The sequence below is a fragment of the Scomber japonicus genome, chromosome 16 (genome assembly GCF_027409825.1).
Source record: "Scomber japonicus isolate fScoJap1 chromosome 16, fScoJap1.pri, whole genome shotgun sequence".
NCBI lineage: Eukaryota > Metazoa > Chordata > Actinopteri > Scombriformes > Scombridae > Scomber > Scomber japonicus.
In genome coordinates, this window is record NC_070593.1 from 6,777,414 (window position 1) to 6,920,491 (window position 143,078).

At 38.8% G+C, this 143,078-nt stretch overlaps 8 protein-coding genes across 12 annotated transcripts in view; 1 reads left to right on the forward strand and 7 right to left on the reverse strand.

The window, feature by feature from the left end:
• Positions 1–4,973: 4,973 nt before the first annotated feature.
• Positions 4,974–21,547, reverse strand: LOC128375041 (stress-induced-phosphoprotein 1-like). 3 transcript variants are annotated; one of them, XM_053335271.1, is made up of 18 exons: positions 21,243–21,547; positions 20,856–20,953; positions 19,017–19,092; positions 17,168–17,274; positions 16,199–16,267; positions 15,994–16,050; positions 15,602–15,880; positions 13,573–13,767; positions 12,640–12,694; positions 12,437–12,527; positions 12,198–12,339; positions 11,275–11,379; positions 9,720–9,828; positions 9,414–9,603; positions 8,705–8,779; positions 8,126–8,228; positions 6,919–7,031; positions 4,974–6,083 (listed from the first exon to the last, which is right to left on the reverse strand). In XM_053335271.1, exons 1-18 carry the CDS (start codon positions 21,268–21,270, stop codon positions 5,948–5,950), a joined length of 2,028 nt encoding a protein of 675 aa, XP_053191246.1. In that variant the 5' UTR covers positions 21,271–21,547; the 3' UTR covers positions 4,974–5,947. The 3 variants fall into 3 exon arrangements, with proteins under 3 accessions (XP_053191246.1, XP_053191245.1, XP_053191244.1); XM_053335270.1 differs by having other exon boundaries at positions 13,582–13,767; positions 17,126–17,274; XM_053335269.1 differs by having other exon boundaries at positions 17,126–17,274.
• A 1,105-nt stretch (positions 21,548–22,652) lies between these two features.
• On the forward strand, positions 22,653–38,459 carry alms1 (ALMS1 centrosome and basal body associated protein). Its single transcript, XM_053336255.1, has 18 exons — positions 22,653–22,712; positions 23,836–24,004; positions 24,301–24,421; positions 24,522–26,415; positions 26,602–26,761; positions 27,209–28,387; positions 28,706–28,821; positions 29,974–31,066; positions 32,060–32,173; positions 32,717–32,872; positions 33,702–34,660; positions 35,116–35,230; positions 35,521–35,736; positions 35,821–36,083; positions 36,958–37,123; positions 37,319–37,376; positions 38,002–38,101; positions 38,376–38,459. Exons 1-18 carry the CDS (start codon positions 22,698–22,700, stop codon positions 38,418–38,420), a joined length of 6,939 nt encoding a protein of 2,312 aa, XP_053192230.1. The 5' UTR covers positions 22,653–22,697; the 3' UTR covers positions 38,421–38,459.
• Positions 38,460–41,492: 3,033 nt separating this feature from the next.
• dctn1b (dynactin 1b) lies at positions 41,493–79,461 on the reverse strand. The gene is made up of 26 exons (XM_053335272.1): positions 79,231–79,461; positions 76,896–76,974; positions 74,589–74,620; positions 59,280–59,456; positions 56,268–56,465; positions 54,952–55,156; positions 53,044–53,122; positions 52,643–52,802; positions 51,521–51,625; positions 50,246–50,437; positions 49,383–49,499; positions 49,072–49,224; positions 48,355–48,515; positions 47,947–48,115; positions 47,138–47,206; positions 46,607–46,819; positions 46,359–46,520; positions 45,741–45,872; positions 45,499–45,627; positions 44,869–45,011; positions 44,583–44,749; positions 43,404–43,531; positions 43,074–43,260; positions 42,795–42,868; positions 41,831–41,920; positions 41,493–41,634 (listed from the first exon to the last, which is right to left on the reverse strand). Exons 1-26 carry the CDS (start codon positions 79,456–79,458, stop codon positions 41,497–41,499), a joined length of 3,687 nt encoding a protein of 1,228 aa, XP_053191247.1. The 5' UTR covers positions 79,459–79,461; the 3' UTR covers positions 41,493–41,496.
• A 12,656-nt stretch (positions 79,462–92,117) lies between these two features.
• LOC128375256 (probable N-acetyltransferase CML1) lies at positions 92,118–96,632 on the reverse strand. 3 transcript variants are annotated; one of them, XM_053335559.1, is made up of 2 exons: positions 96,530–96,632; positions 92,118–93,659 (listed from the first exon to the last, which is right to left on the reverse strand). In XM_053335559.1, exon 2 carries the CDS (start codon positions 93,648–93,650, stop codon positions 92,976–92,978), a length of 675 nt encoding a protein of 224 aa, XP_053191534.1. In that variant the 5' UTR covers positions 93,651–93,659; positions 96,530–96,632; the 3' UTR covers positions 92,118–92,975. The 3 variants fall into 3 exon arrangements, 2 of the variants coding, with proteins under 2 accessions (XP_053191534.1, XP_053191533.1); XM_053335558.1 differs by lacking the exon at positions 96,530–96,632 and adding an exon at positions 96,178–96,298; XR_008323075.1 differs by lacking the exons at positions 92,118–93,659; positions 96,530–96,632 and adding exons at positions 94,885–94,964; positions 96,178–96,313.
• Positions 96,633–97,625: 993 nt separating this feature from the next.
• On the reverse strand, positions 97,626–113,192 carry slc39a8 (solute carrier family 39 member 8). Its single transcript, XM_053335752.1, has 8 exons — positions 112,710–113,192; positions 111,253–111,415; positions 107,591–107,760; positions 107,304–107,426; positions 105,429–105,599; positions 103,868–104,075; positions 100,709–100,893; positions 97,626–99,178 (listed from the first exon to the last, which is right to left on the reverse strand). Exons 1-8 carry the CDS (start codon positions 112,932–112,934, stop codon positions 99,032–99,034), a joined length of 1,392 nt encoding a protein of 463 aa, XP_053191727.1. The 5' UTR covers positions 112,935–113,192; the 3' UTR covers positions 97,626–99,031.
• A 1,683-nt stretch (positions 113,193–114,875) lies between these two features.
• On the reverse strand, positions 114,876–128,232 carry manba (mannosidase, beta A, lysosomal). Its single transcript, XM_053336256.1, has 17 exons — positions 128,026–128,232; positions 126,294–126,388; positions 126,103–126,208; positions 125,298–125,471; positions 124,127–124,250; positions 123,284–123,453; positions 122,746–122,862; positions 121,945–122,096; positions 120,763–120,880; positions 119,797–119,883; positions 119,484–119,651; positions 119,166–119,384; positions 118,390–118,554; positions 117,874–118,018; positions 117,604–117,746; positions 116,497–116,754; positions 114,876–115,545 (listed from the first exon to the last, which is right to left on the reverse strand). Exons 1-17 carry the CDS (start codon positions 128,230–128,232, stop codon positions 115,321–115,323), a joined length of 2,673 nt encoding a protein of 890 aa, XP_053192231.1. The 3' UTR covers positions 114,876–115,320.
• Positions 128,233–130,652: 2,420 nt separating this feature from the next.
• Positions 130,653–140,547, reverse strand: LOC128375152 (ubiquitin-conjugating enzyme E2 D2-like). The gene is made up of 7 exons (XM_053335426.1): positions 140,142–140,547; positions 138,000–138,063; positions 136,982–137,013; positions 136,696–136,773; positions 136,248–136,353; positions 133,989–134,082; positions 130,653–131,993 (listed from the first exon to the last, which is right to left on the reverse strand). Exons 1-7 carry the CDS (start codon positions 140,163–140,165, stop codon positions 131,948–131,950), a joined length of 444 nt encoding a protein of 147 aa, XP_053191401.1. The 5' UTR covers positions 140,166–140,547; the 3' UTR covers positions 130,653–131,947.
• A 1,480-nt stretch (positions 140,548–142,027) lies between these two features.
• Positions 142,028–143,078, reverse strand: part of zmp:0000000662 (RING finger protein 145) — a 15,928-nt gene continuing 14,877 nt past the window's right edge. The window contains exon 11 of the mRNA XM_053336105.1: positions 142,028–143,078. This exon is cut by the window's right edge and continues 526 nt beyond it. Coding sequence (XP_053192080.1) covers positions 142,642–143,078 — 437 coding nt within the window. The 3' untranslated portion in view covers positions 142,028–142,641.

Genomic DNA, 143,078 nt, shown 5'->3' on the forward strand with positions numbered 1-143,078 from the left:
TATCAGCTAGCAAACTACAAAAATGAGCTGACTTGAAGGGAAAAAGAACATTTTCATTCATTTTATGTCAATTTAACTGTGGTAGGTCGCCACATTCTCTATAATTAATGGGAAACTATATTCCTATATTCCTTTTTTTAATGCATAACTGAATATGTTAGAGATACTGAATGATAAACTTCAGCGCTTTATTGTTTTTTAGAGTGGAACTAATCTTTGAATCTCCCATGAAATTATGTAATAATGCAGTTTGGGTTTTTTTTTTTACACTTTAAGCTAAATTTTCCAGCAGCTGAGCTTTAATGCTTTACTGAAGTTAGAAATAGGATCTATAAAAATCATAAATCATGAGTGTTAGGGCAATAGTTGATGAGATATATATCAGTGTGTTTTCTCATTGACCAGTGAGATATTAAGCTTCTTGTCTAAATATAAGCATTTCAACTACGACAGCTCTCCAGGTTTTTTTTCTTTTTTTTTTCGGTGCCAGTGGGAACCTTGGTGATGAAGTTATCCATCTCGGCGTGTCCCTCTGCCACGGGAAGCCTCGATACAGATGGTCTCTTTCTGCTTGTTACTCCTGAAAATCATCCTTCTTATAATCCGTCCATTAATCACAATCATAAACGGCAGGTGAACAGTAGGCTCCAGTAAAAAATGTGCCACGGTGACAGTTGGATGGTGTAAATATTTGGAGGGAGCTTGAGGAGGGAGGGAGGGGTGGGGGGGGGGGGGGGGGTTGTGATGTTTACTTCTTTGTGCAGAGGGAGTGGATTGATGGTGGTGGTGGGGGGGGGCTGCTGCTTCTGCTGCACAACTTGAGCCAAATCATAACGGACACAATTACCTGAACTCTTGTGGTTCGGTTTCCAGGACAAAAAAAAAAAGAAGGAAAAATAAGGCCGCTTTATGGTGCAACTGGGGCACAGAGTTGCAGTTGAAGAGGAGGGGGGGGGGGGGGTAAACATGTGAAAACAGTGTAAAAGGGTGTAGATGTGTCCCTGCATGCAAGCCACAGAGGAGCCCGTGGTCCATGTGCACGTCTGAATGATGATTAACTGTAATTACCTAAGCAGTACCTGGCCTGCATGCCAGGAGGCAGCCTAAGATTAATGGGGCTCTGCTGAAAACGGAACAAAAGCTCACATTTCCGAGGTAATGAATCGCTCTGGTACTAAGGCGTCTTCACATGGTGCGCCCGGGCCCCTAGGGAGGTTCATTACAACGGGAGGAATAGATGGATCCTCTGCAGCATTTTCAAACAGGAGAGGGGGGGAAGTAGAAGCAAAGCAAGCAGGCAGGCGAACGGGGAGGGAGGAAGTCTTAAATCGTCCCAGACATCCTGGTTTCTACACAAGCCTCTATAACCAGAAGAGAGATAAACAGCCTCCTCAGTGCTGCTTTAATGGGTGGTAAACATTACACAGCAAACCACCCTTGTTTGCCTTGTCTCTCGTGCACAAGGTGTTTGAACAATAAAGCTCGGAGTGGCGCAAACTGGTTAAGTAGTGGAGATAAATTTTAACTGAGTGACAAGGAATCAAGCAGTGAGTTATATTTCCTTACCCATTCATTTAAACAACAGTCCTTTATAATAGACTTGAGGGGTTGACATGCAGGTTTACATTATCTGTATTAAAAGGAAGCAGGTTTCATTTGTACAGGAAGCACACAATTTGGTAAAGCCTGCAGGGCAAAGTTTTTATTACAGATGTCTCCTGTTATAAATCACAGTCCGAGGAATAACCGGTAGATTAATGGTGACATTATTTTGGCCAGTGTTGTAGAGAGGTTAACCTATGGTTTCTGGAAAATGAATGACAGAAAGCGGAAGACGGTCATTGGGCAACGCGTGAAAGAGAGGCCCCCAGGAGTCCATGTGGGATTGGGCATTAGGAGCTCTGCAGGAATGAAGATTGGTGATGTGTGGAAATAGGCATCAATTATTGGAAGTCAAACTCCTTGAGGCAACAATAAGAGGATTTACAGGCTGTGAATTTTTCATGCCCTTGAACATGTTACCTACAGATATTTATGTCGATAGTTGGATGAAATACAACCTGACAGGACGTTTTAATGATCGCAGGGCACACAGGACAGCCCCATATTTCTCCCCCCCCCCCGCCCCCCATTAGGGTCATGTAAAGACTTGAAGGAAACAAGTTGAGGTATGCCCAGCTTTACATCACGGTTTTGTGTGCAACAGTGCCTTGAAAACCCAAAGGCCCTTTTTTGTTTACAAGCCTGTAATCATGTTAATGACGCTGCGCTCCCATATTGGCTATTTCTCAATCGATCAAGGTGACAGACACCAAAATAAAGTGACAACTCTCCAGATTTGTGCCTGTGCACGTCTGAAGGAGATGAAAGAGATGCGAGATTCAACCTTTAAACTGCCATTTATCAGGGAAGACAACAAAAGGGAGTCGATGCCGTTATCCTCCCTGACAACCTGCAGCCTCTGTGTGAACATCACCACCAGCATATACACACCATAACATCCACATCTGAATCATTTATTCAAATGAAAAACAAACAGAAATGTACATTATGGATTCAAACAGTTTAACTGGACACACTTTATGTGCAGAAGGCAGGAAATACAGATCATAACAGTGGTTAACAGGTTTTAATTTATAATGATTTTAATCTTAATATCACTCTTAAAGATTGTCTGTGATGTTTTAGATGTGTTTCCTTCTTTCCAGGCAACCACTTAAGTCTGTACAAGTTCAGTTTCTTACCACAGTGAAATGAATTCACCTTTAATATACATTTGATTATGGCTGGAAATAGAGTACATCTCCACTAAATGGTTGTCAAAGCACTGATATTGTCCTCTGAATCATCCACAAGACTATCTCAACATAAAAACGTGTGCATCTGTACAGCAGTATTATGTGAAAAGGGACATTTTAATCTTCTGTAGGTCTCTGTTTAAGGCCTGCATCGGATTATTAGAGATGTGTCCATTAAGAATACACAAAAGACCTTTTCCTCTTGCCCATTTCTTAGCCATAGATACTCCACATCCAGGCATGACAGTGTGAACAAAAGACTAGACATTAATTTATCTTCTCTATATGATCCTGATGCAAATGAGGAAAATGAAAGCACACAATCAATTCCCTAATTGGGTTTGCGCTATTTTAACTTGTTAAGGGGGCCTCTGTCTAGATTAACGCGAAGGTCAATTCCTCATTGTGACAATTACTGTATTCATTTCACAGTGCAACAAAGGGATCCAGCAAGCGTTGGGAAGAGGCTGCAGTTAACCAAACGCTTCCCCCCACTCTATTGTGCGAGTCTGCCATCAAAACATCTTGTTAATGTCGGTTATCACACTTAGTTTGATGCAAAAATGATCCACATTTTTTAAAACTTCTAGATTGAATTTGTGGTAGAAACATTTCTCAAGAACAAAAATCTTGACATTTAGAAGTGAAGATACTCGATATGTTGTTTCCCCAATCTAAGAAAACTCAGGAAGAAAACTGAAGTGTGTTGCTCCAAAATATACACACGGACATGTTTGAAGTGTCATTCTTTACAAGAGGCCAAGCAAACAGCAGCAGCCCTACCGGGAGGGTTATGAACTCAGAGCGGAGCCTGTAAGCTGAGCAGCTGCAAAGCTGCAGTGGAGCATTTATTCTAGCTTCCTGAGAAGCAAATCAGTCTGTTGATATACAGCGTGAGTCAGCTACTCCCTCATGTCACATCAATAGTTTATTTACCAGTGGAGAGAAACCACAGAATTAGAATAAAAATTACATTATGTATCCCTCGCTAAAAGCACCGCATTCAATTACTTCAACTGAAAACTTCTCTTCAGTGGCTTCAGAGGAGGATTTTTGCTGCATAGATGCACATTTAAAAGTGTGAGAGAGAGAACAATGTGAGATTTCTGCTGGTTGAGTTTCTGTTACTATGTTTTTTTTTCTTGTTTTCTTCTTGTTGGGAGGGAAGGGGGGTGAGAAAAAAAAATAGAAATCTGTTAAAAGCTTTGCAGCCTTTTAACAAGATGCACTTAATCTTCCTGCTGTTTGCTTTAGTTAAGTAAGGGATTGGCTTTGCTTTGTCCTCAGCCTGGAGTGGCGAGATGTTGATTCCTGCCGGTGTGTGAACCCTAACCTCTTATCAGCCTTTATCTGCATTTGAACAAGATTCTAGTAACGCAAAGCCGAGCGGACCAATAAGATTAAATATGGGCCCATTCTACGAGTTAGTCATGTATCAACTGCATGTCCCAGTGCTGCCTATATGGGTTCAAACAGAGTTCATGGTATTAGTATTACAGGCCTTTCATGCGCTGAAATCTCACACAGATCAGAAGGGCTTTGTGAGGTATGCCACCATCAGCCAATTAATGCCCACTAGTACAGCTGCTCTGCCTGTAAATTCAAAACTAAGCACTTTTCACAGCTTAAATGCCTTTTTTTTTTTTACCACTCCAACTTCGTTTTTCGGTAATTATTCAGCTCTTAGGGAAGGTTTAGTAATTCACACCCCAAATATTGCATAACAGGAGTCGCAAATGTGACCTTGATTCGAATAACAAACCAGCTGGAAATCAGCAAAAGAGGGATCTAACACAAATCCCACCCACATTAACAGAGAGGAGACAGTCTGGTAGATTGAAGGGAGGCATTTTAGGCTTAGAAGAACCTCGCTTTAGATAAAATCTCAGGGACAATAGTTACTTTCAGGCATTTAACTTATACTCGGAAAAAAAAAAAAAAGAAAGAAAGGAGGATCTTCTTTAACAGGCGTCAGTGTCTCGTTCAAGGACAATGCAACAGGATACACAGCTGCAACAAGATTAATCTGGTGTTTATGTGGCGGGACAGCCCAAAAACCGCTGGGTCTCTCATCTTCAAGTCACGGCTTCCTCTGACCTTCGAGTGATATCTCAAATTACACCGAGATGCACGCTCAAGGCCTCGGTAATCCTACTCACAGATCAAGCTTTAGCCTTTTTCTGCTCATCATCAGGGCTGACTTTATTATTCTTTGTAGTGAGTCATATCAACGCTCATTTATAATGTTCCTCCTACACAAACTCTTTGGTCATGCACTGTATATATATTAACGTTTATGATGTTACAGTTATGAAACAAAGTTGAAGCTTAAAGCCTCATCCGGGTGTGTGAAATAAAAGATACCACAGTGCTACTAAAAGGCACTTACTGCATGACCGTTTGTGTCCAAACAAGAATAAACTTTAACACATTCTCCAACAGACCGGGACTTGACAAAATTTTAAATATTTACATAAGTATTAAACTGAACCATTAGTCCCTCCACACCTTTAACACACCCCCTCCCCCCCTCCACACCTTTAACACTTCCTAGCAACCTGATTTCAGAGCACAAACTCAAAAATTAAACACAGCACGTTAAAAGTGCCTTTGGCTTAACTACTAATGAATCACAGCCTTTAAAATAAAAGCAGAAACTGCCCTGAAGAAAAGGGGGAAAACATACACTGCTGCCACCTAGTGGTGACTGAGAAAAAAAAAAAAAAAAAAAAAACAGAAAAAAAATCTGTTGAATCAATTTAAAATGATGCAATGCAACAATTTAAAAGATTAAGTGTTTTAACACAATCTTTAAAACAGATTAGATCACAAAAGCACATTTAAGGTGTCCACTGTATAAAAAGGCACATTAAATCAATAATATAGTAGACTATGATGTAATCTTGTGTGACCTTTGGATTTATATAAGTGGTGAGCCATTATGGTGCACAAAATGTCCAAACATGACACGAAATGTGAAATCCAAACAGCGTTACTCTACTGCAAACAGAACCGTAACGAGAAGCATCACAGAAACCAAAAGTTGAATGAGAAGCCGTCTGGTTTTGGCGCCACCACTGCATCAAATTTCAGAGGAATTGCTGCATGCTTATTATTCATCACGTTATTATTTTTTCTTTCCTGTTTCTCTACATGTGATTTGTCGTCAGTTTATTGGTGAATTTATCCTTGTCGATATTCTTGTGCTCTGGGATGTGTCTGTAGGTGCAGTCGTGCCTCGTGCAGCCCGTGGTCCTCCAGAAGAAGCACTCCTTCTTGTAAACGCTAAAACAAAAAAAGGGGATTCAGTGTTTTAAAAAGATACATTTCCATCCGTATATCCATCAGCAGTAAAAGACAGGGTTACTTTGTGGCTCAAAATGATGGCAACAAACCAGCAAACTGCCTAGCATGAACAGGAAATGTAACACTAATTCTTTCTATGTTTTGTTGAAGTTAGACTTGTGTTTTTTTTAGCAGGTTTTTAAGAGGAACCAAGGAGAGTGTTGTTGTCTTCTGCAGGTCATTTGAGTTCAAAATTAACTACCACTTAAATCCTAGACACACATTACACATCCGCTGTGATTCAGTGAAACTACAATAAAACACGATGAGTCAGAGAGGCTGGCTGAGGTGACTCTGGATAGTTTTCCTCTCTCTCTTTTCCTCTTTTCTAGGGTTTTTAACCATTTTACACTTGAAGATATGAGTAAAATGTCTCTAAATTAAAATGTGTAACCAGCTATTAGAGGAAAGGGATGGTGGCAGTTGTTAAGCAGTTCTTTTCCAGCTGCCAGTTTCACTTTAAACCTTTCATTATGAGCTGGTGGAGGTGGCAAAAGTTAATAAACAGCAGGTGTGCCAGCTGATTGCTTAGTTACATCAAATCAGGCTGTTGTCTCAGGCCTAACCTGTTTGTGACATTGTGCAACAACACAGACCGAACACTTAGAGCTCTAATTACCTACGAAGGCTCTCAAATCAGTGTTTGCGGTTTATATCTGCTGAGCTACTTCCTGTCAACATCTATCTGCTCTTTTATGATGGAAAGCTGATCCAATATGTGCTAAATATTAAATGAATGATGATTTCAGAGGAGAAAAATGAAGCATGTTCTTACGTAGGGCGTGAGGAGGTGGAGGGTTCGGTGGCAGCCCATTTGGACATTCCCAGTCCAACGGGGATTTTATTGGGGTATCGCACTGACAGAGGAGCGCCCTCTACCACCATTCCCTGAAAAGGAAACAGGAAACATATTAGCCACTTTTGTAAATTTATGTCACTTTTTTGTACTCCGTGGATAAAAGAAGAACTAATCTGAAACTGTTATTTGTCGTCCTCCTGGGTCAAACTGACCCCGTCTGTTAAAACTGTTCCTTCTTTCCTCCCTTCCTTCCTTCTTTCCTCCCTTCCTTCCTTCCTTCCCTTCCTTCCTTCCTCACTCCTTCTTTCCTGCCTTCCTTCTTTCCTTCCTTTCCTCCCTTCTTTCCTTTCCTCCCTTCCTTCCCTCCCTCCCTCCCTCCCTCCTTTCCTCCCTCCTCCTTTCCTTCTTTCCTTCCTTCTTCCTTCCTTGACTCGAGGACAACAGGAGGGTTAAACTTCTGACTGAAACTGGTCCCATGTTGGTTCCCGGTTAACTACTGCTATTGTAAGACTGGAAAACAGCTGCAGTATTTAGTCATTTCTTTAGTAATGAACAATTAAAATAGGTTTCTGATTATTTTCCAACTTCCTGCTCTACTTAGAAATCAACCATGCTGTAAAAAACATACAAAGGGCAACTATTTTAATGATTTTTGTATCCAGCATCTCTCCTACTAAGGTTTTGTGGATGTGACAATGACTACTCTGACTTATTAGTGGAAAAAAAAAACCTCTGAACTACTTTCTCACTTATTTCTTTCTAACTTTCATTTCTTTAAAAAAGGAATATTTTAAACCGCTCTACTTGTGCTGCCTGTAACTGTGGCTCCAGCTGAAGATATGTGCAGTATAATTAACACTTTACTGTTGACAGTGACTGGGCTACATGCCTTTCAACCAGCTCATGCCACTCCCTGAATGTTGATTACTGTTTACAACAAGGACATGGCACAAAAAGTAAAAACTACGCACATCCAAAAAAAAACTCCCCTGCTGTTTCACGTCCTGTTACTGTGAAACGTTTCCACCACATAAATCGAAATCATAGAAATATGAAACAGTGTGGGAGCAGAAAGCAGTGTGTGTACAATCTAGATATGACATGACACTAAATAGTTATATTCCAGTAATTCCAGAAATGCAACCTCAGCTAAATACCTATAAAAAATATAACGGACACATACATTAATACACTTGATTGCTGTGTCGCAGTCTTCTTTCTTGGTGTAGTTGACGAAGGCACACTGGTGCTCCAGCAGCATCTTAATGCTGTAGACCGTCCCGGCTCTAAGAGAGATAAAGTGAGAGAGTGTGTAAGTAGTAAGTATATGTGCATAGAGATGAAGAAACTAAATGTTTAATATCCCTGCAGGGTGATATGTGTTACAGCCTGGAGTCAGTAAGAGCAAATACACATAAAAACACACACCTATTCAACAGTAATAATTTATGCAGTAGTACACTCAAGTTGACACACTTAACAACCTTCTGATGGTTGAATCCCGAGAACACGGCATCAATCTTCTGTGTGTGTGTTTATCTTAAATATTTGATGAACTCAAAAGAAATCAAAGCTGTTAGATACCTTAAAATGTGGTTTTTCTTTTTCTGCTTTGATGTTTAATTCTATACTCTTAAGATTGCCCCCTTTTTAAAAATTCTTTCTATCCTTTATTTGCTGGAGAACATCTGATTTTGATGAAGTGCTGAATGAGAGCAGGCTGAGAGGAGGTGAAGGAGGTCAGACTACTGCGGTACTTCACCTGCTGAAGAGCTCGTGCAGCGTCGCGTAGGTGACGGCAGGTGCCAAGGATCCAACCCAAATGGGGAACAGCTCCCTTTATAGAGAAAAAAAGAGAGTTAAAAAAAAATATCAATTAGTCTAAAATTCTGTTCTGATTAAAACACCAAAATTAGAGCTGCAACAATTAATTAATTCATAAATAAACCAGAAAACTATTTTGATAATCAAATAATTGTTTTAGTAATGTTTTAAGCAAATATCTCAACTTCTTATTTCAGCTTCTTATGTGAGATTTTAAAATGGGGTTTTTTGTGTTGCATAGTTATACATTAATATTCTTGTTTATTGGATTATTTAGACAAACAAGACATTTTACTCTGGAAAATTATAACCAATTTTTGACAATTTATAGAAAAAAAAAATATTAAAAGAGTTGGCAGATTAATCAATAATGAAAATATTCCTTAGTTTGCAGCCCCAATCAAAACCATGCACAAACATCCAGTCTGGTATTTAACAGTAAATTCAATAAGTGCTGCAATTTTAGAACTGAAAATCTGAGATCACATGTAAAATCATTACTTGCATACAAAAAAAAAATCCCCCCCAAAAAAGCCTCCTAGTTAGTTTCATTCATCTAAATAAAGTATAACTGAACATTACGTACAACAGAAACCATTTGTATTGATTAAATGGAAATGAATCATCCTAGTAAAAATACAACTTACGGTTTGGGAGCGTTCTTTGATAGAGGGGTCGGCGACTCAGATTTCGACCTGCTTTGGTCCAAACTGTTCATCTGCTGCGCTCTGGGACGGTTTGGTTGTGGTGCGTAGACGATCCACTCTCCCTCCTCCTCGGTGCCTTCTTCCTGTTGCGCCATCAACTGCTCCATCTTCTCTCTGCTGGCGGCGGCCACTGGAAACAGACAACAAATGGTATGAGGCTCCAAAACACACACACACACACACACACACACACACACGTCACTGAAAAATAGTTCATAACTTTGAGAAACGTTGAGTCGTCTTTACTTCGAATAGCCCGACCAGTCTCAGTGCCAGACAGCGTTTCCACAGCGTCCTCTAGCGTGGCGTGAGTCTTCAAGGCCTCAGAGCTCTGCGCCCAGGAGAAGCCCATTTCCTAAAAAAGACAAGATAACCTTCGTGAGCTGACAGGATATAAACCGGGAATTTACTAAACTGAAGGTATGTTCTTATTAGGGAACTTAAATATAGTTGTGTAAAATAATATTTTAGCATAATCCTGACTAAAACAACCAGACATCATGCAGTACAGTTGAATATCTATTGTATCTGTTTTAATTGTATTATTTTGCTTACAACTAAACAATTAATTTTGCTTAAATATGATACCTTTCCACTGAATTACCCTCAATTCCCATAAATTCCCATTTAATTCCCATAAATTCCCATGGAAAGTTTCCAATTTAGAATATTTCCAAAATTCCCCATCTTAACTTCTCATGGAAATTTACCGGAAATGTTCCACCCCTTTGCAACCCTACTCAGGAAGCAATGTGATTAGACCAACCAGACCACATTTGGAGAAAACAATACGTAAGTAAGTAAGTTGAAAGGTGACCTCGCTCTGCCTCTTCTTGCCGGCTAAAGCAAGTCCTGCAAAAACTACAACTAGCCGGAGCAGCTCGACATATTCAATCACAAGAGAGTGATGTGGAAATGAATGACGTCCCTTTCGTGTCAGCAGTTTCCTTGACGTGTGACGAGCTCATTTGCACATTGAGAGCTGATTGCAACATATTTTAGGCTATAAACCCAGATACAGATCACATGTTAAACCCAGGCGGAGGTGTAAATAGGACCAGGATGAAACCGGGAGTCTGAAACTGAAGCTAAATGTAAATCAGCTAGAGCTTTTCCTGCTGTGACTGTGACATGACAAAATATCTCAGAGGCCTCCGAGCACCTAAAACTGTATTACTGTGTTCAGATCTTTTTGGGATGAATGGATGGAAGGGATGCAAAAGATTCCCGTGTTTATAAATTAAGTGTTACATAGGAACGTCATCTGTCAACTCAGAGTCGGTGGAGTGAGGGTTAAAAATAAAACACCATATCTGTGTGTCAGTGTGGGTTTAATCTGCTTGAACAGATAAACAGACAACTCCTTAGTATGAAATGTAAAGTCAGATATCGGAGCTTTTATAATAATCTGAGTTTCCTAGTCAAGATTATGACTTGAAAACTATTTACAAAATCAGAATCTCATTTTTACGATCATTTTGAAATGAAATGAACTCAGCATGAAGCACAATCTGAAACTAATGTGTATGAAGTTCAAGTTAAAAAGGGAATCAGTTTTTTTTGACATCGCACTATAAAAACACCTGAAATCAAATGTTACCTCTATGCTTTCATTTAGATCTGATAACAAGTCAGCACCAGCAGGTTTCATACCAGCTGTGAGCGTTGAACGTTTTCTACTCAGCCTCTGTGGTTAGCAACTGTCATGTTTTCACTATCGCTAATCCCCCCCCCCCCCCCTCTCCCTCTCTCCCCTCCCCCCTTTTGTTCCAACCCCCAGTTATTTAAGAGCTCTTCTTACCATGAGGTGTAACGTCTGTGCTCGTTTCAGCTCCTGCGAGGCTTCCTGGCTCGTACTGTCCAGGTTCAGCACTTCCTTATAGACCAGCGAGGCCTCGTAGTATTTCTGCAGAAGAAGAAGAAGTGAAAGAGGAATTAAAAAGGCAATAAGTAATGAAATTTTAAATCTTACACTTATTTATAAAAATACTTTAACCTTTAATATTGTTCTTTAAAGTTACATTTCATTTCAATATTTCCTAACAATCTCACACATTTTAAAGTTTTAAGTGCCTTTTTTTTCTTTTGGGTTTTGCAGATGAGTACAGTTGTATTAAAACATATACAAAGAGTAAAGTAGTCATTTTTTCTTATAGAAAAAACAAACAAATAAACAACCGAAAACAAAAGTGGTCATTAAAGTATTGCTGCATACCAAAACAACTCACAGAACTAAAACAGCCATAAAAAATAAATAAATAAATGAATAATTAAATACTATTACCTGACTGATGTGCCTGTGTTTTTCCTTTTTTTTCTGGTCTATTTTCTTTTTCAAATGTCTATTTTTGTCTTAGTCCTACCCTTTTTTTAATTTTTATTTATTTTTTTAATTATTTATTTTATTTATTTTTATTTTTATTTTTATTTTATTTTATTTTATTATGGCTGTGTTAGTTCTGTGACTTATTCGGGTATGCATATGTGTTTTTTCCATAAGAAAAAATGACTACTTTACTCTTCGTATATGTTTTAATACAATTGTACTCATCTGCAAAACCCAATAAAAAAAGTGGGGAAAAAATAAACAAATAATTAAAAAAAAAAAGGTAGGACTAGGACAGAAATAAAGTGTCTTTTTTTAAATGTCACACCGGATGCAACATAAGAAGAGAGAAGCAGAGTATAAGAAGAGTTAACAGAGATACAGAAGTAGTGATTTACCTTGAGCCCGCAGAGAGCTTTCCCTTTCCTAAATAAGCCTTTCACCCAGTTTGGCGACATGGAGAGTGCCAGGTCAGCATCCCTCAGAGCGTTCTCGTACTGCTGCATCCTTTCATAGCAGAGGGACCGATTTCCAAATAATCTAAAAAAAACCACAGCAGAGAAAACATTAATAGTCATCAGTGCTGCCGGGTGCTTTAATGTAACGCTCGAGTCTCAAGTTTAGTTCAGGCTCTTACTTAAATTCTGTTGGGTTGTATTTAATGGCGTCGGTAAAGCATTTCACAGCCGGCCGGTACTGTCCCGAGGCGGCCAAACGATTTCCAATACCTGGAAGGAAGATGGAGGACAGAAGCTTCAGTACTTTCACCTTTTTTTTTTGTACATCATGAAAAGATGGTGAGGGTAAAAGAAAAGAAAAAGAAAAGGAAAAAACACTTACCTGCCAGCTCTCTACTTTTCTTTGCATATTCTTCTGCGGTGACATCCACTGTTTTCTGTTCAAATGAGTTATTTTATTAGTCTGTGAAACCTGCTGAGCTCTGAATATAACATGTGGGACTTTATATCAAACAAAAAGTTATAATTTAAATCAACCAGTAATTATTTGATCACATAAATGACAGGAACATTCACACAGAGAAATATACAGAGACAAATATAATGTGATAAATGAATCCTGAAATTTCAACCCTAGTTTTTATAACTTAAAATAACAGATTGTATTTTAACCTTTACAAACTGTTAAAGGTGTAATTTGACTCATTTTAACATTTGAGAGAAGAAGAAAAAAAAACATGTTTTTCTGCAGCTGATACACATTTCTGTTTGAGTGTTTGACTCATTTATTACAAAATAAAGCACAATTCAATTAATTCCTCCCTCCCTCCTTTCCTTCTTCCCTCCTTCCTGCCTCCTTTCCTTCCTTCTTCCTCTCTCCCTCCATTCCTCCCTCCTTTCCTTCCTTCTTCCTCTCTCCCTCCATTCCTCCCTTCCTTCCTCCTTTCCTCCCTTCTTCCTTCCTTCCCTCCTTTCCTTCCTTCCACCCCGCTCCCTTCCTTCCTCCATTCCTCCCTTCCTTCCTTTCCTCCAGTCCTTCCTCCATTCCTCCCTTCCTTCAATGTCATTCACTGAGAGCGTATGTTCTTCAGTGTAAACTTGGATCTTTATATCATGTGATTGAAAATGTTTCTCTATTAATAAAAAGTGCAAAAACTAAAGAATAAACTCTCTCTGCTCCATAAAAGCTTCTTTAATCATCAATTTATGAATGGCTGATGAGGTATTCATGGATATCATGTATAGAGACTAATTATAAGGGGATACTGTGAATGATCAGAATATGAACAGTATGTAAGGGTCAAAGTAATCTCACCTCTTTAACCTCTTTAACCTCTTTAATGGTTTCCTGTTTCTCTTCCTTTTTCTTTTGGACTTTTGGTTTTTCCTCTTTGGGCTTCTGAACCTCTGGTAATTCTGTTTTTTCTTCTTTTGTCTTCGTCACTGGCGTCTGCTTATGTGTTTCCTTAGGCGCCGATTCAGCATTAGAAGCATTATTTAAATTCAAATCCTGTTGAGAATAACGAGACAGGGAGTGGTTGGTTTTATAAGATAATCATCCACAAACTACTCTGATGAGAATTGTCAAGTCATTCTCAAAATGATGATGAACAGGCAGCAATATGTGATTCAGCAAATACTGTGACATGAACTGATGCTAATAAAATAGGACTTATGGACTATGACATGCAGCGTCACTGGTTCAAATCAAGTCTGGTAGCTTTACAGTGTCTCTCTCTACTAACCCGATTTAATAAAAGTGTCCCTATAATGTTTTTTTTGTGTTCTTTTTTTAAATTTCATTTTCCAAATCGAGGCTACACGTGCAAAACAAGGCAACCCGACATTACACTTACAACAAGCATAAATAATAAAGTCAATAAAATAAAAATGCACATATGATTGTGTGCATGTGTTGATAGTCTGTAGCCACAAACCATAGCTCACCAATAAAATAAAATAAATAATAAAATAAAATAATACAAAATAAATAAATACAAATAAATAAAATTTAAAAAAATAAATAAATTAAAAAAATAATAATAATAAAATACATAAAAATTAAAATAAAAATAATAATAATAATAATAATAATAAATCATAAATGTGCTAAATCTATTTAGAGCAAAAAGGAAATTACTTAAAGTTGGTTGAAATGAGAATTACCAGAAAATGTAACTCAGGCCCTGCAAACATTCAGGCTTTCTGAGCTGCACTCTGATTTGAATTTGTATGTTTTTTCCATCTTTGCTCTTTGTGCTCGAGCACCAGAGGCTTCTAAAGTTAGTACCTCGTAAAATGATATCCTCCACTGATATATACTGAGCCTGTGAAGCGGTTTTCATCTCCTTACTAACAATTTCTCTGCAGCAGTTAAGCCCACCAACAGACCTCTCTTCATATGTAGCGTTAAACTAAAGCGATGATGTCATCATTGAACAATATAAAATGTGTGGGTATGTTCGTCTCAATTATTCCAGAAAGAAACAGCAGTTAGCAAACAGCAAATATGTGCCCAGTGCCGAAAATGTTTTTATATAACTCAGCAGTTGTCCACAGCTGCTTCCAGCATCATGTTGTGAAACCAGGACTGAACCATTTTTCTGGCTTCACTTCAAAATATTTTCCAAAGCTATTTAACAAACTCTCTTTTCAAGCAGAAAGTCACATTGTTCAAAGTTTGAAAAGCAAATACAGCAGAGTGTTGCAAAGATTAGGTCACATATATTAAATTCAAGTTCCTCATTTCATTAACCCTCCTGTTGTCCTCCAGTCAAGGGAGGAAAGGAGGAAGGAGGAAGGAAAGGAAGGAAGGAAGGAATGAAAGGAGGAAGGGAGGGAGGAAGGAAAGGAGGAAGGAGGAAGAAGGAAGGAAGGAAGGAAGGAAGGGAGGGAGGGGGAAAGAAGGGAGTGAGGGAGAAAGGAAAAGAGGAAGGGAGGAAGGAAGGACAGAGTAAAGAAGGTAGGGGGGGAGGAAAGAAAGAGAGAAGGAAAAGGGAGGAAGGAAGGAAAGAAGGACAGAGTAAAGAAGGTAGGGGGGAGGAAAGAAAGAGAGAAGGAAGGAAAGGAAAGAAGGAAGGAAGGAAGGAAGGAAAGGAAAGGAAAGGAAAGGAAAGGAAAGAAGGGAGGGAGGAAGGAAGGAAGGAAGGAGGGAAGGAAGAAAGGGAGGAAGGAAGGAAGAAAGGTGGAAGGGAGGGAGAAAGGAAAAGAGTAAAGAAGGACAGAAAGAAAGAAAGAAAGAAAGAAAGAAAGGAAGGAGGGGTAAAAACAGACGGGGTGAATTTGACCCGGGAGGACGACATGAACAACGTGACTCAAACAGAAATATAAAATCCTCCACCAACCTTTTGCTCCCCATCTTCTTCTTCTTCTTCTTCTTTATTCATCTTCTCAACTCTTCCTTCTTTATTCGTCTTCTCAACTCTTCCTTCTTTATTCGTCTTCTCAACTCTTCCTTCTTTATTTGTCCCCGTGTATGGAGGCATGCTCTCGCCCCATCCAAAGATCTCGCATACATCATCAGAGTCATAATTGTCCGGAGATTCATTTGCTTCTGCGTTACTTTCAATTATACGGTTTTCTTCTTGATTTCCTGAGGAGTCCGACTTGTTTTGTTCTTCCTCCTGAAATTATAAAAATCATATTACAAATAATGATGTTTAAAAAGTCTTGCTGCCTGCTGGATGTTAGTTCAAGATGATTCATTATTAGAAATATTAGTAAAAACAAGACTTACAGGTATAATGTCTTTAACTGCATTCTCCTTTTTCTCGCGTTTCTTCTCTTTTTTACGCTGTTGATAGAAAGAAAAAAAAAAAAAAAAAAAAAGTGTTATGAGCTCCATACAATTAAAAAACACACCAACCAGTGCCCCCCCCCCCCTTTTTATGAATGGAGTGGTTCAATATTACATATAAATTATAATAAATGTCAACACTAACCATTTTCTTACGCTTGTTCCTCTCAGTTTTGTCCCTTCGTCGTTCCTCTTCTGTTTGTTTGTCAGCTTCCTAAAAAAAGAAAGAAAAAAAAAAAGGAATCAGTGTGTAAACCAATACTTAAGAAACTCACACATTTGATTAGGTATTGAGGATAAATATGAATTATTAAAGAGGCCCTATTATGCTAATTTTAATCTCTAAATGTTTATTTTTGGGCTCCATTAGAGTAGCTGTTTATCAGTTCAGCCTCTGTCTCTTTACGGTACATTTTAGCTCCTCTCTCTTTAAGGCCCTCGGCTCGTCCCAATGAGCCCACTCTGTTCCGATTAGTTAACTTTACATATCATAAAATTACCACTGATGCAAACCCAACATGCTCTGCTTTACTGCTTCAAATTTAAAAGTTTTTAACTCTTACATACTGTTCATATATTTTAGCTGGACTTTTCAAAATGTGACGCCAAATATACAAAAATGGAAATAAAATCCATCTTTTCTTAAAATTTCTATGCAGCCGTTACACATTTTTAAATAATACACAACTATTCAAATTTGGCCTGTATTCAATCATGTTGTTGTATTCTTCATATTCTATAAAATGTCCACCTAGACCATAAAATAGTGATTGTTAATGTCTGTTTTCTATAAATAAGAGAATTTATTAACGTAAATTAGTGTAGAGACTAATTACGAGTCAGAATATGAACAGTATGTAAAGGGTTAAATCACCAAATAACAGGAGACTTTTATTTTGAAAAATTTAGCAGCACACCTCCAAACAGGTAAACTACTTATTTTTCTGTGCAGTCCTATGAAACGGAGTCATGATCCCCAAAACAACGGAAACATGACATAATGTGGGCGAAACAGTGAACTTGTGAGTGTTTAACATTTAACATCTAACATCGTGACACAAAAGCGTAATACCGCATCAGTCAGCTGTTTAATTCGAGGATGAGGCTCTAAAACCTTGTCACCAGCAATCGGCGGATAAAACTGATCGCTGTCATCTTCGTCATCGGTATAAACGAGATCATGCTCCAGCTCTTCGTCGAGGCCTCTAAAAAGATCTAAACCTGCAAGACACAAAATAACTTCCATTAATTTATTGTTATTCTCATTTAATTCATCTTTTCGAGGATCTGAAATGTACGAATCTGTTAGTTGCATGTAAAGAGGCAGAGCTTTTGTTTTAATCTGGAAGTGAATCACATCCCATCCCACTTCCTCTTTGCTTTGCACTGTTTTGATTGTGTTCATGAGAAAATGTACTACTGCTAAAGACTTCCATTAAAAAAGGCTTCTCTCATAATGTCTTGGAAACGAGTCTTAAAAAAACAGAAAGAAAGGGAGGCAACATTAAACAGGACGCCATCGATGGTTACACAAGCAAACACAAAGAAGGGGATTCTCTAAACACTCATGTAGAAATCAGAAATGTGGTTTTTATGTCCATGTGGTTTAAAAGTTCTGCTTTTAATCCATTTTGGGAGAATATATTAGAGGATTATGGCAAAACTGTCTAAGTGGTGTAACCATAAAAACTTTCTCAATAAAACACCATATCAACTAGTTTGGCTGATCTTACATTATAACTTTTATATTAAATAAAGGTAATGGAATACTATTCTTCTAAATCAGGGGTGTCAAACATGCGGCCCGGGGCCAGAACCAGCCCGCCGAGGGGTTCAGTCCAGCCCGCTTTCCTTCCTGTGTTCTTTTCTTCCATCTGTCTTTCCTACCTTTCTTCCCTCCTTCCTTTTTCCTGTCTTTCCTTCCTTCCCTTCATATTTCCATATTTCCTTCCTTCCTTCCATCTGTCTTTCCTACCTTTCTTCCCTCCTTCCTCTTTCCTTCCTTCCTTCCTTATTTCCTTCCTTCCTCCCTCCCTCCCTCCCTCCCTTCCTTCCTTCCTTCCTTCCTTCCCTGTTCTAAATATTACATTTAATCTGGGGAATCATGAAATTTCAGTCTTTAAAATTAAGTAATTATGTATTGAAGCCCACTTAAATACACTGTATGGGGATAAAATGTTGTGGTTACACCATTTGACATTTTCAGGAGCATTCTTTTGGCTAAAAAAATGGTGCAAACATAATTTCAAAATGACATGAAACCAATAAAAAATACTAAATGTACATTTTAACAAACCTGAAGCTGCTTTTAAGGCATTTTTTTAAAGATATATTTAAATAGCTGATCTTGCCAAACCTTATTTCTCACTGATCCAGATATTTTAACTCCCATCGTAGCTCCTAAAAGCAAGGACAACCCAAACCAGTGAAAAGCTAGAGTTGACGAAATGTAATAGTCACATAACAGAATATAAATCTTACGACTTCAGTATGTTACTTTAGCTGTTCCCTTTTTTTTTTTATAAACCTGTAAGTGAAACCTTGCACTAGACCAGCAGATTCCTCAACAGCCCACAACCAAAGACTTGCCAGCTAGAGGGGTAAATCAGCGCTGCTTGGAGGTGCATACAGTAATTTGAGGATATGGGTTTATCACCTCCATGATCTCTCCTGCTCCAGATTTCCTGACCTGAGCTGCAGGCGTAACAGGTATTTACAGAAGACAAAGGCTCCACAGAGGGATTCAGTGACTACATTTGTTTTAACATGTCATTAATCTGTCTGACATTCATCACCCGAGGAATCAAACATGTCGACTTTATGTATTTATACAGTCAAGAGTGAGAAGTGGTTAATTAAGCTACTGTGTTTCAATGTTTTTAAATCAAATAATACTGAGTTGTGCTTCATCTTCAGGTTTCATCCTTTCAAAATAAAAGATTTTTTTAGTAAAAATGCCTTACCTAATAAGCCAGAGGTAAAGACATCCAGGAAAGAGCTCGTAGAATGACGTCCATTTATTATATCCACCATCGATTCCTGAAAAGAAGAAAAGATCAGAAAGTTAAAATAAAACCATTAAAAGTATGAACTAGTTACTGATATCATGTGTTTTCTTCTTGCATTATGTTTTGGTATTCATCTGCAGTTAATATAGTTAATATATTTAGTTTTTAGTTTATTTGGATCCCCATTAGCTGTTACCCAGGCAACAGCTACTCTTCCTGGGGTCCATAATATATAATATATATTGATATCGTAGATGTCACCCTCGATTCTGTTTTTAAGAATATAGTTAATAACAATTAGTTGATTTAAAAGACAAAAAACTAATAAAATATTATATATAAAACACACACACACACACACACACACACACACACACAGTATAAGATTAGAGCCTGACATATGGTCCTATGAAAGATATTATCAGTATTGGCATTATTTTAAAAGTTATACATGTATATTTGATCCTTTTTCTTAATTCAAGTTTAATATATACATGTTTTTTGGTGTTTTGTGTGTGTGTGTTTTTTTTTTTTAATTCATAGCTTATTATAATTATTGTATAAAATGATTTGAAATGCCCTGAAACAGTAATCACCACTGTGAATTTAAAAAATGCCTCTCATGATAGTAAAGGTTGCAGACCACTGGTTTAGTTATTATTTACATATTTTATAAAGTTCCTGAGTAATTAAACTAGTTGAACTTTGATTATCACTTCTGCTTTCTTTGTTTCTGACTATTAGTCTTTTTTTATGGTTTGTTAACATTTCTTTCCCATGCTTTGTGGGTGTGACCTTTTTGCTGAGTCACACCCACAAAGCAAAATTTTATATGAATATAACCTCTTCATTTTGCTCTTAGAGTGCATTTGACTTAAAAATGTACAACATTTCCTTCGGGGGAGGGGAGCGTGTCCCTGGATAACCTTACAGGGTCAGACTGAGGTGAAAGACCATAGTCTCTAAAAAAAATCTGTGAGAAAAAAGAAAAATGTAAATTTAAGCTAAAATCTCACACACAGACACAAAAGTCAAACATACACACACAGTATCACTGAATATGTTGTCCAATATGTTCTGATAGTTTTTAAATGATGTGAGCAGAATTTAATATATGTTTGATCCTTTTTCTTAATTCAAGTTAAATATATATGTACATGTTTTTTTGTTATTTAGTTATTTATAGTTTATTTATAGTGATTATATTCACAGTTAAGTTTTCCGTTTCAGTGCATTGATTTCCTTTTATACAATAAGGTTTATTGTCAAACTGTGAAATGTCACCCTTCATTACATACATGTCACAATAACTACATTTAACAACTTTCTTTTACTCCTTAATAATGGTACCTACAACCTAAAATCCAGTATTGATCAGGCTCTAATACACAGTACTTATACAGCCAGATGCTGCTTGTACTGCATTTATTTAAAAAGGCAAGTTAAGTTGTACATTGTAAGAATAAATAAGAATATTGACAATCCTGTGATATGAAGTGCAATATTCTTATTTATTCTTACAATGCGCAATACATTTATGTAGGTAGTGTGTATGTATGATTGACTTGTGTGTGAGTGAGATTTTAACTTATATGTCTCTTTATTTGAATAATAGATGATGATGATGATGCCTCCAGCTGATATGTATTGGGCAGCTCATGAATACAGTTACTTAATGTGTTATGAAACTGCTGTCCTGTTATCAGCAGCATAAGTATAAACCGGAAAAACCCGTTTTGACACAACAATAACACAAAAAGTGTGCGTCTCCTTTTTAACCTGAATCATACTCACGTGTGCGCGCATTATCCTCGAGTTTTCTTTAAATCTGCGAGGAGCTCCATGCACTTTGGCTTGTGTAGAGACTGTGGCTACAGTAGAGACTGTATTCACTGGGAAAGAAACAAAGATGCTATTGAAAAAAAATATGAGTGCAATAATACCATAAAGTAATGTTCAAAGTCTGCAGAGGGGAGGAGGGGGTATTACGGTAAACAAGTCTGCAGAGGAAGGGAAGGGAGGGGGTATTACGGTAAACGTCACCACGTTAGCTCCTTTTAGCCACGAAGCTAAAACATTTGATTAATAATGTGGGTCAAACTCTCAGTATGTGAAACTTAGCAAGTAAGAAGCTAAGGAAGCAGATAATACAACAATGAATCCACTTGTTTTAAAGCTTACCTGGCACTATTTCTTTCTTTCTCGGCATGGTGATAATGTATTTCCTTTTTCTGCTCCTGCTCCTGCTGTCCCGTGTCTGTGTGTTTAACAATGTCTGCTCTGGATCTGGGTAGAAGATTGATTTTTTTTTTTAGAGTCCAATGCGACGTTTTACTTCCTTCTTTCCTTTCCAACCATGAGCTTTGTACTGCCGCTGTGTTTCCTTCTTCTTCTTCTTCTGCTGTTGCTGCTGCTCATTCTTCTTCCTCTTTTATTGAGTTTTTTTTATTATTATTATTCTTATTATAGGTTACACAGATGCATTTACCTCCACCTACTGGGCTGGAGTGTGAGTTAGTCCTTAAATGCTCTTCAGGTTCAAATTTGACTCTTTCTTTTACATTTACAGCTATAACAAAACAACCCTATACATATACTTACTTTTCTTGTAGGTGGACTTTTCCTCATGTAACCCTGGATACACAAAAAATGGAAATAATGTAGCAGCTGATACACTTTTTTTAATATGCAAATTTACAAATTTGTAAGACAGTGCAAAATATTGACATAAGATAATTAGATTAGATGAACTTTATTATCCCAAAGGAAATTTGTCATGGGCTAAAAGTCCCAGTCCCATATACAACAATACATCATAAGCACAGAAAAACAAAACATACACGACAACACAAAATCACAAAAAGTGCTTCAAAGTGCTTCAAAGTGTAGCATATTGCACAGAATAATAGTGCACAAGATCATGTGATGTATGGCACAAAGATAAGATATTCCTTTATTAGTCCCACAAAAATGGGGAAATTTGCATTATTACGGCAGCAAGTGCACAGTAAAATAGAAGAGCAGAAATAAGAAAAAGAATAAGAACAATAAATAATAAGTACGAAGAATAATAAATGAATAATAAAATAATCCTAACATTATTTACATGAGTAATATTGGTATTGTGTGGTAATTTACCACAGATGATATTGTTATTTTACAGATTAAAGTGAAAGAAAATGTGTATGTTATATGTATATTGCACAGCTGAATTGAAATTAGTGATTTCTGTTATGTACTAAACTTTATTTCTATAGCACCTTTCAAAACCGAAGTTACAAGGGCCTTTGCACAATACAATATTAACAGAATAACATACACAAAAACACAATAAAAGCAATAATCAAGCATAAAATGATGAAACATTAAACAATAAATTTAAATAGTCGTCAATATCAATTAATCTTCACAGCTCTAGTTCTTACATCTTTGCTCCTGTTCTGTTTTCTTCTTTTTTAATTACTAGTGAGAATCAGTTTATAGACGATCTTTTTCTTCTGTTCAATAGACGATCTTTGTTTATGTTCAAATCCATTCTCCCGCCCTCTATCCCTCCCGAACTTCCGGTTTCTCCTCTCCTACATCTCCTAGCAACGGTCCTTGGATACGAGCTGCTGGCGGACAGACAACAACAACATGGACCACTCAGAGGTATTTTATGGAGCTAATAGTGACTTTATCCTGCTGTTAAAATAAGTCTTTTTGCAACATGTTTGTTTCACGTCATTTTAAAACCAAATAAACGTGGTTCAAAGTTCACACAGCCACAGTCAGCTGCTAGCTACATGCTAACTGCTAAGCCATGTTATTAACTGGCTAATTTATCGACTGACTAACAAATGGTTAAAGCTACTCCCTTTAAACTCCAGGTATTGGTCAGAGGCGATATATAGGTCATGAGACCGGTACCGATTTGCTATTTTATGTTAGTATTGTGCAGATTATACACAATACTAAAGTCACCATCTCGCTAAACTCACACTAACTTGTTGCACATTGCCAACTTTTTTTATGTATCAATATGTTTCTCCTATTTAAAGGGTGATATCGTTATAGCATTAGTGTCTTAATGTGTAGGTAATGCAGCTTAACTCCTTCGTGGAAAAGTAACTTAAACACTGCTATAAAGGTGGGTCAAATGTAAGTGAATTACCCCTTTAGCTGCATTTGACAGCTGTCCAAGAGGTCTGCTAGCCTTCACTCACTCACAGAGCACCTTATAGGCTAGATGAGTGGTGTCAAACTCATTTAAGGGCCACATAAAGCCATATTTGATCTCATGTGGGCTAGTCCATTAAAATCCACTGCATGATAACCTATAAATAACACATAAAATATATGATGACTTTTTTTTAATAATAAACCATATATTCACAAATCAGATCAATGGTCTGAGATGCCTTAAGAAAGATTAGATAAATCGTCCTAAATGTACACAAATTTTGCAGACAGTGCTGTCAGTTTGGGGTTACCCTGGTAAGAAATACTGATAAAAATGTGTCATTAAAATCTGAATCATGTTGCAAGTTAGTTATCTCAAGTTTGACATCAACAGGAAGATCAGAAGACTTGATTATGAATGGCGAGCAAAAATAAGTGAGAACAGCGTGTGTTTGATTGAAAGATTGGAGGTGCAAGATATTTTCAATTATTTAACGTTTACCATAATAAAAAGGGCTCCAGAGTTGCAAATGCAAACTGTGAACCACCATAGAGTTGTTGTTTGTTTCCCTCAGTAACAGTGTGTTACCTTATTTGGTGTTTTTTTTCAAAGGAGCGGGTGGCGTCTCATCATTTGCCAGCAGATGAAGATATGAGTGAGTCTGCTGCCCGACCCGTAAACCAGCTGGGAGCTCAAAGTCAGGACCAGAACCATAGCCAGTCTAGGATGACAGCAATCGGCTGGGAGCTTCAGAAGCCAGCAGGAAACTCTTTGCAGCTAGGTATGAACGTTTAATAAAACGCTGACTTTCACCCTTTCATTTGTTCTTTAAAATGTTGAATATGATTAGATGTTGCACAAGAAGGTGTGTCATTAGAAATCATGGTTCAGCAATATCAAATACATATTTTTTAGGTATGGAAAGTCACAGTTTTGATAATTCATCACATTGGATTTCATAGGATATAGGATGTTGAAGGCAGTAATGGTTTAAATTTAAAGGATCTGTACTTGAGTTCTTAGTTAAAAGTCTGCTTATAATATCTGGATATAATTCAACCTTTTTTGTATGATTAGACTTTCAGGACAGCAACTTATCTCCAGCTCTCTGCCTCCTGCCTACAAACTACGGAGCGGACCACAGTTCAACTGAATATTCTTTATTCCAACAAAGTGACATGGACTTTTCTCCTTTAAGGTAGGAAAAAATCAGATAAAAGTCAATTATCAGCTCTGTGAATATATATTTCTACAATTTCAAATGTTTAGAGTTTCAATTTTTAATGTGCTTTTTTAAGGGCATACCCTGACATTTCCATGGCATCAGAGAGGTTTCACTTTCTGCCCCAGGATTGCACCACTCAGGCCTCTGATCATGGCTCATTGTCCCAGCACCCTTTGGCCCAAACAACCATCCTATCTGATGAAGGAGCTGGTAGTGTCAGCTCTCTGTCCCAAAACAGTTTGTCACCACACGACAATGGCAGACGAGGAGAAATGGTTCGCTCCCCACAGAGTAACACTGTTAATGAAGGGCAGGGGACACTGTTCAGAGATAATGCAGGTAGCAAAGAGACAACTTCGGAGACACCATCTGACCGTCCAAACAAGCTAGCGGAAGAGGCGCCTGAAGATGACACATTCTTTCTGAGTAAGAACGTCCCTGCCCAGCATCTTCTGGACATCCTTCAGAGAGACATCGGCATGCCGAGCGGCAGCAGCAGCGCTTTATCCTCCACCTCTGAGACCTCTGTAAAAAGAGGTGCCTCTTTTGGCAGAGAGTCTAAAAGCACCAAAGTTACCAAAACAAGCACTGAACACTACAACGTTACTAGAGAAGGTCCTCCAGGCGAAGCTTCTCTTCCTCAGCAGCAAACACAAAAACTTGATCAATCACGAACACTATCATGTGAGGTCAGTAATATCACCATGGGCTCCCGCAGCACTCAACCTGACAACAGTAGTGAAGAGTTACGTAGAGAGCTGCTCTCGGAGACAGAGAGAGGAAATAGCCATGAAGCTCAATTTAAAAGGCAACCACCGAAAAGTGCTGCACCAACACCTGGTGAACCTCTCACACCGTATCCCACGGAGGATACCTCAGAGGGCAAGCAAAGTGTGACTAGAACAAATCTGGGTGGTGTACCATGGACAGGAGCGTTTTCCACAGGTGTAGAACGGGGTCATAGAGTTCACAACCTGTGGTCGTCAGGCAACCAAACAGGGATCGATGGGTCCTATCTGGGGTTCCTTCCACAGTCCCAGTCCACTCCAGGGGTTTTTAAAGCACCTTCCAAATCCAGTGTCAAAGCTACATTAGGGCAACTTTCTGCTATAGATTCTAACAAAGAGAGCTCATATCAATCAGGAACAGGGATCTCTTCAGAGCCAGCTCCTCCTGTGCCTGCTGCCTCTCGCCCTGACACAGCAGATCAGTGTCAAAGTGAACCAACCTCTGCAAAAGTCCACTCTCTCCCGAGTCTCAATTATATGCAGAAAGTAGACGCTTGGAGGGAAAATCAGAGTTCAGGCAAGACGTCGCTGTTTGATAGCTTGGCTCTGCAAGGATTTTCTGGCGCCTCTCCTAAAAAGAAAGCTTACGATGCAGTATCCGACACCCTCAATCACATCCTGACTCAGCAGGTAAGAAGTTCACATCAGCCTCCTGGCGCGAGTGCTGCCAACCCAAGTGTAACACAGAATTCCTCCACGGTTCAGTCTGGCTGCTCTTCACCAAGACGAGGGGAGGCAGTTGGCAGTGCCCCCAGTGACAGGGATAACAACGGGTCTGCAACACAACCCTCTGCTTCCCCCTTTGGCAGATCACAGTCACACTCCTCTATCAGTACGGTTGTCATGTCAGCTCAGAAACATCAACACACTGAGAGGGCCGCAGGAAAAGAAAAGGAGAGTCAGACTCAAGACGACGGCCGTCAGCAGCCGAGTGCCACAGTTCAACCTGCGCCTCTCGTCAACCTCGGCCAGTTCAGTGACGTTTCTTTTGATACAGATTTGTTGCCCTCGAGTTCCCTAGATAGCTACAACAGTGGAGTTAAACTGGGGACGTCCATCGGAGCTTCTTCTGTTGTCAGCTTAGAGGTCGATAATTACGTCCCTTACTGGACCTCAAAAATGTCGACACCACCACCTCTGCCCCGGCCTCGAGAGCTGAACATTGAAGAACGAATACCGGTAATAAAAGAAACTGACAAGTATACAATTTCTTTAAAATAAGTTTTAGGAATTGAAGATTTATTATAGCTGCTTAAGGAGTTAGCAATCTGGAAACAGTTGATTTATTAAACATGCACAATTTTGTTGATGTACTGAGACTTTTATTCTCTATTCTGATCCGGTGTTCATTTCTCATTCTTTCAGTTGTATCTTCATAATCTTGGTATTGACCAGTCACCCTCAACAATCTTGACTCCATTTGTGCCCAGAGGGCCCATCAGAGAGCCTGAATTCTCTCCTACTGATCTCTGTACGATTAAAGGATCAAGTGGAACCCCAACCAAGAGCACTCAACCGTCTGACGGTAAATAATCATAAAACCAACCTTCAAAACAGGAGAAAGAACTGATAATTCAGTATAGAGCTTATTTAGGTGAAAAAAGGGCTAATTTCCACTGTAGATCTGTTTTCATCATCCAGCCCAAGAGCCTGACATTTAAAGAGGTTATCTAAAGTTCACCATATGTTCAAAAGCCATATGTAAGTAGTAAGTAAGTAGTATAATTCCTCATGTTATCTACTATTTATTTTACTATTCAGATTAAAAAATAAACAATGTTTTGATGTAAAATTTGGTGGGTTTTTAACAAAAAGTGTGTGCCAAATATGTTTTTTAATTTATATATTTCATTACAAGCGCAATATTCCAGATTAATATGTAGGAATCAACTCTTGATAATTACTAAACATCCTTTATTACCCACAATAAAGCAGAAACTCAAACTGACGTACTGATTTGTTGTATTTTCAGCTGGTAGTCCCCATAAAGGAGAGTTTTCCAGGTGCAGCGTTCTGTCAGCGGAGTCGAGTATATCTATACCGTTCAGCATGGACAGTCTTGGTCCAGCTGCATCTGTTCCAGAGAAGACCAGGACCTCTCTGTCATCTGATACAGCAGCTGGTCAGAGCAACCGCAGACCGGCACCCTGCTCTCAGTCTGATGAAGACTCTGTTTCCGCCACACTTCAAACCAGTCAGCTACAGCAGAGGGACAGCGGCTTAACCAGCAGCCAGACTACCGTCCAGCTGGGAGACAGGTTTGACTCGGACTTGTCGTTAGCTACCAAGGCTCGGTGCGTGGATAGAGACCTCAGAGCAAGCCGTGGCATGGAGCAAAGCGCAGAGGATTCTTTCGTTGGCACCACGACCTTGCGGGAGATCCGTAAACTTCTCTCTCAGGCAGAGAACGTTATGTCTGCAAGATCTTCGGGAGCCTCCTCAATCCCCGCGGTACCTCGTCTGCTCTCTGATGACGACATATTCCTCTCACTGAGGAAGCAGTCTGGCAGACTCCAGGACTCCTCGTTCACCTCCTCCTCATCTACTGCTGGAGAGCTCAGAACTCAGTCCCCCCTGCTTTGGGCCAGATCCTCATCTGACTCCATGCTAACCTCAGAGAAACCAAGAGAACGCTCTATTGGTCAAGAGAGTATGAAACCATCAGGGCAACCAGGTTATCTATCCACAAAGACTCTAATTACTGCACCTGGATCATACGTAACCCCACAAACCAGCAGCAGTGGAGGTGGAGGTGCAGGATTGTCCCTCCTTCTCGCCAAATCAGCACGGCGTGCAGAGCCTGAGGGCTGCAGTGCTGCTCCTCCTGACAACGCAGCTCCACAGCAGCAGCCGCCAGTGATCAACACCTCAACAGCTGGGAGCACACAGCAGCAGTCCTCCTCTACTCCTACTCCTTCAGACACAGCTAGCACACCAGAGGAGGAACAACAGGCCACACAGGGTGGTGCTGTAGAGAGTAGCTCCTCCTCACCCGTCCACGAGGAAGACACTGATCAGGGAGTGATTAGCGATGGGAGCAGCGAGAGCTCGCTGGCTGTCAGAGTGGCCAAGTTACTGCAGAGTGAATCTCCAGCCACCATGGTTTCCAGCACACCCAGTCTCACTGACCAAGAGGAGAGCAGAGCCAGAGGTAAGAGGGTTCAAATGCTTTAAAAACTTTTGAAAGTTTTGATTGATTAAAAAACAATTAACATTAGTTTTTAAACCACTTTTGTAGCAGAATTCACTTCCTTATAGTTCATTTGTAGTCATGTTTTCCCCAAAATATACAAAGATAAACTGAGTCAGCCTCATTCCTCAAACACAATCCTATCAAGATAAGCATGTGCATACATGGTTCTGCACAGCACTGCCGTCCTTAGCTTCTGTCGCTTAGACCTGCTCTATCTCAGCTCACTCAGTGGCTCTTCTGCACCAGTGTGAAAGTCTGTTTTCTGTTATGTTGCAGAATGGATTAAACTGAAGATATCAGGACAGCAGTGTGAGCCTCTGGAGCTGGACAAAGAAGACAGGAAGCGGATTGAGGAGATCAAACGAGATCTGCTGTTAAAACACCCGATGAAGGTATCACACGTCACACACCATTCAGTTACAATTATAAAAGCTTTATTTGGAGCTATATACTTCATTTATTAAGTTTTGTAAATTGAGGGTATAAACACTTACAAATGTTTACTTTTGACACACTTTTAAATCATGTAAATATTAAAGTTTTTCTTCTTATGATTTTGATGTTCGCCTCCAATCTCTGGACAGTGCAGGTCTGGTGCTGAAGGTAACTGGTGTGTTGCAGGCTTGATGTGTCATTAGATGCATGTTGGACATTTTGTAAAAACCTGATTAAAACAGTTTCCAGTTATGAGTTCAGTTTAAGTTTGGAGTGCAAAAAAGATTTTCTTAGCATCTTTGTGTTGGGTGAATTAATTCACAGGATAATGTAAACTATGGAGGGGTGAATTGATGGCAACTGGACTTCTTTATAGATACTTGAAGACAGTTTGCCTCTCATCCAAGGAGCTACTTCAATTCTAACTGACTGGTCGGGAGTCCCGGGTTTTTAATTTCTGTGAGGTTGTTATCCAGGTCAGCTGTATTATCCCAGAGGGGCAAATTGTGGTACAGCCGGCAGCAAACACATATGAAATACAATAAACAATGAAAACTTCCACAAATAATAGACAAAACCCACCTTACAAGAGACACAAAATAACAATAGTACATCAAACATAATAAAATCAGCAAATATTGAAGTGGAAGTTAGCACAATTTTACAAAAGATAAATAATGGTGTCTCTACTTTGATGTAGATAGTCTCATTCAATCCCCTTTCAAACCATTTTGTCCTCCCTTATCTAAAACATTTATGCTCTTGTCCTCAAAAGCACGTTGCTCATCTTTTCTAGGTGTAGTTAAACTGCTGAGTCTTGACCTGAGGAGTTGGCCTTCCTCTGCTGAGCCGTGTGTTTCTTTAATGATTGTTTAGTTTCACAGATATATGAGTCAGTGCCTTCCTCACTGCACTGGACTGCATACACTATACTGCTTTTTTTGTGTTTGAGCAGCAAAATGCCTTCAAGTATCTACAACCAAGTCCAGCTGCCCTTGATTCAACCATACTTAGATAATCCTGACCTGGGAGACTCAGACATTATAATGATTTCATCTGGTGTCACTGTTTAACACAGATGTTTTTTTTTATTTTGCTTTTCCTTCCAGAGCCAAGGCAGCACAGACACGGAGAGCAGTGCAGCGTCCAGTGTTGGAGGCTTGAGGGCGCAGGAGCTGCTGCCCCGAGCTGCAGACACATTTACCACCCTCAGAAATGCTAAAAACCAGGCATCCCAGCTGCTGCACCATCTTGGCACGATCCCCCCTGACCCCAGCGTTCAGCTTCAAAACTCCCTTCCCACAGATCTGGAGACTCGTATACGAGAGATTGCTGCTAGAGAAGGTGTAACTCTCCCACGGACAAACGCTCAGTCTCTCACATCCATCACCATTGCCAGCTGCAGGCGCTCCACCTCCCCTTCTTCCTCCATGTCCCCTGTATCTACTCTCAGTCCGGCCCCAGAGCCTCTCCATCTGAACGAGCTCTCCACAGAAACAGTGAGACAACCTGCAGACAGGAAGTTAACCTCCACTCTGAATGAAGCAGATAAGACAGCTTCAGTGTTTGAACCAAGCAGTAGTCTCTACACCCGAAAACAAAACCTGACCTCACTGTCAGCACTGGAGAATCAGAGGAGACAAGACGCTGTAGGAGGCCAGCATGAAGAACCTCTGCCACCCTCGCAGGGTTTAGATAGAGAGGATGAGACTTCCAGAGATGATAACTCACAATATTTCAAGCAGGATGATGAGTTATCCATCCAGGACAGCTCTCTTTCTGGTGTCGGAGCTAAACACGCTACAGTCTCGACTAGCACTGAATCCCAAACAAGAACAGGTCACATCTCTCATGTTCATCTCACTCTTTCACCTAAATCTACTGATCACAGCGTGGATACTACTGTGCGCTTCAATCACACTAACGCTGCTCCGAGGCCGCAGCAGAACGTGTTCGTCCCTCTCAGACACTCCTCCCCAGCTAACAGCAGTCCGGACGAAGGCGTTGGATCATGCAGTCCGCTCGAGTGGAACCAGAGCAGAGAGCTGACAGGACGACGGCAGCCTGAAAGAGCCGACACTTCCACGCTGTACAAACCTGCTGCGTCTCATGGAAGGACGATGACCTCCACATCCACACAGTCCTCTACAGCGCCACACACAGAGGAAGGGTCATCAAGATCCTTAACCACTGAAACACCAGGTAGGTTTATAATGATAAATACTTAAATATAATGTGAGAGTATACTATTATTTTAAGAATTCATACTCCTAATTTAGTGTAAACAGATCATCAGAGTATTGTAAAACATCAAATGATAATTATATTTCATGCGTTCCTACTTGTGTTTAATAGCATTTGTTTCCCAGATGAAATGACGAGGGTTGGATCAAGTAGTGGGTGTGGCAGCGGGTTAGTGATTAGAAATAGGTCTGTAATTAAAGAGAAAACTGTGTTTCTTTAGTCTATATAATAGCAGAAATTGGGAAAACATGTCAATCACAAATCCCCAGAGAGAGCGTGTCCTCTTCAAACTACCGGTACTCATCCTGGCCGATCAGTAGTCCAAAAGTCCAAAGATAATAAACTTACACTTATTTAAAACAGAGAGACAGAAAGTGAGAAGCTGTAACTACTGAATCTTCAGCATGTTTTCTTGCTAAATGAAACTGTTAATGGATTATTAAAATTGTTGACCATTAGCTTCCTGTCAATCAAATAATAGTTTCAGTTGTGATTAAAAACAAAAGCTAGAATTAATCCTTTTTATTTATCCTTGGCTCGTCCGAATCAAAACGATCTAACTTCATCTCAGAAATAGTCTTTTCTGTCTCATCATCTTTTCTGTTTGCTTTAAGAAACAAACTCTATTTGATCGTCTTTGATAAATCCTGATTGCCTTGCAGAATGAAATTAGAAAACAATCTGCAGTTTATTTTGTTCTGATTAAATTTGTTAATGAACCAAACAGCTCAATAAAAATCTTTGATGAAAATAAAAACAATTAATAGTGTGAAAGTCTTTGGAAAAATAATTAGATTTTCTTCTGTAAAATATCTTTAAAAGTTGAGCTTCGAATTCTGACACGCTCCTTATCAAAATAACATCTTAAAAAATATAATCAAAGTTATTTTTATTATGTTTCTGTGTCAGTTGAAGATGATTTAATGTGGCCTCTCGCTGCTCCTCATACAGCCGTACCCGTCCTGTTGCCGTATAAACCTCGTGGCAGTGAGGAGCTCTTCTACGTCCCTCAGACAGAAGCTGACGTCTCCTCTACTGGCACCACCATGGAGAGCACACACACAGGTACATTTAAATCTCACACCAGTCTATCACCATGATCTTTTATTTTATTTTAGTGATCTTGAATGACTTGTGGAAAGCTTGTGTGTTTTCTTTTCAAAAAATATGTGTAAAAGTTGCTCAACTGGCTCAACTTCAACACAGCAAATCGTAAAATAAGTAGTTCAGCAAATTAGGAATTAAGTAATTTAATATATTGAGAGAACAGGATAGTAATTTCAGTCTTGGATGAAAGAGGAGGCTCCACTTCCATGTCCCCTGTGCCTGCTTGGGTAGCAGCTGGTCCTTTTGTAACGTACACCAGGCAGGCGGAGCATTAATTATTCATGTTCAGGGGCAGAGTGAGACAAAGGCAGAGCTGGGGCCCGGCAGAGAGGCAGAGAGAGGGGACCTTTACAATCCAAGTCTCTGAACATTTTCTGCTCCTCTCTCTTTAAAAATGAAGGATTTCTGGTCACTTTTCCAGCAGCATTAATCATCTGTTATATCAGATATTTTGGGTGTAACTCATCATGAGGTAACGAGACATTGTTGACTCTTCACCAGGCTCAGACGACGCTGTGCCTCCGAGCTTCAGCAGTGAGGTCCTCGGACACCAAGACCCGGGTCTGGACCGCGGAGTCACCATCAGACACACAGAGGGCATCTACAGCAAGAGGCTGAAAACGACCACGTTCAAAATGCAAGAACGCGCACACAGAGGTGAGCTGAACTTACTGACTGACTGTATGTACTACACTTGTTATTTACTTTATTTGGCTGTGACATCAAATTTATTGCATCAGAATACAGTGTTAAAGGTAAAATAAAATATAGCCTATAGGCAGCGAAATGTAACAAAATAGAAATGACAACAAAATTTATTTTAAATCAACAACAAAATAATTAACCATTTAATGTTTGAAAGGGTGTAAGATGAAGTAAAGAACTTTTATAGTCTTACCCCTTTTTTTCTTTTCTTTCAAATCAAGCCAAAAAAAACTTCAAAACAACATAAGAGAATGAAAAAAACAATAACAAAAATCAACAAACTCCATGAAAATACAAAAACCAAAGATGTGATATCATGTTACAAAATACTTAGAAAGTATTTTCTGCATATCCAAACTCTGATGTACCTTTAGTTTATTTAGAGTCGATCCCATTCACAGTAGTACACGTCCTGCTGCTGGAAATACTAGCTACTGCTAGTAATGCAGCAGATCACAACTGAATGCTCCTTTTACTCCTGTTTAACATAAACTGTCCAGCTGTTGTTTAGCCTTTAAAATATTAAATATTAAAACCATTAAAACACTTTTTCTATGGGTCAATTTTCTTAAGTACATTTCTGAGCCTCTTTTAAAAAAGGAAATATATATTTGTGAGCTGTGAGGTAAGAATGGATGAGCTGAGAGCGCCACAGTAGGAGTGTCAAAGTATTTAGAGATTCATTGTTGGTTTTGGTCTTTTTTTTTGGATTTGTTGACACTAAGATTAAAACACTATCACGAGCTTGATCTTCATCGTTATGTCTCTCTCCTCACCACAGATGGAAGCTCACAAACAACTCCAGCTCCAAAGCCGTCTCCTCAGGCATCCGTCGCCTTCACCAGAGTGCCTTCATCCAGCAACCGAGTAACGTCCAGCACCAAGATAGACCGGGGAACCAGTCCGGTCCAGTTCCTTACTTATAATCAACCAGAGAGGATCAGAGAGACATTTCAGGATGTTCATGTGGAGATGGACCGTAGCAGGGTGAGCCACCACAGGTCAGATCATCAAAGGTCTGTTCTCCAAACCAGAGCAGAGCGAGATCAGGAAAGGAGAGACGCTGACCTCCGACAGCAGAGCCTCAGCAATCTGGACCAGCTGTGGCAAACTTTCTGTGAGCGGTGGAGCGTGGAAGAGTCTCGTCCGACCAGTGACAGAGAATCATCGCTGCTGGAGAGGTTGGAGCGTCTGTCCCGTCTCATTCACAGCACCAGGGGCGCCAACATGTCCGAGCTGCAGACGGAGGAGCAACAGCAGGAATGGAGAGAAGAGGAGGCTGCGCTGACAAGGAAAGAAAGGAGGCACGATGTTGGAGAGGTTAGGAGGGACAGACGTGGTGATGACAGAGAAAGGGAGAGAAAAACCAGTAGAAGTGTTCCTCATCAGGTCTGGACTCAGCGGGGGCAGGTTGACGAAACTTCTGAACCTGCAGAGGAAGACAGCTACGCCTCCCTCACCTCCAACACCTCCGACAAATCCTCCCAGAGTCAGCACCTCAGAGACGAGTCTGAGTCTTTGTCCACCGCGTCCGGCTCCATGTCCACCGTGGACACGGCCCGGCTAATCCGAGCCTTCGGAGCCGACAGAGTCCAACACCTGAAGACGAGCTCCAGCCTCAGTAAACTGTACAGCACCATCAACAAGCAGAAAGAAGAGAGGGAGCAGCGGAGAGGGAGAGACAAGAGTCCGGCTCACGTCATCACACTGACAGAGACCAACGGCACTGATGAATCTACAGTACGTACATCTGCATGTTGATCTCATTTCCTTTCTCAAGTTTATAGAGTTTAATCACACATTGAGAAATTAGAAAACCTGGATAGTGTTTGTAATTCTGTTCTTTTAAAAAAAAACAACACTGAAATTCATCAATACATTCCCTTTTTTCTTTCCATGATCAGCACTTCCTACTTTAAGAAAAACTTGATGAGATTATCCCAAAAAATGAAGCCTCTATGTTTTTACCAGTGTGATATGAAGCTGGAAAATCTACCAAACATAATCTGCTAAATATCACCAAAGAAAAACCTGAAGATCATTAAAAACTCTTTTATTATGAAGAGTAGAAATCTGCCAGAAACACACAGGAGTCTTGTCTTTGTTCAGCACCTAATGAACGATAGGAGAACAAACTTTTCATTATATCGTATTGAAACGTTTCTAACTTGTTATGTCATTGCGTTGGTCGGCAGGTCGCTGCAGATTCGTCGTCAACCAGCACTTACACCCCTTCCTCCCACCACGGCCCCTCTAGAGGTCTAACAGGCAAGAGGACGATTAAACTGGTCAGCAAAGGCATCCAGGCGGGTCAGTAACACAGATGATTTACTCAGATTATGTGTGTAAACTCTTTCTGACATTGATAACAGGATGAATTAATGTTAGTTTAGGATTAGTATTATTTATATTAATATCAAATGTTAATGTTAATCTATGTCAGTATTACTCATGAAAGGATGAGAAAGGGTCCGTTTATGTTGCCGACCTAAAGTTACCAAAACTGTAATCAATCCTTTCTCGCTCACTTTGAGGTTTATTTCACAATGATGGCAAAATAAGGCTCTAATTCTTTAATCTGTTGCTCTCTTTTCTCTCAGGTGATCTGGAGATCGTCAGTAACGGGACTCGACGACACACCAGAGATGTTGGAACCACGTTTCCGTCGCCCGGTGACGCCAGAGCTCTCAGACAGATCTCATCTCCACCATCCAGCACAGAGAGAGGAAGACGAGGGCAGAGGAGCCAATCCAAGACTCCAGGCTCACAAAAGCAATCGAAGAGTAAAAAGACTCCATCAAAAGTTTACCCTGAAGGTACGTCACGCTATAAATGATGTTGTTATTCAAATTAATAGATGGATTCAGCTGCTGTGAGTAACCCTTCTCGGTCTCTTTCAGGAGTTTCGTGGTTCATCTCCGCTGATAATCTGAGAGCAGACGCGAGGAAGGAGAACCGGCCGGAGGAAGAGGAGCTGGCTTGGAGGCGGGGTACGGCCTGGTTCGAGCCGTACAGGAGAACCTATCCGTGGAGAGAGCCGCTCCGACAGAGACAGATCCACGAGGACAGAAACGGACCGCCTGCTTTTACACATCAGGATGAATCTGATCCAGATCCTGCATCCAAAGGAACGTCCTCCGGTCTCAGACACGTCACTCTACAGGTCGGTTTGTAGTACATTTGTAGAACAGGACTTTCAAATGGGCATTTTTATTGTCACTTTTATAAAATATGTGTGTTAAGAAGTGATGACTCTGGTGTTTTGTGGGAGGGAACTACATTTTTAAGAAACAGTCCTTTTTATTTAAAAGATCTATAATTGTTCACATGCTTACAAGATTCAGTAAATATTGAACATCTATTCTGACTTAAGACTTGAACTTTACATTCATATGACAAATAAATGATGACCTTTTTAAAATGTCTAGAGCTGCAGTGATTAGTTGATTTATAGATTAGCTGATTGGCAGAAAACAAATAGCTTTGTTAAAACTATTAAATGTTACCTTTGATGTAGTTAGTCCTCTGTGACATTAAACTGAATCTCTTTGGATTGTAAACTCTTATTCGGGATAAAATAAAACTTTTCAGGCTGGTTTAAAGTGCATCACAGACGGGTAGTATAAAGTGCATTTTTTGTTCGGACTCTGCCTCGATAAATGCACTTCATACTACCCGTCTGTGATGCACTTTTAACTACCAGTCACTTTAACTATGTTTTATTTGTATATGATGTTTTAGCCTGTTTTAGCTTGTTTTTAAATTAGATTTAATTTATTTTAGTATCTGAGACCTGAGTACTATATCTCACTCACATGGCTGACATGATGACTGACAAATAAAGCATCTTGAATCTTGAATCTTGACCTTTGGGAAACGGTTATCAACATTTTCGCAGCTTTCTGACACTTAAACTAAACAACTTCTCAGTTAATCAAGCAAATAATCAACATTGAAAATAATGATTAGTTGCAGCTCTATTATAATTTCCTTTTGTGGTTTAAGAAAAGTAATTTACTGTTTCCTGAATCCTGCAGGATGCTCTGAAGATGTATCGTCCAGAGTTCATCTCCCGGTCTTTGCATAGGATGGAGCTCTTGAGTCTGCAGGTGGAGGAGAGACGGCTGCAGACCGTCTACAGCAGAGAGAGAGACGGGCTCTTTAACTGGCCTCGGGGCCACGAGAGGCTCCAGAAGCCTGCAGGTACTAAACACCAGCAGAGAAACGTTCTGCAGGTTTTAATGTTCACACACATCGACTGTCACATCGTCTTCATCTTCAAGGGTTTGATTTTATAGAGCTCACAGTGTTAGACTTGGTGCTGCTGATACTGTTGCTCATTAATGAAAAACTCTGAAGAGGAGTAAAAGTTGTTTCATGACTATTTTCTTCTTTCAGGCACGGCTCTGCTCAGGAGGGCTGTTCCCAGGAAGGAGATGATCCAGAGATCCAAACTGTAAGATTTTCATTTTTCTCTTTTTCTGATAATATTTGCAGAACTACATCTAGTGATTATTTTAATTATTAATTAATCTGTTGATTATTTTTTTGATAAGTAATGTGCTCCATAAAATGTTAGAAAATAGTGAAAAATTAGGTTTTGTCCAATCAACAACTAAGAACCCAGAGATATTCAGTTTACGGTCAAATATGAGAAAGAAAAACATCAAATCATCTCATCTGACAAGTTGAAATCAGCACATTTGTAATTTTTGCTTAAAGAAATGATAACAAAAGTTTTTCGATTATCAAAATAGTTGCTGAATTAAATTTTTTCTGTCCATCGACTAATTGATTAATTGGCTAATTGTTGCAGCTCTAAATATTAAATTCTAATATTATTATTCTTGACACGTAATATTGACAGTAATATCGATATTCACTCATTTTTATATTGAGGAGGCAGAAATCTGATATTCATAAAACCAAAAGTATCTGTATGTAGTAAAGTTGTAGATTTTTTTTTGATCACTCAGATGTTTTAAAATCCATTATTAATAGTTAAGTGACACAGATGTTGTTGAATGATCTCGGCCATATTTTAAATTTTACCTTCCTCAAACATTTCGTCTCTCTTTCAGGATCTACGAGAGTCTTCCAGAGGTGCAGATGAGGAAAGAGGAGCAAAGAAGAAAAGCAGAGTATCAAACGAACCGGCTGAACGCTCAACTTTACAACAAGGTAATAAAACGACGACTGATTCACACAAAGATGATTTTAAATTTAACGAGACAGTCTCACTAAATAATAAATACAATTAGTTTTAAGCTCAAATTCAGATATATTAAAAAGCATCAATGAGAATACTAAATTCCTTACATTTTTCTTTCTTATGACTCTTACTACAGTTTACACAGTGTGTCAAAGATCATCATCATCATTATTATTATTATCATTATTATTACATTTATTATTATCTATGAATTAAATGAAAGTTTTGTTTTCTGTCTTTCAGAGAATCACAAACCGCGTCCTCGGCAGAAGAACAGTCTGGCAGTGATCAAACTTTTTACTGTAGATAAAAATCAATGATGTGAATGTCTTCTTCTTCTTCTTCTTTTAAAACTACCTTCTTTAACAAAAATGAGCTTTTATTTATATGTGACAAAGTTTTTTTTTAAGTCATTTTAAAGATTATGTAGAAAAGTAGAATTTTATCCATAAAATTAATATTTGGTATTTTTGGACTTTTTCTACTTTTTACAAACCAGTGGGACAAAATGTGTTTTTATATTTCATGTTTAAAAAAAATAAACAGTTTCTCCATATTTTCATATTTCTCTTTAACATTTGTGTGTTTGTGTGATTGAAGGCAGAGAAGGCGGGGGACAAAGATCTGCTGGCTTTAATGTCTTTATTGATCTGTTATCAGTTGTGCAAGAGCAGGAAGCCACACGAGGAAAAGGTAAGACGAGTTATAAGACAAGCTGCAGATTCAGTACATCAGCGGCTCGTTGTGAGAGCGCTCTCCCAAACATCAACAGTGAATAAATAAGAAATGAGGTGATCTGCATGTTTCCCTCTTTAAGTATTATATAATATGTGATGTTATGTAGATGCACTATGCCCATTCATTAAATCATTAGAAAATAAAAACGTCCTACCTCTGTTGTATGGAAACATAAATATACTAACAAATAAATAAAAATAATAATTAGCATGGATTAATTAAAACTAAATAGCCTTTTTGTTTATTTTTAAATCAGCCATGGCAAACGTGGTGAAGAAGAACGAAGATTCTTTGGCAAAGATGTAGTTTTGCTTTTTTCTTTTTTTCTCTTTTTTTTTTTTTTTTTTAAATGAGGTTTTGATCTGAACCAATAAAAATAAGGCAGGTGATCAATCTTTACCACAAGGCTCTCTGCAGGTTTAAGGCTCGGACAAAAAGTTTAAAGTCTACAGCGACAAGAGTCTCAACGTAACCCAGGTAACACAGGTAACACAGGTAATACAGGTGTTTCTGGATTATTCGTTTTGTTGTAATTCAGGAAAAAAAAATTGCCCCAAAACAACCCAGTGTGTGTGTCGTGTGTAAAAGTAGACGTAGTAACAACTGACTGGAATTGACACCGACGACGAGTGTAATAAATACTAAATAATTTAAAACATAGAATTCTTTTATCTGACTAAAAAAAAAAAGAAAGTGAAGTCAGGTTTTTAAATAAACATGAAAAATAAAAATCCCTGGTTAGGTTAATTTAACTATTCTTTACTCCATGCAGCCCAAAACTACAGAGGTAACAAAAAAAACCCAAATCCTTAAAATCCTCAATTTTTAGCTTGTATGTAACTTTACTGCTGCGGTGTCATAGTCACATGACCTTCATCAGTCAAGACGTCATCGCAGCGATAAACTTACATCCAACTTGAGTGATTTTATAGCGGATTTGTTCTCCTCTGTGGTTTCTTCTTACGACCTCGTCACTCAAAACTTATTATATGTGCAAAACGTCTCTTTGATCAAACACACAGTAAAATGCCCTCTACTGGAAATAATGGACATATCTTCTTCTTTAAAACCTTTTATAATCCTTTTCTCTCTCTCTCTCTCCCTCTTCTCTCTCTCTTTTTTTAAAACATATAAAAATGGAGCACACAACAGTGACACCTGATTTTTTTGTTTTTTTTTAAATAACACCACAGTCATGAACCTTCACTGTCGCTGTGTAGCGTTTAACGGTAGTGCGTTTTTACAAAGTTGAAACATACAGTAGAGACGTACAGCAACATCCAGCGATTTTGGCCTAAAATATGCTGCGTTCACTGACAAACCACGCTGTGCAGGTTCCAACACCAGAGCCAAAAGAGAGGAGGCTGAGAAACACTGAAACGACCAGCATTTAGAGATTTAAATTCAGCAGATATTAGTCATGATATATCCTCTCAGTCTGAAATCACCTCTCAAATCAGGTCAATTTAAATTAGATTTGAAACCCGAGAAGAAGAATCAGGTTTCCACTCGACTCGAGTCACTGAGATTAGATTTTACATGAAGGAGAAAGCAGATAAATGTGATATTGGTGGTAATCTAATACGTATGTCTCTTGGCTTTACTGGCCTTGCTTTAAAATGTTCATAATTTAATAACTGTAGTCCTCATCCAGAGTCCTAACAGACAAGTAGTGATGAGGAAATGAACTCTCGATCAGTATGAAGCAACTGTATAGAACATTTAAATTATTTTGGGCCGATTTTCTGGACAGGGATTAACTCTAGTCCAAGACTGGAGTTGTTTCTCAATGGATATTATTTAGGACTAGTCTTAATCTCTGTCTGAGAAACTGGACCTTTAAGTATTTGAAGATTTCGGTTTAGACCTGCTCTATGTGTAAAGTACCTTGAGATGACTTTGTTGTGATTCGGCGCTTTACAAATAAAGATTGATTGATTTGATGAAGTCAAAATGATGATATCTGACCCCCGAAACTGCTTTTTCTTTAATAAGTCTGAACTGGGGCGGTGTTTAGCTCAGTGGGTAGAGCACCCGCCCCATGTGTTGAGGCTACAGTCCTCACTGCAGGCGACCCCGATTCCAATCCCGCACCGAGTGGTCCTATCCTGCGTGTCATTCCCCCCTCTCTGCCACCAGTTTCCTGTCTCTTTCTACTTGTCTGTCCATTAAAGGCAAAAAAAAAGCCCCAAAAAATATACTTTAAAAAAAAAAGTCTTAACTGTTAAAGCAGATCAGTTTTAAACCGAGTCCACAGCTCTGGTTTTAAATATCGTGGCAGATTAAAGATCCAAAACCAGCGCAACACCTCTCTGATACTGATGCGTTTGCTTTAAAAAGTTTGAAAGCTACTGTGTTGAGTAGTTTGCTGCTAGCCGAACATCCCAACATCACTAATGACTCGACCTACTTATCCAAAATTCAAAGTGAACTTGAAGTCTGTGATGTCATTAACTTAAAGTTCAGAGTTTCTCCTGGCTGGACTCGTTTGGCTCTGGAGCGGAAACCGAGCGGTCAAGCTGATTTATGATTTAGGGAGTTTGGGGGAGGGGGGTGTTCGTTGTGTTGGTGCAGCAGGCAGGATCTCAGGGCAGGTGTGAGGTGAGGTTCAGGTTCAGGTTCAGGTTCAGGTCCGCAGCAGACTGTGAACTCTCTGCAGCTGTAACTGGGACAGGACGAGGCGGTGGACCTGCTCCTGACCGCGGGAACACGGCACCATGACCCGACCCACCAGCACCGTGTCGCCCTGCTTCTCCTCCTTCGCCTAGAAAGAAACATTATCATTATTATTATTATATTGTGTGATATTAGATCTGCTAAGAGATGTTTGTAGCACACATCGACTGACTGAAGACTCAAACATGGTGGATCATTTAAAGTGTTGACTGAAAAATCCTGTGAGTGAGGAGCTATGAATGAATGAGTGAGTGAGTGCGTCCTCTGCGGCGCTCTTACTGTACCTTTACAAACGAAGTCGAAGGAAACGTGGCGAAGTCGGACGAGACTCGAGCTCCAGGTTGGTGGTTGACGACGTGCTCCGCTACTTCACCCTGAGAGACGGGAAGATGAACAGAAGAGAGGTGAGATGGGGTATTAAACTGGACTCAGTGGTGACGGTGTTTTGTACAATAAAAAAGTGAGATTCTACAATATTTTACTGTTTGAACTATTTTCATCATTTGTGTAGATTTTAAGTTGATTTGTGAAAACCTTGTAGCATGCAGGAGTTCAAGTGTGTTCAATGTTCAGTAGAGGTTTGTATGAATCATTAAGACATTTATACATAGTGTTATTTTACTTCCCATTTTAGTATTTTTAATATTCAGCACTTCAAAAAAATATTTTGCCATTGCAACCGATGTGCTGTATGGTGTATAATCTGAATGACAAACTATATCAATCTATTTTTATAATTTAATACACTGATGTCTTTTAAAAGGGCATCCTTAATGACAGAATATAACTTGTAATACTGTACTATAGCTAGTAGTATAGTACTGCATTTTTACTACAAAGAAGACAGAAGACATTGATGCTGAATATAGCTGTCTTTTTGGAGGAAATATTAACTGGTAATAAAATACAGATTTAAAAAAAAAAACACAAAACTCATTATTACCCCAAAAACATGCAGAGAAGGTAAAATATGTTCTACTTTATCTCTGACTAGTCTTTGTTTTTCAGACCGAACAGCCTCCAGTAATAAGATAGAACAGCTGCCTGAGAGACGAAGCTCAGGGCAAAACAGTCTGTAGAGCGATCACGATGCTTAAGTTTCTTTGTTTCTTGACATTTTTAATCATCTCAGATCGTCTTATATTTAAGTTTTGACAGCTGGACAGTTAGAGGACGATGCTTAGAGAGAAAAGCAACCTGAAACTATAAAATCCACAGTCGGAAACACAGCCTTGTGTGTGTGTGTACCTTGAGTCTGTCCAGAGTGTCGTTCAGAGACTGTAATCTAGCCGTCTGCTCCAGTAGCTGAGCGCTGGGCGTCACTGCAAAACAAACAAAAACAAATCTGTTCACACAACGAGCTGCACGTGTTAGAAAAGATGGTTCTCTATTATCTGTCTGTCTTCATAAACCAGAACAATGATGGCAGCTTCTCATAAATTAGCAGCTTAAAGAAGTGATTAAAAAGTCTCACTGCATGTATTGAACCCCTTTTAGCAGCTGTTACGGTAACGTACGCTCACATACCTGGAGACTTCCCTGTGATGTCGACCACCTTCACGTTGGCGCTCATCTGCAGCAGAGTCTCCAGCAGCTGGTCCGTCTTACGGTAGAGAGCGCTGGAGGTCACCTCAGGACGGCCTCCATCTTTGGAGGGAAGTTTGGTGACGTGGAGAGGAGGCAGAGACGCCAGCTGGGAGCGCATCTTCTCAGCCTGAGACGTTAGAGAAGACGATATTAAGTAATAACTCGTTTATAAAAACCTCAAAATGCAATAATTAATAATACACAATATGGAAACAGAGCCAGCAGCTTCTCCTCCTCACAGATGTGTAAAATGAGCCAGATGTTTCGTACCTTCAGCCTGTTGTTATCGTTCTTCAGGTGTTTGATGCAGAGTCGCTGTGCTTCGATCTGCTGAGTCAGCAGCGGAGAGTCGATCACCTGGACGCCCGAACCTGAACCCACAGTGGACATCATGTTCGCTGTGAGGGTGAGACGGAGAGGAGAGGAGAGAGGTACGAGTTATCAACAGCTGACTGAGCCCAAACTTATATTATACTGTTTATATTCTCAGTTTGAAGCAAAAATAATGATTTACAGCAGCCATGTTTAACTTTAATTAAAAAAAAAAAAAAGAGCATGCAGACTTTTAGAATAATTGATAAGTGATGAAGTTGTTGTTCAGTTTTTTCTTCTCCTTTCATAAGATAAGACAGCCTTTATTGCCATTGTACAGTCACCTATACAGTGTAATTTGGGAGTGCCGCAACTTACAGTGCGTTACAGATAAAAACACAAAAAAATATAAGTATTAATATATAAATGGACTATAATTATCACTCAATACAGTCAAAATATTGTTATATATTATTAAGATCCATGCAAAGATTATTGCCATTGTACAGTCACCTATGCAATGATATTAATATAAGTATTAATATATAATACAGTCAAAATATTATATATTAGATAAGATCCATGCAAAGAACTTAGTGTTAAACTAAATAAATTGATACTAATGTCTACAAATGTGATTAAGGCTTTAAAAAAAATAAGAAGCTTGTAATTAACGTAGATATTAATGTTTGATGAATGCATTAAAGAAGATAATACACACACACCCGACACATTATATCCATCACATGATGAATAGATATAATATACAAATAAAAGCTTTTCATTCTTAATGGTTAAATCTCAAAGTGATGCATGCACGTTTCATTTTCACTGTTAATTATTCAGAGCATGCAGGATCATGGTCAGTAGAAGCAGGTAGATACCTTTTTGTTCCTCTGCAGGTAAAGAAGAAGTGAGAGAGATTAAAGAGGAAACAGTCAGTGAGGATGAAGAGGTCGATGTTTGTCAGAAGAGGAATTAAACCATCAATCAGACGACAGGAGCAACAGGAGGGTCGACTAGTGTTTAAAAATACTTCTGATGATTATATCTGACGTTTAGCTGCATGCTCGTGTCGCTGTGAGGCTTCTTTAGTGTTTAATCTCTTATTGGTTAACGTAGGTTTCCGTCACTCACCTCCTGCCACTCCCGTAACTATGGAAGCGATTCCTGACGGGCCGTTTCCTCTCAGCCCGTCGATGGTCATCTTTGATTGGCTGTTGATTCTCTGCTTCAGCTCCGCCTTCTCCGACTCCAGCTGGTCGATGTCGGCCTGCAGAGCGTCCATCGTCTCCTCGAACTCCCTGCAGAGGACGACATCATCATCATCATCATCATCATCATCATCACACACACACACACAAAAACCCGACTAAGAACAAGTCTAACAGCTGTTTCTCTTTCCGTCTGAGCTCGTTCGTACTTCTCTTTCTTCTTCAGCAGCGTCTGAGCCTCGTCCAGCTGTGTCTGGATCTTCTCCACACGTTCATCAGCGTCTTTGGATGAACTGTCGAGCTTCTTCTCCAGCAGACTGAGGCGGACGTTCGCTTCGCTCAACTCTTCTCCCTGAAAACATACAAATCAGGTTTCAGTCAAAAAAAGTCATTTTTAAGCAACAATGCCCAACATTTGATATTTCAGGGTTCTTAAATGTGAGGATTTGTTGCTTTTCCTGATTTATAAATGAGTGTAAGATTAATATTTGGGGTGTTATGGCATTGGATGATATCATCTCGTGCTTCAGGATATTTAGATTATTTTTCGTTGCTTTCTGATGATTTATAGATCCAACAGATAATCGACTAATCAACAAAAATAGAGACAGATTAACTGAAAATGAGAATATTCATTTGGTTATTATGGTTTTAAATATTGTTGTGTCAGTCTTGGGTCAAATGCTGGATGTCTTCAATCACACTTTTTAATTTAGACTTTTTAGATTTTAAAAATCCATTATGTATTCTTACATCAGTTTATCTGCTGATATTGAATTAATCCTGATAAATGACTCAGCAGTTCTGTGTTTATTGGTTTTTATTATGTGTTTTTCTACCTTAATCTTGAGAGACTTCTTCAGCTCTTTGATGACCGTCTCTCTGTCCTCCAGCTTCATACCCAAACCTTCTGCGTCTGTGATTTCTGCCCGAAGAGCCGCCGCCCGCACCTCCACAGGTGGCGGGTTCTGATTCAAACAAACAAATATTCAGCATTAATAAAACAACTCAACTAAAACCATGACGTGAGGTGAGAAGTCGAGCAGTGATTCCTACACAGCTGATACTCTCACTGACTCACCTGGCTCTGAGGCCTCTCTGAGTCGTACTCGCCCTCCTGCATGGCGGTGGCCATCTTGTTCATGGTTGTTATGACGATGCAACAGGACTGTCGCAGATACTCGTAGGGGTTTGCACCCTGGAGTCCATAAATCTGAGATACCAAAGATTAAATCTGTTAATAATGTTCTGTGGATGTTTATCTGAACACTTTCTGACTTCATTTCTTACACTCTGACAACTTTTTACCCAAACTGATCACCAAATACTTCACTTCCTCTCTCCTGTCCATTATTTTTTTTCAGTTTACAGCACTTCAATATATCAGAATATTTTTACACATTTAAGTTCTTCTACTAAACGAATTAAGAGAGAACATTTTGCTTATACTATTACATTTCAAAAAATTAGATATGAAGTTTTACACAGCCACACACTTTCCCATCATGTGTCTCGATACTGAAAAAATTAAACAATTATATGTCATTACTACAAAAAATGGTGGGCCTGAAGATAAATCTTAATGCTCCTCATCAATACTTAATAAGACAAACAACTGAGGAGCAGTAACAACAACATTAGAGCAGTAAAATGCATTAATATAACATGTTAGAGAGAGTAGAGAGAAGTTTTAACGTACCTGTTCTCCTGCCTTGAACGCCACATCCTCCAGTTTGACAGCCGCCAGCCCCTCCTGTTCTCCGAGAGGTGACATCATCTGAGCTCCGGCGGCCGCCACTTCCTGCAGCACCGCCACCACCCAGGTCAGGTGTTTCCTGCAGTCTGACAGTGTGTCAGACACCTGCGGGGCAAAGTTTGAATATCAATGTTATCACAGAAAATCATTAAGGTCTTTATATAATGTATGAATCAGTCGCTGTGTGTTACCGGCTGTCCGAAGCTGAGCGCTGACGGGATGCCTGGAGCGTCGGTTCCCGGCATTCTGCGACGGATCTTCTTGCAGAACTGACGGATGTCGCTGCAGGAAGTCTCCAGATCCTTCAGCAGCACGGCCAGGTCCGCCTTCTCCTGACCGGCGTGCAGGAACGCCCGCAGACGGCCCACCTCCACCGCCATGCAGTCCAACGCACTCTGAGTGAACTGAACATGAACGCAGCAGAGGACGGTTAGCGGAGGAAGCAGCTGAATAGTCACAATATTTAAAGTCTGCAATTCAGTTATATTATTCATTGTATTTTTTTTTGGACTTATATATGTAGCTCATTGCAACTACTGTCTGTAATAATTGGCATTATGATTATTTATTTTATTTAATCCGGTTATTGGTTTAATTTTAATACTCATTTCTGTTTCTGTCTTTTTCTGGTTGTGAATTCTGTTTCAATAAAATATTTGATCGCAAAAAAAAAGAAGTCTGGAATTCAGACATGTGGTGTTTGATCGTGTGTTTGTACTCACTCTGATGTGGTCGGCCAGCTGCATGGTGCATTCCTCGTTCTGGTCTGCCAGGTGGATGCTGTACAGATGCTGAAACAGACAAACAGACAAGGTGAAATAACAGTGATGACCTCGATATGAACTCACTTTCAGTTATGTGTAATACTTTCACTCAGTTGCCAGTTTATTTATTATTAACTACAACCTCGAAAATGAACTTCAAACTTTTAACCTTCATGAAGGATTTATTGCAACATTGCGAGTATATATCTCAAAAGATACAACATCATAGAGTAAGTTAGGCCCAACATTTAGCTTGATATGAATTAAAAGTTAATGACTTTTCTTTTAAACAGACTTGTCAATCTGATAAATAACAATTTTTCCTGATTCAGTCACATTTTATTATGATGAATACACCTGAAGAGTGAAAGTCAACTGATTCTTTTAGCATAAAAAGAAGCAACTCTTGCAAAGTGATTATGCATCCAACGTTTAAATGAAAGAATGAATGAAGAAACTATCAAACTCTTGGTTATTGGTATGTTTTCATTTTTTGGTGTCTAGATGTTTGAGTAAAAAACAAAAGTTTATGCCTTTTTTTTTTTTTTAAATAAACTATCAAACTTCGTCATTTTGGTTAAAATTACTACAGAGTGTCTGCTATTTGAAAATATTTCGATTTTTAAAAGAAGATGTGGAGCAAAGACAGAACAGCAGATGCTCATGATGCTGTAACTCCTATTATTTTTGTGAATAAACACACTTTATAAGCTGTAGCTATAAACATATATATGTGTGTGTGTGTGTGTGTGTGTGTGTGTGTGTACCTGATAGTATTTGATGGCCTTGGTGAGCGGCTCCACGTTGACGGTCTCGTCCAGCTGGTCTTTGTGCAGCAGGTCGATGAGGAAATCCAGCGAACGTTCGTGGACGCTCATCTCCGGATACAGAGCGCCGATCTTCTTATAGACGTCCACGCTGCACTGAGCCAGAGCCCTGACACACACACACACATGAGACTTATATGAGTCCGTACACTAACCTTTAACATGATTTATGTGAGGAGAAATGTCTTGGATTATTATAATTAACTTAAATAAACGTCTTGCAACTTTAAAAGTGAACAAAACTGACTTCTTTCTTTCTTTATCTTTACACATCACTCCATTTTTCTACACTCTGACTCTCTCCCCTGCTGTACATCTTTGATTTAAGATTATTACTGTGACACATACTGCTCGTATTTGTGGAGCGTGGCCTGCAGGAGACTCAGCGAGTAGACGAGGCCGCCGGCGAAGCTCAGCTGCTCCCCGATGGCTCCCTTCAGCCCCGTTCTCTCCACGCAGTTCTCATTCAGGTCAAACTTCTCCTGAGCCTGTTTGCTGATCAGCTCGGCCTGAAGAAACACACATGAACAGGTTTAAATACATAAGAAGAGACAGAATGGAATAGAATATGTTATGTGTATGTATTTTATAATGTCAAAATGGAAATGCAGTCCTTAAAAGTGCAAGGAAACAATAATAATACATTATAGTAGCTGCATTTAGTACAGTTATGGCTTTCTTTCTTAAATATATAAGAAAAGACAGTTAAAACTCTTCCTCCTTCCTATTTGAGCTGCAGCCAATAAAAATCTTAAGTTTACTGACATCTTCTCCTTTGTGTTGCATTTCAGTGCTTTTATTTTCCAGATAAATCAAAGTAAGGTCACTCTTACTTGGATTCACTTCAGTAGTATGTTTCACAAAAAGATTGAGGCTCAACCAAACACTCATAAAAGCTAAAAATCACTCAAACCTCTTTGCTTTAACTATGCAAAAATCCACATCATTGATTTTAATCCATCATCGTCATCTCTCCTCTTCATCTCCCACTGGTCTGTCTCGCCGCTCACCATCTGTTCATTGTAATCAGATTTCTTTTTTTAGCGTACTCTGTGTGGCCGTTACCTTGCAGATCAGTCTGGGCATGAGCAGCAGCACCAGGATGCAGTCGTGGTCTCCGCCGTGACGGAGGAAGGACTCCGGCATGAAAGACGTCAGGAGAGAAACGTGTCTGTTAGCCTGACCCACCTCCATCTTCCTCAGCTCCATCTCGATGGCCTGGACACAAACAGAGAAAGAAGGAACAGCTATTAGATCACGTAACTTTAAAACTCTGTTCTCGTAAAAGCACATGAGTGATAAAAAGGGACATTCAGGATGACAGCTCGGTTATCACACAGCTCCGAACTACGTATCCAGACTAACGGGCTCCTGACCTTGGCGTAGGCCTTCGTCTCAGCAAACTTAATCTTGAAATCAAACATCTCAGCTGGCGGTTGCTGCTGCAGCTCTGCGGAGGCTTCCTGCTGGCTCGTCAGCTCTCTGTTCACCTCCTGCAGCAGAACACAAAGGAAGGATCAGGACAGAGAGTCGGACAGAAAGACCACAGATCAGATAATATGCTAAATGCTAAATATGCTGCAGCAGCGGAACAGGAGGAACACAGTTTGTACAGTCAGTGACAAATAAAGGTTGGCAAGATGAGCAATTCAAAAATATCTTTAAAAATTGTCTTAAAAGCAGCATCAGGTTTATTAAAATGTACCTAACCCTAACCCATTTGAAATGACATTTGCACCATTTTTTTAAGCAAAAATAAGACTATATGCTCCTAAAAATGTCAAATGGAGCAATGTTCTTAATTTGCACGTTTTGAACCAGCACCTCAACCAGTAAAATGTTTTTTTATTTTTAAAACTTGCACTTTATTACGTCATGTGTTTCTATAATAGATTTTAGTATCCTTATTTACTTCTATCTATCTATCTATCTATCTATCTATCTATCTATCTATCTATCTATCTATCTATTGTATTCCATTAATAGTTGATATGGTGTTTTATTGAGTATTTAGCATTTTTAAGTTGAATTATTTGGTACAAAGTTTTTATGGTTACACCACTTAGACATTTTTGCCATAATCCTCTAATATATTCTGTCAAAATGGATTAAAAGCAGAAATTTGATGCTGGGTCCACAAAAGAAGAATGTGTGCAAGTTATTCATTTATTTTCACATTTTAACCTTTTTAAATGTGACTAAATCCACACAGACACACAAACACTCGTCATTGACCGACCTGCAGGTGAGCCGTGAGCTCTCGGTACTTCTTGATGGTCTGCTGGTAGTCGGCGACGGTCTCCTGCGCAGCTTCCACTCGTTTCTCCGACTCTCTGACTTTCGCCGCGCCGAGATCCAACATCTCCCTCAGCTCCAGCTCCGTCTCTCTGGCGTTCTCCTGCAGCTCGTCGTTCATCTCGTTGATGGCTTCCTGCAGCGAGGAAACAGTGGCAGAGAGAAAAGAACTGCGTCAGACCCAAAAACAAAAGACGAGTTATGAATAGATTAGATTAAAGCCACAATATGTATAATTTAAACAGGATTGTAACATTTTGATTTTAAAGGTTTTACACACAGTGACTTTCATGTATTGTAAAGTTATTATTTTGACTGTGACAGCGGCCGTGCAGAAAGCCTCATGTGTTCCTGATCAAGGTCAATGAAGAACAGAGGAAATAGTAACTGAGCGATGACTGCAGTGGTAACAAAAAGACCCGAGGGCGGCACACACATATTAATGTCTTTGAGCCAATATCAATAATGAAATGAGTCAGCAAACAGCCACACTTTCATTTTTTACAGCTGAGCAGGAAAATATTTGTCTATAAACAGAGATTATTAAAAAAAAAGGAAGGAAGTAAGGAAGGAAGGAAGGGCGGAATGACAGAAGGAAAGAAGGAAGGAAGGAAGAAAGGACAGAAGGAAGGAAGGAAGGAAGGAAGGAAGAAAGAAAGAAAGAAAGGGGAGGAAGGACAGAAGGAAGGAAAAGATGGAAGGGGAGACAGGAAGTAAAGATGGAAGGAAGGAAGAAAGGAGGGAAGAGAAGACAGGAAGGACTAATGGAAGGAAGGAAGGAAGGAAGGAAGGAAGGAAGAGAGGGAGGAAAAGGAAGGGAAGACAGGAAGGACTAATGGAAGGAAGGAAGGAAGGAAAAGAAGACAGGAAGTAAAGATGGAGGAAGGGGAAGAGGGACAAACGTAAGGAAGGAAGAGAAGACGAAAGAAAGATGGAGGGAAGGAAGGAAAAGAGGAAAAAAGAAAGAGGGCCGGATTGAACTCCTTGGTGGGCCAGTTCTGGGCCACGGGCCGCATGTTTGACACCCCTGGTCTACAACTTGAAGATTTTCTGATTTAATTCTTTGTCTTTTTGTGACTCTGTTCTGATGTTACTCATACATGGTTACATGGTTTGTGTGTGTGTGTGTGTGTGTGTGTGTCTGTGTGTGTGTGTGTGTGTGTGTGTGTGTGTGTGTGTGTGTGTGTGTGTGTGTGTGTCTCTTCACAGTGAGACTCACCAGATCTGTCACCGTCTCTCTCAGCTCTCTAACTTTCTCCTCCAGGTCCAGATTCCTCTCAGTCAGCATCTCCACCATCTCCTCCGCCCCTAAAGCTGCATCCACCTGAAAACAGCGAACACATCATCATCATCATCATCATCATTATTATTATTATCAGCAGCAGCAGCAGCGGTGGAGAGCTCTCCTGACCTCATGAATCACATCAGTGACCTTTTCACTCCAAACTAAATTGAGGCTGATATTTTGGTGGCAGAGCTTCAACAAGATGAAACATCAATCACTGAAACTCTTCCAACTTTTTTTACTCAGTTTTTTCAGACAGTACAGAGTAGTAAATAAACTTTATGTTACATCAGAGCATCTTCATTATACATTATATTATATTATATTAAGGAAAATAAATTATAAATAATGAAATTTGTAGATAAATAGATGATCTCTGTCTCTCTCTCTCTCCCTCTCTCTCCCTTTTCCTTCTCTCTCTCTCTCTGTCTCTCTCTCTTCCTTCTCTCACCCTCTGTCTCTCTCTCTCTTCCTTCTCTCTCTCTCTCCTTGTCTGTCTGTCTCTCTCTCTCTCTCTCTCTTCCTTCTCTCCCTTTTCCTTCTCTCTCTCTCTCTGTCTCTCTCTCTCTTCCTTCTCTCCCTTTTCCTTCTCTCTCTCTCTCTGTCTCTCTCTCTCTTCCTTCTCTCACCCTCTGTCTCTCTCTCTCTTCCTTCTCTCTCTCTCTCCTTGTCTGTCTGTCTGTCTGTCTCTCTCTCTCTCTTCCTTCTCCCCCTTTTCCTTCTCTCTCTCTCTCTCTGTCTCTCTCTCTCTTCTTTCTCTCACCCTCTGTCTCTCTCTCTCTTCCTTCTCTCTCTGTCTCTGTCTCTCTCTCTGTCTCTGTCTCTCTCTCTCTCTCTCTCTCTCTCTCTCTCTCTCTCTCTCTCTCTCTCTCTCTCTCTCTCTCTCTCTCTCTCTCTCTCTCTCTCTCTCTCAGAATCATCAGGAACAATAGCAAGCGTATTATATTATTATAAAGGTTAGCAGAGGGCTCCAGGTATTATAGAACTTTAACTCCTCTAATTGCAGACGTATCATTCATCATATCATCAAATCATTTCAATCACCGAACCTCTCACCTGTTCTTTCAGCTCGTCGATGGTCTTTTCTGCCACCGTCATCTCTTCCTGCAGTTTTTCTTTCTGGGCCCTCAAAGCGTCCAGCTCCACGTTCTTCTTCTCCATCTGCTTCTGCAACTTCACGTGTTCCTGTTTCTCCGACGCAGACAGATCACGCATCCTGATGACACAAAGTAGAGTTCATGCAAGGTTGGTTAGTTAGTTTATTTATTTATTCACTTTGAACATGCAAGCCAAAAAAACAAGCTGCTAAGAGCTTTGTTGGATTTCTGTCACATCTCTCAACATCTTTTCTTTCTTTCTTTACTGTCAACATGTGAACAAAGTAAAATTAGACTAAAATCATTTCTGGCATTCGAGGTTTTTCATTCACAATAATGGAAACAACGTCACAAACCCACCTGACCAGCGCTTCCTTCAGTCTGCCGTTCTGCTCCTCCAGCTGTTTGACATGGTAACTGGAGGCGGCTCCATCCGAACCTGAGAGGAACCCAAAAACATGACTGAGCTCTACAGGATCTGTGACAGGTGGTGAGATACACTCGTTTTTTTTTAAAGGGGAACGTCACAGATTTTACATCAAAGTCTGTTTTTTTACACGTGTTGTAGAGAACGACTGTAACATGCCTGAATCTGTGCAGCAAAGTGAATTGAGTTAATCCTCCTGTTGTCCTCAAGTCAAGGAACGAAGGGAGGAAGGAAGGATGGAAGGGAAGAAGAAGGAAGGTGGAAGAAGGAAGGAAAGGAGGGAGGAAGGAAGGAAGGGAGGAAGAAGGAAGGAAGAAGGAAGGAAAGGAGGGAGGAAGGAAGGAAGGAAGGGAGGGAGGAAGGAAGGAAGAAGGAAGGAAGGGAGGAAGGAAGAATGGAAGGAAGAAGGAAGGAAGGGAGGGAGGAAGGAAGGATGGAAGGGAGGAAGAAGGAAGGAAGGGAGCGAGGAAGGAAGGATGGAAGGGAGGGAGGAAGAAGGAAGGGAGGGAGGGAGGAAGGAAGGATGGAAGGGAGGAAGAAGGAAGGAAGGGAGGAAAGAAGGGAGGAAAGAAGGAACAGTCAAAATAGACAGGGTCAATTTGACCCGGGAGGACAACAGGAAGGTTAAGTTGCATTGTGGGTAATATAGGCACTATGTTTTGTCTCTGGTTCTGCTGCATCAATGTTGATCCTTTTCTTTAGAGTGTGAAACTGAGTCAGAGGAGCTCTTTGAGTTTAAGTCACAGTCTGACGCTCAGAGAGGATTGATAGAGCTGCGTGTAGTTGCCAAAAAAGTTTCAATTTAACAAATGGTTGCTGTTCTTCTTGTGAGTTGGCTCGCTCTGTGTTAGCAGCACTTACGGCAGTTTAAATAAATAAAAAAACAACAGAAAAAGCTTTGCAGGATCAAGAAAAAGCAGAAAGCAGCGACACACTGCACTCAGAGGTCACTGATGATCAACCCGACATCATTTCAACAATCTCATCAAGTTACAGGCCAAAGTTTGATCTCACTAACTGACCACAGGCTTTATATCTGTAAGAAACTTAACCTTCATGTCATCCTCCCGGGTCAAATTGACCCCGTCTGTTTTGACTGTTCCTTCTTTCCTTCCGTCTGTCCTTCCTCCCTCCCTCCTTTTCTCTTTCTTTCCTCCCCCCTACCTTCCTCCCTTCCTTCTTTCCTCTGTCCTTCTTTCCTTCCTTCCTCCCTTCCTCTTTTCCTTTCTCTCTCCCTACCTCCTTCTTTCTTTCCCCCGTCCTTCCTTCCTCCCTCCCTCCCTCCTTCTCTCTTTCTTTCCTCCCCCCTACCTTCCTCCCTCCCTCCCTCCTTCTCTCTTTCTTTCCTCCCCCCTACCTTCCTCCCTTCCTTCTTTCCTCTGTCCTTCTTTCCTTCCTTCGTCTTTTCCCTTCTCTCTCCTTCCCTCCTCTTTCTTTCCTCCGTCCTTCCTTCCTCCCTTCCTCCTTTCCTTCCTTACTTCCTTCCCTCCTCCCTCCTTTCCTTCCTTCTTCCCTCCTACCTTCCATCCTTCCTTGACTCGAGGACAACAGGAGGGCTAATTGTTTATTTCTGACATTTTGTTACAGATTTCATGTTCAATGTTTTGTTCAGTCTCAAACTTATAGAAAGAGCTGAGTTGTGCATCAACACTTAATAAATATATTTGGATAAAAGGGTTGCAGCAAAAAATTATACTGTCAGTGCCGTCTTTATGAATGATCAATAAGATATAAAATCGAATCAGTTCAGACGTCCATCTCCTCCCGTTAAAGACTGTGTGCTGTTTCAGTTCTAATAAATATTAATGAGGTTATATTCTCTTTCCTTGTCTTAACATTACCTTTCTCCTCGATCTCGTGCTTGAGGATCTCCAGGTCCATGGTGAGCTCGTCCACTCTCTCCTTCAGGGAGTCGACCTCCAGCTGCAGAGACTCCGCCCGCTCCTCGGCCATCTCTTTATCCAGCGTGGCCATCTCGATTGCATCTGCAGTGTCCGACATCTCCTCCATGTAGTGCTCCTTGGCCTCCAGCGCTTCTTTAGCCTCCTACACAGAGAGAGAGAGAGAGAGAGAGAGAGAGACAGAGAGAGAGATTCAATTATGTACAAATAGGACACTGTTCTGCTTTATCTATGTGATCTTAATACTGTCTCTACTAATAATGTCAGTCGGTTAGTACAACACTGAAATATCTCAACTACTGGATAGCCATAAAATATTACACACATATTCATGATCCCCAGATGATGAATCCTACAGACTCTGGTGAGCTTACAGGTCTAATAAAATACTAAATAAAAAGGTCTGATGAAGGTTTTATTTTCTCCAGTGTCCTTTTATGTTGCCTTTTTGTTATATTAAACAAATTGGTTTAAATTTTTGCCCATAATCATATATCTGTTTGTTTGCACTTTGTTATATTGCATATTGCACTTTATTGCCCTTATAGATGATCAATGTTTTATGAAATTGTTCTTAAATTGTTTTTAATTGTCTTAAATGTTCTTACAGTATGGCTCAGGGAATGTTTTCTAAATGTTGTTATATTGTTGTTTGACCCTTAATATAATGACAATAAAGCTAAATTAAATTAAACTAAACCTTATAATCTATATTTTCTCTATGACATTAGATATTCCTAGCTAAATAAGCAACAATCACATAAAATAAGAAATTATGTTACTTTTACATTATGTTCAATGCATTTATTTATATTTTTCATAACCATAAGTCCTGTTATTCACTGTTAGTCATCCACCCATCATCATTTTTATCATCTAGACATTCTTCTCAGGATCAAATTTGACCCTTTTTTTTATTTGAGAGCTGTAAAAACATCGAATACACATTTCTCCTAGGTGGAGTTTTCCTAATGGGACCTCAAATATACAAAAATGGAAATAAATTGTATATTATTTTTTTATTTTTGTGCATCTATCATAATAATCAAAAATCATCATTCAGACACATTGTTGTATTCATCATATTATATAAAATTATTTCCTGGGATATAAAATAATGATTAATCAAACATTTATTAATAATGATTAATAATGTAGAGACTAATTATGAGTCAGAATATGAATGGTATATAAGAGTAAAGTAACCTCTACCTCTTCATCCAATCATCTATTATTCAACACTCATTGTCTTTTACCCTTTTAGCCTCTTTGAGTTGTTTCTGCAGCTCGGCCTGCTGCTCCTGCATCTTGGTCTTCCATTCCTGCAGCTGCTCCAGCTGGATCTTGTGCTTCTCCAGCTCCTTCAGCTTGGCTTTGTCCTCCGTCCGCTTCATCTTCAGCGTCTCCAGCTTCTCCTCCAGGTCCTTCACCTGAGAGCGCAGCGCCTCCTCCTCCTGGGGCGGAGGACATGTGGAGGTGACAGAGGGCAAGAGAGAAAATGAGAGGATAGGAAAAGGGAGGATATTTTGGGAAATAAAAAAAACAAAAGGAGGAGTGGTGATGAGGACAGATGGAAGGAAAGAAGAGATTTAATTAGTTTAACACATGTTGCTGTTCAGAGATAATCACACAATAAAAAAATGAAAGAACTCTGAGATGAAACAGTCAATGTGATTCCTGCTATAGTGCATCCATTTAAAAAAAAAAATCATTTAATTTTCACTCTTCAAGTATTTTCTCAGTGAATAATAAAAGCGGTGGGTCAAGCACAAAGCTTTTACTCTGTGGTAGCAGCACTTTCATCTTTTTATGTTACAAAGCTTTCATTTCCACCTGTGGAGAAGAGAAAGTCAGCGTTAAGACACACACACACACACATGCACACACACACACACACACACTTTGGTGAAGAAAAACACACATTATGTGCTCGTGTATATATTAAACCACAAAGCATATAATCACACGGTTTTACTTTCCCCTCAGCAGCTGGAGATTCGACTTTATTCCCAAAATAATCGTGCATTTTTTTCACACACACACTAATTAAAGACCAGCTTTCACACCTTTGATAGCATGTTAAAATGTTAGCGAGAGAAAAACAACACTTCAGTACCGAGTGCAACCACATCACACCACTGCACCTGTGTTTCCATGGTGACTCCTTCTTTCTCCTGAGGGGGAAAACACGAATCAGACCGACTGTGTGCCAGGCTCAAAATTGAACAGCAGATAACAGATGACTTGAACGAGAATGGCGTGATTGTGATAGTGGCTGACATTTTCATACAGATGAACGAACACTTAGCTGATTACGAGCTCAGAGATTCAACCTGAGCACACACGATGATGCAACAGGTGAAATCTGTCTTTATAAAAGGTCTTGTCCTAAGATTTCTTTTAAAAGTGATTTAAGATAAGATCAGATGTTCCTTCATTAGTCCCACAGTGGAGAGATTTACATTATTGCAGCAGCAAGTGGACAGCAACTATAGAAGAGCATCAATAGAAAAAATAAATAACAATTAAATGATAATAAGTAAGTACACAATCAAACAATAGTGGTAAAAAATATAGATATATAGATATGATACTGTTATTGCACCATATCCATCTTAATTAAGCTGTAAGAAGTTCTGAGTCATCAATCTAAGTTATATTTATATTATGAATGAATTAAACACAGGCGTTAAAATGATGTTCTATTAAAATGTTAAAAAGATCAATTTAGACAGCTATAAAGCTTTTTGTCATCTGTATAGCTTTGGAAAAATGTGTTTTCTATTAACATTGTTGTAAAGTGAAATGGGCCTAAAATTGAGCTTTGAGGGACACCGCATGAAATTGAAATAAAGTAATAATGGTGTCAAATGATAATACACCTGAGTCGATACTGTAATTGCACCAATTTCCATCTTAATTGAGCTGTAAGAAGTTCTGAGTCATCAATCTAAGTTATATTTATATTATGAATGTATTAAACACAGGTTTTAAAATGTTGTTCTATTAAAATATTAAAAAGATAAACTGGAAATAGACCCATATACAGCTCTGTGTCATCTGTATAGCTTTGGAAAAATGTGTTTTCTATTAACGTTGTAAAGTGAAATGGGCCTAACATAGAGCCTTGAGGGATGCCGCATGTTATACAGTATTATAATGAAAGTAACTTTGTTTTCAAAGTCATAATCTGTTATATTCCTGTTGTTGATGGCTGCTGGTGATGCAGATTTTTTCAAGGAGAGATCAAAGATTTAAAACATTTGTTCGGTGAATGTAAGAAATGCCACAAACTGATGACGTCATGATATCATATATCAGTTTGGTGACGCTCCATCATGAGAATCGAACAGTTACCAACAGCGTCTCACAATATTTGTCTTTAAATTGTTATTTTTTGTATTCCTTTTAAAAAAATGTATTATTCTTATTATTCTTTTTTTTGTCAGCTTGTCAATCAGCTCATTGTGAAGCACTTTGATTAACTGAGTGATTGAAACTGGAGAACATGGTCAATTAAACACAATCACCTGTATCTGTGGTTTTACTTTCTTTCTTAGCAGCTACATACTTTCTCAATTCTCAATCTCATTTTTTTTTATTCTACATCATATTCAATTAAATGTCTCATTTCTCTAATTAGCCTCTCCTCCAGTGCATGCTGAGATAAGCTGTGACCCTGGTAACAGATGGATGGATTACATAATTAAAACATGTGATGCTACATAATGAATTATAACCATGATGAATTATATCCAGCGTGCCATGTTGTTATTTTTCTTATGTCGTCTGATGTATTCTGAGTTATGACCTCAGGCTCATTTCTGATTTGATCTTGATGCTAACACACACATGACAACAATACACACTGACAGCGGTGTCAAAAAAAAAAAAAAAATCTCATTATGCTCCGACGAACAAAAGCAAACCAACGTCACATCTGATTAAATTCCTGCACATCTGCCAGTGAGCCCCCCCTAAGTGGTCTTTGATGTTTTTGGCACATTGAGTGCTGCGTTACAAAACCACAGTATCACATGTTAGTTATTATTCCTGTAATTATGGGCTACACTGATTTTTATGCAGCTTAATGTCTCCTGCTATCTATCACACATTAGTCGTCTCCTCTGAATACTAACACCAGTCACACACGTCTTCCTGGCAGATGATGAAAGTGTTAATAAAACATCAGATCTGTGTTGTGACTGTCGGCTTTGACTCGGCTGTGTGTGTGTGGTGTTACGCTGCTGCTGTGAGACCGTACAGACCTTGCTGGGGACAGGGGGCGGAGGGTTTCCAGGTGAGTGGAGGGTGGGGATGACGGGTGCAGCCAGAGGAGTCTGGGCCGGCGTGCTGGGCTCGCTGCTGCTAATCTCACCGGCCGAGGCCGAGGCCGAACCGGACGCGGCCCCTTTCCCAACGGTGCCTGCAGTTCGGCTGGGTTGCTGAGTGACACGAGGGAAACATGATGAGCAAAACATAACTAAACAGACCCTCTAGAAATCTTGATTAAAGAGACAATAAACATAAAATTACACAAATATAAGCAGCTGTCTGATTATGAGCACTGATGGCAGCCATTATGGAGGTCCTTCTCTTTTTGGGTGCAATTCACAGCGTTAACAGTTAAAGGTAGAGTCAGTTATTCTGGAGAGAGATCGCTGATATTTGAACTAAACACCGAAACACAGCCGCCGGATAAACTGCTTTCATCAGGCTGACTGACAGCAGGAATATAGCAAATGTTAGTATGTCTTTTCATATCTGCCATATTGGATCCCCAGTTTAATCAATGGATGATGTTCTGGCGCTGGACTTTCTAAGATTATTGGAAAATACCGACATGTTGGATAAAAATCCAAACTTGGCAGGACCTCAGATGCCTGGATCATATTCTGTTTAGGTTACCTCTGAGGAAATACCTGATATGCTGTTTACTCTCAGTCGCTCATTGTCAATTTGCCTCATGCATGCAGCTTGATGATCCAGGCCTGTATTAAACGAGCATTAAGAAAGAACTCCTGATTCGCCTCATCTTTGCATCTTCAAGATCATCACATCACATTGGCTCAACTAGAAGAAATTGACGGTGGGTGTTTGGATTTATTGTTTCACTGATACGATAACTAAGTTCAAAACACATAAACAGTGGGTTATTTATGTGATTTACACAGCTGCCTGCTCATGTTACCCTTCACCAAATGTGACAGAAGCAGACTCGGAGTGTAATAATAACTGTCTCCGGTTTATTTTGTGGATTGATGCTTTTAATAAAATCTAAGCGCCTCTCTCTCTCTCTCTCTCTCTCTCTTTCTCTTTCATTCTCTCTCTCTCTCTTTCTCTTTCTCTCTCTCTCTCTCTCTCTAACAGGTGCAGGAGACGGGAGGGAAACTCAGACTGTCACTTATAAAATGACCAAACTGAACGACACCTTCACCATAACAATATGTTTTAGGTATGTCTCTTATTTTCTTCCATATTGTTACGTAATTAACTTTTTATTTGTGAACTTCCAATTCTTTTGTGGACCTCCATCATGGCTCCAGACCAGATTCAGAACATGGATACAAAATTATGACAGAAAAATGCTCAAAATTAAATTAAAAATGATTAGAAAGCAAATAAAGCAATTAATACATTAAAACAAAAGCAGTAATAAGAACTTAAAACCTGTCTACAAATGAAATAAAAGAGACCAGGAACAAAAAAAAAGAACTAAATGGATAACTGATGTTGACAGGATTCAATATTGGAGTAAAGATAAATAAGAAGAAGTCGAAATGGACTTTAAAAAATGGTGCTAGTAACCAAAACTGTCATTCCTCTAATGAAAAAAAAAGATTGATTTGCTATGTGTCTGATGATTGTCTCTGCAACGCACGCACACACGCACACACACACATACACACACACTGCAGCAGCATGATGAGAAATAACAATCACACAGAAATGCGAAGGCCCTGAAGACTTTGAAGAGTGGGCTCACCTTGGGCCTTCTGGCCGTGGTCTGAGGAGAACATGGAGGAGGAGAAGAAGAAGAGGAGGAGGAAGAGGAAGAGAAGGAGGAAGAGGAAGAGAAGGAGGAGGAAAAGTAGTAGAAAAGAGGAGAGGAGAGGAGGAGAGGAGGAAGGGAAGGGAAGGAAACAAACAACCAGGGTTAGTGATTCAAGGCAAAGTTCATAAAACACAGGAAGTCACAGACATAAAAGACAAAATGGGATGATGAAACTGATATGATTCAAAACTCTCCTGAGACTCAAACCCCCCCCCCAAAAAAAAATCTGTTAAAGTTGTTTCTAAAAGTCCCACAAAACCCCTCTTCCTCCTCTTCCTCCTCTATCACCCACACAGACCCCTTGCTCAATTGTTTCCCCTCCTCCATCTCTCATCTCTCTCTCATCCTCGCCGGTCTTCAGAAGCCTCGTCACTTTCTGCCACGTGACCAACGAAAAAAAAACAAAAAACCTTGGTAACAATACAAACACTGTGACTGGTACGGCCGCTGAGACCTAAATGACCGCATTGTGTCTCGGGGAACACAGCTGATCCGGTTCACCGAGCCCCAGTTTTGTTGCACGGTGCTCATATTGTAGACAGAGACGGGATAATAGCTCGTTATCCTGCAGCATAGCGTGTTTGGGACGGGCCAAAAGGATATAATAAAAATAAGAAATAAATAATAATAAATAGATAATTTGGTTAGTTTGAATTTGTTTAAATGTGCTGATTATGTTAAGTTGTATTTAATTAAACATGTTAATTAAATAAATATAGAGTTTTTAAGTTCATTATTGACCTTGGAATAAACCAACTCAAATCAATGTCCACTTAATAGTTGTTTTTGGAGCTTTTATTTATTTTACATGATCTTGATCAGCAGTAGGAGTTCGCTAAAGACTTGTAAATGTTACAATTATCATTATTACACAGCTATGTTGAATACTCAATTGTGATTGTTCATTTACAGCATGTCTATGGACCATTGCTACAGAGTTGACGCTGCTAATGGATGCAGCTCCAACCATAGAATCAATAAAATCCTTTTTAAATTAATAGTAATGCTTTTTTGAGACACTATTTTGTGTCAAATTATTGATTTCTTTTGTTCTGCTGTGTAATAAGCAGAGTAATGTACAGCTAGTAGGTCATTATGGTGAAATAAACACTCTGAAAGGCTTCATTTTGCACTAATGAGCATCTGGCTGTACATTACCCCTTATTTAAAATGATTCCAGTGACGTCCGCACAGTGAAGTTAACAGATTTATAACTTGAGGGTCAAAGCACTGAGTGTACTATCTGATCTTTACAGGCTGAGTCTGAGCTAATTCATGCCAGGAGAGAAAAAGTAGGATCCTTATTATTAATTAATGTATCTTGATATAACTCCATCTGTTGTTAAAGCTCATGTAATGTGATTGAAAGCTCTGGAGCAGCTACTAAACTGACCTATAGTAACACAACAGAAGACATTTTGACTCGTCACAGTAGGAAAAGCAAAAGGTGTGAAAAATATAATTAAAAAATGGCTGAATTCCTTTTTTTAGCTGCTTCAGTTTCAGCGTCCCAGCTGTCACACTGTCATGATTTACAGATACGCTTCAACAGAGCAGAGCCATCGGTAATGTTTTCAGTAGCAGCTGCTTTTCATATGAAGACAAGTTAAAATGTCTGCTGTGAAAATTAGAAACTATTCTTTTCAATTTGACTTGACAAGTTGACAACTAAAAAAACATTAAACCCAGATCTCTGTACAGACACTTAACTGTGCTTTTTCACTGTAAATGAATCACATCTTTAAACTTCTACCTTTAACTTTCCAGCTCCTGTCATTTCCACTCTGACTTTCTCTGCTTCATTTAGGTTCATTCATGTGTTAACTGTATCTAACACAGCTTTGTAGCAACACTTCAGCTCTTTCTACTACTGTGCATTCATTAAAAATAATCTCACGCCCTCCACTTCTCACTGATTTCTCACTTTAACATCAATCTTTCACTTTCTACCTCCTGTCTTTTGCATGAAGACTCTCTCTCTCTCTCTCTCTCTCTCTCTCTCTGTCTCTGTAGTTACCGTCCTTTATTGGATTAGAGCTGGACCATTCAGCAGAAATTAGCCCGAGCTAAACAGCTGCACCAAATAAGAGCTGACAGCCTCTTAAGCTGTAGTGTCGTGTTGTAAATACTAGAACAGGTTGTACTTAAAAAAAAAAAAAAAATACAATCACATCCGCCTCTTTTGCTACATCTGCAACCGAGAGTGAAATCATTTCATTCACCCTGATGGCTCATAGAAATCACTGACCTCATAAATAAAAAAATGCTGTGGAAGGTTGTTTTTTTTTTTTGCATGATGAAGCTAAATATGAGGCTAAATTTCAAAATAAAAGCTTGTATTGCAGACTATGAACTCCACTGAGACACATGTAGAAATCAATGAAATAAAAGCATTATATATACTAAACAAGATGGAAAGCTGCAAGGTATAGTTCAACTTCCAAAAAAGAGCAATAACCACCAAAACAAAAGAAGGAATAAATGAAACTTTCAAAAGCGTGACCTTCTGCCAACCAAAATAAATGGATGGTGACAACAAGAACAGCAACATCCCAACAGATAAGAAGGATCATATGTTGAGTTTCTGTACCTTCCGGGGTGCAGGAGTCTGTCTCATCATATTTGCAAGAGAAGAAGAGACACACACACACACAACACAACACAGTCCCCCGAGGAATACACACACACACAGAGAGAGAGAGAGGAAGGTGATAAAACAGGGAAAAGATGCTCGAGAGACCAGGAGAGGAAGGGTTCAGGACAGACAGACAGGTAAAGCCGAACAGTCAGACAGACAGCCGCTCAGGCCGGGAAGCTGCAGTGGTGCAAATGGCCGCGGTGATTCTTTATTTTCCCAGGCTCTCCACCCTCTCTCTCTCTCTCCCTCCGTCCTCCCGTTATCGTCCTCCTTTATGTCCTCTTTCTCAGCTTCTCTCATAATCCTCGGCGCCTCCCTTTTTTCCTCTTTCTGCTCCGATTAGGACTCTGACATCCTCCTCTTTCCTCCTGCTGCTGCTGCTGCTGCTGCCGCGAGCCTCCGACCTGCTACTGCTCACACAGGAGACGCCTCGCCTCCCTCTAACCTTCCTCTGCTCCCTCTCTGTCTCCTCCTCCTCCTCCTCCCCCCTTTTTCACTCTCTGCTTATTGTGAGTTGTTAGCCCAGCCAATGCCCTGCTCTCCTGCATTACATCACTGTGCACCCTCATCCCTCCCTCCTTCCTTCCCTCCCTCCCTCCCTCCCTCCCTCCCTCCCTCCCTCCCTTCCTCTCTCCGCCGCTCACCCACTCATCCTCCACAGACAGAGGGGGAGGGACGGATGGGTGAGACGGTGGTGATGAGGCGGCGGCGGCAGTGACTGGGGACAGACGGAGGAGCAAAGATGTGAGACCAGACGAGGGCGGGGGCCCCGGAGACGGAGGTAAGAGGGGAAAAAAAAAAAGAGCAGCAAAACTGATGCAAGCCTCTCCTGTCGCCTAGCAACGCTCACAGATCCCTCCTGTGTGTGGGCTCATTGAAACGAGACAAAAACAATGAGGAATCCTACAAGTGAGCTGATTTTTTTCTGCTTTTTTCTTTTCAGATTTAAACTTATTTAAAAGATAAAGGTGGGGACATTTTATATTTTTGTTTCTCATTAAGTCAACAATGTCTTTGAGTTCATCTCTTGATACTTTTTTGACTTCTTTTTCATTGTTTCCAGCCTGATGAAGATCCTGTGAAGCTGAAACAGCATTTTAACAAATATTCTTGATGAAATAAATACACAGTAACTTCTCTCCTTCACCCGCCTAACGGTGGAGTTATGATTCTGTGAGCTGCACGTATCCAATCCTGCACTACATGCTGTTGAGATTTGGAGGGTATGCACGTCAGCTCTTCTGCCAGACATCGTTAACCTTTGACACCTTTCTCTGTTTGGTTTAAAAGAGATGTTTACAAGTATCTTTGGAGAACCATATTTTAACTTTTGGATTGCCTGAAGAACGTTTTCTTTTAGCACCTTAAGGTTCCCTGGACTTACAGTATGTGACATTAAATGAGCATTTTACCACGTGGATGAATTAAAGGAGCAGTGTGTAGACTTTAGTGGCATCTAGCAGTGAAAATGCAAATTACAATCAACTGAATACCCCTCCCCTCCCCTCCCCCTCCTCTTCGAGTGGCTGAGAAACTCATAAAAAAAACACTTAAGACCCTTTCTAGAGTCAGTGTTTGGTTTGTCCGTTCTGGGCTACTGTAGAAACATGGAAAGACTAAAATTAAGAGGATGCACTCCTATATAGATATAAAGGGCTCTTTCTAGGGTAACGAAAAACATAATGATTCTTATTTTCAGGTGATTACACACTAATTAAAACCTACTTATGAATATTATATTTTATTTCTATCAATATATCTTCCTACAGTAAATCTTACACACTGGTCTTGTCATTTTCCTTACTGCCAGTATAGTAGCACCCAAGTCCAAAGTCCAATAGTTCCTACTAAAGACTTAAATCTTTAAAACAGATCACAAATATATATTTTCATTTTTTTAAAAGATGCTCAATAATCTCCTAAAATAGCTGGGTTCTGTAGTTTTTAGCAAACTTTACCCAAACAACAAACAGTGTATTTTTAGGGATTATTTTCAGCCACTCATTAACGCACGTTTGGTGATTTAGTGAGTATTTCTGGTAGGGGGAGGATGATGTATGTGGGATTGAATTAAAATAAACTGCACTACCTATGTTTATAATATAATGTCATCCAGTGCCACAGTGTAATTTTATATAGCTATATATTAATATAGTCCATATCAAAACAGACAGGAATGTTTCATTTTGTTGTTTTTAGCTAATCGAGTGCTTTTAAATCCTTCTACTTTACCACAATAATACAAAATATGTCCATGAAGTACTCTACTTTTTACTGGCACTGCTTATAGTTTTGCATAATGCTCTAATACAATCAGATTTATTAAAAGGGAGCTTTTTCTTTAAACTAATTGAATCTCTGAATAAAATTAGAGAGAGGTCTGCAGCCAGGATACCACAATACAGTATAAACAGTGTACACAAATATTTGGTTTTGCCCATTTCTATTAGTCACAGTTGCTGTACACCAGCTCCCTGTAACACAAGGAGTGAATTAATCCTTTTTAGATGGGTTAAAATATTATGCTGAATCATAACAGCCTGGATTAAGGCTCAGACGAAGTGGTAATCTTGAGCTTCAGAGGTAAAAAGCGATTGTATTAAGGAGGAATTTTCCAGTCTAAAAGGTGATTTTTCACATGTCGATCTATTCCTAAACATCCGAGAACCATTAGAGTAGCTATCGTACTGTAATATCTTCCTCAGCTCCACTAATCTCCTTCACTGCACCGACAGCTCATCAGGAGGAGAGAGCGATGTAAGAGGATTAATTCGGTGGGGATACTCTCTGATTAGCTGCGAGCGTTAAACCCAAAATACTTTTATAAACACGGGGCGTGAAAATGGGCAGAAGTCATTAAAGACAAACTGAGAGGAAACAACATTAGGCTTATAGTGAAGTACAGATGGTAGAGTGTTTGTGTGTAAAAGGATATTATAAAGAATTGATTAAAGTCGATTTATTTTAAAATGAAAGAAAGAAGGAAGCAGGGATTTCAGAGTCTGGACTGCTGAACCAGAAAGAAAGTGTTTATGTATATCCATTACAGAGTAGCTAAGGGGAAATCTGTCCTGTTAAAATATTAAGCATCTTTCTTTCTCTAAACCCCCGCTCGCTTCCTCTGCGCCACACACAGAGTGTCGCTCTGAGAAGACATCCAGCAGCTGAAGTGATGGGAGTGAGACGGACAGACACAAAGAGGGGATGATGGGATGGGTGGAGATGTATCAAATTCCTGTTTTCCCAGAGCACACAGGGAGGATCGCTGGCTCTGAGGTCACTGCTCTGCAGCCTCCAGCAGCACAAAAGGGGATAAAATTACTGTCCGAGAAGCATTAACGCAGCATAAACCAGCTCAGCTAAGCTCGGCCCGTCGGGGGGGAGGAGGGGGGTCAAAAAAGTGTCAGATGTGTCTCGTGTTTCAGAAAACTTTACACTCAGATGTTTAGTTGCCAGATCAGGAAGTGTTAGGAGTCTGCCACTTTATATGAAGAGCTCCGGACTATTTTAATAATGGAATATGGAAAAATCATTTTTAGCCATTTTTTATGTAATATATTTGCTTGTTGCAGCTTCTTAAATGTGATGATTTGATACTTTTCTGTGTCATATATGATTGGGGATAATAGGTGATTTTTAAATGCTGATCAGACAAAACAAGACATTTGAAGATGTGGACATAAGATCTAAGAAATGGGACAAATTCAATCATGAAGATAATCAATAACCATAATAATTGTTAGTTGCCTCCCTAATAATATGGCACAAAAATGATCCAAGGAAATTAATTGGAATTGAATATAAGTTTAGTTTTCTGTGTATATCATACATTTACACAAGTTATTGCACACTGACAGTTACTTCTACTCTACTAACTCTCCGAGAACCAAAACATCATAAATAAAGTGAATAAAAGTGACCTACAGTGTCCAGGTCTGTCTAAACCCAATGCAGTAAACTTCCTGTCTGTGGCTGCACACAAAGCAAAACAAGCCTAAAGTCCAGATGTTAAATAGAAGAAGAAGAAGCTAAAATTAACAGTAAAGGGAATTAAATAAATAAAGATTAATTGTCTTTTGTCTTGCCATCAGCTCTAATAAGCATCATCAGCTGCTGTAAATTGCTCCTAATTAGATTTTATTTATTTAATTGTTTACTTCTGGTTGTTGCTTGTTCGGCAGTGTTTAGTCACAAGTAAATAAAAAAAAGCTCCTAATATGAAACGCTGCTCTGATCTAAGCATCGCCGCTTTGGCTCCTTTGTTGTTTTTACACTGTGTGCCATGTTAACATGTTGCCATAGCAACCTCACACACGTGTAATTGTTGTGCTGTGGGGCTTTGAGGTGGTCATTATTATTCCTGCAGTCTAGTCGATTTTTATTTGGCATCTAATTTAAACACCTGAACATTTGTACGTCATGTTTTTTATACTTTTATAAAGGAGGACACATTATGCACATTTACAGAGCTATATTTTTTGGGGGGGGGGGGGGGGTTTACTAGAACTCCTTATTTATCTTATACTGGCCCTTTAAGCAGCCCCTCAGTTCAGCCGTTTTAGCTCCTGTCTCTGTAAGGTTCCTGATGAGTCCACTCTGTTCTGATTGGCTTCTATTAAATGCCCTTTTCCTCACTCAAAATATCAACTTCTCAAATATATTCAAACACATTTGAGCCTGAATCTGATCTGAAATATGCAGACAGACATTTGTGTTTATATTCTGTTTTGATGCATTTTATGTTGTAGGTAAAGCACTTTGAATTGCCTTGCTGCTGAAATGTGCTATACAAATAAATCTGCCTTTCCTATCGTCATCATGAGGAGGATGTAGGGGTAACTTTGTAGACGGACCCTGACTTTTGCTTTAAAGGGAGCATTTTTACATATGTTTGCCTCAAGTCTTAGAATTTTGCCTGACATTAACACAGACAAACAATATTATAACAGTATATAAATAACAGGAAATCACAAAAAGCATGTTACATCCTCTTTAAAAGCTTAGTATTCAATTGCTATGTTATTGGCCCTCATTCATTTTCACTTTTGGGACAGCTATTTGTACATTTTCATTCATTTTCCTGTGTTAAAACTTTACATTTCCTATGAACAGCCCTCAGTTACATCTATAAATATCAAAGCATCCTGGTTCTGCAGTAAAAGTGAGCTTCTGAAGTTGAAAGTCAGCCTGCCGAGCAGCGAGATGCAGCACAGGAGACGATAAAGCACAACAGAGCTGACAGGAAATCTATACTCTGCAGGTATGGTCTCTGCAGGCAGGCAGGCGGGCGGGCGGTGGGTTTCACCTCCGTCACTATCTGACATTTTGGAGGCATAGCAGCAAACGAACGCCTGCGTGTATGACTCAGCTGCGGATGATTGTTAAAGAGCACTGGAGCTTACATCCTAAAATGTTAAAGTCACAAAGAAATGCTATTTACACGCTGTCTTTGTCTATGCTGTCGATTTATGCTCGTTATAAACAAGATGATCTGGATGGATTTTAATAAAAGGGAATGGATTAACCCTCCTGTTGTCCTCCAGGGTCAAATTTACCCTGTCTGTTTTGACTGTTTTTTCTTTCCTCCCTTCCTTCTTTCCTCTGTCCCTCCTTTCCTTCCACCTTTCCTTCCTTCTTTCTTCCTTCCTTCCATCTTCCTTCCACCCTTCCTCCTTTCCTTCCTTCTTCCTCCCTCCATTCCTACCTCCTTTCCTTCCATCTTCCTTCCTCCCTTCCTCCTTTCCTTCCGTCTTCCTTCCTTCCTCCCTTCCTTCTTCCTCCCTTCCTTCCCCCTCCTTTCCTCCCTTCCTTCTTTCCTCCCTCCCTCCCTCCTTCTTCCCTTCCTTCCTCCCTCCTTTCCTTCTTTCTTCCTCCCTTCCTTCCTCCTTTCCTTCCTTCTTCCTCCCTCCCTCCTTTCCTTCCTACTTTTTCCTTTCCTTTCTTCCGTCTTCCTTCCACCCTTCCTCCTTCCTTCCCTCCTTCCTTCCTTCCTCCCTCCATCCTTTCCTTCCTTTCCTCCTTTCCTTCCTTCTTGCTCCTTTCCTTCCTTCCTTGACACGAGGACAACAGGAGGGTTAAAACTGTGCCGGCTAGACGCTAACAAAGAATAAAAAAAGATGAAAATGAACTATGAAATACTGAGCTGCCACAATTGTTTTCTTCTTCAATATGAATAAAGTCGAGCTCGCCTCAAGATAAAGAAATAAAGATAGCAGGGATGAAAACTACATAATGCTCTTAAAGTCAGAGCTTTCTGCAGTGTATTATAGTCAATCAAATATTACATGTACATTTTAATGTTGCATTTAACATGTAAGTGAGAGATCCAGCTGTATGAACCATCACTGAGTATCTAAACTGATCAGAAGATGAGATGAGTCAGAATTAGAGCTTCAGAGATCAATAATCTGCAACTATTTGGGTTGAAAATAAGAAAATGCAGCTTGTCTTATTGTGAGGATTTGCTGCTATTCTTGATCTTGTGTGATAAGAAATTCAATATGTTTGATTTTTGGACAGTTGGTTGAACAAAACAGTATTCATCTATGACTACAACAGCCCCCCCTCCCTCCTCCGAAACCCTGTTTAAACAATTATCTAATGACAACAGCACACCTGGTCTAAGTTGATTACGTATGTTGTTTGCTTCACGTCTTTGTCCACTTTGACTCTGATGAAGACACAGTGGTGCTGAAACATTAGCCTGTTTGTACAATTAAAGGCTGGGAATTAGTCGATGTGCTTCAGTCGCTTTTTGTTCTCTAGAAATCTGCTTTCCTCGAACTGAGAAGTACCTGATTCACGTTTCAACCAGCCAGTTTGTGTTTAAACTGTGATGGACATTTTTCACTGTTTTCAGGGCGATAATCGAAAGAAAATACTCTTTAGTTGCAGCCTCGGTCAACTTGATTCAACTCAGTAGATGATTTATTACACTGTACGTTTTCTTTGCAGGGTTCACAATTTTTTAAGGCGTTCCTAAAACAACAGTCAGTTACCCAAATCAACACTGAAACACGTTTCTCTTGCTGTAATCATTCCTCCTGTTCATACTGAACATTATCTCCTCTTAATGCACTCTGAATGTAAGTGATGGGGGGTCGAGGGGGGGGGGTCTACAGTCCTTCGTCTGTGTAAAAATGTATTTAAAAATTAATTTGAAGCAAATATGGAGCTTCAGTCGTCCAAATTCGTTAAATGACGTGACAATCTTTTAATTCTACTCTCGTTTTAGTGTCAAATCCCCTCTTTGCAACTATACTTCCACTGCAGCTGAATAGAAAAACACTGTTGAGACACAAAGAGAGAACTTTCTTACTAAAAAGACGGTAACTGTGGTAGATCCTCACTTTATTTGACTAACTCAGACAACTAAATCCTCATTATATCTGCCGATAAACTTTTAAATATTTCAGGAACAGCTCTGTGTCATCCTGTCTCTGCAATCTGAAATCCACCAATACAAAACACACAAAATGTACCCAAACGGAGCCAAAAGGTCTAAAACAGATTTTATGTTCCCGTGCACACAAAGATTGTAACTAACCACCAGATAGAAGACAAATGAGCTGCTAATAATCTAACAAAGTCCCACTAAAACCTCTATCTGCCTCCTAAACAACCCATGGTGCCTTCAAAGACACTAGAACCAGGTCTACGTATAGTCTATAGCAGCATAAGAGGGGAGGAAGTGACTTTCATGTCATAATAAGTTGGATTTTGCTCTGTTTTTATACTTAAACATGAGGAAAAAATCACCAAAAAAGCGTCATGTCTTCTTCTTTAACATGCTTTAAATGCACAGGAAGCAGACAGACACAAAGGCGACAGACAAAACACACCATGTGCCACAAGAGCAAACAACAGCATGGAGAAGTCAGGTGACAGGAAGTGGTTGTGGTGCTTTGGAGGACACAAATTTCTTCTTCTTTTTCTTGTTTCCTCTTCCATTCACTCTCACATGAAACACAGAGCAGCTCAGACAACAAGACAAGACAGACGAGGGCGGTGAGGTTTGAGGAGGCCCGCGAGGAACCATGGGTAAAAATGAGGGACTGATGGAGGGGTGTGGGGGGCCTTGTTACCATGCAGCAGCGAGGCCATTCAGAGCCACAGTTACCACCGTTACACAGTCATCATAACATTACCACTGTACCGAGGTTAGAGAAACATGCAGCACCTTTTTGGGCTTTACTCCTCGCTGCGTGGTTGGAAGGAAGGAAGGAAGGAAGGGAAGATAGGAAGGAAGGAAGGAAGGAGGGAAGGGTCAAAGGTCAGGTTTGTCAGTGGCATGCTGGAAGTGAAGGGGACTGCAGTGAATCAGTGCTCTCCATTGATGGACCACAGACCTGGATCAAATATACTGTGCAGTATATTTTCACACACACACACACACACACACACACACACACACACATCTCTCCCTCACACACGTTTCTTCATTCTCATTTTTCACACTAATTAAAAATGTCTCAAACACGACTTAAGTTATTCTAATATCCTCAAATATCTTAAAATAAACTCTGCCGAACATCTTAATCTCTCTATAAATGACACACAGTTCTCCTTATAACACATTCACAGCTCATTTAAATATAATATCTGCCTCTTTTCACTTTTTCAAAAGGTTAAAAATGTAAACTATTAGTTCTTATAAACAGAATACTGTATATTACACTGTATATAATAATGTTGCTTTTATACTTGTGTAAGGGTCAATGACATTTTATTTGTGTTCATGTGGTTTAGTCAAATTTAAAAACGTTAAAATGTGAAAATAAACATATGAATAACTTGCACACATTGTTTTTTTTGTGGACCCAGCATCAAATTTCTGCTTTTAATCCATTTTGAGAGAATATATCAGAGGATTATGGTAAAAATGTCTAAGTGGTGTAACCATAAAAACTTTGTACCAAATAATTCAACTTGCTTAAAAACACTAAATTGTCAATAAAACACCATATCAACTAGTTTGGCATGATCTTACATTATAACTTTTTATACTAAATAAAGGTAATGGAATACAATTGTTGTAAATATTACATTAATCTAGGGAATCATGGAGACCAGGAAGCATTTCAATATATTTTGTAAATTAAGTAATTGTTTGTATAAATACACTTAAATACACTGTAGGTGGATAAAATATTCAATATTTATCAGTATTTTGTGGTTACACCATTTGACATTTTCAGGAGCATTCAGTCTTACTTTTGGTTTTAAAAAAATGGTGCAAATGACATTTCAAATGACATAAAACCATTTTAACAAACCTGATGCTTTTAAGACAATTTCTAAAGATTTTTTTGAATTGCTAATCTTACAAACCCTTATTTCTCACTGACTACAGTTATTTATGTTGTCTTAAATGTTGTTTCTCTCTTTTTCTCAGTTAGACTTTTATCCTGTTAAATAATGAAAAATGTCTGAACCAAATCCTTCAGGTCACTGCCTCTGGGTTAAAGATATGAACTGATGGCTCCGTGTAACATCCAGTAAATGTCAGTTGGTGGGTTACGGCCACGTTGACATTTAAACCTGATAAGCTCCTGGAGGGCAGACGTTTCTCATTATTTTAAATCAAGGATTACACTGAAAATAAAAATGGAAACTTGACACTTATCACACCTGCAAATGTTTAACCATTACTGTAGCATATATTAATGAACACTAAACTATTAACCACTAAGGTCAAAGGAGGATTTAAATCTGGATAAATTCAGCCTCAGAGAAGATTTGAAACATGTTTTAAACTCGACTTTTTTCACATTTTCTGAGGCAAAAAAATGAATTTAGGATAATGTATGATATTAACAGTGAGAAGGTTATATGAGGTTAGATTATAATCCTAAAGTGCTCTTCTTTTGTTAATAAAAATATAGAATAAAAGAATATCTACTGAGAAAAAGAGAGAGAGAAAAAAAAAGTAATGACTGCTGTGACTCAGCACTGTATTTCTCATTAAGTTTCTTCCACTGCTGCATATTACCTTATTATATAGTCATAATTCATAACCATGACACAGCAAAACAGCTCAGACCAAAACAAACAAATAAAAATTGTCTCTTTGTTTTAATATCTTTTGGGACCTTTTGTGAATCCTAAGCAGCCTGCGTGGCAGATTTTTAGACACACATATAATTTTAATCTAAAAGGTTAAACTAATCTCTTCTGATTATTATAATAAATAATAACTTGGTGTCTCTTGCAGTCCTGAACGAGAAGTGTATTTCTAAGTCAGCATCGCCCTCTGCTGGTCAGATAGGAGAACTGAACCCTAAACTCTGAATTTAGGAAGATCTGTATTTGTTATGCACAAACAGATTTGGTAAACTCGCTAATATTAAACTTTTAATGATTAGGGAGGAAGACATTATGTAATTATGAAGAAAAGGTTTACAGATTTTACCTCAGTTGAACTCCTCCCTCATGCTTTCCTTCCCATGTATAAAAGGAGAGTTATGTGCAAGTTATTTAGGTATAAGTATATTATGCTTTTGTACTGTAGTTCTTCTAAACTGCATATAGTTTAAGTACTGTAGCTCTGCATTTAATCATAAAAAATGCTGAAAGTCAAAGTCAAAGTATTCATTACATTCATCTACACACACACACACATTCATCAAACAACACCTGGGAAAAGGCAGGTTTTTTGACAGCAGCAGTAAGAAATTGCTGAACAATCAGTGTTGAATCAGGCAGGTGTGGCACCGTGTGTGTGTGTGTGTGTGTGTGTGTGTGTGTGTGTGTGTGTGTGTGTGTGTGTGTGTGTGTGTGTGTGTGTGTGTATGTGTGTGTGTGTGTGTGTGTGTGTCCAATATCTGCTACTGATTTCCTGCGGGGGTAACTTTGTGTCAGAGCGAGCAATGTTATCTGACTCACCAGTTTAGTGGACTTGGGCGTCTCCAGGATCTCTGCGGAGAATAAAAGAGAGAGAAAGATAATGTTTTATAAGGTGTAACGCCCCACAAGGATCCTGGTGCAAACATTATGACTTATGATTTATTGTCTTTTCACCAGATGGTCAACTCTAATACAAACTGTCAGAGCGACTGCATGAAACAGACTCTCTCCTCTTTCTTTTCTTTACTCAGATAACACTCAATAATCTCAGTGTTTCTTCTGCTGTCATACTCGGTTGCCCTGGAGACGAACTGCTTTTTTTGTGTAAAATAATTAAATGTTATTTTCGAGGAATCATCTCATGTCAGCACGCAGACTCGACACAGTGTCTCAAGGACTTTTCTTTTGTGTTTGTGGCTTTAATCTGAAGAAACGTCTTGTTGCCGGGTAACATCTGAATCACCTGCTGAGCTCATAAACATTAACCCAAAAAAAAAAAGGGTTCACTGTGTCCCCAATTTAACTTTATCTGCCTGCCCCAGGAAGCCAGGAAGTAGATGCTCTTGAACCAAATACAGCTCATCATTACCCCCCCTCCCATCTCTGTTTGATGTCTAATAGCAGCAGCGAGGCGTAACCATGGAAACAAGAGACCATGAGCGGGCAAAAAATATCAGTGAGCAGATGTGGAAAGTGCGGGCAACTTCTTTTCTTGTGTTGAAGGTTGAGTGAGGACAATGATTCAATGTTTATAAAACCCTATGTAGTACAAATTCAAATATAAATCATAAAATTACATTATGAGTATGATTTAAAGGACGAGTTCACACTTTTTCAAGTCTGTCTTAATACCAGTTGGGGTTTTGTATCAACATCATCATTATTATTTAATCTGCTGAGGAATAATGTGTGATAATGTGAAGGTCCTTCTGTGCAAAAATCTATTTAAAGTTTATATGAAGCTAATATGAAGCTTCAGTCGTCCAAATAAGTCAAATCAAGTCGATATCTTTCCATGTTACAGTCTTTTTAGTTCTAACGTCCCTCTTTTTGTTACTATACTTCCACCACAGCTCAACAGGGAAACACAAAGCTACTACTAAGACTATAAATGTGTCAGATATCTACTTAATATGACTAACTCAGACTGCTGGAGCCTCTTATAAGCTTCAGATACTTTTAAATGTATTTCTGTACTAAATGACTTCAGTGCCTCCATCACTTACATTGAAAGCACATTTGGAGAGGATCTTTTAATAGTCAGTATGAACAAGAGGAATGATTACAGTGAGGAAAACCTCTTCCACTGTTCATATGGACACCTGACTAAGACAAGCTTGAAAAACTGTGAACCTTTCCTTTAATATACAATAAGAAATATTAACTTAAAGTCATCAATTAGTTAACATTAACAATTTAATCAATATAATTAAATAGCTGAGACTGAAATTAAACAATCTCACCACAGGGCTAATTTGTAGCTTCTCTCATTATTTACATTATCAAACATTATTCCTCAGCAAATGAAATGATTATTATGGTGATACGATTAAAAGCTCCATAACAGCTACTAATACATTCAAACTGGTATTAAAATAATTTCTCATGATAGCTGTGACATTAAATTTATTCAGCTCCTGCAGCCTTTGATGAAATGTAATACGTTTGTTATTAGAAGTCAATCAAAGCAGCTTAAATCTCTTGATGGATAGATTTATTCTTAAAAAAAATGTATCTCCTTTTTACTCTGGCTTAAGATGTTTGTTGTCAACAGGCAGCTGGAGGACATTTTGGAGTTCAACCTGCCGTTACAGATCAGCTAGAGGGCGATGCTTTATCAGTGACTCATGGCCATATCTTTAATCAAGCTCATTTATATTTTAGGCTTCCAGCCAAAATGCTGAGGTGACTTACAGTAGGTCGGCAGATTTGGTTACAGCGCCTTCAGGGCCAAACAAACAACACACCTGGGAGCTGGCAGTTTCAGGAAAGTGTCTGCTGGATCTGAATGTCCCGCAGCATCTGTTAATATTCTGATTTATTTCTTTTTAAATCTTCACAAAAAGGTAATTTAGTCCTCGTCTGTGTGCTCACATATTGCAGAATTTTTCATACGTCCATATCTTTACTTTGCATTGAAATTCGGCCTCGTGTTTAATGTTCTGAGCCCGCACGTCCCCAAGGCGACTTCCATTTTAGAGAGGATCAACATGATTAAACTTTAGTGGGAGCAAATATCTTTTTTTTTCCTCCAAGGCAGGAAGCTTACAGAGTACTGACAAAGTACCGGCCCAAAAAAACATGACCAAGGACAAAACGATCCTGTCTGGATGAGTGTGTCCTCACCTCGTCTGGGAACCTTGCCGGTGCCGGGCTCAGGTGTCTCTGGGGACGTTGTGTCTGCTCCATCATCAACCAGCTGGATCTAAAACAGAGAAAAACACACACACACACACACAGAAAGAAAAACAGCCAAAATCAGAGAGTCAGTCGAGTCTTCCAAAACATATCACGGGTTTTACTGCCAACTATTATATTCAACAGAGCTGGCAGAGGGAAAGTGATAGATGTTAAAAGGGGCTCCACAAAAACAAAATTGGCTTGTTTATTGATGTTCAATATACTGTAGCGCTTCCCCGGCGAATCGTAATTTTCCCCGTCTCCATGGCAACCGTTACAACTCCACTGCAGAGACAGTCGGGGTCAGCTAGTCTTTTAAGCCAAGCGGGAGACATAATGAAAAGGATTAGTATTACAACACAGAATCAATACTGAAGCTGACCTGTGCGTGTGTGCGTGTGTGTGTGTGTGGGCGTGTGTGTGTGTGTGTGTCTGTGTGTGTACAGCCAGGTCATGCAGGCAGGTTTGTTGTTACAGCATGAAAGGACAGAGGGTGTGTTTGTGTAACATGTTGTGTCTAACAGGTTTAAATCCTCTGTCTGTGGTCTGTGGGCGCACCTCCACATTAAGCCGGTTAAATTAAAAAATGCATCTTTTTGCATCAGTTTCAGCCCTCGGTCGGGAATAATCTTGCAGTTTTCTCACCCAAAAACAGAGCTTTTCTATAACGAGCTCCAAAATGTTGATAAATCTTAAAACTCCAGCTTGGTGTTTTTGTGCATATGGGGAAAATTGAGCTTTTGCAAAAAGAAAATAGGGATGTTTTTACACTGTTTGGTAGTAAAGTTGGGAAGATAGCCTCTTACTTTCTCTGTGATCTCTTATTTTAAATGCTTAAATAACTCATCACACAATACAGTTGTTGTAATTAACTTAGATTTAAAGGATTCACAACAGTCAGATGCTCATACTGCATGAACACTCAAAGAAGTTTTCCTCACTTTAAGCAAGTTTTTAATCATTCCTCCTGTTCATGCTGGCTATAAAAATGAATTAATGTGCTTATAATGTAAGTAAGTGATGGCAGCCAAAGGTTTATGTGAGGAGCTTCACTTTATTTCAAACAATTAAAACCCTGGTATGGCCATGAAATTTAAACCAGCAGTGAAAATACCCTTATGTTTCCCTACAAGGTTTGATTCTGTTGTAATGTATTCGACTGTGCCCTCCAGGCCACCGTAGATAATGTAGAAACACCTGACGGTACTTTTCTAGGGAGAGAGAAAATGTGAGAGCTGTTTCCTTTGATCAGAAAACAAAACAACCCAATATGCAGCCTGAAGCAGTCGAAAATGCTGGCACCATGCAGACACTAGAGGAAAATATCAACCCCCACACAAAAAACCCACTGCGTCAAATAAAAGACAAAATGAAAATCTCACAAATTTCACACGAAATAAGGAGCTTAACAACAGAGAGATGGGGCGAGGACTGGTAGGGACAGAAGGGTGAAGATACTAGTTTCTAGCAGTGAGAAAGTGATATATTGTGATTTAGAAAACACACATTTTAGTGGGATTTTGTGGAGTTTATTTGACATAAAATCATAGACTGTACAGAAGAAATGGATGTAACATCCGTGACGTCACCCATTGGTTTGTGGACTGCTGCTCGGAAGCCAATAGTTTCGAATCTAGGCAGCGCCATCTTGAAAATTTCAGGTGCATGCTGGGAAAAATAAAAACACAGATTCTACTTATATGGGCATGAGGCGGGGCCATGGGCGGAGCCATGGGCAGAATGGAGAAGTTGCTGTGGTTGCGAGGGCTAGATCTCGAGGGCATAGGGCAATCACGACGTAGCCACGCCCTAATGCATACCCTGCTTTATCGTCAAATATAAAATCAGGGAGGCCAAAATTTCACAAATGAACATCATACTGCATTGAAGAAGGCTTTAAACTAGCGATTGAGACCATAAACACATTTTGAAAACGTTTACTGAGGTTAGAAATCAAGTGAGAAGTTGGTGAATTCTCCATTGACTTGTATGGAGACGGAAGTCCTTTTGACTCCAAAACGGTCGCCCCCTGGTGGCCTTTTGCTAGAATGCAGTTCTAAGTTACTTCCGCGTTGGCCTCATTTCAGAGGACCAGAACTCCCCGTCTGCATAAAATACACAATGGTGAGATTTTTTGCCATATTTGGAAAAATGCTCAAGAAGAAAGTGGCAAAAAAAGTGTGAATTCCTACCCTAATATCTTCTTCTTCTGATAACACCTTCTTTCTTTACCAAAAACCATTTATCACATTTAAAAAACAAACTTTGATCCTGTCGTTACCTGTGACTGCCTCACAAATATCCCGTGATTCTCCTCGCAGGTGAAGTAGCGCTTGCCTTGCACCGTGCCATCATTCTTGCCCTTGGCCTCGTCCAGAATGACTCCGACCCACTTCCCAGAGGCGAAGAGCGTGTTGCCGATGTAGGCCACCGTGCCGCGCTGCCCCTTCCCGATCACCTCCACCAGGGAGCCCACCTTGACGGGCCGCCCGCCCCCGTCCGAGCTCATCCTGCTGCTGCCGCTGCTGGTGGTCTGAGGGACACACACACACACACACACACACATACAGGTGATTTCATTGTACAGAAAGGTCATAAAAGCAATTAGCGCTGCAATGATTAGTCGATCAATAGAGAATTAATCACCAATTTCCGGTTCTTTTATTAGTTTTATGTCAGTAAACTAAATATCTTTGGGTTTTGGACTGTTGGTTGGGATAAAACAAAACATTTAATGTTGCATCTCGGCTTTAAGAAATAGTGATTGACTTTTTTTTACCATTTTCTGACATTTTATAAACTTACTGAATAAGTGAGAAAATAATCAACAAACTAATTGATAATGAAAATAATGATTATTTATAAGTTAGAAGGGACACCAGCGTCTTTTCTGGTTAAGGAAATTGTCTCACTTTCATGTTGACAGATCACTGATGAAGCAGTTCTACCGTGCTTTTATTAAGTCTGTCCTTTCTTTCTGTATGGTGGCATGGTTTACCTGTCTTTAAAGAGCAGGAACTCACTGAGCCAGGTCGTCAAATGGGCTAGCAGGACTATCCGTGAGACACAGCCTAGCCCAGAAGCTCGGCTCACTGGTTCCATCTTAGGGGACAGGTCTCACCCCCTGTATAGTGATTTCCTGCTCCTCCCATCTGACCGCAGAAACCAAAACTAAAAGGCACAGGTCTAGCTTTGTCCCTGCAGCCATCATACATCTTAATAAGAACTAGTTGATCCCTTGACGATGGTTGTGGTGTTGATGATGATGTTGATGTTGATGATGATTATGTTGATGATGACGAGGATGATATGATGATGAGTGCCACTTATGCACTTCATGCTATGCACTTTGAGGGTAGCCTCTTTACATATTAAATGCACTTTATGAGGCAGCATAGAATGATGGTGGGGATGATGACAAATAGTGTAGCTATTTTACTGTTTTTTATTTATTGTATTGTTTGGTATGAATGTCTCTCACTGCGAGCCAAATTTACCTGCGGGTACAAATAAAGTAATCTAATCTAATCTAATCTAGTTGCAGCCCTAAATACCACACCAGTGATACAAGTATACAAGAAGTGATGAATACAGTTAGAGCTAACTACTTTACAAATCACACACTTTCAATTATTCCAGGAAGACTTAATGTTCAATCTCCTACTTGAAGAGAATACAGCGGCTTTCTGGACGATATCTAAAACTGGACATCATGCTTTTAAAAATGCTCAATAGTAGTGTGAAAACGACAAGAGTTTAGAGCTAAGATAAAGCTTTTGAAACACTAGTACACCCTCCATGTCCCTGAAGAAAATCAGTGGATTGATTTAAAACAACACAACAAAGTCTGATAGTGATTGAGATTAAACTAAATAAAAAAAGAGGAACTTTCTAACATAAAAAATGACCCCATCCTGGTCGACATTAATGCATGCTGCTATTATTCTCATTAGTCATATTTCTATTATTGTTGTTACTGTGCCTCTCTTTCTTTCTTTCTTTCTTTCTTTTTTTCTTTCTTTCTCTCTCAACCCAACTGGTCAAGAGCTCAGTTCTGTCTGAGGTTTCTTCCTGTTAAACAGTTAAAGAGTTTTTCCTTGTCGCTGTTGCCAAGTGCTTGTTCATGGGGGCATGTTGGGTCTCTTTAAATCAAATTAAGGAGTACAGTCTAGACCTATGTGAAAAGTGCCCTGAGAGAGCTGATTTTTGTAGTGATTTGGCACTATATAAATAAAGATATTATCTCACTTTCACCCCGACCAGTGAAATCCTGACAATACATTTTTAATTGTTTGTTATATATATATAGCTTCTCTATAAAATGTTTTTACAGAGCTCTTTTAATGGATACACACTGTATTCATTATTAATGCGGTCAAATGCATCTCTGAATACTTTAAAACTAGTTTGAGACAACAGCATTATGATATCTTTCTTTTTCAGTGTATTATTACTGTTAAATGATATTTTTACAGCAGCAAACAGCCTCAGAACAAAACCAAAAGCCTTTCTTGAACTAGAAGGACATCTGCATTAAAAGTGCTTTTATATGATCATCATACATTAGTGGATGTTTGTGGTTGAAATAGACAGAATAAAAAGTAGTTTTAGGGGTTTTTTGACCAGCTGGACTAAACTGAGCTGAACAGGAGCAAACAAAGACTGAAAAAACCAAAGCTCTTCTCCTCACACTGCCCCTCTCTAAATGTCAACGCATGCTTACACAGACCTGCTTTCAGTTTCTAGCTGAGAAGCCACATTTTTATGATAATTCTGCAGCTACAATCACAATCACCTGAGATTTCATAACCCAGTTTCTGACGTGCGTAACAGCACAAACAGCACAAGTCGAATCACTTCAACGGGAACGAGAAATTACTCAAGCTGCAATATTTGGTAATCAAATAATCCTGCATAACCCAATTTACAGCGTGGTGTCCTAGAACTGATGGTGACTCAGCGGAACAGAGAGGAGAGAGTATAGGAGATATTATTGGTCTGATCTGACTCTCCTTCAGCTTACTGTAAACATGCACTGTGTGTGTGTGTCTGCTGCTGCTGTTTAACTTAAAGGTTAAAGAACATAAAAGCAGACAAACAGCAGCAGCACAGAGGCTTTGTTTTTGCAGATTCAGACGGTATTTTAATCCACATCCACTGCTGCTATAAAACCACAACTGAGCTGGGCAACAGTACAGATTATGAAAAAATAAACAGCTTCCATCAGAAATATACAGTTTGGAGCTCGTGGGAGCAGCAAGAGAAAGTGATTGGTTTAAATATATATGATATTAATGAGAATATTTTTAGCAGTTTTATGCTAGCAGCAAATCTCCAAGGATGATATTACAGTATATCTCACCAGCTATAGGAAGTTTATATAAACATTCATGCTTTCCTGACAATGCATCCTCCAGATTTTGCTGTTATGATATTCAGAGCTTATACAAAACCTTCAATTGTGTGATTACTGGAGGTGTAATCAAATAATTGCCCCCAAAACTCTGGCACAAGCTGTCTGAGGAAATCAGGTCAGAGTTTATTAAGATTTGATTTGATCTTATTAACCGCCTCTAACAACGCTAGCATAACATTTGTGATTTTTTATTCAAATGTCTCGACTGTTGGGTTGAATCATTCAGGCATTCACGGTCGCCCCTAACAACGAATTACAATCACTTTGGTGTCAGTCCCATCTGTAATGTTTAATGACCAGTCTGTGCAAATCTTTCACTTCTTAAACTTTAATATCAGCCATGTCGGGACGAACACACACTTGACAGCTTGTACACATACGCTGCTGCAGAACTACACACTTGAGTCTTGATCCCACTGCAGCAGCGTTAACTAGTCCCTGTAATCTCACTGATCTCACTACATATTCTGCTAAATGATTCATCTGATCGATCAAAGGAGTGAACTGTTCAGTCGTTTTTAATTATGTTGCACAAAACTCTTCTTAACTGTGAGGCGTCCTGGTGACCGAGGATTACATCATCACCTGTTTAACGTCTTCATTCTCTTCATCTGTCTTATTACTTACTCATTATTTATTGTTCTTTCTATTTTTTGCTACCCATTTTGCAGTTGTAGCACTAAATTTCCGCCATAGTGAGACTAATAATGGATTTTCTTCTCTTTACTCTCAGACAGGAAAGAAATATCCTAAGATTTCACTTTGCTGCTGTAACACTGTAAACTTAGGATTATCTTCTCTTATCTTATCTTTACTTTTAGGCAGGAAATAAACACCCTAAAAGTTCCCTTCACAAATGTTAAACTAACATTTAAATAACTATTTTTGTTAGCAAAATGTAGTAAAATCATTTAAACCCTACACTGGAGCAAAACACCATCAGATTCAACACCTGGCAGTTTGTGTTCCCCTAAATTTACATTTATGATGGGAAGCCAGTGAGGGATCGGGGTATCTGTATAGACTTCTATGTGTGGGATCTAGCGGGTCTTTTCCTCACTGACAGATCAATCAATCATAACCACATGAATATAGAGAAATGTTTTTAACTTGTAATTAAAAATATTCACATACGGGGCTGATTTGGACAATATGCTGCTTCACCATGTCTAGTTTGAACTCTGGGCTCGACTATCTGCCCTGAGTCCGTTGATCTTTGATCTGGGTTTCTGTTCTGGTTGAGGCGTTAAAACTTAACCAAAGTATAAGTTGGAATGTGGACGTTATAATAAGTGTTTTGTTTGTGAGCTCTGAAATCTCTTCAAGAATTTTAATGATTGTAAAACTATAGTTTCTTCACACATATTTAAACATAAGCTCAAAGATGATGTCAGCTCTTAGTGAACATATACTGTGTAGAGGAACTCTTTTTTTATACTATAATATTTGCAGTTGCAGGTACTATTCTGGGTTTCTGCTCAGTCATAACTTAAAAGCTAAGTCATCAGTTTCTTTCTCTAATAAAAGGTCTTTAATAGACTTCAAAATGTTTTTCACGACAACATAAAAAACAACAGAGGAAGTGTTCACCTCTTCTCCTGCTAGCCTTTAATGCCAATTTTTTGCAGATTATGTTTTGTTATATTTTGTTATGATGTTCAGCTTTGTAGCAACACTTATAAAAAAAAAACTAAATTAAACTTAGTTTAACTTAAACTTAAATTATGTGATTACTGTAAGTTTAATTAAATAATTGCCCCTTGACTCTCTTTCTTTCTTTCTTTTAAATATCTTCTTAAATAAAACTTTTATCGGAGAGTCTTTCAAGATTCTATATTGATCTATATATATCTTATGAACTGTCTGGATCACTGACTTTTGTAGATTTTCATGGATTTTATGAGTCTTACTGATTTGCCCTTTTGTTCTTGACACCGTAACTCGTTTTATCGACTGCTCTGATCGCTCAAGATTTTAAAGATTTTATTGTTTTTTTATTGACTGCCTGTTTGGACTGTATTCTTCTTCTTAAGGTAACTGTTTCATGATTTGTTTGAATTCTGCTGCTTTCTACGACCTGCTGGTTTTAATTTTGAACCTCTGTGTGAAGCACTTTGTAACCTGAGTTTTTTAAAAAGTGCTCTATAAATAAGAGTTATATTTAGCCGAGCTTACTATTTATTACCACCGAGGAAAGAGACATCACAGTCAGATCTTATTCAAGCTTTAACGCGGATTTAAAGCCATTAAATCACTTCAGATTCAGAAAAGAAGCAAGATCCTTTAGGTTTACGATGCTTGTAGGAGACTATACAACTCAAATGTACCTGTCAACAATCTGCAATCAAACATCTACTACGTTTCATACATCACGTCTTCTCTTATATCATAAAATAATTAAAAACTCTGTGCCGCCTTGCTCCAGAGCGCCTGTTATAACAGTCCGTAATGAAGCACTGGGTGTTGTTAAGTCATTTTCTCCGGCCTGTTTGCCATGTGCTTGGAGGCAGAGCGAGACCCGAGGAGGGCGTGTTGAATTATTTAGTGCCACTCTACTCTTACAACACACGCAAGCTTGAAAAAAAAAAGAAGGAGGACAACAATACTCAAAGAGACAACGGGAAAAAAAGTGGAACAATCTCATTTACTGCACCGTATCAAACTCACTACGCTCTGATGATGGCTGCTGATCAATCCTGTCAGCATAGTGATGGTTATGCCTCTTTTTTTTTGTTTTTTTTGGAAAGAAGTAAACTACCAAAATGCTGTCGTACTCATGCTTTTACAAGATTATGCCCGTGGTTTTCAGGCTAACTTACAAACTATAATAACATCTGAAGGCTATTGAAGTTTTCTACGATCTTAAGGAAGGAGAAAAAAAAGAGCAGCTGAAAAGCATGAGCGAGCACTGATGTCATCCCTCCTGCTGACAGGGAAGCTGCCCGAGAAGGATGACAAAACAGGAAGTCTTCTGAGGCTCCTGAACTGTATATGTCCGAGTGTCCGCTGATAACAAAAAAAAAAAGAAGCTCTTATAAATCAATTACCTCGCACCTGACCACCTGACATATATATATCACCTTCTACTTTACAGGTGCACCTCCAGAGAGAGAAGAGGTCTGAACCCCCCTGACATCACAACAGCAGCGTCAAACCCAAAGGTGGGGAAGGGGTTGGATGGTGGGGGGGGGGGGGGGTATCAGAGCCGAAACAAAGAGGCGACAGTTCAGACACAGGAATGCAGCCCTGAAATGGGATTCGAAACCCCTTTTCTATTCAAAGTGGAAAATCGACAGGGAGCGAATGACAACAGACGGGAAACAAAATCAAGGCAGACGTTGACAGAAACAAATGGCGCACCAATCAGGACTAACGCCACAGTCACAGTCACAGTCTGGCCCATTCATTCACATATTTAGGATGTATAAACACCCCTCACACACACACACACACACACACACTCACACACACATACACACACTCACCCGGCTGTACGTGTTCCTCCTAGTCTGTGACATGTTTCCTTTTCGCCGGGCCCCCCCCCCTGACGGCGAAAGAAACTGCCTGTCTGAACCGGAGGAGAGCGTTATTGGGCTTGAGCGTCAGCCAGACAGAAGGGGGTCGAGGAGAGAGGGGTGGAGGGTTTGGGTGATGCTGTCGGAGAGTCTCCCTCACACTCTCTCTCTCTCTCGCTCTCTCTTTTCAGTCTGTCTCTTTACAGAATCACACCATCCCTCTCCTGATCCTCACAGTGCAGCCCAAGCTCACAAAACTCCTCTCCTCCTCTCCTCCACCTCCTCCTCCTCTCTCTCTCTCCTTGGTCACAGGGGGGGGGGGGGGAAGCCAGCGGGGAACTCGTCTCTCTCAGGAAGTTTTGTGAGAGGAGGACAGTCCAACCCCTTCCACCCAGATGAATGGACCGGAGGAAAGCAGCAAAGAGGGGAAAAAACAAGCAGCCTCGGTGTGCTGTGAGTGCATCAGCTGAGCGGCAGCACTGCGCTGCGCTAGTGTCGGCGCTGGCTTCTGCAGAAGGGAGGGCGGTTAGGCCCAGACAGAGGTGCAGGGTCCTAAAGCCTGCAAATGCCTCTCAAAATAAACTTGCCAGTCATTACTCTCACGCACATCCTCCTAATTTGGCACGCTGCAGAGGTTAGGAGGCTGGTTTGTTTTTTTTACTAATTCAGGACTCATCTATAGCTGATGAAACAACATTTTAAAAAGGACAGGTTCAAAATGTTTTAAGTCTGCCTTAAAACAACATTCAGGTGACCAAATAGTTTTTTTCTTGCTGTAATCATTCCTCCCGTTCACACTGACCATTAGAAGATCCCTTCATAATGCACTTACAATGTAAGTGATGGAGGACAAAATCCACAGTCCTTCTTCTGTGCAAAAATGTATAATATAAAGTAGATATGTTTCAATGTTACAGTCTTTTTAGTGCCAAGGTCTCTCTTTTTGTTACTATATTTCCAGCACAGCTCAACAGGGAAACACAAAGAAGGAATTTGATGCTAAAAAGACTGTAAATGTGTCAGATATTCACTTAGTATAATATAAGCTTCACACATACTTTTAAATGACTGTGTGGATACACTATGCATGTTTTGTTCCTCTATCTCTTACACTGAAAGCACATTTGAAGATCTTGTAATAGTCAGTATGAACAGGAGAAATGATTACAGCAAGGAAAACCTTTTACACTGCTCATATAGACACCTGACTGTTGCTTTAAGACACACATGAAAAATGGTGATCCTATATTTGCTGATAAGACAAATCATTAAAGTGTGTTGCTGGTGTACACATCCTTCAGATAAGACAAGAGTAATCAATTAGTTGATAAAAACAAAGAAAATACTGTAAAAGAGGCCAAGCTCTGCTCTCTCTCTCTCTCTCTTTCTTTCTCTACTATATCACAGAGCTGTCACTTCTTCTTCAAATAGCGCTTCCTTTTTATTCTCCTGCTAAAAGCTGGAGTGCTGCCAGCCAGCCTCTGACTTAAAAATGCACAACACAGGCTGAACACTTAAATTTTTTTCCCCTCCTCAACCTGGCTGAAGGTGAACCAGTTCAACTCATTGTAGCTGGGGCACAAAAGGCCCAGGTGATGCTCACACTGTAACGCAGCACACTGTAAGCAAAAGCTAGCGGATTGCATTTAGGAGGCCGAGCCCCGATGTTCTGGCCCCCGTCGCAGAGTGAGGATTAACTCTCTTTTATCAGCTAACTGCATGGCTGGGGCTTTTTCACTCTCTATTCCTGTGTTGTCATCTTTTTGCAATGGACGCAAACGCTGCAGGGTTTCTGTTTAAAAGCTTCCAGCTTAAAAAGGAACGAGAGTAGAGAGAGACAGTATGCATTTCCGCAGCTAAACAAAAGGAGAAGAGATTTTTAGGAGGGTGTAATGGGAGGGGTTGGAGATATTTCCCCCCAGCAGAATGGAATAATGCATCTCATAAAGCCAAATCAGGACAATTTATACTGTCTGTAGGCTTTGTGATATCCTTAACATTAAGTTTAGTTATATTGAAAGAGTCATGAGGCATATCAAGTTTAGAAAAGAGTCAAATATTCAATATAAAGGGATTAAAATCAGACATGAGAGAGGGTTATAGACAGTTTTTGGGGGATGTTTAGGGGCACAAAATAAACCTCTGCAGTCTCTTTGCACCGTTTTATGCAAATGACGAAGGCAGAAACCAAAAGGGGGGTGTTTGGGAATCTGTGGCAGGGAAGGGGGAGAGGAGGGTAGGAGGAGGAGAGGAGGAGAGGATGAGAGGAGGAGGAGGGTGGTGGGGGGGTTTTATCTCTAGCTGGAGAAATTATAATGAAACGCACAAACAGACAGCCAAAATCAAAAAAAAAGAAAAGGGGATCCGCCTGCCTCCGAATAGAAGATAAGGACAATGGGATGGAATAAAGTGTCACCGGCTCGGCTCGGCTGCTGTGAGTCTGCTCAGACCGGTGCAACAGAGGTGACACACACTCACACACACACAGGGGGGATTTTACTGCACCTCCGCTCCGTCGCTCAGCCTGGACCAGGAGGAGTAAATCGACCTCGTTACGCACAGGTAACAAGATGATTATTAAAATGATTAGTATTATGTCAGAGTGAAGTTTGGTGTCTGTAAGAGACAATCTGAGATCTGAGACGTTGGCCTACACGTCTTTTTGTTGAATGACCGACTAAAATACAATCTGCTGTGTCAGGAGTCATCAAGGTATCATCATTATGTCATCAAGGTGGAGATTTGTTTAGCTACGTCTAACAAGGCAGGAGGGGGGATTTCATTGAATACTGCTGCTTCCTTTATCAATTCATCTGTTAAGTTGTTTTTTTTGTTCTTATTTTACACACCCCTCTCGAGTAATGACATCATTGATTAGTGCTTATTTGTAAAATAATGACAAATGACCCCATGTGAGCTACCTTATCTGACTCAGAGCAAGAAAACCACATTCATTCAGCTTATCGGGAGGAAAATCAAGGAGCTCTCTCGCCACTTATAAGCACAAAATTCACTATAATTATCAAAATTGTTGATTTAAACTGGCAATCTATTCATTTTCATCTGCTTGACTAATTGAATGCTTTTCAGCGCTCGTTTCATGATGATGTTACCTCAGTTATTCTCATGCATGAGTCACTTCAGCTGATCTGACCGATGTTAAAGCCCCCAGAACTGATTATTTAGGCTTTTTTTTTTAATAGGCAAAGCAACTTTAAATATGTCATACTGTACCTGCTTTGATGTTAAGTATGTCTAATACAACCACAGGGAGGTTAATCTTTCCTAATTTTATAGATGCATAGATTAATTAGCAATATTTTTGATCATCTGTTGGTTATTTAATTACACAACCAAAAACAAACATTGACAGGTTATATATTGTTAAGTGATAGGATTTGCTGCTTTTCTCTGTTTTATATTATTGTGAATTATATATATATATATATATATACACATATATATGGGTTTTGGACTATTGGTTGCACAAAACAAGACAGAAGTTCCTAAGCTGATGATTATTTTTATCATCGATTAATCTGTTGATTCATTCCTTGATTAATCAATTAGTTTTTTAATATATAAAACATCAGTAAATGGTGAGAAACGGCTCATTTTGTCCCGACCAACAGTCCACAGCTCAAAGATATTCACTTTACTGACTCAAAATGAATAATATCAGTTTTCAGTGGATTAACTAGGTCTAATTGTTGTCGCCCTATTTCCTACAATTAATAGAGAAAGAAGAGAAAATAATCAGTAGATGGATTGATAATATAAAGATTTACTAGTTACAGCCTTGTTTATAATAATTAGTTAAAATATTTCTATATATTAAGTGTATATGCTGAGGTTGCTCTTCTCTACATGCATCCTAATAATATTAGGAAAGAAGGTCATCCATAGAAAACAGGGGCAGATATTTCATTGCAGTGTGTAATCACAGTTGCATTGAAGTGCCTTATTTAGCTGCACAATAAAAAACAATATCCACTGAGTAAAAAAACTATAAATACCCAAAGCTAAAAATAATGTAATATTGAGATATTAAATGTGAAATATGGTGCCATCTAGTGAGTTCAAAATGAAGGAATCATTGCTTTAAATATCATCCCAGTGCCTCAAAGACATGGATGTTTATTATAGCAGTAATTTAATTCAAATAAGAGCAAAAAGACATAAATCCAAGTTAAAACAAGGAGAGTATTATTTTATAGGTTATGTCTGGTGGTGATCTGAATAAATCACAGCATGGGTGTGGCAGCTGCAGCCTCACATGACATTTTATCACCCAGACAGATTAACAAAATCTCTTGAGAAATTAAGAAGGTGAAAAACAATCTGGATTAGAGATTAATTCATTTAAAGGAGAAACCAAGCTAATTACCCTCCATTAGGATTTATTGTTATTTTGGGGGGCACACACATGCAGCCTCCATTATCACCAACCAAAGCTAATAAAATATCAGTAATGCTAATAACTACAATATTAGTGGTTTTAATGTTGATATTATCTCATTTTAAAAGCTAAATCTGCTGTTTTTAATGTTATATTTTAAAGCAGATATTTGACAGCTGTCAGGTGGTAGCTTAGCAACAGTAGCCCCTAGCTACGCTCGCCTGTTCTCTCAATAAAAAACTCACTTTTTCGGTCTAATTTGAATAAAATTCACACATATATCTATTAAATTTAGTGTGTGGTAATGTTGTGAATTCATCCCGATCTCTCTTTATGTGAAATTTGTGGTAAATCTTACCCGTTTATGTCCAAAAATATCCGGCTAACCCGCTGAGCTTCGTCCCCGACAGGCTACATCCATCCATGGAGGTCTGACCGGACACATCCGCCCTGAGGTGTCCGAGCTGCTGCCTGTCTCAGCCGGCCAGACACTCACTGCAGGGCCCAGTCAAGCTCCAGCTTCTGACCATAAAAAGTAAAGTATTTACACATTGCATTCACTGGTATGTAGTTATATAGCTGGTAATGTTTTAAAGTGCTGTGAGATGCAAGTGAAATGTGCTTTTAAAAAATTATTATATTTTGATAATGAGATTATATTTTCCAAGTCTTTTTTTTGTAGTATATTTTGGTAAATAAAGGGAACTGCCTCAAATATATCTCATGTCTTCTTTTTTCCACGTTCTGTTTAACCTTAACCCTCTTTTTAAACTTAATACAGCACTAAAAAGATGAAGTCATTGTGTAAAAACCAGAGCTGCAATGAATAAATTAGTTGCAAACTATTAAATTAACTATTTTTGATAAGTAAATAATTGTTTTAAGTCATTTTTATCAGTTTCTTACGTGTGAATTTGTCTACTTTTCTATGACAGTAAACTTATTTTTTCACCATTTTCCATAATTTAATGGACCAAACATTAGTTAGTTGCAGACTTGGTCACAGAAAACAGAAAGTAAGGACACAAAAATTCACTGTGGAAATGAAAGGAGTGATTCAAACTGAGTAGTTGTGCATCCACAGCTGAAACTTTGTGTATCTGTGTTAAGATTTAAATCACAAATCTATAATGAAACTGAAAGATTTGCATAGATAAAACAACCACTAGAGAAAAAGCACAGTTTGTGGGCATCAATCATTAAAAGTGAAGCATCGTATATGCCTCACAGCACCTCAGTGACACCCAAACACATCTCCATTTCCTCTGGACAGGGTGTTTCGCTTCTCTCCGACAACTACCCACAGGTCTGTTTCAGTCCACATCAAACACTGATCTGGAGATACCAAACTTACCAGCAGAATTAAAAAAAAGGATCTGAGGATGTGTTTATACTTTCAGATGAAAAGGTGTCAAATATGTCAGTGTCCAATACTGTGGAAATAACTGAGTTGGTGAACCATGGAAAGACAAATCATAACTGAGAAAGGATTTGTATACTCAGGTCATGTTTTTACTCTGACTGAAGTAAAAAATATATAAAATAGTTGGTATTAGAAACCAGACTTACATTTTATCTCAAGCATTTTTACAGAATCAGTATGACAATAATGCTTCAAAGATCACAGGAGAAAGTTCATATCTATCAGTTTATTCTAAGTATCCTGTAGACATGAATTAAATAGATTACAAAATTAAATAATGTAATGAATTTAAACAGGTTTTAATCAAAAGAAGCAGCATGATCGTGGGCATAGTGGCCTAATATCTCATGTAATCAGCAATAAAACAAACTAAACAAAAAAACACACAAAAGTTTGATGAGAAAACGGTAAGGAATGATCAGTCTGTCCCCTGTGTGAGCGTGTAAAGAGAAAACATGCACGTTACTGAAAGTGTGTTTAGTAAACAGTTCTTCATGTGGGTCCTGTCGCCTGAAGCCTGAACCACGAAGCCAGATCAGCGTGTTAACCAGTTATCTTTGGGCTTAAATCGAGTTTTACGGCATCACGCAGCTGGCTCACTTTATAAAAAACACCATAAATCACCATGGTAACCAATGCTGACCTGACCACAACAACCACACCAGTGACCAATCTGATCATTGGGGGAAAATGGAAAGTGTTGTCTTTCCTAGAGGATCCCGATAAAGATCCCCAAAAGTCCTGAGTTTCTAACAAATGGAGAGATAATTAAATTAACCGAACACATAATGATGATTATCTGCATTTTAAACTGTGCAAAGTTTACTCTGCTTACATCACTGCAGATGAGCGTATAATAACAACGAGGGGACTTTGTGATGATAACTGGAATTAAAAAACAAAACCCTCTGTTGTCTTTGCGGCTACTGGAACAATAATCCACACACACACTGTAATTAGCAGCATTAACATAAAGAACGTGTTTGTACTCAGACAGTAAAAACCCAGAGTTGACTGAGCCAGTTGAGCCAGCTACGTGATACCGGTTATATCCAGGATGGTTGATGTTAAGCTCAATGAAACAGAAGAGAACCAGAATAAGCTGAACCTGCTTCGTGGTACATATACCTCACCTTTCCCGAATCTTTGGTTGCCTTAAATGCACAGTGAAAAAAAATGATAGTAATATGATAATATATTATATAAATGGATGGATGGTTATGCTAATGGCTGAAATGCTACACAGTCCTTATGTGAGACAGTTTCGGATCACTCAGTCGCTCTTCCCGTCTCTCTGTATATTAAATCTGTACTCAAAGAGAGTGAAGTTCATGACTTTGGCCGCGAGCTCAGGCACAACAAACTCCCGAATCTTCTCGTAGCCCATGTGCTCGTACAGCTTCTGAGCGTCAGTCTGGACCACAGAGGTGTACAAGACGACTGCCGGGTAACCTCTTTCTCGAGTGAAGTCCGCCACTGTCCGACACAGAGCCTTAGCGATGCCCATCCCACGGTGGCTGCGGCGCACTGACATGCGTTTCAGCTCCAAGCATTCGGGCGCCTTCTCCGCAGGAAGGCAAGCCACCGTGCCGACCACCTGACCCTCGCTTTCTGCCACCCAAAAAAACGAGTCTTTCTGGTTCAGGTAGGTGTCACTGATGCTGTTGAGGTCCTTCTTGAGGGAGGTGTCGATGTATCTGTTGAACATGTAGGCGACAAACTGCCGGCACGCAGCCAGGAGGAGGGTGACGGCGAGGATGGGCAGCAGGAAGGATTTGGAGCTGGTGATGAGGGCACAGAACGTGCACATGAGCACCATCTGGGTCAGAGGCTGTTTCAGAAGGTGCATGAAGGACGAAGGCACGTGCTCGCTCATCCCCAGGGTGAAGATCTCCTTCACGGCTTCGGCGTCTTCATCCCGATACTTCCGGATCTGGATGTTCGCCATGGCTCAGCTCTGAATACAACAAGAGGTGACAAGATTTTGAGAGAGGTCAATCATGTTTTTTGTCCACTCACAATGTGTTTAATAGAGCTGTGATGATCAGTCGACAAACAATTCACCTTTAACTATTATAATAACTGAATAAGATTAATATTTGTTGTTTCCAGCTGCTCAAAAGTGATAATTTTATTTACCGTAAATGATATTTAACATAATATATTTGAGTTTTGGACAGTCGGTTGGACAAAATAAGATATTTAAAGACGTCACCTTGGATGAGAGAATGTAAATATACCTCCTGATACAGACTCCTTCATACATTAGATGAAAAAAAGCACTGCAACCCTTTATAATATGTTTCAGGGATTATCTAAATTGGATCAATCTTGGTCCTCGTTCTTTGATTTATTCTCTAAAATATTTTTATTATTATTCCTTATCCTTACTGCTATTTTTGGTGTGACCTCAGAAACCACTCATCATCAATGTAAGGATATTATTACTAAACTGGAAGAACATTTCTGCTTTTCAACTGTGTACATGTTGTGAAACTGTAATAACGTACTTTCACTTCCCTTTATTAAAGAGGAAAACGCTGCACAGTTAAATCTATTGATCTGACAGCTCAACAGTACACATTTGAATATTTTACAGGCAAAATAAATTGTTCTGCCAAAATTAGTTTATCAATATTTCTATTTAATGCCACTTTATACTTCTATTCCACTACAGTTTGGTGACAAATATTGTACTTTCTACTCCACTGTAGTTATCTGGGAGCTTTAGTTATGAGTTATTTTGCAGATTCAGATTTTCAGATCAAGACAAAATATAATAAGAAGAATAATAAGAAGAATAATGAAATATACTTCTTTCACCACTAAAAAAGTACCTATGGATTATAGTACATAATGACAAATATACATGGAAATTGAATTGAGAATGAAATGTATAAGACAGCTGCCATTAGTTTATAGTTCAACTGTAAAACGTATCTTTCAATAAATATTTTGTGACAAAATGTTATAAATATATATATCTGCCAATGAAAGGTTATTATTGTATGTCTTATAAGTAAATCATAAAGCCAGTCTGAAAGATAGTCTACACCTGTTTTTAACTGTAATAATGCATGATGCTGTTAATAAATACTGCTTTTTACATCCTATCTAATACTTTATAAAAGGCAGGGTTTTTACTTTTGGAGGCGATTTTTGCATCTTCTAGTCAAAGGACTGTCTGTCTGTATGTCTTAAATCAACAGTCAGGTGTCCATATGAACACAGGACGAGGTTTTCTTCACTGTAATCATTCCACCTGTTGATAGATTATTAAAACATAAGTTACTGACTGTTAAAAACATAAGTTACTGAAGTGATTGTGGGCCAAAATGCATAGCGTGTCCACACAGTCATTTAAAAGTTGATGTGAAACTTTTTTATGAGGCTTCAGCAGTCTGAGGTTAGTCATAAAACGTGGATATCTGCCACATTTACAATATTTTTTAGCATCAAATTCCCTCTTTGTGTTTCCTTTTGAGCTGTGGTGGAAGTATAGTAACTAACAGAGGGACTTTGGCACTAAAAAGGCTGTAACATTGTGAAAGATATCAACTTGATTTGACTTATTTAGATGGCTGAAGCTTCATTTTAGCTTTAGATAAACTTTTAATTCATTTTTTCTCAAAAGGAGTGTGGATTTTGTCTCCCATTACCTATATTGTAAGGTGTAACAGTTAGTATGAACAGGAGGAAGTTTCAGTGTTGTTTAAAGCCCTTATAGATCCTGTGTAAAGCTCATATCACCACCTACAAAACTTTTTATGTATGATGATGACACATAAAAATGCAATGAAATGACAAATTACCTCCTATACTTCCTGTATCTCATTTGGCACAACAGGAATTAATATAATAAAATAAACTACAAAATATTCAACACTGCATTAGTTTATCTGTGCACTACATGAATCTGATCTTAGATTTCTCAGGGGGAAAAAAATAAATCACTGATGATGTAGAGCTCAAGACTCACTTGGCATTATAGGGTTAAGACACACTTGTAAAAACTGTGAGTGTGTCCTTTAAGCAGAACTGTTTCCGTGTTGTTATGTGCTTTGTGTCCATATTATTAACTCTATAGTAAACAACACAGAACAATCATATAGGAGCCAATAAGTGATAGAAAACATTAAAAGTAGTTATAGCTACATGCTGGATTTCTTTAATCGTTTCACCTCTGATCAGAACAATGACCCTCAAACTAGCAACTAACTACAAAAACACTGAGAGTCATGTGAGAAGCTGTCTTAATTGTTTTAACCACAGTGTCACTCATTATGTGAAGTGAAATCTTTTCATATTCACTCAAAAAGTCCCTCTAAAGAAAATCTCCATGGTGATTAAAAGGAGCTAACAGTAGCTAGCATCAGTGCTTAGCCTCGCAAAGCTGTCAAACATTTGAGTCTAATTTGCTCTTTGAGATTTTTTGAAGGTGTTAAATGATATATATATACACAAATTTGACTTACCTGTGTTGTATTAAGGAGTATGAAGAGTGTGAGTGTGGTAAGAGCAGCAGAGATGTTTATAAGCTGCCTTTCATTTTGTTTATCCCCTCATGGTTACGGTGCGTTCACGCGACGTCACCACGGTGGGAAAACCAACACTTCCCGTTATGCTAATATTAGTTTTACCGATAAATTTCTTTTTTTGTTTTGTTTTTAATGTAATTGCTGCCATTTTGCCACAAGTTAGTTGAAAGTGGAAGATATCGTGCCTCGATTTATTGAAATACTTAGAAAGCTTATATGAAGGTTTTTTCCTACTTGCCTGTTCATAATTTTACTACAGGTTCAGACAATTACGAAATAAGTATGTCACCTGAACGTCGCAGGACAACCCCTTGTTAGTTGTGGATTTCCTGCCACATGATGAAATGTCTGCATCATCACGAGTTAGTTTTTTAAAGAAAAGTCAAATATTAATAAGTGACTGATCCTGTGTATGTTTTACTATCTCTTGACAGTTAGGATCATTGTACAAATAATCAATCAATGACTCCCTATGAGCTTATGACCCCTTAAAACAAACCAAATGTCCACTTACTATTCTTCATCACAGTTGTATGTTTGTGGGTTGTGACCAGTTCAACCAAAAAGCCCTGTTTTCGGTTTTATTTGAATATTTTTCAGAAACTCAATAAGGTGAAATTTTCCAGTAATTCACAAAAGAAAAACTGACAATAAAGAACATTTAAATAAACTTTTTGTAGCAGAAAGTTGTTACTTTTTTTTTCTCCAAGCTTGAGACCCATCTTGTGACCCATCAGATTCCTCTTGTGACCTCTTGTGGGTGCTTCAGTATGGAAACATTTAACACAACACTAAGCATTTTGTTTTAAAAAACACACATTTTAGTGAGATTCTGCAAATAACCAGCTGTTTTTGTATAGAAAAAGTGGCTTGCATACAAATACACAAAACACAGTAAAAGCTGTAGAGTAAATAGGTCAAAGGTCACAAATATTATTGCTCCATTTGAATATCTGACAAGGTTTTATCTATAGTCTTTAGTATCTAAGATAACCCATTTTGGTTAATTATACTAGCATCAATGTCTAACAGAGGCCATAGATGTACTGTAAATAATCCCTAAGGCAAAAATAATGTTACCAAAACTCTAACAATGAAACCTTTTGTATATGACAAGCACGAGTTTGGCACAAATACAGCCAGATTTGTGGAATCTGAATTCGGTACAAAGTTCTTCAAAGTTCATGTCATGTGTGCTCATTGTGGTGATTTGTGTTATATTATCTTTTCCTACAGGGACAAAACAATAAGATGAATCAGTCCCACTTTCGAAGTTTCCTCTTATAAGTGTCTGAAAATTTGGCAGTAAAAGTATACAGACAAAAAAAAATCCCCCAGCTATACAACCTCAAAAAGGACACAGTGAAGGTCACAAACTGCCGCCATTACAGGCAAAACATTTACTGTTGTCACAATAACACACATTGTGGTAGTTTACACTACAGCACCAATGATTCAGAATAAATGTAGAGTGTTTCACAATATATGAAGACTGAAAAAATAATTTATTGTCTCCTTAAAACAATTTTTACTAGATTTCATACATCAAATGATTGTAAAGATTTTCCCTTTTTGTTTTAATGAAGTAAACATTCCTCTACACCGATCAGCCACCACTTTAAAACCACCTGCGTAATTATAGGTCCCTCCGTCCTTGTGCTGCCAAAATAGCTCTGACCCATCGAGGCATGGACTCCACTAGACCTCTGAAGGTGTCGTCTAGTATCTGGCACCAAGACATTAGCAGCAGATCCTCCAGGAAGTAGCGAGGTCGGGTCTCCATGGTCATGGATCAGACTTGTTTTTGCAGCACATCCCTCAGATGCTCGATTGGATTGAGATCTCGGGACTTTGGAGGCTGAGGTAACACCTTGAAGTCTTTGTCATGTACCGAAAATGAGTTGTGAACAATTTTAGCAGTTTTGAAGGGGCGTACTTTTGCAACAATGTTTAGGTAGGAAGTACACATTAAATTAACATCCACATGAATGTCAGGACTCAAGGTTTCCTCTGCCGGCTTGCTTTCTTCCCATAATGCATCCTGGTGTCATCTCTTCCCCATGTAAACCATGCAGACACACTCTACTGTCCACATGATGTCAATGAAAACATGATTCAACAGACCGGACCACTTTCTTCCATAGCTCCACACTCCCAATTCTGACACTCACATTCCCAATTATAGGCACTTTCGGTGGCGGACAAGGGTAACAAGGGTGACTGGTTTGTGACTACGCAGAGTGCATTACAGTTTGTGTTTTTGCATAGCATAAATAAAAACTGTGATGAACTCTGTGACTCCTGCCTATCATAACCAGCATTAACTTTTTCAGCAGTTTGTGCTACAGTAGCTCTTCTGTTAGGATCGGACTACATGGACTAGCCTTCACGCACCAAGCACATCAATGAGCCTTGAACCCATGAAGGCGCCCATGAACCCATGTCACCAGTTCACAGATTATCCTTCCTTGGACCCTTTTTGGTGGGTACTTGCCACTACGTAACGGGAAGACCCCACAGACCTGATGTTTTGACCATGCCCGTCCCTTTACAGGTGCTTTACAGTAACGAGATAATCAATGTTATTCAGTGGTTTTAATGTTGTGGCTGATCGGTGTATACTGATAGTCAAAAGATATGAAAGCATTTAATTTCTTTAAACATATAGTTTTGTTTGTACAAAACATTCACATAACATTCACTTTCCCACCCAGCCAAGCGGTGAGCAGAAACAGAAGCAGCTCATAACTACTTTTTCATTCCCAGTTTGTGTTTCTCTGTCTCCTTCTCTCTATCCCAGGTTGATCTCTCCTGCAAACATGGTGATGAGCAGGATGATGATGAACCCGGTGAGCAGTCCTGCATTCTGGATCAGGAAGAAGATTATCTTTTCGGACCTTTTTGTCTGTTCCTTTGCTATGTTGTCCATCTCTGGGAACTGAGAAGAAGAATGACAATCAGATATCTGTCTGATACACAGTCCTTTAACAGACAACATACACTGAAGTTATTGTTCAACATGAGTAATAATGGGATATGGGAAGTAATGATATTCAAGAAGGAAGTGTGAATTGGTTAGTTTGTGATGCCTGATTAAACATGTTGTTAAGAAAGAAGAAGAAAAGACCTGTGAGAGTCTGTTCTCTCTTTTTCAAATTATAAATATTATAAAAGTATTATGTAAGTATTGCCAGTGAGGCCAAAGCCTAAAGGTTTGTTCACATATTCAGAATTTTTGCATTGACTCATTTGCACAGATTTGACCGCTGGAACTTTTTTGTCTTGTTTGTCTTTGGGTCTTCAGTTCTGCTTCGGACTGAACTCAGAACTCCCCAGAGACTCCAGTTCACTCTGTTATTTCCCTAAAATGCCCCCCTTTCCTTCTTGTTACTGTATGTTCACAAACAGATAATAGATAGTAAATAGATTCATTAAGCTCTGGGAAACACAGAACATTTCGAGTCTTTGTGCCAATAATTCAAGCTGCACCAATTTCTGTCTAATCTCATCTTTCCATTGATTTTGTATGTAACAGCATCACATCTAAAATTCGCTTTGCCTTCTGACACATTGCTGTGTTACTATGAATGTGGAGGCTGTAGTTTTTTTTTATTATTGTGTTTTTTTGGACATGTTTGCCTTTATTTGAAAGTATCTGGCAAAGAGGCTGACAGGAAACATGGAGAGAGAGGGGAATGACATTCAGCAAAGGTCCAGAGTCAAACCAAGGATGCTACCAAAGTGCAGTTTATATGACTCAACCCAATGTTAGGAGCCAAAATATGTCTTTGCTTGTGTTTATATGTTTTTGCTTGGGCTGCACATATTGAGTCACTTGCGTTGATTGACACATGGGTGTGGTTTTCCTCTTATTTTGGCTGTTCACTTGGGTGGCGGTGGGAGTTTTGGACAAAGGGAAGTTAGTAGAGCTCTGATATTTTCTGTTGTCACTATTCTCACAATTGGATCACATCAGGTATTATTTGATAGTGTTGTGGAACAGCTGCTCGTCTCTTTTTGATTTTTCATTCAATAAACTTCACAAGTCTCTCAGCTGCCTTTTTTTTTAAAGTAGTTGCTACATCAGTCGAGTCCCCAAATTATTCATTAGAGCACTGTATGTGTATTAATCCATGGGTGAAAATAGACCCAGAAAAATGCACTGTTTACTCTTGTTTGAGTGTTATTTACTAAAAGATATACAGTGCTCAGCTGTTTTAGTTTTAAAAGAGTTCAGTAAGAACCAACAGACCTGCAGCTGAGTGCCACAGAAAGCTAATGGAAGTCAGAAAATACTGAGAGACCGACCAGCACATTCTTGGTTTTGATGTTTTCATGGGAAAAATATATATTAACACCAGTCTTATCCTTTAGACAGAAAGGTGCACGACTGCACAACCACATAAAAATATTAAAAACAACCATTTTGGACCTGTACAGTGTCCTCACGTCATGCACTGAAACTCACCATGTCTGCCAGCGCAATATACAGGAACATTCCTCCTGCGATGGCAAAGATTGCGTTGGGGGCAAAGTTGCTCCCGAGTAGGATGCCAAGCACGAGGCCGACGTAACACGACACTGCTGACAACAAATTGAAGAATATGGCTTGTGGGACGGTCATACCAGCGTTTAGCAGGATCACAAAGTCACCTGTAGGGGGACAAAAACAAAAATACAAGTTTTTACACAATAATAGGAGCAATTGAATTTATAGTGTTGAGATTGTTTTTCCTCTTGTACATCTGAAGACTGCTGATGATATTTTTGCTCTAAAAACTAGGGACCAAGTCCGAAACCTTGGCGTGCTGATTGACTCAGATTTGACTTTCAGCAGTCACATCAAATCAATCACCAAAACAGCCTTCTATCAGCTTAAGAACATATCCAGAGTGAAGGGTTTTATGTCTCAAACAGACCAGGAGAAGTTGATTCATGCTTTCATCTCAAGTAGACTCGACTACTGTAACGGTCTTCTGACTGGACTCCCACAAAAAAGCATTAAACAGCTGCAGCTCATTCAGAACGCTGCAGCTCGAGTTTTAACCAGAACAAAGAGATCAGAGCACATTACTCCGGTTCTCAAGTCTTTACACTGGCTCCCAGTCAGCTAGAGAATAGACGTTAAAGTTCTGCTACTGGTCTACAAATCACTGAATGGTTTAGGTCCAGAATACATGAATGACATGTTAGTAGAATATAAACCCAGTAGAGCTCTGAGATCTACTGACTCAGGTCAGATAGTTGAGCCCAGAGTTCAAACTAAACATGATGAAGCAGCTTTTAGCTGTTATGCTGCACACAACTGGAACAAACTACCAGCAGAACTGAAATCATTTTTAAATCCAGGTTAAAAACATTTCTCTTCTCCTGTGCTTATGATTGAGCTCTTTTAAAGCACTTTACATTTTAATCTTTCATTTGCACTCTATGTCCTTTTAATGATTTTAAAGCTAATTTATTATTTTATGCTGCAATCATTTTATTTATGTCTTTCTATTTTTCTGTACTTTGTTTTTATTATGGGGGGGTGGGGGGTTAATTGTATGTTTTAAGTTTCTCAAATTACATGTTTTTCTGTTTTATGTAAAGCACATTGAATTGCCATTGTGTATGAAATGCGCTATATAAATAAAACTGCCTTGCCTTGCCTTGCCTCTATGATGAAACCAATTGTTTAAAAGTGCTTCCACTACCTGGTTTTTCACTTCTTTAAATCATGGGCACTTCTGCTATAAGGGGGCCCCTAAAATATCTAACATGCATCAGGTAGAAGCTTTGCTCTCATAGTGGCATTTATATTAATCCCTCTTCACTGGACATGAATGTTCACTTTCTGAAATAATGAATAAAAGCTAATTTACTTCACTCAGTATGCGATAAAGACAAATACATAAAATATTCTTTGTATATTTAGGTGACGAGAAAAAAGAAAAATCATAAAATGACACTAGTATGAAGTACAATAGACCTGCAATGAATTAAAACATGCTTGTTTTTTGTTGATACTTAATTAGTTTTTATCGTGTCAAATCTACATTATATATTGGACTACTTTATATTTAAAGGTGTTTCTAACATTTTGTCCAGCTTGTTTTCATGTATGAAGAAGCAAAACACCTAGAAACACCTCACAATATAATGCTGTCCAATACAATAATAAAAACACATTTAAAAAATTACCATAGAGTTAACTTATTCACATTCAGATTTATAAGCTCCACAGATGTAGTATTTTTTACAGGACTGTTGCAGTGGATTGCATTACAAGTGTTTGTAGTTTTCAGGCCAGTCATTGCAAAACACATGAGGTTGAAACTATATCAAGGGATACAGTATTGATGCAGTTCCGCAGTTTGTCAGTAGAGGGCGATAGAGATTAAAGATTCTTAGTGAAAAGATACAACCTGCTTCTACCTCTTTAACACACAGTTTTCCTCTTTAATTTCCCTTTAACCCTTTCTAGGTCTGCTCAACTGTTTGGTAGAGCTCACTTTGAGTCATGATATCTCGTCAAAAACAAAATCTATTTAAACTTTTTGGGCAATCTTTACCACTCGTATGAGGTATGTAATGCATAAAAAGACCATCAGATTGCACTATGGTTGCTAGATACAGGTTGTTCTATGGTTGCTATAGATACAGGTTGTTCTATGGTTGCTATAGATACAGGTTGTACTAGTGTATAAACTAAGAATAATACAAATCACTGCTGACATAAGAGATCCTGCTGGAGAGATTTTTGAAGTTGAGTTTCCTTTTTTCATCTTGTACATGAACAGAACGAGTCTCTAATACGTTTTTTTTTTTTAAGTTTTGAACAAATGAGCTCTGAATGAGGTCTGTAAAACATAAAATTTAGGGTCAATGAGAAAAATAAATCCATGTTTTATGTTGCCATGGCCTAAAAGAGGTAGGAAAAGCAAAGTAATTATTTTTTAAATAGCACTTTATTGGTGTGACCTACAAAGAGTGAAGTATTTAAGGTTACGTATAGATCACAAACACATCTTCAATGCTGTGTTGTTCTTGCTCTTCATTGGAGGTATGATACGTTACAGTCTCTCCTCTATCCTTCCTTTGTCTCCTCTCAACCCCAACCGGTCGAGGCAGATGTTCTCCCACTCTGAGTCTGGTTCTGAGGTTTCTTCCTGTTAAAAGGGAGTTTTTTCTTGCCACTGTTGCCAAGTGCTTGCTCATGTGGGAATGTTGGGCCTCTTTAAAGTTAAAACCTGAAGAGTTCGGTTTAGAACCTGCTCTATGTATAAAGAGCCTTGAGATAACTCTGTTGTGATTTGGCGCTATACAAATAAAGATTGATTGATTGATTGATAGGTTCATAATGAGTGAGATATTCAATCTTTATGATGGACGGCACCCAAGACTGCACCATTCCTTCAAATAGAAATGCTCTAGATATCTTGTGTTGCATTTCTTAAACACAATTCCCCAAAATTCAGCTTGGTGTCTTTAGAAAACTCTATGATCTACTCTACAGTACAATTTCCATTAAAGTTCTGTGGGTTTGAACAATGTTTGGCTGCACAGTAGTGTGAGTTTGTACTATCTGACCTACCAGAGGGCCAATGGGGTTGAAGAGGTAAAACGATGTTTGCTCATCACTCACCCAGCTCATGGGGAAACTCCTCACATACTATGGCGGTGGACGTGCTGAACCCTGTCAGTACCGACACTGTGAACGAGGCGCCGATAGCCAGGCCATCGATGAAGTTATGCAACGCGTCGCTCAGAGTGATCATCCACGCCACCGTCTTGATGCTGCTGACATGTTTCCCACGCAGCCAGTGACACATTACGCCAGACACCTGGACATCCTGGAAGAGTTTTAAGAATCAAAAAGTTTGAGGGTGCAAGGCTCATGCTACTGTTTGACTATTTCAAAGAAGACTCAAATGTAAACAATGGATTATGTGGACTTAGTGATTTACAAAGATAACATGCAAGGATATCTGTATGTTTAAAACCCAAAGTTCAAATCACTCAGAAAAAAAAACACATTTTACTCCTGGCATCAGTGCCTTGTTAATGTATTGTCTCTTTCAATATTACATGACTTTAAAGCTACAAAAGACTGAAGCTCATTATTAAATAACCCTACATGTGTATTTAAAACATCACTGCACAGGCAAAACTCTTTTTTAACTTCCACTTCTGTATTTTTTATAATATACTCTCCACCTTAATAGCTCGAATTAACAAAACACAACAGATCCGGAGTGATAGACCACAGGAAATACTTTTTCCTAAATGGATGTGCAACAGATCTCTTCAATGACAAATATAATGGCACATGTGTCATTAATGGGAAACATGAGAACAGGCGGACATAAACAGAGCCTTTCTGGACTCGGCTGAGGATACTCTGCGGTGACAGAACGCCCCATTTATTAGCCACGGACCAAACAAGGAGTCTTTGTGCTCAAGTCAGACAATTCCAGCATTTACCAGAAGGGGAAGGATCTAAGGCTTTCGGCTTGGTTCATTGCTTGATCCCTCTGTGACAGCGGCATGTCTGTTTGTTTAGTATTTTGATCTCCACAAAGTCAGTCTCCTCCATATGACATGAAAGAATTAACTGTTAAACATTAACGCTGCCTCTAATCGCCCTGTGTCACTGATAACAGCACAGTAAATAAGTCCTGAACGAAAAAATGAGCTTGTCAATGAACAAATAGAAGTGTCTCTACGTCATAATAAAATACAACCACTATCTGCCTCTTTCTGGTTGCTACATCTTCTTTGGACAAACTTTTACATTTTGTCCAACTTCTTTCATGACGCACACTGTAACACCCGTCTGACTGATGACTGATGACTGATAAAGACATTTGAAATAGAGTTTATAGCCCCTGATGAACTCCTGTTGGGTGTGCCTTGTGATAGCGGATTGTGGTGGACAGCAAATCTGTATCAAGCACATAATTGATTACTCTGATGAGTGATTTCAGAGAAGACTCACTGTTTTTACAAGCTTATCTGAAGACTGAGCTACTCATTAGATAAAACATCATTTAGTGCAAGGTTGCATTGCTGTGTAGGTTAATGTGACATGTGTGAGTTAATCAAGCCCATGAGGCAGAGTTCAGCCTAAAATAAAAGTGTTGCTTCACAACTCGTGAGCCTCTAAATACGACTCTGTTATAGATAAAACGAGCGCGCTATGCTACCTGAGAGGTCACAACGTTCGCATGCGAAGGGTCCGGGTTCGGGTTGCTCTTGTCGTTGGCGATGGTGTTGATGCTGGTCAAAACAATGGAGTCCTTTTTCTCCAGTATGTCTCCGTTGTGCAGGGAGTTTTCTTGAGGCTGCTCTGAAGGAGTGAAGTGGCTGTGGCCGTGCTGAAGACAAGAGAGACAGCGGAGACAAGAGGAGAGAGCATCAGCAGAGTAGAAAGACAAAGAGGATGGAAACAGCTGATATAGAAAGAATGAAACTCTGTGCAGGTTTGATGAATTGGTAGGCTGGGGGATAATTAGTTTACTTAAGTCACAAATACAAAAGTTCTCAAATCCCTTCCTACAAGAAAATCTGTATAAGTGAGTGAGTGGCACTTAAATAAGCTATTTAAAGCTCCAGTATATGTATGAACTGGTGTTACTGGGCAGCACCCACATAAGAATATGTGTTACTGAATGAATGTGGAACAAGGTATAGCTGACACAGTAGACACAGCTGTGGTTTGAGCTAAATGCTAATATCAGCATGCTAACAAAAAAAAGAGTGGTCTTTGCACCCCTGTAAACAGATAGGTGAGTAGGAGATAAAGAGATGTCGGTATCTATGGTAACTTCATTCAAAACAACAAATGAAAGCCCGATGAAAGTCACATGTTGAACAGGTATAATGTTTACCATGCTCATCATCTTTGTTTAGCGTGTTAGCATGCTGACATTCACCAATCAGCAGAAACTAAACACAAAGTACAGGTGAGGCTCAGGAGAAATTAGTTTTGCAGGGATTAAGTCACAAATAAAAATCTGACCTAATGATGGTGCTACAAAATAATTACAAAGGAAATATCATCGTTTGGTTTATAATGATCACATGGTTAGCACTTCCTTAAAGTTATCCAACCTTTGTTGTCACTGTAACCGCTAACAGTCATTACTGTTTTTTATGATCTCTGCTATCTCACTATCAAGCCTCTCACCCAACCTGCCTCCTCGTGATAAGGAAGTAACCTTATTTTGATGCCATGTTAACTGTGTCACTTCTCCAGGTAAGATAATTACAACAGCCACTAGATAGCGTCTGGCACTCAAATGTAACTATAGGTCATTTTATTTATAGTGTTTTTCTTCTTGGCTCATTACAGTTCATCCTCGGAGGTGGGGGAGTGTGAATGTATGCAATCCATCCAATAGTTGTTTAGACAGTTTATTCAAAATCATTGTCATAACCATCACGTTAGCGCTACTGGAAAAGTCAGACGACCGCCAAAGTCTGCAGGATACTTCCTCTAAGAACCATGAATGTTGGTACAAGATTTCAAGACAATCCATTAAATAGTTTTATATCCAAGTCTGGGTCGAAGTAGTCGATTGAAAAACAGAAACACGCTGCTAGCATGACTAAAAACAGCAAACAGTCTTGACTCAGTGAGTAAATCAGGGAAACTAAAGGTCAGAGATCAGAAAGTGGCACAACTCTGGAAACTTTACTTCTTTTAAACTTTCTGACCTTAATACAGTTTTATTCTGTGCTCACCTCCACAGATGCGGATTTCTTCAAATTGTTTTCCTGCCATTAAAAATCTACTTTACTTCTGTTTTTGTTTAAGGTTAAAAAAAAATCTATGTCACATAAATCTTACATGTTCTGTGCCCATGAGCCTTCGATAACATTATAACATTATTAAAATAGAGATGGGTGTTGTACGGTAAATTCCATGATGTGTAATTACCTCCATGGTAATCACTAATTTGTTTAATGAGCCAATAAATCGGGGCTACTCGGTGTTAGTCACAAAAAATGGAAACAAATAATAAATGTTATCTCTAATGATAAAAGAAAACTGCTTGACACTTGATAAACTCACTAACCTCATGCTCGACCCGAAGAGCCATTTTCAATATCTTCTCCATAAAGAAAAGGATATAAAACCCGCCAAATATTCCAACTGCATTCCCCACATAGTTGTCCAATTTGGGATCAAAACCCAGAGCCTGTGGAAATAAAAGAAAGATGGAAGAACGTTAGTAATGTATTGAACAACTTCTGATGCAAATGTATGTCTTTTTTGTTTTTAGGGTCTTTTATGAAGCACTAAAACATCTTTGAAACATCATAAGTGAGTCTCTTGACCTATGGACCCACTTCTCTTACAAACCTCTGGTATGAGCTGAAGCACAGCGTTGGAGAAGAGCGTCCCGATGGCCAGGCCGATGAAGTAGGTCAACACTTTGGGGAAATAAGATTTCTTGGTGAAGGGGATCAGCAGGAGACCAAGTAGAGACGCCAAGTTGATCACAGTGACCGCCAGGAACCCGTAGCCCCACACTGACGGGAACAAAAGGATTAACACTTAGTATGCCATCGTCATTAATTAATATAACCGTTATAACAGTTCATTGTCTTTCAGATTTTTGTGAGAGATTTCATGCTTTGTGTTTTAGTTTAAGCTTATGATGAATTTCTCTTCTTCTTCATCTTTCTCTTTGCTCATTCTTGCAAACCTTTTGCCTTCTATAAGAGCAGAATGAGGACATTTAAAGGATAAAAACTCATTGAAATGTGAAGAATTTGCTTGCTCCTCTACATTATTATACCAAACCTCCATCTTTCCTTTTCTTTGATAATTGCTACAGTGTCATTCATTGTTCAGTAATTGTTAAACACACAGCTCTGAAGCAGGGCGGATAACAGTCAGTCTGAATGAATGAACAGAATAAGGATTGGCTCTATTATGATATTTTAATGAAACTGGCAGCTATGACGACATCACTGAATGTATAACGTTATAATAAAGGTATCAAATGTCATTTTTGCTGTCCTATGTGGTGACTCTTTGCTTAGTTTCTCTATTTAGCATTTATAAACAGTATATAAAGATTAAATATATGTTTATAACACACTATAATGTATTTATGTTATGTTATTATGCAAATATTCATAAGACATTTGTAAGAGTTTATTAATAATTTGTGTTACTGACCCTCCGTCATTTGATTTGTTATTGTTTTCTGCAGTGTGAAATTCTTGTTTTTACTCTTTGGTAACAATTTTGTGAATGAAACTTGGAGAACAGGTCGTCATATGGGGCAATTTTAGGTCATGTTGATTATTCGGATGATCAAAAACTAACAAATGTACTCCTCCTCATGATCAAGTGAAATTCATCAAGCTGAAACAAGTGAATCAGGACAAGATTTAGCAGTTAAGAGAACTTATTGAAACCTCACAGAAAAAAATAAAAGAGTTTTAGGATAAAAATATGAATGCATGAGGCCCATTATCTGTTGTAACTCTTCATATACTGCTCATAACTAATAAAGAAGAGAAGAAGACTTTGTGACGCTACTTGAAAACCTACTATTTTGTCATATTTATTACAGCAGAGAAACCAAACAGGTGTGTAACTCCACAAAATAGACACAGTATTTATTTGCGGAGGAGAAATTGTGTTGGTGAAGCCAGAGGAGCAAACAGCATGCACACAGCATCACCGTCCGTCACCGACAACAACAGTCACAGTTGGCTGTAACAGCACTGAGGAGGAGAGAGAGAGAGATGGTTTATCTGAGGGGTTAGCGGCTCCGAGAGTCATTCCAGGACATCGTGGAGCAGATTATTGTGTTTGTGAGTTTGTAAAGACGGAGTGGAGATGGACAGGAAAGGGTTAGGAGTGATGACCTGTGACAAAAGCCCAGATCTAAATCCACTAGGAAAAAATTACTATTGAGTTCTTCCATGCTTTTATTCTCTTAAGAGCAAAAATAAGGACTTAAAACCTAACAAATGGTTCATTAAAGGGACAATAAAGCAGATTATGGGTAATTTAAGCATGTTAAAAACCTACAGGTAGTTTATCTAGAGTGGAGATGGACAGGAAAGAGTGATGACCTGTGACAAAAGCCCAGATCTAAATCCACTAGGAAAAAATTACTATTGAGTTCTTCCATGCTTTTATTCTCTTAAGAGCAAAAATAAGGACTTAAAACCTAACAAATGCTTCATTAAAAGGACAATAAAGCAGATTATTATTATTAACTAAAGCATGATAAAAACCTACAGGTAGTTTATCCAGTTTTGCACAGATTAAAACTCATTCTTTACCCAGATCCTACTTTTCTGTGGACAAAAAAATGACTCTTCATCTCAAAGTTAAGCCTGTACTGAAAATGTGTGTTTGACAAAGCTGATGAATTATATATGAATTACAGTCCAATTTCAGAGAGAGATGTATGTTTCATTTATTAGGTTTATATGTGATGCAACGTGTTTGACAGACGAGTACACACCGTCATGTACTGGCATGCTTTCCCTTCAGATTACGACATTCATTCATTCGTAACAGGAGCTATCAGGATACGTTGGTTAACCTTCCCGTCGTTCCCCCGGGTCAGATTGACCTTTTCTGTTTTCACTGTTCCTCCCTCCCCCTACCTTCCTCCCTTCCTTCTTTCCTCTGTCCTTCTTTCCTTCCTTCCTCCCTTCCTCTTTTCCTTTCTCCCTCCCTCATTCCTCCCTCCCTCCCTCCTACCTTCCTTCCTTTCCTTCCTCCCTCCTACCTTCCTTCCTTCCTTCCTTCTCTCTTTCTTTCCTCCCCCTACCTTCCTCCCTTCCTTCTTTCCTTCCTTCCTCCCTTTCTCTGTCCTTCTTTCCTTCCTTCCCCCCTTCCTCTTTTCCTTTCTCCCTCCCTCCTTCCTTCCTTCTTTCCTCCGTCCCTGCTGCCTTCCTCCCTCCCTCCCTCCCTCCCTCCATCCCTCCTACCTTCCTTCCTTGACTCGAGGACAACATGAGGGTTAACAGGGAATGCATCATCATATGTAAACAATGCTTTATCCAGACTGTTTATGAAATTTCCAAACTTAACATAACCTGGAAATTAAGCAGATTTCTTTCTTCATAGTTAGTATAGTTATTGACTTTAACAAATGTGTGTAGTAAAACTTTTAGTGTTTCTCAATCAGGGTGTTTTGATAAAGAAAACAACTTTATGGTGATTTATTTAAAGTCCTTTTCTACTCATCTTGTTCATTCAGTTGGATGTTTGAGCTTCACTATGCAGAGTTTGACACTAGAGGGACATTTTTATATTTATATACTGAAAGTGAAAAGTTCATCTGTGCTCAATTTTAAATCTGAGTTAAAGATGTTTACCTGCAAACAGCATGTGTGTGATCACAGCTAGTTTGGAAGCCAATCCTGGTCCATTATTCAACTTATGTGGAAACTTTAAGTATCAAATGCACAATACACTGAAATCTTTTTAATGAAGTGTTTTAACTACCAAACTTTTGGGTTAAAGACACAAATTATTGGTCCGAGCAGAGTGTTTTTTAAGTCATTTTTAACCACTACGTTTCTTGTCTTTGCTTCATGTAGCAATGAATTGAGTAAAAGTTATAACGTCCATGCTGCATTGTCTGTTAAGGGGGATTGAATGAAATAAGCAGAGACAGCAAAGATAAGAGACGGAGAGAAAGAAAGACCTCTGACAAACTGAGGCCAGATCTGAACCTCCGACTTCACAGCTGAATGAGATTAAACTTCAGCCTCTCAGTATCCAGGACACGCCTCATCTCCACCTCTCGTTATTTTAGGGTGTACAAGCAAAACAAATGGGCAACGACTGCCTTGAAAGGAACGTCCTTCGTCCGCAAAACACTGCCTGACAACCTCCAGTCTTTGTATCACTGTACATGAAAGTGCTGACAGGCTTGATTCAAGGCAACAGACCTCCATGAACCGCAAATTATTTGACTTGCGGGGGTCTTGACAAATAAACCGGAGAGGCGAGGCACGTAACGTTGGGATGAAGCAACTCACCAGTGTAGTCGAGAGGCGGCACAGACTTGGGGGTGGAGTAGGGACAGGAGGGCAGCAGCACCTGGGTCAACACGGCGGGACAGATCTTCCCCAGATGTCCCACAGTCAGCTGACTGACATTACTGAACCCGAAGTGAGACAAGATCTGGTCTGCTGAGGGACACTGAGGGGAAAGAAGACCATGTTTTATTTGTCTCGAAAATCCTTTTTGCTGTTGTTAATGTTCCTATTTCTTGTATCTGTGTGTGTGTGTGTGTGTGTGTGTGTGTGTGTGTGTGTGTGTGTGTGTGTGTGTGTGTGTGTTACAGCTTTTTGTATGAAATGTGCAACATAAATAAAGTGTTTATTATGGCTATTATTGGCAGTAATAAGCAAACAGGATACAGTAATGATATAATATTACAGTATTATAGTACTGTATAATGTTATCATATGGGCCTCATTCAAGCTAGAAACATTACTCTATGTATTCTGTGCATAAATGAATCTTAAATGCATTTTTTTACAACTAAAAGCTACAATTATGAGCTATGAAACAAAAAAAAACATGAAGGGAATTACAGAAAATATCAATGACTGTATTTATTTATAATGACTGAGAGATTGCCCCTCCCCCCTCTGATAGTGTGTGATACTTTAGATTAGGACTCATGGCAATCAGGAACTCAATAAATAGTTCCCTCTATTAAAGGGGAGGTAGAATTGGGTGATTGGGTGGACTAGTGTGTCCCAGGACCCCAATATATTGGTATTTTTTTAAAGAAGTGAGAAAAAAATCAATCAGAACAACTTGATTGACAAAGTGATACCTCTGAGGTTTACAGATACTCCAGTTAATAGGATTAAGCTTAAGTACATTATCCTGATAATACCTATCTTTCACTCTTCTTCATTATAAGTAAAAATGTAATCTGATCTAGTTTAAAGACTTGCAGAAATAGAGCAAATTCACAAACGTTCAAGCACCAATGTATATCTGATCAAATCCACAATCATTAATGGATTTTTTAATTATAATTTATTTCATGTTTTTCTGTTTTAAAGCTCACAATTTTAACTTTTAGTTGTAGAAGTGCATTTAAGATTCAATAATGCATACTATAAAACATTTCTAGCTTGAAATAAGCTATTATGATAACATTATTACAGTACTTCTATGTATATAATTGAATATAGTACCCTCCACTTCTCTCTACTTGACAGTATAATTAGGCTAAAATCATAATATATATCATTACTGAACCCTTTAAACTATAAATAGCTATAGACAGTAAGTAAATCAGATATAAATACAGATGTGTTTCAGATATTTATAGCTATGATATAAATGCACATACAGGAAATAAGTAGAAAATCAGAAAAAAAAGTTAATTTATGAGCAAAGTTTAATTTTTTTCTTGATAAAACAAATAAACTGGCTCTGATCTATGACTTCAGTTCATTAATAACATGCTCACCTCCTTGTTCTCCAGCGGGTTTTCATATATTATTGAAGCAGGTCTTCTGGCTGAGATCAGCAGCAGTAAATCTTCCAGATTCTCCGTTGAGATTGATTTATTTTCTCCATAATAATGTAAAATAGTCTCTAGAAATCCCTGCCCATCCCGTTCACTCACATTCACACTGTGGCACGCTGTAATACAAACCAAAGCGCACGCTATTAAACTATTAAAACACCACATTCTTGCTTTTTAAAAAAGAAAAAAAAAAAGTTTCCACCAAAGTGATTTTAAAATCTTGCTACTTCTGCTCCTTTAAAAGTTTTTCACTTGAGCCAAAATTCATGATATCCAAGGAGAGTCCAGATCCATGAAGAGTCACAGCACAAATGCGCTTTTTGGAGTAATAGGGTTATTTTTAGAGGGGCGGTGTTGATAGTAAGTCCTTTCCTATGTGCTCTTCTGAGTGATCGATCAGGACTATCAGAGGTAGATCAGGTTCAAAGATCAGTCTGCAGAGGCATGAAGGGAAAACATGGAGGTGACCGACCGCGTGGAGCAGCAGCGACTGTTTCAATGCCTCTTTCTTTTGTGACCGTCGGCTTTCTCACTTGGTATGCAACGTGCTCTCACACACACACACACACACATTAACACACACACTCCTCTTCAGTATGTGTAAGTATGTGTGTGTATGAGTGTGTGTTTGTGTGCAAAAGGTTACAGTGTGAAGAGGGACAAAAACAAGCAGTGTGTTATTTACAGTTTACAGCTGTGCCCACGTGAACTCACAATGAAACAGCTGGAAGATGAAGAAAAAAAATTATAAACATCAGTACATGTGAGTCAGTGTGTGTTTGTGTGTCTCTGTCGCCGCCTGGTGGCAGCTGGTGGTCAATGCAAGAGAGACGGTTTAAGATTAAAGGAAAAAAAAAGTTCTACTATTTTTATGTGTCTAAAATCAGCATTAAGGGGTTTGTGATAAAGAGGTTTTTGTCACTGTAATCATTCCTCCTGTTCATACTGACTATTAAAAGATCTTTAAATGAGGTTTCGGTGTAAAAAATGCCTGATTTTGTCATATCAACTGGATATCTGACACATTTACAGTCTTTTTAGCATCGAACTCCCTCTTAGTGTTTCCCTGTTGAGCTGTGGTGGAAGTATCGTAACAAAAAGAGGGACATTGGTACTAAAAAGACTGTAATACAGTGGTGTCAAACATGCGGCCCGTGGGCCAGAACCGGCCCGGTCCTTTTCTTCCTTCTGTCCTTCCTTCCATCTGTCCTTCATCCCTTTCTTCCTTCCTTCTCTGTCTTCCATCTTTCCTTTCTCCCATTCTTCCTTGTCTTTCCTTCCTTCTGTCCTTTCATCCTTTCTTCCTTCCTTCATTCTGTCCATCCTTCCTTTCTTCTTTAAAAGAGTAAAAATTAATCATCTTTATCAATAAAGCTAGTAATTTTCTGCCATTGAATAATTGATTAATCAACTAATTGTTGAAGCTTTAGAAAGATACTTTATACAATATTTTGTAAGTCTCTCACTGCTCTAAATACATTGTAATTAAATTTATTAATTGAGCTTATAAAAATATCTCAAACATTTTACTTACATACCTATAAAAAAGTATGGATGTAAATTCAATCACAGTTGTATTATAATTGGAGCCGACTGAAAAAATCTCTACAAATTAAAACAAACACAGAGTTGATTTTGAACTATAACATTATATATTTTACACAATCACTTCAAGATCTCACATGTTCAAGTTGTTCATTATATTAACGATGTGCAAATAAGCAAAAAAAAAAGCATTCAGTGCATAACAGACAAACATCCAACCACAGTTAAGTTACATGTTGTGTCTGGAATCAAGCGACTTATTGATCAGCGAGGAAAGACAGTTAAGAATTTGACCGATATATCAGATTACTGGTATTTGACTTTATTAATGTCAGATATTGACCTGTGGATGTTTTAAACCTGTTAAACCTCTTTAATTTTCCATTTATTTGTCAGGTTTCTTTTGTATGTGTGTCTAATAAACATAGTAGTGATAGGATTTCCCCTCTTTTTTTTTTCTTTACTCAAAATGAGAACTTTTCTATTAAAAGGTTTGAGCCTAAATCTGATTCAAAATATGGGAGTAGACAACTTAAACAACCTTGGGTCGTCCATTAATCACAGCTTCTCCTGTCCACATGTTAAAATGCCTTTCTGCAAGAAACTGAAACTTTTCTTTGGATAAAAAAGCTCCATCAATTCAGCCATTCTTTATCAATTTAATTAAATAATTTTCCTTCTTTTGGGCATTTCCAGTCCCACACGATGGTCTAACTGGTCTTTCAGAAAGTTTTCCCCTCTGAAGAAAAAAACTCTCATTTATTTGGCAAGAAAACAAGTTCAAAGATTTAGAAAACTGGCACAAACTTTCAGCTTCACCAGCGTAAGTCTCTAAATATCAGCCTGGCCTTTATAATCACACAAGGCTCAAACCCTTTTAGAGACGAAAATGCAGCCAACGATCAAACTGTGAGGACTGAATACCTGCTAAGACACGGGACAGGACCACTTCAGTCCGTCCGCTGCTCTTTGGTGCAGCTCCACATGGAGGCCGGTTGGACTCAGGTTAGTAAACGTCCGTTAAAGACGTGACAGTGAGGGATGTGAAGAGTTCTTCGAAGCTGATGGGACGCCACGCGTTAAAACTGACCGTCATGTTTCTAGAAACCATGAGGAAGCCGTTGGAGCTGAAACGTCCCGGGATGCCTCGAGCATCGAGCCAGACGAAAGGAGCCACGGAGGAGGAGAGGAGGTTGACAGCGTATCCCGTCTTATCCTTCTGAATCTTCGCCTGCGAGGAAACACAGACTGCATCAGCAACACGTGAAGCTGTCGAGATGTAACATGCTGAAGGCAATCAGACATAAGTAAAGAGGTGTCAAACATGTTGTCTTCTACATATTCTCCCTAAATCAGGGGTGTCAAACATGCGGCCCGCGGGCCAGAACCAGCCCATCGAGGAGTCCAATCCGGCCCGCTTTGCTTCCTGTCGTCTCTTCCTCCCATCTTTCCTTTCTTTCTGTTTTTCTTTCCTGTCTTCTCTTCCTTCCTTCCTTTCTCCCTTCCATCTTTCCTTCCTTCCTTCCATCTTTCCTCCCTTTCTTCCATCTGTCTTTCCTTCCTTTCTTCCTTCCATCTTTCCTTCCTCCTTCCATCTTTCCTTCCTTTCTTCCTTCTGTCTTTCCTTCCTTCCTTCCTTCCTTCCATCTGTCTTTCCTTCCTTCCTTCCTTTCTTCCATCTGTCTTTCCTTTCTTCCTTCCATATGTCCTTGCTTCCTTTCTTCCTTCCATATGTCCTTCCTTCCTTCCTTCCTTCCGTCCTTCCTTCCTTCCTTCCTTCCTTTATTTTAAGGATCTGGCCCACATAAGATCAAATTGGGCTGTATGTGGCCCTTGAATGAAGATGAGTTTGACACCCCTGCCCTAAATGAATAGAGTACACTCTCTCTCTCTCTGACAGCTTCATTAAGGGTTAATCCAACATTTATTACTGACTGATGGGGAAGTTATGAATGTGAATTGGTGTAAGGATTAATTATGAGTCAGAATATGAACAGCATGTAAAGGTTAATTTTGAAAATAAACAAACAAATGAACAGGTAGAATAATTGGTTTCTCTCTTCCAAATTCATCATAGGGGATAAAAATGATAAACATGAAAACTGTTCCTCAATATTTACTCTCACAAAGTGAAATAATATCATATAATTGTCGGAAAAGCTCCTTTAATCTGCTTCCTTACTTTAATGCGTGGTCTCCGGAGCCCCTGAGCGTCTTTAAGTGAGCAGAGGAAGTGATGGTTGGTTGGACCCTGCTGGCCCTCGCTATCCTCCAGGTGGAAGGTGAGCAGACAGGTGAAGCGGGTGCAGTTGCCGCATCCTGCCAGCAGGGCGGCGACTGGCTGTTTGAATATGACCACTGCGCTGCCTCCTGGTACCAGAAGCAGGTCTGAGTTCAGTTTGCACACAGGATCCAGATCACTCCACGAGTACACCGAAACCTGGTCGACAAAACACAAAATATAAATCTATAAAATATAAAATAATTGTGACATGAATTTACCTTTATTGCCAAGACTTTAATGTAAGCATGAAACCAGAATAGTTCAAACTATTGCCCGTCATAGCAGCTTAAATCTAATAGTATATTAATTCGTCTCCTTTAACCCAATTGTTAAAACTCTGGTGTTAGAATTATCTTCAAATTGACAAATTGACCCCATCTGTTTTGACTGTTCCTTCCTTCCTTCCTTCCTTCCATCTGTCCTTCCTCCCTCCCTCCCTCCTTCTCTCTTTTTTCCTCCCTTCCTTCCTTCTTTCCTTCCTCTTTTCCTTTCTCCCTCCCTCCTTCCTTCTTTCTTTCTTCCCTCCCTCCCTCCCTCCTACCTTCCTTCCTTCCATCCTTCCTCCCTTCCTTCCTTCCTTCTTTCCTCCTTTCCTCCCTTCCTTCCTTCTTCTTTTCCTTTCTCCCTTCCTCCTTCCTTCTTTCTTCCCTCCCTCCCTCCTACCTTTCTTCCTTCCTTCTCTTCCTCATTCCTTCCTCCCTCCCTTCCTTCCTTGACTCGAGGACAACAGGAGGGTTAAACGATTATTCTATTATCAAAAAAAGTTGCTGATTTTCAACTGATAAACGAATTGATTCATCGACTATTTGCTGCAGCTCTTATTTGAATGACAATGTTGACTTAAAACTACAAAAGTAGAGGTTGAACTAACCAGTGAGGAGTGAGTAAGATAAACTCATCATACTGTAAACTTCACACAATTACATTTTGCATCAGTTAGTTTAGGATATCCTATTTTTATATTAATGTCTGTCACTGTTAGATGCAGCCTATCATCAAACGTACCGCCGCCCTGAGCTTCAGGTCATGACTCAGGTCTGACACGGCGTAGATGAAGAGCGTGTCGTCATCCTCAAAACCGACGGGCAGGACGGCCGCAAAGAAGTTCTGTGCGAAATGATGCAACATTTTCCATCTCCCACCAAACTCTGCAGCCACACATGAAGAAGGAAACTGTATGATTATGTAGCAACAGTGTCTCTAATTCTCTACAAGGTGCTTCATGCAGGAGTTCGCTAAAGAAATGTGACCAATCAGCAGCAGCCGTTCACTCACCTATCGATGACCAGGAAGGAGCCTGCCAAATATCATTGAGCTGCCAGTATAGAGCGCCCATGGTTTGACCTTTGCCCTCGATGATCTCACTCCGACTCCGCCGATAAAACTCAGTCTGAGCCTTGACGCACTGCGCCTGCATGACCTGCACATTCAGAGTGTAATCAGTAATCTATAAAAGCAGTGTTCAAATTATTATCAGCTTTCCTGCTGCATCAGCGAGAGAGAGAGAGAGAGAGAGAGAGAGAGAGAGAGAGAGAGAGAGAGAGAGAGAGAGAGAGAGAGAGAGAGAGAGAGAGAGAGAGAGAGAGAGAGAGAGAGAGAGAGAGAGAGAGAGAGAGAGAGAGAGAGAGAGAGAGAGAGAGAGAGAGAGAGAGAGAGAGAGAGAGAGAGAGAGAGAGAGACGAATGACGAATGCTGAAGTCCAGCTCACTCGTGCATCAGCTGCTCCTCCCCTGTAACTTTAACTGGAGTGCAGTATCAGATAGGAGGGTGACGGCGGTGTGTTTGTGTTACCTGAGTGAGGTAGAGAGTGTCTGTGAATCTTTTCCATGTATATGTGGAGTTCGGCAGGTGGAAGTGTAAAGCAGCCTGCTGTAACATCTGCTGGTTCCCGTCCGCATGGTGCTGACGATGGGAGGTGAAGTTACTGCTGTAGTCACAGTCTTCTGTGATGGAAACCTGGAGCATCACAAAGAAAGAAAGAGAAGAAAATGGCTTGAAATTAGAGTCTTTCTTCTGTAAGTCTCTTCTTATAAATCATGAAACAATATACAAAAGACCAGCTTTTTATCTCTCAGAAGCAGAGGCGCGACCTTTCCCAGGAAATGAGAGAAATGGACTGCTTTTAACAAAACAATAGAGGACGCTACACATTAACAATTAAGGACATTACATATAAAAGGAAATATATATCAACTGAGGAGCCCCCATGTTTTTGTCTGTTTGTTTGTTTTTCCCTTGACAGCCTGTCGTCAACTTGTGTTTCCTTAAATTGAAAATACTAAATAAAAAAATATATTAAAAAAATATATCCATATTGCTTTGTTGGCTGCCACAGCATTTAAGGTCACAAAGTCAGACATTTTTAAACCCTACACAATGTGGCTTTTAATACTTTCAAAGATATTTTAGGTTTTTCAAAGTGGCTTTTAATATGAAAGTATTTGTCTGCCCTCGACAGCCATAACTTATGTTTTAAATATGATTAATGAATGTTTCAAAAGGAGTGAATATGAAATCATCAAAAAACACAAAATACTAAATACTAAAGGTAAGTTTCATTCATTCACCGGCCACAGAGTGGACAAGGAAGGCCACGACTGGAAGCCGTACTCAGAGGCAAACCGGGTCCGAGGGAAAGTCCGCCAATCCCAGCAGTCGAGGACGTAGCTGTAGAAGTGTGTGTCCCCATAATGAGGGTCGTAGGGGTTCGCTGCCACCCAACCCTCCTGCTCCGATTCAGCTCCGTTTGTCGGACTGGAGACAAGAAAGGGGCGACTCTGGTCCTCCTGAAGGAGATATAGGGGCTCTGTCACTTTAGGTCAGACTTTTAATTTGAAGGTTTAAACACAAATCTTACCTTAAATGTGACATGATTGTTCACTTACCTCTTGAACGATCGCCCGTATGTTGTTCACATACAGCGTCACGTAGTCTTTCACATACATAGGCTTCTGGGAAACCGGGATGTCGAACCAGTTTGTCGCCAGAGCGGCTTCATTTTCATTGTTTCCACTCCAGATTATTATGGAGGGGTGAGACTTCAGGCGTCGAACCTGAAGACAAAACTCCACTTTTACTGTGAAAAACTGGCCATCAGGACACTTTATGATCTAAAAACCTGCCCTGAGATACAGCAATTTAAAAACTAGAAACTTTTTTGTGCTTCTATGAATAGATGCAGAAGAAATCAGAACTCACCTGTTGAATGACTTCTTCTCTTACTGTTTGTATGAAGTCGTCCTCAGTGGGATACATAGCGCAGGCAAACATAAAATCCTGCCAAACCTAAAGACACAAAAAAGGAAAAGCAAAAAATAAGAGCATTTTGAATCACACTATCAAAATTAATACAGAAATACAATCATATCTAATAAACATGTTCTGAATTTCTTTACTGATTATATGTTATAATGTCATTTGAGGGTAAATTGAGGTTTTGAACTATACTTTTCTTTGTCAGGAGGTCAAGTTTTTGTTTCCATTGCAGGTTTTAGAATTTAAAAATGTTAATAATACATCACTAAAAACAATAAAGTTCATCATTCTCTCAAATGAACTGTGATACCTCTGCATTAGACTCTAAACAACCTGCCCATTCTTTCACAGTGTAATCAGATAAAACGATAAAACAAGCAAAAAGAAATAAAATCTGATAAACATGTAAAAATAAAAAGGGCTAAAATAAATGTGAGCTTTTTCTGTTTTTTGCAAAAGCAGCTAAACATGTGTTTTCTCTTATTTCTGTCTTTCTGTACATATTATATCTATTAAATGTCTGGCAAAATTGTAATTTCTAATTTTTTGTGCAATATAAATCAAATTAACTTGACTTGACTGAATAAGAGGACTTGTAACCTCTCCAGTCCATACAATATTAGTGTTAAGACCACATTTCCCATAAGCCCCAGTGGTTCTAGATACAAAAAGGATTTCCTCCACATGGATTTGATTTTATACTGTTTGTTCTCTCATGTTTTATAACTGAGTGACACCACAAAACAGTGATTCAAGGCTTTGTGTTAAAACGTTTCACATCAACCATCAACTGCAATAAATTAATGAGCTTTGGCTACTTTATGGTCCCGTTATATTTACTGTGTCACTGCTGTGTGAATAATAACAGGTAATATAAAAAGGTAGCATTAATATGACCAGAGGAGTTACCATGATTCCCATCTCGTCACAGAGGCTGTAGAACAGATCCTGTTCATACACTCCTCCTCCCCAAACCCTGAGGGCGTTCATATTAGCGTCCACCGCCGACTGCAACAAGTTCTTTAAGCTGCCAGATACAAAAAAAAGAGCCGTTAGCTTCAGAGTTAATGTATTCACAACTGAAACAAACTCAGGAAGTCAAAAACAAGATCAACGCTCAGAGGAGGAGAGCAAAGGAGAAACAGAGGAAGAGAAATAGCTAGAAGGTCCTTGGGCAAGATACTGAACCCTCTGTGTGTGTGTGTGTGTGTGTGTGTGAGCATTTTAAACCCCTCCTGATGGGCAGGTTGTCATCAGCAGTATATTTTGGACTATGACAGGCTTTTTTTTGTTCATGTGGTTTAATCATATTTTAAAAAGGTTAAAATGTGAAAATAAACGTATGAATAACTTGCACACATTGTTTTTTGTGGACTCAGCATCAAATTTCTGCTTTTAATCCATTTAGAGAGAATATATTAGAGGATTATGGAAAAAATGTCTAAGTGGTGTAACCATAAAAACTTTGTACTAAATAATTCAACTTGCTTAAAAACACTAAATTCTCAATAAAACAGCATATCAACTAGTTTGGCATGATCTTATATTATAACTTCTTATATTAAATAAAAGGTAATAGAATACTATTGTTCTAAATATTAGTCCACTTAAATACACTGTATGTGGATAATATATTAAATATTTATCATTCTTTTTGTGGTTACACCATTTGACATTTACAGCAGCATTCAATCTTACTTTTGGGTTGTTGTTGTTTTTTTTGAATGGTGAAAATGACATAAAACCAACATAAATACAAAATATACATATTAATAAACCTGAAGCTGCTTCTAATAAGATAAGTTTTGAATTGCTGTGTGTGTGTGTGTGTGTGTGTGTGTGTGTGTGTGTGTGTGTGTGTGTGTGTGTGTGTGTGTGTGAATGAATGAATGGATGTTGGCATGTTGTGTAAAAGCACTCTGCTCTATAAATGCAGCCCCATTTTTACCGTTAAGTTTCTCTTTTGAATATTCTCATAATTGATGATCAACATTCTCCTCACTAGACTGAACTCAAAAAAACAGCCACAGACAAAGTATTTAAAATAAGTAAAGAATTTAAAAATAAGCAGCTTTTTCCCCATAAACTCACACGGCAGGGGTGACTTGGTCCTGGAAGGAGTGGGCCGGGATCCAGTTGGAGCCTTTGAGGAAAACTGGTTTTCCATTGATGCGGAAATAAAAGCTCAGGCCCGGGGACCCGACAACGGGCTCCTGGACCAGTTCCACTGTACGGAAATACACCTGCGGGGGGGATTTCACAAACATTTCAAATCTGAAAGACGGAGAAAAGTCGTTTTATGACAAAAAGTCAGTGATGCCAAAGGATTCAGTTTAAAGTGACGACACATGGAAATACAGTTTTTATCACTTTTATGGTGTGAAACAACTAAAGCCTGTATTTCAGTGGGAGGAAACTGTAACTGGAGTTAAAGAATAATTTTAAGAGTGAAGAGGAGATGACGTGTCTCTCAAAGGGCAGCAGTGTAAGAATTTGTAGGACGTTTTATTTTCCTTTATTTTATATTAATTGCTCATTCTATTTTTTTTTAAATTATTGTTACTATTACTATTTTTTATTATTTTTTTTAATTTATTATATATACTTTTTTTGCATTATTTATTATTATTATTATTATTATATTTCTTTTTCTTTCTCTCTCTGTATTTTATTATTATTATTATTATTATTATTATTATTATTGTTATTATTTGGGTATATTGTGTGTGTGACAACTATTGATGTTATTGGAAAATCTAATAAAAAAGATTTATAAAAAAAAAAAAAAGATTTATAGGGCTTTAAATTAATTCTTCCACTGAAATAGTATTTAATTTGTTCTAAATATGATGTGATAATAGTGTCGAGTGTTGACAGACAGTGAACTCTGACCTTGGACTCTGTGTTCAGTATTAAATATCCGCCCTGAGAGTGTCTGACGGTGACGGCGAAGCGGTAAAAGGGTTGTTCACCGTGTCCGTTGGGCCACCACAGCTTCACCTGGTTGCTCTGGAAACAGAAAAAAAATCCCTCCAAATTTTAACAAAATGAGAAAGGAGGGAAGGAAGGAAGGGAGGGAGGAAGGAAGGTAGGGAGGAAAAAAGGGAAGAAGGAAAGGAATGAAGGAAGGGAGGCAGGGAGAAGGGAGGAGGGAAGGATAGAAGGACAGAAGGAAAGGAAAGAGGGAAGAAAGGAAGGAAGGAAAGAGGGAGGGAAGGAAGGAAGGAAGGAGGGAAGGAAAGAAGGACGCAAGAGAAGGAAAGAAGGACGTAAGGAAAGGAAAGAAGGAAAAAAGTCAAAACAGACGGGGTCAATTTGACCCGGGAGGACGACACGAAGGTTAAGAAAATTTTTACAGCGTAACAACCCTTTAAACTCTCTTTTATAACTGCATCTCGTCAGTGCTGCTGTAAATGTCTCTCATGAGTACCGTGTTGATGTGTAAGGTGAAGATGTTCTTGGTCTTTCCCGGGAGGAACTGTGTCTGGACCGTCCGCTCTGAGTCCAGCTCGGGTACGGAGAACGTGACTTCCCCGTTTGTTGTCTGAACCGCATCAACGAGGAGCTCGATCTGGACTCTCCACTGAGAGACGCTGACGTCTGGACAAAACACACACACACACACACACACACACACACACACACACACACACACACACACAGGTTTATTAATATACATTTTGTATTTATGTTGGTTTCATGTAATTTTCACCATTAAAAACCCCCCCAAAAGTAAGATTGAATGCTGCTGTAAATGTCAAATGGTGTAACCACAAAAGAATGATAAATATGAAATATTTCATCCACCTACAGGGTATTTAAGTGGACTAATATTTAGAACAATAGATTAAAAATAAAAATACAAAGGATCTCAAACACTCACCGTTTACATCAAATAATAAAAGGTAAATTAAAAGATGCAAATACATTTTAATCCATTCTGATAAAGTGACTGAATCATACTTTTTAATCTATCAACTGGGAGGAAATATTTGCACATTTTTATATTTGTACTGAATACCAGGAAAGAAAGTCACATCTACACAGAAAAGAGCAGAATGTGGTCAAAAACAATTTCTTATATTTGATTTAAGCTGCTTGCAACACCAAATATTATAATATATAATTATAATATTTGGTGCAGTTTGAGGGATTTATGCAGATTTGTCTTAAAATGGACTCAAAACCTGCAGCATTCATTGTTTCTTTGTATCTTTAATCAATAAAAAGGTTTTGAAAATAACATGAGTGCTAATGACTGGGTGGGACGTACTGTAGAGAGCAACAGAGGAACTCTGGATGAGATGCAGCACGTCGAACGCCTCCAGTTGAACTCCTTTCCACAGTCCCATGGTGGGAAACGAAGGCCCCCAGTCCCAACTGAACGAGCTCTGCTCCTGTGCCAAAAAAACATTGTGATTGAATATTCAGATGCACAGAAATATGAATGCTGTCCAACATTTAAATGCTACCTGCCAACTGTGAGACTTTGTTTTAGATTGTTTTAGTTCATTTGTTGAAATGTTAACATCAGAAAATAAAGAAAAGTGAGACGGCTGAGGTAAACGTAGGAGCAGGGAAATGTGCTAGATATGTTGCACACTGAAAATCAAGTTATTATCAAATGGGTGTCCAAATTTAGGCTGAATGTCCATAAATCTTCTTATTTTTTAATATATTATTTGTATGCCTAAAGCTAAATACTGTTATATTCTTTTAGGGTGACTATTTTAACATCAGTCCAGGGACAGCAGATGTAAAATAGCCTTTTGGCTAATTCTGGCATATTTATATATATTTTTTAAATGTTTTATTAATGTGCATTGTCCCTGATTTCTAAACCTTTAAATTAAATAAATAAATAAATGAATAAAAATGTATCTGGATGAAATGTGAAACTTTAAATTGAAGTAGAAAAAATGAAGTAGATAGAAGAAGATATTTTCAAGTTTGATGTCTGTTGTCACTGTCCATTTTTATTTATTCTTTTTCTTTGTCTTTGTGAATGAATTGGCTTTCTTGTGTGGCTTGTTTGACCTGTTGCCTCTGATGCCTTCAGGGCCTGTTGGAAATATTAAAAAGTGGGTCTTCAGATTGAATGATCCAACAAAGTGCCAAACTAATATGTTTAAATCATATCTGGTTTCCAACACCCCTGAATATAATACAATAAAGAGATTTATTTGACTCATAGGTTATCAAATAGAAATGATTAGTAGCTGTGGATCAACACATTTCTATAAAATATGGGTTTTTATTTGTGCAATTTAATTTATAGAGAATTTATTACAGCACTCTAGTTATGCTTCTTATTGTCAGTGTTTATATGTAACTGTATAATTATGTGTTTGATGTCTGCTGTGAACTAAATTTCCTCCAAGATTATAATAAAGTTGAAGTCATGTTTTAACTTTTCATGCCTCAGGTAGGATGCACTCACTCACTTTTCTGATGAAGTTGACGTGACATTCCCCTTTCTGAACATCTGGAGGACATTCAGGAGGAACTCTGTATGCAGAATGAGCTTTCCTCCGTTCAGACGCATAATGAACAGGAGACGTGAAGCTAACTTTCAGCACGTTATCTCCGTCCTTCAGCAAGTCTCTGACGGGAAAGTCCTAAACAACAACAACAACACATGTTATTTAACCCTCCTCTCGTCCTCCCGGGTCAAACTGACCCCATCTCTCTTTTGACTGTTCCTTCTTTCCTTCCTTCTTCCACTCCACCCTTCTTTCTTTGCTCCCTCCTCCTTTCATCCTTCCTTCCTCTCTCCCTTTTTACTCCTTTCTTTCTTTCCTTCCTTTGTTCCTTCCTTCTCTCCTAAATTACTTCCTTTTTGTCCTTACTCCTTTCCTTCCTTCCTTCCTTCCTTCCTCTTTTCATCCGTACTCCTTTCCTTCCTTCCTCTCTCCCTCCTTACTCCTTTCTTTCTTTCTTTCCTTCCTTCCTTCCTTCTCTCCTAAATTACTTCCTTTTTGTCCTTACTCCTTTCCTTCCTTCCTTCTCTCCTAACTTTCTTCCTCTTTTCATCCTTACTCCTTTCCTTCCTTCCTTCCTTCCTTCCTTCCTTCCTTCCTTCCTTCCTTCCTTCTCTCCCTCCCTCCTTACTCCTTTCCTTCCTTCCTACTCCTTTCCTTCCTTACTCCTGTCCTTCCTTGACCTGAGGACAACAGGAGGGTTAAAACGAGGTGCAGATATGATGTTTGGAAGTTGTGTGTTATGTAGATGGTGAAATAGTGAACTCACATATCGGCGAAACATGTTGTCTGTGTTGCCCACGACGACCCCATTGAGCCAGATTGAAGCTATAGTGTCGACACCATCAAAGACAAGAAGAACTTCCTGTTTGGCCCTGTTGAGGTAAAAAGTAAAGACAGGTGAGAGAAGAACAGATGCAGAAAAGTCTTTAAACATATGATGTGCATTATAAGACCGACCTCAGCTGGGCAGACGCAGTAAACGTGGTCGTGTACGTCCAGTTATCGAGAGCAATCCACCGATAAGACAGATCATTGAACCTGTAATAAGGGTCCTCAAATAAAAAAAAGGAAAAAAGGAATTTAACTGGCAGGAAAGACTTAAATCAGTTTATGTTTGTAAAGAGTTTTAAAGCTTAATATTTGATCTTACTAACACCTGCTGCTGATAACATGTGCATTCAATAAAAAGGAGCACAGTCAGGATGTAATAAGACAAGAAGGCAAAGAGTCCGCAGCCCAGAAGAGTAGTAATAGTGGTAATTTGTTTATTGAGACCTCGAGACGATAAATGATACCATTGATGGTCTGTACCAGATTTAGGATATAGATCATGTTCATCTGCAGTGCCTTCAATAAATCAATATTAACCCTTTATAGGACACTCATTGAAACAAAGGAAGGAATGAAGGAAGGGAGGAAGGAAGGAAGGAGGGAAGGAAGGAAGGAAGGGAAGGAAGGAGGGAGGGAGGAAGGAAAGGAAGGAAGGACGGAGGAAAGAAGGAAGGAAGGTAGGGGGGAGGAAAGAAAGAGAGAAGGAGGGAGGGAGGAAGGGAAGAAAGAAGGAAGGAAGGAAGAAGAAAGGGGGATGGAGGAAGGAAAGAAGGAAGGGAGGAGAGAAGGAGGGAGGGAGGGAGGAAGAACAGATTGAAGGAAGCAAAGGAAGGAAGGAAGGAAGGACGAAGGAAGGAAAGAAGGAAGGGAGGAGAGAAGGAGGGAGGGCGGAAGGACAGATGGAAGGAAGGAAAGGAAGGAAGGACGGAGGAAATAAGGAACGAGGGAGGGAGAAAGGAAAAGAGGAAGGGAAGAAAGAAGGCAGGGAGGAAGGAAAGGAAGGAAGGAAAGAAGGAAGGAAGGATATTTTGGGATATTTACAGAAGTTACCAAATATAATTATTTGCCCAATAAAGGGTTAAAAGATATAACGGCACAATAACAAAAAATACAAAGCATAGAAACACAAAATACAAAGTTTGGCCCTACACACAAAAAATTTAAATATTATTCATATTTCTTCCATTTCAGTCTATTTAAACTTTAGGCCATTGAGAGCAAGCTTTCTTCTTCAAGCAATACTTTAACTACATCAAGCTCATAATACTTATGTACTTTTAATTAATAATGCAGTATTTTTTACATTGCAGTATTAGTACTTTATACTGTAGACCCCCTCACATATATATTAACCCTCCTGTTGTCCTCGAGTCAAGGAAGGAAGGAAGGAAGGAAGGGAGGAAGAAGGAAGGAAAGGAGGGAGGAAGGATGGGAGGAAGGATGGGAGGAAAGGAGGGAGGAAGGTAGAAAGGAAAAGAGTAAGGGAGGAAGGAAGGAAAGAAGGAAAGGAGGATAGAGGAAAGAAGGAAGGTAGGGAGAAAAGACAGCGAGAAGGAGGGAGGGAGGAAGGGAGGAAGGGAGGAAGGAAGGAAGGAGGGAAGGAAAGGAGGGAGGAAGGCAGGGAGGAAAGGAAAGAAGGAAGGAAAGGAGGGAGGAAGGTAGGAGTGAGGGAGGAAAGAAGGAAGGTAGGGGGGAGGAAAGAAAGCGAGAAGGAGGGAGGGAGGAAGGGAGGAATGAAGGAAGGAGAGAAGGAAATAATGAGCAAGGAAGGAGAGAAGGAAGGGAGGAAAGAAGGAACAGTCAAAACAGACGGGGTCAATTTGACCCGGGAGGACGACAGGAGGGTTAAATGACTCACCTTTATGTATCCTTGCTGCTGCAGAGCTGAGTGAACACATCCAGGCACATCTGCAGGCAGAGACAGAGACTCATTAGAGTTTGAAAGGCTCCATTTACCCTCCAGACTCAAAGTTTGATGCCTCTCCGTTTCTGAAGAGGATCCGGATAAAACTCCCAAAAACAAACACAAGAAAGAAACACTAAACAAGTCTCCAAACAGCTTCATATTCCGCGGTTTGTTTAGTGTAGGAAGTCAAAATAAAAGCAGTCTTCAGGAGAGAGTGGGCTCTTCCTGGTTTGTCACGTGACCACCGCCGGCAGTCAGGTGATCAGCGCTCTGACACGAGGAGACAAAACTTGGCGCGAAAAGGTTTGATTTATGATTTTTGACATTTGAGGTAAATTATGTAAAGATGTTTTTTAAATGGTTTTATTGAATTAAACATTTACAAACAGCAAAGCGAGTCAAGCATGGTGTTAAAAGTTAAGCATGAGACTGAGTTAGTGAGTAGTGACAGGAAACACACATATATAAAATAACTAATAAAAAAATGAACAATAAATATATAAATAAATAAATATAAGCATGTATGATATAGAAATAACACAAACAATAAACATAAAATCAAACTTCTAATAAAAAATAATAATATATGGTAAATAGATATAATAATAAATATAAACGTGTAATACAGAAATAATGACAATGAACAAAACTCAAACTAACAATAATTATAATAATAATAATGATACTAGAAAATGTAATATATGGTAAAAAAAGAAAGAAAGAAAGAAAGATATATATATATGTATAAAATATACAAATAAGAACACAAACAATAAACACAAAATCAAATTAATAATAACAAATAATAATAGAAATGTAATATATGGCAAATAAATATAATATATAGGCTACATGTAATTTTAAATAAATATAAATCTTGTTTTCAATTTAAATATCAATATTCAGGGTTGATTTGTACATTTTTTCACATTTCAGTATCTCTAGTTACAGAAAGATTCATTACCACCTTTATGATTTAAGTGTTAGAACTTATATTTTTATAAGTAATAAATACTTTGGTTATATTAAATGCATTATTTAAAACATTTTAATGTGGAGGGGGACTTTTAAAAACCATAGTGATATTAACTGTAACGTATTATTGCTTCTCATACACAATAATGTGCACAATTTTACACAATAAATTAGTAGCTTTAAAAACTGATGTATTTGCTTTTTAATTGAAGTGGTTAGTGTTTATATATTTTTATTTTTTAGTGTGTATATGTGACTGTATCATACTAATATCTTGAGTATCGTAGCTGTTTTTGGGGTTTTTTGTTTTTTTTTTTGCTTTTCTCAGATCTTTGGGGTTGAGTTTATTATTATGTGCACTTTGCTATCCTGCAGAGTGTTACTGTTAATAAATTGGATTTCTGCATTTATATATTTTTTTGCAAACCCAGTGGTGTCACACCCACAACTAAATTTTGCAATTTATGAGTAATACATACTTTGGTTACATCAGCTGCATTATTTAAATGTATTTAAATTTAATGTAAAAAACATCTGCTTTCTCCTGTCTAACTCTGCACAGTGGAGCTCAAACATCCAATTATGGTGGAGGACTTCAAACACGACCCTGATATTAACTGAGGTATTATAGTTGTTTTATAAGGCAGCTTGTTATCCAGCAGCTGAAGCTCGTGGAGAGCTTGATAACGAGTTAATAGAATCAGGTATGTTAAAGTGGAGAGATACCAAAGCAATCCAGGGCAGTAGCTCTCTGGGAGCAGTGTGCGTCACCGGTTCCTCCCGGGTCAAATTGACCCCATCTCATTTGACTTTTCCTTCTTTGCTCCCTCCTCCCTCCCTCCATCCTTCCTTCCTTCTCTCCTAAATCCCTTCATCTTTTCATCCTTACTCCTTTCCTTTCTTCCTTCCTCCCTACTCTTTTCCTTTCCTTTCTTCCTCCCTCCCTACTCTTTTCCTTTCCTTTCTTCCTCCCTCACTCTTTTCCTTTCCTTCCTTCTTGCCTCCCTCACTACTCTTTTCCTTTCCTTCCTCCCTCACTCCTCTTTTCCTTTCCTTCCTTCCTTCCTTCCTTCCTCCCGACTCCTTTCCTTCCTTCCTCCCTACCCTTTTCCTTTCCTTCCTTCCTTCTTTCTTTCTTCCCTCCCTCCCTACTCTTTTCCTTTCCTTCCTTCTTTCCTCCCTACCTTCCTTAACCCGAGGGAGGACTCTGCAGGTAACACAATAAATTAGAGGCTGATGTTAAATAAAGTGGTTTGATTTGCAACAGAGGAACTTAGCTTTTGCTCATATTTGTCAAACATCCATGGTGTCACTGGTACATAGTTACATTTTCCTTATGATAAAAATATTCCTTCATGTTTTAGAGGTACACAAAAGTCTCATATCATAAATTAAACTAGTTTTACTACATTAGACAGCTGATGACGACTTTTTCCCAGTTTTACAAGCACAATATGTTACTTGAAGGATGAAACCAGCATATAAAAAAAATTTGTATAAAACACTTTAAACACTTTTTTCTGTAATTTAAAAAACACTTAAATGATCGTTCATATTCAACAATTAAACATTCACATTATAAACAAAAAGACACAACTCATGTATTGTATGGTTTAAGTAACTTTATTGAAGGGAAAACTAAAAACAAAAGCAGAGCCACAGGTTGATTATCAACCATTGGCTTTGCATCAATATTTTAGGGCTACAAGAAGACAGTGTTCGAGTGGGCATAAAACTAATAGCTCATCTACTGACTTCTAAATAAACATAAAAATAAAAAAAAATAATAAAAAGAAATAGAGCTTTTGAGGGGAACCAAATTTTTCCAACTGTTCAGCCTTACAATCCACTTAAATCTGCAGAAACATATCAGATATAATAGCCTACCTTTATTAACATGCATAATAATACAACATTGAAGATCTTATATTTTATGTTTCCTTAACATTTGATATATACTGCTGTGCTTCTCTGTACACACACTTTGATAGTGGAATAAGATACACTTCTTTCCTCAGGTAATAGATTCCTATACTAATGATCAGAAAAACATACTGACTGAAGTCACACCAGTCCAAGGAGGCAGATACAAGACCCACGAACCAGTTTCTCAAAGCTTTTCAAGAGAGAGAATTGACATTTTTCAGGATTTTTTTCTTTTACCTCAGGCTCAAATAAATCGAGCAGATGACTTTTCTTTTTTTTTTTTTTTTTTGCTAAATTTGAAATTTAAGAGCAGAATTTAAAGGATCTGGAAAAAGAAGGTTTCTCTACAAAATGCCCCGAGAAACCCAGCTTACAGTCGGGAGTTGTGACCGACGAACCCCTCCCCCCCTCCCCCTCCCCCGAAGCGTCCAGACGGTCAACACCCGAACAAGATCACCGCTGGGTCGATATGCTATTCAGAGAGTCAGGAGACCAGCTGCATCAGATTCTACTTAAGTGTGTGCAGAGTAATGACAAATATCACCAATTTCGGAGGTTTGAAGGGAAAAAAAAAAAAAAGAAAAAAAAAAAAGAAACTTACTGGTGCATGCTCAAACCGAGTTATTAGAACCATGGTGATTTTTTTTTCTTCTTTTTCTTTTTCTTTTTTTTTTTTTTAAACTCTGTACAAAAAACGGGAGTCGAAACTTCACAGAAACTGGCACGTGTCCTTGAGAGAGAAAAACACTATCTTCTTATGAGCGCGCAGGTGGGGGAGAGGGAAAAAAAAAAAAAGGGGGGGGAGGAAGAGGGGGGAGAGAGAGGAGGTAAAATGCTCTGATTAACAAAAAAAATAATAAAAGTGAAAAAAAGAGAGGGGGAAAAAATAACCAAAAAAAAAAAAAAAAGATCCCGGAATTTTTTAAGTTTGAACCAGCAACAACATTTTCCTCCAGCTTTCCGAACGATGTCATCACATTGCGTATTTTTGTGTCCATTCTTTTGCCATTTTGGTGTATCTGAGGAAAGAGAGAGAGAGAAAGAGAAAAGAGGAACATGTTAATATAATTTAAGCTTTAAAACACACAAATCAACTTACTCACTCTACTTGTGCAAAGACTTTAAATAGTTGCACGCTAGTTGCCTTTTTGTCACGTTTTTTTTATAGCACATGCACTTAATGCACGTTGGGCAAGCCGAGTTAGCATCCCAACCAACACAATGTGTCAGTACACGCAACAAAATACCGTCCACTACGTCCAAAACCTCAGCTCTTAATTTGAAAGAGTGCAAGAATAATCCAATGACACATCAGGCATCGTTTTACACGCCAAAAACGACAACATTACATTTCTTTTCACATGCTGGAGTTAGTGGCTATATTTACATGCAAAGAGCATCGCTTCTCATCTTTTTACCCAAATAAGAAGATAAACTCATAACCCTAAATATATGAAACTCTCTAAAAAGTCTATTTCATCATTCATGTTCTTTTCAACCTTCAAATTTTCATACTGATTTCGTTCCAGGCAGTAAATAGTTTCCTCTCAGTTTCATTATGATCATCAACTTGCAAAGACTTGAATTGATATCTTTACTTAATAAAACATGGCCTTGAGGTGTGTTCAAGAACGCTACGACGACACCTGGTTTCTAATCAGCTCTCACGCATTTTTTCCAAACAAGAAAAAAAAACAAACCACTAAAGTCTCATTATCCTTATTGGCTTTTGTCTTCTGAGCCTCTGTTTCAGACATCATAGCTCATGAATGCAGTTGCTTTTTGGCAGCCAATTGTTTGGCGTGTCCTTGAATGCACCACCAAGAACATTTTTCAAGCCGGTCCCTGAAGACAAGTGCTTTACCGTGCAACAACAACAAAGAAAATCCCCCCAAAAAACAACAGAAATAAGAATTTTTAAAAAGAAGGGGGCAATGTCATTATTATTATTATTAACTTGGATGGATTTTTATCTCTAATAATATCTGGAGCGACTCTCAGGTCTCTGCAAGTTGATTTAACAAACATACTGAGAGGAAATGAAACCAAAACAGATCCTATGTTTTGGAAAATGATCAGAAATTATGCAAAATATGTTTCCACTCAGGCGTGGTCCAAAAAAAAAAAAGAAAAAAAAATCTGTTTTTTCTGCTTCATCTGTGAAAACTTGCTTATTTGAGGACTTCTGACTATTGCAGGTGCAGTGTGTAAAATTTAGAGGCATCTACAGGAACAGACGTGACAGAAATGGAATATAATATCAATAAGTATGTTTTTAAGTAGTATATAATGCTACATGCAACTAAACCCTACACCTTTAATCCGGTCCTTTAATACTGGATTGTCATTTCTCCGGCTCATATTAGAGGCAACCCACAACTGCTCTGTGGTGAGAGTGTTTTAGTTGTGGGTGTGACACCACTGGGTTGGCAAATAAATAAATAAATGCAGAAATCCAGTTTATTAACAGTAACACTCTGCAGGATAGCAAAGTGCACATAATAATAAACTCAACCTCAAAGATCTGAGTAAAGCAAAAAATAAAAAAACCCAGCTACGATACTCAAGATATTAGTATGATACAGTCACATATACACACTAAAAAAATAAAAATATATAAAAAGACACTGCATATCCATAAGACTTTGTAAGTGGGATCCAAACTGTTGGTTACGCCGATGAGACATGAGCATCTAAAAAAAAAAAAAAAAACACACAACCATCCAATCCCAGAGCAAGTAGCCAAGATGCAGCGCTGGCTCTTGGCCTTACCCTAAAGCATGGCATACTTCGTGGTCCACTCCTGAGCTAGTTTATTGTACCTGACGGAGTGAAACTAGGTTACACAACTAGACTCCAATGATGCTCGTACTGTCATTTTAAAATCGACTAGTAGGGGTATGAAGGTTGTGATTATTGTAGGTGCAGTGTTTCATTCAGGAAGTGAATATTTTCAAAGTGTTAAATGAGAATTTAAAAATAAACAACACATTTATATGGGTTTATATACTTACTTCTGACTATCTGTTTTGTAGATTCGTGCAATCTCTGGCACTAGTGGGTCATCAGGGTTTGGGTCACATAGGAGTGAGCAAATGGAGAGAAGAACTACAAGAAAACAAGATAATGAAAAAAGAATGTTAAAACCAGGGTTATTATAGTTTTGACATTTTCTTTAGTTTTTATTTTTATTTAGTTTGCTTTTTTATTTCAGTTTAGTTTTAGTGAGTTCAACAAGTGATTTAGTAGTTTTAATTTAGTTTTATTTTGAAGGAATTGACTAGTTTTAGTTTGGTTTTATTTTGAAGGAATTGACTAGTTTTAGTTTGGTTTTATTTTGAAGGAATTGACTAGTTTTAGTTTGGTTTTATTTTGAAGGCATTGACTAGTTTTAGTTTAGTTTTTATTTAGTCTTAGTTTTTCAGGTATTAAGAGAAAGCCTTGACTTGTAGAAGCTGAAAAGGATGAAAGAATGTGTGATACCAAATATGTTTTATCATCAAGTCCTTTTTAATTTCATTCTTTAACCACGAAGCATAGCGGCTGCTGCAGGACAGGAAGTAATCTAGGGAGAAAGTGAAGCTGAATTTATCTGTAATTCAGTTTAGTTTTAGTTAGTGTTACATTGTTTATTGTGTTTTTATTTAGTTTTAGTTTTTTAATTATAGTCTTTATTTTAATTTCAGTTAACTCAATTATTTTTTCATTGCTAGTTTTAGTTTCAGTCTTAGTTTTCGTGAACTATAATAACCCTGGTTCAAACTTTCTTTATACATGTCTCAAATAAGGAAATAGAGAGTTTGCCATTTCCCCTTTTTTCTGCATTTTAACCTATTTATACAAGAAACAGATGAATGTTTGACATCCTGTAGTATCTCAGCAAGGCGTCTACAAATAAATAGATAAACCCAAACACAGCATAATGAGACAGTTGACCATGAATGCTACGTATTAGCAACCAAGCTAAATGGTATTCATATCCATTCAGTGTCTGGTAAACTTAACATTTGACTTTCTGGCCACTGTAATATAAAACTATACAGACAGTTGCCTATTTACACATCCACTAATCTTCCACATGTCTGCTGTTAGGTGCCGCAGTTTAAAAAACAACAACAAGGAAAGACAGTAAAAGTTACAGGCCATAAAAAAAGCTTCAGAGCAACACAGAGGTGAAGGGAACTGCGGAGATGAGTGATAATAAAGTCATTTTAACATAACCAGTGACCAAGGTTATTATAGTTTGGAAATTTTCTTTAGTTTTTATTTTTCCTTTAGTTTTTCAGTTTGCTTTTTTATTTCAGTTTAGTTTTAGTTAGTTCAACAAGTGATATAGTAGTTTTAGTTTGGTTTTATTTTGAAGGAATTGACTAGTTTTAGTTTAGTTTTATTTTGAAGGAATTGACTAGTTTTAGTTTGGTTTTATTTTGAAGGAATTGACTAGTTTTAGTTTGGTTTTATTTTGAAGGAATTGACTAGTTTCAGTTTGGTTTTATTTTGAAGGAATTGACTAGTTTCAGTTTGGTTTTTATTTAGTTTTAGTCTTAGTTTTTCCAGGTATTAAGAGAAAGTCTTGACTTGTAGAAGCTGAAAAGGATGAAAGAATATGTGACACCAAATATGTTTAATATCATCAAGTCCTTTTTAATTTCATTCTTTAAACACGAAGATGAACCTTCAAATTTGTGGGATTTTCCCCTTTTAGTTTTATCCCACAAATGTTCCCATCAGTTCTCATCACTATAAATTTACTCTTATCTATCAGTAGGTCATACTGATAGTAGTTTTAAATAGTAATTTTTATTTGAATTTCAGTTTACTAAATTATGTTTTCATTGCTAGTTTTAGTCTTAGTTCTCGTTAACTATAATAACCCTAGCAGTGATACCTTTCACATTACAGGTCGTCATTTGACCAATGTTTATATGAAAAGTTTGAATAATGCAAAACTGAAAGCCAGCAACTTATATAATTGTGCCAAAGAAACTATTTCCATTTTATATCTAAACGCTTTTATCTTGATTTTTTTTTTTACTAGCGTTTATAATGGAGGGACAGTTTGTATAAAAGCTAAATATTTACTATCACAAAGCAGTAAAACAGATTCCAGTCAGCAGGAGAACATTTTGTAACTTTCCTTTTTCCTGGTACTAACTGATTTGTTTATGAATGTGACCAGGAAGTTGCAGTTTGCGTCAAGCTAATAAATGACAAGACAAAAAAAAAAAACAGAAAGAAAGAAAAAACCCTCAAAAGTGTTGTTTCCGTCATACCTTTAGAAATAGTAAGTGCAGGAGACCACTGTGATCTGAGAATATCCAGACAGATACTGCCGTTACTGTTAATATTTGGGTGGTAAATTCGTGTCGTAAATGCAACCTGAAAAAGACAAAAAACATAAAAAAAAAGATAAGATAAATACAGTGAGGACAGGTAAAATAATGCAGAGTCACAGTCCTGCTTCATGTTTTGTCATTTAAATCCTTTTCAAAGCAGGTGATGACGTAGAAAAGGCTGTGACTAACGACTTCTGGCACGACAGGTATTACCTCCAGGAGGGGTTATTATTACGCATACTAACATGCAGGCTCGGCCTCATTTACAACTTATGTGGCTTTGTAACTTTTACATAAGCCACATTTCCTGAAAATACACAAGTCCTTAATCATCACAAAACAAGGGTGCAGAGAAACCCAAAGCATGCAGGCTGACTGGCCTTACCTTGGGTGGTTTGAAGGGGTAGTCTGTTGGAAAATGAATTGTCAAGAAGAAAACACCTCCCTGATATGGACTGTCACTCTGAAAGCAAGACATTAAAAACACACTTTAGAAGAGAATTATCTAAAAACCTCCATCAGCTACACATTATTATAACAAATTTTAACTTTATCTCATTAAAACATAAATAAGCAGAAAGGTTCATAATCATCTGTGCTTCAACTTCAATGTCATTGTGCTGTCAGGGGCAGAAAGAGAGCGACAGTTACGTCATCAAGTATCTACTTACAGGTCCCATGATTGTGGCTTGCCAGTGAAACACTGCAGAGAACAGAAAGTAAAAGTTAGATAAGCAGGAACGGTCGCAGCAGGTATGTCGTCTGACAGGAACGACGTTTCTAAAAACAGTCTCAGTAACATTTCTGCTTATCTTGCATCAGAATTCCAATAATCTCTCTCTCTCTCTCTCCCCGTGTAGCCATAGTGGTCAGACTTTAGTCCCTTTATTATTTGTATCACCTACGACTATCTGTGCTTTTCAATCCTTAATGTCAGTGTGCTACTCCGACAGTGGAAACATGTGTATAATAAAGTCTGCTGAGGCTTTGAAGGGAGTTTCCTAAACTTTAGAGAAAATATAACTCAAGGTAATCATCTTTGGATCTGGCTAGAAACTTTATACTTTAAAAACATAAAGCATGAGTCATATAATAGGGTGGTTGTCAAGTAAAAAGGTGTTTACTTGACAAGGAAGTAACAAAAAAGTAAATACATAAACACTTCTGAGTTGTATTCTAGGAAATGTAGGATTTAGTGTTTAGATGTTGACTCATAGGATGGATTTACTTCTAAGTTTCAGGAAATCCAGATTGTTTTCAACTCTAACCTAAAAGCTGCAACAATTAGACGATTGTCAGAAAATGAATCGGAAACTATTTAGATAACAAATAAATCATTTAAAGCAAAAATGATAAAGAATGATCTGATTCCAGTGTCTCTTATACACCAATGTAAACTGAGTAACTTTGGGTTTTAATTCCTAGTGAGACAAATCTATACATTTTATGACATTACCTAAAAAAAAGGATATTATTCCACATTTTTTTTTGACATAATAGACAAAACCATAAAACATCTAATCTATGATGCAAATGATCTCCAGCTGTAGCTCCTCACTAATCTTCAAAATATGTTAAAATGCCTTTTTTCCCCCTCCCTAAATTATATTTCAGAAAGCATCTGCTGTCACTCTTTCCCCCCCGTTGACACCGTTATAAACCTCTGAACAGATCTGGGTAGAAACTTACTGTCATCGCCCACTGGGCCGGCCGAGCACTGTGCCGGAGGGTCACGAGCCAGGTCGTTAAGCTCCTGTAATGAAAAGAGGTTTACAACAATAATGAGCACGTAAGCTTCAAAAAGACAAAACAATGAGACTCGATCTGAAATTGATGCACGGGGATGACGGGACGGGACGGAGTAGCACTTAAACATAAAGAGACAATTATATTAATGCCAACATGGAGGACGGTTGGAAGAAGCTACATTAGAGTTAGTTTTATTTATTTTGACAACAACCCCCACCCCACCCCCTCGTTGTTGTTTTGGTTAGTCGAACTCTACACCATCTGAGGGGTGTTGGGTAGGAGGAGAATGAGGAGGGGGGGGTGGGGGGGGCTTGTTATTATCTACACAGTTAAACAGCAAGTTGAGACCTAAGCACATACACTACCATTATTTTTAGGTCTACGGCTATTTTAAAAAGTGAGGTGTGGGTATCTGCCCCACCCGGCCCGTCTGTGACAAACACAATTTCACAAGCATGTTTACAGATTTTCGTTGGGGGGGTGGGAGTGGGGGGGGTTTCATCAACAGCGGGCAGAATTTAAGAATTGAGAAACCTGCCGAGGCACCTTAAACACCCCCCCATGTTTGTAGTAGTGAGTATTTGTGTTGCTTTAAAAACAATAATGGTAAAACTTTAGTTGGGGATTGAGGTAAAACGTGCTAACCTGCTTTATTACCCAAAGCTGTGAGGTATCTGTCCTACATTAGAAATCTAGGTTAAGTACATTTTGTTTATAAGCATGTTTATGGAGTTTAGTCAACAGCAGGCAGAACAATTTAAAGACCTGTGGATGTGGAGGGCTTCCCCGAAAGCTTCATGTTCAAGTGTGTGTTGCAATTTGTTTAGAAATATGTAGAATTGCATCACAGGTGCAAAAAAATGTGATGATAATAATCTGCTTTATTACGTAAGTTTGAGGCCTCTCTCTGTCTTATATCGAAATGTAGGTTAAGTATCATTTATGTATAAACAAGTTTTAAGGGATTTCCTTTTTCTTTTTTTAAATGTAGTCCACATCAAACAGAGGAATCAGTGTGAACACTTCATAGGTGTTACTTCACTTTTGTTGCCAATTTCCTCCATTTAACTCACACACACACACACTGTGAATGTGCACAGGCTCAGAACAAACACGATTACATACCAAGGAAATGTATCATGATGAACACACAGCTTTGACCACTAACACAGATTCAGTGTGTGTGATATGAGTCATGAGTTCTGGGTAGCATGGAGTATATTTCTGAGTATCGTGATGTGAAATGATTTTAAGAAAAAAAAAATATACACATGTAAAAAGGAGGAAAAAAGGGCAAAATGTAACATGAATAGGAAGCTCTTTGAGGCTGTCTAGACTGCTATACCACCTGACAGCATTCAGAGCATGGCATACAGTAATGTCAATGTCAGTAGTTGCTTTAGATCAAGAAATATATATAAATAGTACAATATTGGCATTATCGAAACACTTTTAAACCAACTTATCAATATCCTTCCTTTTTCTTTTTTTCCCTTCACCTCCCTTCCTCCCCTTAAACATACGTGTATGTATGTATGTATGTATGTTAATATAAATCATCTAGTATTAAAACATTATTATGATGTACACAAATAAAAAATATTATATATACATATATAAGAAGAATTAAAATAGTAGAGAATGTAGAAAAAAAATAAAAATGGATGAGAACAAACAAAAAAACTAGTTTTAAAAATAATTTAAAAATAAATTAGTTAGTTAATAAATAAATAAATAAATAAATAAATGTGTTTATATAATAATATGTGTAAGTGTTGAGCAATTCATGCGGCCCTCTTCGTTTCTTTCTTTCTGTCGACCAGCAGTGAAACTATGACTGGTGCTAAAAAAAAAAAAAAAAAAAAAAAAAAAGGGGGGGGGTGAAAAAAACGACAATTGCCTGCCTCAATTTGTGTAAAACCCTCACTACAAATATTCACAAAAAATATGTACAACTTTAAAACAAACACACACACTTCCCTCGACCATGTTTCACCGCCATGTTTCACAGGATATCAGGGCGGTGAGCTAAAAGCTACACACAGCTACCCCATTTTTTTTATTTTTTTAAAACACCCTTACCTTGTGGATCCTTTTCAAAGCCATCTTCTCTATCGATGTTCTGCCCCTTCTCTTAAATTGTCCGATCCGTACAGTAGTAGCAGTGAAGGGCAACCACCGTGATATGCCAGGATGATTTTAAACAGCTATTATCTTACTCACTTCATATAATTGACGCTGAGGCCTTTTCTCTTCTTTTCTCTCCGAGCTAGCGCAGTTAGCCACAACTACGTATGCGAGTTTTTACCCAGCTTATTCTTCCCCAAACCTCAAAAAACACGACGCCTCAAGATAAAGACAAAGTTTCTTGACGTGTAATATTATTGGATTATATCTCTCTGAATAAGTGCGTGTGCCAGGGTGAAGTAACCCCGGACGACAAAAGCTTTTGGTTTCGCTCGATGCAGTTAGCCGACTAGCGGCTGTCTTCATGTATTTGAGGCTTTCTGCTTGTGTGTGAAGGCTGCCCCGCCCTCATCCGCTTCTGATTGGCTCACCTTGACGTTCTTACACTGACTTTACCCAATTAGAATCCTCATGCCTCAAATAGAACCCGCCCAACTAATGACGGCAGCGAATATTAACCAATCAGAGCAAGAGGTGGGCGGGGGTTTGTCCGTCGCCGTCCTAGAAAGAACACTGCCTTCTGTGTGGACAGCTTTGGTTGCATGCTTGCTCATTCCGTCGCCAACCTAGGATTAAAATACGTCCGGGTGGCTGCTGAGTGACAGGCCGGATGTGATGGCAGATTGGTTACAAGCCTTGCTGTTGAAAAAAATGCAAAGTAGTCAGGGCATGTCAGCGTTTAATTTGCAATAAAGGCCCTTTCATTATTAAAGTCCAGATCTTCTGTTAAGACATGAAAAACAGGAGCAATTATGTGTTGTCTATGTTTTTTTGTTGTTTTTTCCCCCACAAAAAAGTATAATTACTACGTAAGATCCTTGATATGTAACAGTTTAATGCCATTTGGAGGTAGACATGTTTTATTCATGATGAATTTTGACAAATTTACATTCCCATTTGAATTTTTGATATAATTGATTTAATAACACTATAAACGTCACGATATGTCAGTATATTTGCTCTGAATTCACTTGGCTTCATTCTTTTTTTCTTTGCCATTGGAGGGTTTTGGTATGACATGGATTGCCATTGTTGTTGTGCTGTGTCATCGCACTCTTTTTATGTAATGTTGGTTTCTGACTAGTGACACACGTGCTTTGTGTTGGTTTAAGGTGCTCATCAGTCAAACCGATGAGTCAGACTGGATGGTGGCGGAAGTCCCTATATGGAAATGTGGTGTTGCAAATATACCTGATGTGATCTAATAAATATTCTAGCAGTAGGTGAGACATTATGCGGGACTTCTTCTTTTTCTCATTGTTTTCACGTTAATATCCTAAAAAAGACATGCAAATATTGTTCATTTCAAAAGTTTATCCTCCTCTCCTGGACACAAAATATCCAACAGAAAAATTCTCAATATCTTGTGCACTGAAGGCGTCACATTTCCCACATCAAACTTTTGTAAGGATTGTGTCAGCATGTCTCAGATTATGCTCATAGGCCCGACCCTTAATGTTAGATTTTCAGTGAACACAGAATTTCCCACTTTCAGCAGATTCATGTGAAAACAGCCTTTAGTGTGTCAAACTCTGGACATACATCTTAAAGACAACTGAAGAAACAACAAGCAAAAAATAAACATTACTCCTGTTAATATTGACCATTAGAAGATCACTTCAAAATGCACTGTAATGATTTTGAAGAAGCTCTGAAACCAACTTGGTATTAAACCTGCTTCTGATTTTATTTTTGATGACTGTGAAGTTGAAACAGTAGACGTTGAATACTTTCATTGTCTCAGTACATGTGATGATCGGTTTAGACTTCATTAAACTGACACACTGTACCAACACATCGGGCACCTGTCGTGGTTTTATTAACAGAGAGAGACTTCAGTAAAAAAAAAAAAAAGAAAAAGAAAGACAGAAAGAAAAGTACACGTTCACAGCTGTAAATTAAAACTGATGGACATGAGAACCTTTGCAGTACAAAAGGTTGACCATGAATAACAAAGACAACTGTTCAAGCTTTTTCTTTTGTCACGTCGCTTTCACAAAAATGCCACACATGACGACGACCAGGACGATGAAGAAAAAAAAAAAGAAATAAAAATGAATCAGACTCCATTTAGTTTTCTCTTTAGTAAACATTTTTACCTGTAACCTGCTAGAATTAGGTAAATAGCAGAGAAAGATAATTGCTTTATATTAACACGTAATTTCTATTAATTTTTTAAATTTTTACTTTACAATTTCTGTACACTTGTACACAATGAGTGCATCATTTTCAGTCAACGCAATTTTGTCTCTAAATTCAATCCTGATGTATATTATTTGATAAACATTCATTATACTGTCTGGTAAAGGATACTTTTTTTTGTATTGGTTTACAGAGAGAAGGCAAATGTGGAGGATCACCCTTTTACACCCGTCAAGGCACTGATGCAGGGCAGTCAGTCTTTGTGGTCTGTGCTTGTGCAAGAGAAGGTGGCATCCCCAGACCGCCGAGGGATCTGTGAGACAGGTTCGTCCTCTCTGAACGAGCCTTGGTCGAAGTCTGAATACACGCCGTTACCGTTATGACTTTGAGGACGCTCTACAGAGTCTAAGAGTTCTGAGTTTTCATGACATAGTCTGACAGACATTTGGTTATCACTCTCTAATGAGAGAGCCTCAGGATTGTCTTTATAATTGTTTGTTTCTAGTAAATCAAGGCTGTTCCATGATTTATGTGTCCCGACACAAATGTCGTATTTACCATCGCCGTTTTGTGGCACTGAAGAACAGGAAGCAGAGCTGTTGTCCAATCCTGCTCCTTTTGAGTCAAATCTGCTCTCAAAAGCGTCCTCATTCATGGCATCAGGAGCCAGCTGTGGTAGCCTAAACCTGA

Excerpts from the sequence above, each read along its gene's own strand:
- LOC128375041 (XM_053335269.1), bottom strand. The coding sequence starts at position 21,270 with ATGCCGAGAAAGAAAGAAATAGTGCCAG. Across the intron at positions 19,093-20,855 it reads CGAGGATAATGCGCGCACAC|GAATCGATGGTGGATATAAT; the intron begins GTGAGTATGATT and ends TCTTCTTTTCAG. Across the intron at positions 9,604-9,719 it reads GACTGGTCGGGCTATTCGAA|TGGCCGCCGCCAGCAGAGAG; the intron begins GTAAAGACGACT and ends GTCTGTTTCCAG.
- LOC128375152 (XM_053335426.1), bottom strand. The coding sequence starts at position 140,165 with ATGGCTTTGAAAAGGATCCACAAG. Across the intron at positions 136,774-136,981 it reads AAGCCACAATCATGGGACCT|AGTGACAGTCCATATCAGGG; the intron begins GTAAGTAGATAC and ends TCTTGCTTTCAG. Across the intron at positions 134,083-136,247 it reads TGCACTTACTATTTCTAAAG|TTCTTCTCTCCATTTGCTCA; the intron begins GTATGACGGAAA and ends GTTTTCTTGTAG.
- slc39a8 (XM_053335752.1), bottom strand. The coding sequence starts at position 112,934 with ATGTGGTGTTTTAATAGTTTAATAGCGTGCGCTTTGGTTTGTATTACA. Across the intron at positions 105,600-107,303 it reads CTCTTCGGGTCGAGCATGAG|CACGGCCACAGCCACTTCAC; the intron begins GTTAGTGAGTTT and ends TCTTGTCTTCAG. Across the intron at positions 99,179-100,708 it reads ATATTGCGCTGGCAGACATG|TTCCCAGAGATGGACAACAT; the intron begins GTGAGTTTCAGT and ends TCTTCTTCTCAG.
- dctn1b (XM_053335272.1), bottom strand. The coding sequence starts at position 79,458 with ATGAGCTCGGACGGGGGCGGGCGGCCCGTCAAGGTGGGCTCCCTGGTG. Across the intron at positions 59,457-74,588 it reads CGCCCAAGTCCACTAAACTG|CAACCCAGCCGAACTGCAGG; the intron begins GTGAGTCAGATA and ends CGTGTCACTCAG. Across the intron at positions 45,873-46,358 it reads CGTTCAAGGCAGGAGAACAG|ATTTATGGACTCCAGGGTGC; the intron begins GTACGTTAAAAC and ends TTGGTATCTCAG.
- alms1 (XM_053336255.1), top strand. Across the intron at positions 28,388-28,705 it reads AGAGGAGAGCAGAGCCAGAG|AATGGATTAAACTGAAGATA; the intron begins GTAAGAGGGTTC and ends GTTATGTTGCAG. Across the intron at positions 37,124-37,318 it reads GAGGCTCCAGAAGCCTGCAG|GCACGGCTCTGCTCAGGAGG; the intron begins GTACTAAACACC and ends TTCTTCTTTCAG.
- LOC128375256 (XM_053335559.1), bottom strand. The coding sequence starts at position 93,650 with ATGGCGAACATCCAGATCCGGAAGTATCGGGATGAAGACGCCGAAGCC.
- manba (XM_053336256.1), bottom strand. The coding sequence starts at position 128,232 with ATGAAGCTGTTTGGAGACTTGTTTAGTGTTTCTTTCTTGTGTTTGTTT. Across the intron at positions 126,209-126,293 it reads ACTGCGTCTGCCCAGCTGAG|GGCCAAACAGGAAGTTCTTC; the intron begins GTCGGTCTTATA and ends TTACCTCAACAG. Across the intron at positions 115,546-116,496 it reads TCCGGAGACCACGCATTAAA|GCGAAGATTCAGAAGGATAA; the intron begins GTAAGGAAGCAG and ends GTTTCCTCGCAG.